We start from the raw sequence: 123,188 nt of genomic DNA on the forward strand, positions 1-123,188 counted from the left end.
TGCAGTTCCTCGGATCTCAAGGACCCTAGCTTGTCTGCCTTCCCTCCACCTTTCAGAGATTCCATATTTTTATTTTATATTATAGTGTCCCTGATTTTTAGCTTATTTAAAAGGAGGAATAAATTCCCTCTTTCCAGAAGCGGAAGTCTCTGTGGTGGTTTTTGACATCCAGAAATATAACATTTTTACAAAATCAGAAAATCATTTCTAAGTTTAAGCTTTATAGCTTTTGGCGTCAGACTACCTGGTCTTTCTGTTAGATTTTTTGACTGGGAAGAGAAGAGACCAAAACTCGATCGGAGGAAGTTTTATTTATGCGCAGGCGGGCTGAAACCAGAAGATGGCGACAGCCCTGAACAAAGGCGGGAGTACAATTTTATAGCTTTTGGGAGGGGGGTTGGGGTAAGATAGAGAAGTAAGGAGTTGACGTCAAGGGAATGATTTGCTTAGGCGGGTAAGATAAGGAGTTGATGTCAGGGGATTGTTCGGGGTAAGATAAGGGAGGTTATTACATTATGGAAAATGTTTGTTTTTGTTCTTGCTGAAACTGCCATGTTCGCTATGAGTGGGTTTCATGTAAACAGTCATGTTGTTGTGGGTGGAAGAGCTTCCTGGAATATTTGCTAAGGGTGGGTTGTGTGTGTGTTAGGGGTGGGGAGTTTTGCCTAACACTTTCTCCACCCCAAGATTATATAAATATTCAGCTAACTTTTTTCTTTCATGTTTATTACAAGTTTTATTACAAATAATTCAACAGTTAGTTTTTGGTCCTCTATATTTTCTGTATTATAAGTTGAACAAGTATCATGTTTACAATAAGAAAAGAAATTGCTAAAAAGAAGTAAGAAAAATACATATACGTAGTAGAATTTGCACAGTGTCAAATAAATGATAAGGTAGACTATAAGGGCAAAAACAGTTAAGAGCAGAAAGGATGAAAACTAAAGTGGCTAAAGAATGCTTCTTGAAGGAGGTGGCATTGAAATGGACCTTGAAGAAAGGATATGATCTAGGATAAGAGAAGACGGTAAAGGAGAACAGGGGGATCTGTGGGAGGAGACGCTCAGCAAGGTATTGTGAATTTTATGTGAAGGAGGAAATGTTTGTCTCAGAGTAATATTTGTGCAGAGGAGACAACTTGAAGGATGTAAGTTCCACATTGAAAAGGGCCTGGAATTTTGATTCAAGGAATTTCACACTTCATTCAACAAAACATAGACAAATTTGAGAAATGATTAGAGTTTTAATTTGTATTTGCAAGGGAGACAAATTAGTATAGAACTGGCTCACCTTATCAAGAAAATAAATATTTGAAGTATAAAATCACAAGGTCATGAGATAGCTCAAATTGTTATATGGTAGCTGACAATTCTGATTGGATAACTTTTGGGTCTGTTTTGATTAAAAGAGTACCAAGATGTTTCTGTCTTTGGAATATAAGGTAATTTTATGGTTTATCTTAGAATTCAAGGTTTATTTTAGAGTTCAAGGCTTTTAGGAATGTCAGCCTTTTCCAGGTTAGGGTACAGGATGGGCTTGATTAGTCATTATGGCGGACAGGGTTAAACAAAATATCAGTTTTCTTTCTCATATTATATAGACCAGAATGCAATATGTCAAACACCCATAGTCCTCAACAGGGCTTCCAGTAGAGTTGTGCTGATTATTCAGGTTGTACACTTCTCAACTCTAGGGATTATTTTGTGCACAGTGCCCCCTGGAGTTATACAATGCTAAATCTGTTCAGCCATACTTGGAAGTCTCCAGGTCAGGCAGGTTAGACAAATAAGCAGAGCATATCCTCCATCTAAAGATTTCTAACTAATTAGAAAACAATGTGCAGAACATTATAGGATATAACCTACAGAATTCTGTAGGCTATATCCATCCTCAGAGCTCCAGTTTGGAACCCCTGCTATAGAATGTAGAGTCAGTCAATATTTCTGAACAGGGTAAAGATGCACTAAAGAGAAATGGAAAATAGGTGGAGGAATAGACTAGAAAGAAGGAGAACCATCAGAAAACTACTTCAATAATCTAGAGTTGAGGAAATAGGGACCTGGCCCAGGACCATGGTAATAGGAGTAGAAATGAAAGAATTGATAGGATTCAATTACTTGATTTTCCTTAAGAGAAAAAGAGGAGTCCAGAGTGATCCAAGGGTTTGACTTTGGAGTTTTAGGAAAATATCTGAAGGAAAAATAGTTAACTGACACTGAAGCAAATTCAGAGTTTTTAAAAAGTTCTTTTTTTTAAAATTCAGTTTTATTGAGATATATTCACATACCATACAATCATCCATGGTGTACAATCAACTGTTCACAGTACTATCACATAGTTGTGCATTCACCACCACAATCTATTTTTGAACATTTTCCTTATACCAGAAAGAATCAGAATAAGAATAAAAAATAAAAATAAAAAAGAATACCCAAATCATCCCCCCCATCCCACCCTATTTTTCATTTAGTTTTTTGTCCCCATTTTTCTACTCATCCATCCATACTCTGGATAAAGGGAGTGCGATCGACAGGGTTTTCACAATCATGCTGAGAGCCTAAAAAGGTCTTTTTGATTATAATAGTAAAAATCATGTTTTGAAAGATTATGTATTGCTAGGGTACTGCTCATAATAAAAAAATATGTGGGAAAATATAAGAGGGAAAAAGAAATTAGAAAAACTATACAAAAATGTTAGCAGTGGTTATCTATGTCAATGTGATTATGAGTTATAATCATCTTTATAATCATATGAAGTTTCCAAAATTCTACAATGAATGTGTTTTATTTATGATCAGAAAAAATAATTTTAAAGATCTCTAGGAACTTGTCATTTATGTAATCCATAAAGTAAATCTCAGTTATGTTGTTTCTGTGGCAACCATTTGCAATTATAAATGCTAATAGACTTGGCTTTTTGGTGTTGGGAAGACACATCCTATTGTGGAGTGCTAGACGCAAAGTCTTTGAAATCTCAAGGAGATAAAGATTTAATACTTTCACGTAATGTCAATTTGCTTTAGACATTATTTTCTGATTCAAAAATAATTTCAAATGTGGTAACGACTTAAAAAAAAGATAGTTATTTTTCCACATTAGCTATTAGCCCTTCTCAAGTTGCATTCTAGCATTATGGTCTAGCTGAGCTTTTGCCAAGAACACAGAGGGTCAAGGCAAGCAGGAATAATAATAGCATCAACAATAAAAAGAACAATGTATTTATAGTACCTTAAAGTTTTAAAAAATGGTTGTACGTATATGACACTAGACTCATTTGACCTTTAAGGAAAAAACTATATGTAGTTACAGTAGGTATTTTTAGTTCAATTTTATGGACAAGACCCTGAGACTCACACAGTTACTAAGTGGTAAAACCAGAGTTCATATCGAGGTCTTCCATTCAAGTACTGTGATTTTTCTCACAGATTATTAATTGGAAACTATGAAAACTTGCCCACCAGGTTAGACACTCTCTCTGTACTGACAGCTGGGCCTGTTAATATGCTCACCACCTTTGCCCAATCCCATGAAATGGTCACCCTCCATGCTCTTACTGACATCCTGTCTGCTCAGCCTAATGAAATCTAAAATACAACAAAGGAGAACAGAAGTGGTTAAAAACTTTAATTGCTCTAAGCAAATTTAGTATTTTAAACTTTGCACAATGTTTGCTGTTGCTGACAGGGTGGCACAGGAATGAGACACAGACACAAAGTTAAGAATTAAGGGAGAAGGGGGCCCACTGCATCTCATGCTAAGTGGACAATAATGCACCTTTGCTCCAGTTATTTATTTCAGAAGATCGGGGAGTATATGCTAAATGTCCTCAGGCTCAGGAGAGCCCATGAGATACCTATGCTTACATCCTGTTGCATATCAGAAGGAACAATCTAGGTTTAGGACAATGGTAAACCTTGTCGTCATAATCACAAGACACATATCTTTACAGGGCGGGCCCACACGGCATTCCATGCAGGCCTGTGGCTTAGCATTCCAAGCCACCACCCTAGATATGCCTCAGGCAACATGGAAGACTCAGTTTCCCACATGTCCCCCTTTTTGTTTCTTCAATGCAAACAGGATGGACCAAGTAGCTTCTTTCTGCTTTAGTTCTGAGAGGGTTTTTCTTGTGCATCTGAGGACTAAACAAAGACAAAGCAAAGTTATTAAAATAACCCATATAAGGGGATTTAATCATTCAAGGCCTTTAGCGATGCCTTGCATAGTTTCAGTTTCAGTAAGAGAACCTGCAGTTTTAGACAACCCAATGTAAGATTGTTATAGTGTCCAAGTAAATGTTTTTCAACTTTACTCCAGTTAAAAAGTGTGTGATTATATTCATGAGAGGTCACACAAAACGTGGACGTATTCCAGTTACATTTTAACTTAAATTGATACCGTAGATTCTCAACTTCTTCTCCTAGAAAGAGAACAGCATTTTCTAGGTCTACAAGGTGAGCAATAACTTCCTTGTCAATTTGTAATTGCTCGCCCCAAGACTTGTTTGCATTCTTGTGCCATTTTTGGACAAATTCAGTGGTATGAATAGATTGATGCAAGGCTGTTCCTGCAACAGCAGCAGTTGTAACAATGGCTATTATACCTATAATAAAAGCTATTAATAATCCAAGAAATCTTTTTGTTCTTTTATATACCTTTTCTAAAATTTGTAGTAACAGATGCATATCAGGTGATGACTCCCAAGGTTTATGCTGTGAAACAGGGAGCCATAGACCCTTTCGTCATCTAAGAACTACAACAGTGATGTTGCTAGAATTTATGGTGTTATTTAAACAAGTATATAATGAGCAACTCCAATTGTCCAGACAAGTAATTTCTTTGGTAGTAGTGTTAATAGTTAAGTTTCCTATCCAGAACACATAGGGGTCTCTGACACAGGCTTGTATTCCAAAAGTATCTATTTTTGTGAAATAAGTATTATGTAATCTAATAGGAAGCCTCCAAAGTGTATATTGAACATAAGGATGATTTAAAGTAGGTCTAGGTGGAGACCAGCCAACACTGTGCCAAATAATAGGATATTTAGCCTGAGCTTAGAGAGAATTAAGCCCAATAAGTGTAATTTCCTGAATGAGCACATGCTGGAGATACTCACAGCAACAGCGATAAGAGCCAAGATTGCTGCAGTCAGGTTAGGACCTGTTACTGGCAGCATGGCTTGCTGGACTTGTTTTTCTGCATCCTGACACAGCTGTTTTATCTGACCCCAAGTTGGATGTTGGGCTTCCCAAGTTCGGGGTGTTGGCCTGATCACTGTTGTCTTCAGCGTCAGACCCTGGAACTGCATCACTGGTGGCTCGACGTCCCATAGAAATTTTCTTTTCCTTGCTGGGTTCATGGTACAGCTTCAGTCATCTGGCCAGTATCCAAAGTGGTGTTCATCTGTCACCTGGGGAAACACAAGCATAACCTCTTCCCCATGTTAATAAAGTACCCATTGTCCATTCATTAGTTAGCATGTCCTTCCACCATATAGGAGGTGCTTTCTGGAAATAATGTTTCAGTGTTGTCTTTTCAGCTGGAAAATGTTCTGCGGCAGTGCCACCCAGTTTTTCATAAAAATTTAGAAAATTTAAAGTAAATAAAGCTTTTGATAATCGTTCATGGGGAGTTCCATCATCTCCCCCTTTTTGTTTTGTTAACATAGTTTTTAAAGTATGATGGGCATGCTCAACAATAGCTTGTCCTTGGGGATTATAAGGAATACCAGTGGTATGATGAATGCCCCAAGTTGTAGTAAAAGTAGCAAATTTTGCAGATGTATAGGCTGGGCCATTATCGGTTTTTAAAGCACGGGGCAAGCCCATAGACGCAAAACAGGCAGAAAGGTGAGTACGAACATGTCGAAATGTTTCACTGGTTTGTGCTGTGGCCCAAAGAAAGCCAGAGTACGTGTCAATGCTGACATGAACAGTGGCTAAGCGGCCAAAGGAAGGGATATGGGTAACATCCATTTGCCATAAATCATTGGGGGCTAGACCACGAGGGTTAACACCAGGATCCTGCAAAGGTGGAGCAGTAAGGAGTTGACAATTAGGACAAGAAGAAACAATATCTTTAGCTTGTGTCCTAGTAAGGGAAAATCGAGTCATGAGTCCTTGCACATTAAGATGAGTAAGCAAGGGAAAATGAGAAGCTTCTGAAATAACAGGCAGTAATAATTTATCCACAGCAGCATTGCCAGCTGCTAAAGGGCCTGGGAGGTTGGTATGGGAATGAATATGGGTAATATAAAAAGGAGATACACGAGCATGAATAGCTGATTGTAGCTCAAGAAAAAGGTTAAATAAACAAGGAGGCAACTGTTGCTTAATGGATGCTGTTTCAATTGTACTAGCTACATGAACAACATAGGCAGAATCAGATAAAATTATTAACAGCGTCAGAAAAATTTGTTAAGACAGCTATTACAGCAGCCAGTTCAGCTTGCTGGGCAGAGAAATGAGGAAGATCTAAAACTTTGGACTTAGGCCCAGTATAGGCAGCTCGACCTTTAGATGACCCATCAGTAAAAACAATGGGAGCATTGATTAAAGGCTCACAAGAAGTATATTTAGGCAGTATCCATTGTGTATGTTGAATGAACTGGAAAAGATCATTTTTTGGATAATGATTATCCAGCTGGCCAACATAGTCAGCTAGAGCAATTTGCCAAGCTAGATATTGTTGCAAAATAACTGAGAGTTCTTTAGCAGTTACTGGGAGCACAATTAAACCATTGAGTTGTTTTGCCTTTTTTCTGGCTTGAGCAACTAAAGTAGCTAAGAGCTCTAGATAAGGGGAAATGGATTTTACAGAAGAATTGGGCAAGAAGATCCATTCTACAAGCTTATCATTTTGCAAAAGCAAGCCTGTGGGGGATTTGGGAGTGGAAAAGATAAGTAGAGATAAAGGTTGTGTAGGATCAACATGGGATATCTGAGCTTGTTGAACTTTAGCTTCCACTAATTGTAATTCCTTCTCTGTAGCTGAAGTTAAAGATCTAGGGCTGTTTAATTTTGAATCCCCACAAAGGAGAGAAAATAGGTTGGAGAGCTCATAGTTAGCTATACCTACTTTGAGGCGAAGCCAATTAATATCCCCTAGTAGTTTTTGTAAATCATTTAAGGTGGTAACAGCATCTCTGTGGAGTTGTACTTTTTGGGGTTGAATTGTAAGTCTATTGATACGAGAACCCAAATACTGTACAGGCAAAGTGCGTTGCACTTTATCAGTAGCAATATGCAATCCTACATCCTGTAAAGCTTTTTGAACAGCATAGAACAAAGCTTCTACTTCAGTCTCCTGAGGTGCAGAGCACAAAATATCATCCATATAATGGATTATATAAGCTTTAGGAAAATTTAAATAGGCTGTAAGGCACGGTCGACATAATATTGACATATTGTAGGACTATTTAGCATATCTTGTGGTAAAACCTTCCACTGATATTGTTTAGAAGGGGTTTTATGTTAAGGGACAAAATAGTAAAAGCAAATTTTTCCTTATCTTGATCAGCTAAAGGGATGGAAAAGAAACAGTCTTTAATATCAATGACCACTAAAGCCCAGTTTTCAGGAATCATGCTAGGATTGGGGAGCCCAGGTTGTAAAGGTCCCATGGGCTGAATGACAGCATTAACACCTCTTAGGTCAGTTAACATTCTCCATTTCCCTGATTTTTTCTTTTTTGGAAACACAGGAGAATTCCAAGGACAAAAAGACTCTTCGATATGCTGCAAGGACAATTGTTCTTGAACCAATTCATGTAAAGCCTCTAATTTTTCTTTTGTAAGTGGCCACTGCTCTAACCATAGTGGTTTTGTTGTAGTCCATACTAATGGGACAGGTTGGGGAGGCAAATGAACAGCGGCCGCCACTAAAAAGGTTTATATCCTAAACCAAATTGATCACATTTTGGTGAGACTTGTATGGGTGAAGGGGTACCTTGCAAATGTACGCCAAGTCCACAGCTAGGGGCATACCCCATATTTGCCATCATTTTGTGGCTTTGAATACTGTACACTCCACTAGGAAGAGGGATATGTACAGTAGCACCCCATTGTTCAAGTAGGTCTCTGCCCCAAAGATTAAGAGGCAGAGCAGCCACATAAGGTTGTAAAGTGGCCTTCTGTCCCTCAGGGCCAAGGCAAGGCAAAATATGAACACTTTGCATAAGTCCCTGAGGGGAGCCTAGGCCCACAACAGTAATTCGTGGCTCTTGCAATGGCCAATGTCAGGGCCAATGTTGTTGACTAATAATAGAGACATCTGCACCCGTATCTATAAGTCCAGTAAAGCTATGTCCATGAATTGTAAGAGTACACATAGGGCGCGGCTCCTGCAGAGCCTCTGTGAGAAAAATTCCAGCCTTGCGTGTGCTACCGAAACTTCCATTTTCTCGATTTTTAGAGGAGGAACCAACAGGTACATAAGGTAATAATAAGAGTTGAGCAATTCTTTTGCCTTTATGGGCAGTCCATGGAATAGAAGAAGACATGACCACCTGAATTTCCCCAGTATAGTCAGAGTCAATGACTCCAGTGTGAACATGAACACCCTTAAGATTGAGAGAACTGCGTCCAAGCAAAAGACCCACCGTTGCTTTAAGTAAGGGGCCATAATAGCTGGTGGGGACCTTAACAGGATTAGTGGGGAGAAGACATACCTCAGCATTGGCAGTGAGGTCTACTGCTGCACTCCCTGCTGTAGTTGGGGAAAGCTCCAAGATGGAGGGCTTGGAGTTGGTGGAGGGACAGCACATGGCCTCCAGATCTCCACACCACCTGGCCTCTGCCAGGCCCTGCTGCACACCAGAGAGGTGGGCAGGTTTAACTACCAGGGTACAGCTATGTGCAGAAAGAGGCAGCAGAGGAGGCGGAGGCCATTCCTCCCAGCAAGGCACAGAAGGAGGTTTTGGGCATTGACAAGAATAAAAAACTTTAGATTCTACTGGATCTTTTTTACCCTTATCATCATCAGAAAGAGGATTGGGACCAGTATTGTCATCAGACTCATGTTCTTCCTCGTCATCATCAGTTTTTAAAGGCTCAAGAACAGACTTAATTAAAGACCATGTAGACCAAATAGTAATAGGCAAATTAACTCCTTGCATATGTTTTTGTTTCAATTCCTTACCTACCCACTCCCAGTCATGCAATTCAAGGGAGCCAAGGGTAGGGAACCAAGAGCAGTATTTTTCAATAACCTGCAGCAATTCTAAGATTTGTGACTCCCCCACCTTGATACCGCTGGTCCGCAGCAGCTGCCATAAGAGGGAGATATAGGAAACATATTTATTGTGTCCTTCAACATTACCCATTACCCTGCTTATAATGCTCGGGGTCATTCTATAAGGAATGCATAGAAAAGATGGCCGTTACCTCCACCCGAGTTCCAGCACCGCTGTACCTCAGTCGTTCAAGCGATTCTTCCGTCAGGAATCAGGTCCGGTTCTTAGAGCCCCACGTTGGGCACCACTTGTTGCTGACAGGGCGGCACAGGAATGAGACACAGACACGAAGTTAAGAATTAAGGGAGCAGGGGGCCCACTGCATCTCGTGCTAAGTGGACGATAATGCACCTTTGCTCCAGTTATTTATTTCAGAAGATCAGGGAGTATATGCTAAATGTCCTCAGGCTCAGGAAAGCCCATGAGATACCTATGTTTACATCCTGTTGCATATCAGAAGGAACAATCTAGGTTTAGGACAATGGTAAACCTTGTCATCATAGTCACAAGACACATATCTTTACAGGGCGGGCCTGCACGGCGTTCCATGCAGGCCTGTGGCTTAGCATTCCAAGCCACCACCCTAGATACGGCTCAGGCAACATGGAAGACTCAGTTTCCCACAGTTTGCATGTAAGTATTTCCTAAAAAGAATGCAAGAGTAAAGGAATGAGATAAATAATGGAAACTATTTAAAATTTTACAAGTTTATTACTTTAATAAATCCATACCCACAGAATAATTTTCTATGTTTGGATCTTACACATCATAAATGGTTAAATTAAGGAGAACAACTCTCTTGGATAACCTGAGGCAGAACTTCAAGAATTAGGTTCAGTTCCACCTGTTGATATCCTCAAAATTAGTTTTCCTTTCATGCTTCTTTTATATCATCCCTTTTGGTAGTTATGCTCACTTGTTGCAAGAATTTCTTGTTCTCTGATCCAGGGTATATATTTGTCTTAACTGATGCTCTACTGTTCATCATGCAAACACGATTTTTGCTTCGACCACACTTTTGATTTAATAAATACTCTGATTGTTTTTCACGCACTCATAGTTCTTTGCATGTAACATTTTTTTTTCTGCCAGGATTATTACTTCTCATGCATAACATAATGGCATAAACAAATACCCCTAATTCTTTGCTCAGTAAACCATTATTATGGATAAATTGGGTATACTAGCAAATAGCTCATTTATCACCCTATTAATCATTTTAAAAGCAATATTGCTTTCTCTGACATTTATAATAATGTCATGAAAAATAAGTTATCAAATGAATGGTGGAATAGAGATCAGGTAAGAAAAGATATATTATAGCCAACTTTGAGCAGAATGTTATAAAAAGTAGATTCTAACCTTAAAACTACTTGTTCATGGCCAAAAACAAAACAAAACAAAACAAAACAAAAAACCCGATTTAAGTCTAGTTGTAATTTAGAATTTGAAATATTTTAAGATAGCAAGCCTAAGCAATAAAGGGGAAACTTGAAAATTAAAAACTTGTAAAAATGACCAGACATGACAGCTTCTCAGAGGAAGCAGAGTGTATCCTACTGCTAAAAGCCAATCCCTCCTCTTATTTATCTATTTCTGCATAACAAATTACCTAAGCATTAGCAGGTTAAAACAACATACATTTGTAATCTCACACAATTTCTGAGGGTAAGGAATCTGGGAGCAGCTTAGCTGAGCATCAGAGTTTCTCACTCATGAAGTCACAGCCAAGGTGTCAGCCAGGGCAGCAGTTATCCGAAGGCTTGACTGGGTTGGAAGATCCACTTCTAAGCTCGCTACTGTGGTGGTTGGCAAGAAGCCTCATTTTCTCACAAAGTGTCCGTTTCCGAAGGATTGTTTCTGACATGGCAGCTGGCTTGCCTGTGAGAAAATGATCAGAGAGAGAAGGAGAGAACCACCAAGATTGAAGCCACAGTGTCTTTTATAACCCAATCTTCAAAGCAACACACCATCATGTCTCCCATAGTCTATTTAGTTACCCAGGCTACTGCTGGTACAATGCTGGAGGGTACAACACAAGAGAGTAAATGCCAAGATGTGGGGATTACCAGGGGTGACCATGCAGACTGGCGACTACACTTCCCTTGTACAGTTTATTGTCATCTCCCACCTCTTCAGGGACCTTGCTCCATCATTTGCCTTCTTGCTCTTTCAGCTTTGACTACTTCCTCATTACTAACTCTTCCCCTATCTTGGTTCTGGATGCACCGAAACTATACCTTGAAGCTTCATTCTGTACCATCTTGGGAAAGAATATTAAACAAAACAAAACAAAACCATGCCTAGACTATAAGTTCTGTTCTGATTATATTCTTTGGTCCACAGCAATTCAATGTGCATCTCAACCTCTCCAGTGAAACCACAATCCCCAGGTCATTAGGACATTGCAAGGACTTCTTGGTTGAAAATTCCAATACATTTTTCAGTCCTTTGTAGCATTGGTTTTCCTTGAATCTTTTTGCTTTGGTTGTTGTGACACTATACTTCTCTGACTTTTGTCCAAAACTCTCATTACTGCTTCTCAGCCTCCATTGCTGATTTTCTTCCCCTACCTCTCTATAAAAATCAGTATCCTCCATAATTCAATCCTCACTTCTTTTCTTATGATTCTAAATGCTCTCCCTTTTTAACCTCTTCTATACCAGTTTTACTTACCAGCTATATGTTGATGACTGCCAAATCTAAATCCTCATATTAGTTCTCTTTCTTAAGTTCTGCAACATTATAATCAACTACTTGCTTAAGTGTGATAGTCCCACAGATTTCTCAATTGACAGAAGTGGATCAATTATTTCTGAGAATTTCTGATTGGAGGTGAAACGTCTTTGTTTATAAAATTGGTTCCATTGCTGCTTTTATCTTTTTAAATCTACTTTTCTTTCATTAAAATTTATTTTGGTAAAATATATGTAATATAAATTTTGCTGTTTTCATCTTTTTTATGTATACAATTCATTGGCATTCACAATGTTGTGCTACCATTACCATTATCTATTTCCAAAACTTTTCATGACCTTAAACAGAAACTCTGTACCCATTAAGCAATAATTCCCAATTCCCACCTCCCCCCACCCCCTGGAAACCTCTAATCAATTTTCTGCCACTATGAATTTGCCTATTCTAGATGCCTCATTTGGGGGAAATCATACTTCTGTCCTTTTGTGTCTGGCTTATTTCACTTAGCAAAATATTTTCAAAGATCATAAACATTGTAGCATGTGTCAGAACTTCATTTCTATTTACAGCTGAATAATATTCCCTTGTATGTATATGCCATATTTTGTATATCCATTCATCTGTTGATGGACACTTGGGTTGTTTCCTCTATTTGGCTATTGTGAATAATGCTGCTATGAACATGACTGTATAAGTGTCTGAGTCCCTGTTTTCAATTCTTTGGGGGATGTATATCTAGGCATGGAAATTCCAAGTCATATGATAATTTTATGTTCAACTTTTTGAGGAACTGCCAACTGTTTTCCACAGCAGCTATATCATTTATACCAGCAATGCACGAGGATTCCAATATTTGTTATTTTCCATTTTTTAAAATACCATCCTAGTTGGTGTGAAATGATCTCATTGTGGTTTTTATTTGTGTTTCCCAAATGACTAATGATGTTGAGCATCTTTTCTTGGATTTATTGATCAGGAAACTTTTTTTAAAATAAGTATTCTAAAGGGAGTTTTATCTTCAAAATTTTTATCCCTTACAGTCATTACTGAAAATGAAAAGCATGATGGAATGTGGATACAACAAAGGATGTCTCTCCCCAGAAAAGTCATCACTATTTCTACCGAGCCATTATTTTGGGTCAACGTAAAGGACAGATGGCTCATCCTAGTCACCAGTTTATGTAGAGGGTGGTAAAAGTAATATCTGCACTCAGCCTCATAATCAATTCCCATCTGTTAGGACCCCTTTCAGGCACTTCATGGTGGCTGTCCCAAGACTGCAGAAGTCACAGACACATCTAGCAGCCATATCCCAGCCCTCCTCCACCCCTCTTGCTTGTTTGCTTGCAGGTGATCAGTATGTTTACATTTTGCAAGAAACTGCAAGCAGCCTGGGGGAGACCTTAGATTTCAACCTCAAGAAAACAAGCTATCCAGAAATAGATCATACCTCTATCTGGAAACCAGGAACAAGTAGCCCCAGCTGCTTTGCTTGGGTGGAAACTCTGCACAAAGTTTGCTTGATGCATGCTTTTTGCTCAGTGGTACAGCCTTCTCCCCATGAGATATATGAAAACCCAACAATTGGGTAGCACTGGTGTCCCTCATCTCTGATGCACAGCCACCATCCAACAACCTTGACCTAAGCAGTTGGCATCTCTGGGGGACCAGCCATGATGGGACCTCTTCCCCTGCTCTTTTGGACCTTTTGTACTATGTGAGTAATAAAGTGATCATTTTTTTACAATCTCTGTTGTGCCTGAGCATGTGTTCCCACTGTGTAGCAACTCACTCCATACTCCAAAACTCAATTTTGGCTAATGAAACATAAACTGAATTTTGTGATGCTATTTCTTTGCCTTCTTTCTTTCTGCTTGGAATACATGTGTGTTGGCTATCCAGAAGTTATTTGTAAGTATGGCAGAAAGCTAGACGAAAGGAGTTGGTTTCTTCAATGGGCTTTAGCTGGACAGAGGAGTTGGTTTCTTCAGTGGCTTTGTTGAGATATCATACCAGTCTTGGACTTCCCACCCCTAGTCGTCATGGCACATGAGACAAAGAGATCCCTAATTTTTTAAGTGGTCAAATGCAATTCTAACTGATATATTTATAAATTCCATTTCCATACATGGTAGGCAGAATAATGACTCCCTATATTGTCCATGTCCTAATCCCTGAAACACGTGAATCTGTTACCTTCCATGACAAAACGGACTTTGCAGATGTGATTAATTTAAAGACCTGGAAGGGGGCAGATTACCTTGGATTATACTGGTGGGCCCAATGTAATAAGTGTAATCTTCCTTAAAAGTGGAAGAGGAGAACAGAAGGGGGTCAGAGAAAGAATTATGATGACAGAAGCAGGGTCACAGAAAGTGTACATTGCTGTCTTTGAAGATGGAGGAAGGGGCCACATGCCAAGGAATGCAGGTGGCCCCTAGAAGCTGGAAAAAGCAAGGAAACAGTTTCTTTCATAGAGCCTCCATAAAGAATGCAGTCCTACAACACCTTGATTTTAGCCCAGTGACACCCCTGTAAGACTTCTAATCTGTAGAACTGTAAGATACTATATTTGGGTTATTTTGGATGAACTGTATACTAATGAAGAGAAACCCTGTAGTTATTGTAAGGCACTGGACTATAGCCCAGATGTCTGGATGCTTTGATAATACTGCTTTATTGTGTGGATGTACAAACCTTATCTGTAAATGTAACACTTCTGAAAGACTTGTGACCGGCTTTGCCAGTAAACCCATAACTTGTCTTAATGTCTATTTGTTAGCCTTTGAAGTAGCAGATACTTGTAACTGTTGTAAGGCATTGAACTGTAACCCAGATGCCTGAATGTTTGAACAATATCTTGTATTGTAACTTCTGACTAGTTCTGCCAGGACTCCCGTATCTCAATTTATGTAACTAGGCAGTAACAAGACATCTCGTGGCTGGCCCCACTTGTATTTGCTTATCTTATTTTATAACTCTGAAGCCTGGTGCTCCTGCACAAGCCCTATTAGTAATTATTAATGAAGTAACATAAGTCAGCCCAGAATTAACCACCTTGCTCTTTATCCTAAGCCTACCTGCCTTTGTTTGAATACTATAAAACTTTCCAAGTACCTGCAGTTCAGGGAGACAGATCTGAGGTTTTAACCTCTGATGTTCTCCTTGTGCTACACAACACAATTAAATGCTCTTTCTCTCTTTGAAATCCTGGTGTCTCAGAATTGGTCATTGAGTGCATCGGGAGGTGAGTCTGCATGTTTGTCCAGTACTAGTTTGGGAGGCTGGAAGTCCAAAATCAAGGCATCAGCCAAACCATGCTTTCTCCCGGAAGTCTGTTCCTTGGCTCTTATCTCTGTCTCCTGTCACATGTTGATCTCTCTCCTTGTGTTTGCTCTTCTGGTTTCTGCTGACTTCTGGCTTCTTTCTGTGGCTTCACCTAACTGACGGCATCCAAATTTCCTTTCTTTCTACGGCCTCCAGTAATACAGATTAAGGCCACCCTGATTCAATTTGGCTTCATCTAAATAGGATCTTCAAAGATCCTATTTGCAAATGAGTCCATACCTTAACTAATAATAACATCTTCAAAAGCCCTATTTGCCAATGGGTTCACACCTACAGGAATGTGGATTAAGATTGAACATGTCTTTTATGGCAGATGTGATTCAATCCTCAAAAAATCCTTCTCTAGTTTTTTCATCGAGGACCTTGATTAAAGAGACAATTTTTTTTAGAATAAAAAAGCCCCCACAAACCTAAGAAAAGACTGATGTTTCTATAACCATAGTAACAAACACCAAATGCTGTTTTAAACTTGTGTCATCTACCATGACAACTTGCTTCAGTAAACATGTCTCAGTAATTGAATATTAGTTGCTCTAACAGACAAACCATGTTTCTAAGGCTAATTTTCAATGCACTTCAGCCTCAGTAACTAATTCTACCCCAAACAAACCCATAAACCCTACATTTGCTTTGCTCAATGGGACTGTGTCTGATCAGCATAGCTGTCCCTACCTGAAATAAGCAATAAATTCAGTTTCTAGGGTTCAACCATTGATATATTGTACATTTTTCTTAAGAAAGGGAGACTTATACTTCTTTGTTCAACAAGTGTCATGGATAACACAGAATATCTAATAATGGAACCAGAGACAGGTTTTGGCACTAACAATTTATGGAGGGAAGTGGGGAAGGGGTATATGCTAAATTGTTTTAATTACATGAAGAAAAAACTTCATGTGTTTGTTTAAGGCTTTTGAATTTTTCTGCATTTTTATTTGAAAAACACTGAAATTGTGAAAGTAAATATAATCACCCACAATCCAATCACTTTTGTTTTTTACATATTTATAGAAGTAAACATCTTCACTTGAGCTCCTTCCCACCAATCCCATCTAATAGAGGTAACTGCTGTTAACAATTTTTATGTGGGCTGTGGGTTGAATTTTGTCCCCTCAAAAGATATGCTGAAGTTCTAACTCCCTGTCCTGGGAATATGACCTTATTTGGAAATAGGGTCTTTTAATGTGTTGCTAGTTAAGATGAGGCCAAACTGGACTAAAATGGGCCCTTTAATTTAATATAACTGGTGTCCTTATGAGAACAGGGAATTTGAATAAAGACAGAGACAGATACTGGGGAGAATGCCTTGTGAAGATGGAGGAAGCAGAGATTGGAGTGATGCATTTGTAAGCCAAGTAATGTCAAGGATTGCCAGCAAACATGAGAACCTAGAAGAAGCAAAGAAGGATTCCCCCCTACAGATTTCAGATGGATCATTGCCCTGCTGACACCTGAATTTCAGACTTCTGGCTTCCAGAATTGAGACAATAAATTTCTGTTGTTTTAATCTTCCACTTGTGGTACTTGTAAGGCAGTCCTTGGAAACAGACAATATGCATCCTTTCATATTGATACTTAGGCACAAGCCTGTTAAAATGAGCCTTTTTTGATCAATTGACATGGCATTGCTGGGATCCTGGGGCCATATTTTATATAATCAGATATCATTTAGTAATTTGTTAGTACGATTGTGAGCTTCTTGACCATGGTAGCCATAATTTAGTCATCTCTGAATAAGATTATGTTACCAAATAGCTTTTCACTAACTATTTATTGAATTTAATTAAAGATTAAGGATTTTTCTAAGAAGATCCCATTCGATCTTTGGTATACAAATTTAATACTTACTCATAAGGCGATATTGGTCCAACTCTGGGATCTGACAAAAGTTGTAGAACCATATTGCTCAAAGGGTAGTCAAACGTTGGTCTACCAAGTAGTCAAGAGAGTCTGGCCATTTCAGAGGAAGAACCAAGTAATTTTGTTCACAAACATTTCATAAATTTGAAATGTAAGATTAATAACTATTTTTACAGAAATCCTGTTTTAAAATAAAAAATAAAATAGATAAGACTTTTACATGATTCAAAATCAAGAAAGGTCAAAGGATAAACAGTGTGAGCTCTCCTTCCAACCACATCATCTAGCCACCCAGTTCTCCCAAGAGGTAATCATTTGGATCCATTTGTTGTATATCCTTCCAGAAATATTCCATAATATATGAGAAAATGCACACGCACACACACACACACACACACACACACACACACACACATTCACTCCTTTTTACACGAATGATTTAGGCTAAGTACTCTTCTGCATCTTGCTTTTTACATATAACAGTTCATTTAGGACAGCCTTCTATATCCGTACACAAAGGGCTTCCTCATGATTTTTAGAGCTGCAGGCAGCTCTTGAATGAACATAAAGATTGTTTTTCATATTACAAATAAGGTCTTAATAACTTTGTACCAAATATTCAATTCATACACATTTGAAATTTTGAAATAGACCTGCTAGACCAAAAGTTATGTGAGTTTGTAATTTCTTAAATTACTGCCCAAATCACCTCTCATGGAGGGCAACTGACGCTCTCATGGACAATTAGAGTGCCACACAGTACATTATCAAATATATTTTCTTTGTTAATCTGATAGTTCAAAAATGATCTCCTACTGGGGCTTTAATTTGTATTCTATTGTGTGTCAAGTTAGCATTTTTTCATGTTTGTCATTTGTATTTCATTTTTTGTGAACTGTCTAGTCAATTACTTGCACATTGTTTGGTTTTTGTCCTTAGTTATTTTAGGTACTCTTTTATGTTAGGGAAGTTGGTTCTTTGTCTGTGATATTAACAGTAAATGATTTGTCCCAAGTTGTCATTGTCTTTTGACTTAGTGTATAAAAGCTTTTTCTGTGCAAAATGTTTTAAAATGTGAAATTTATCAAGCTTTTCTTTAGTGGCTTTTGAACTTCTAAGGGAAATTATAGAATTCTGTAATTCTATTATTTTGATAATTCCTTTTTTTTTTTCATTTTAATCTTTGATTATCTCAGATCTAACTTGATTAAGGTGACTACCCAGTTGTCCACAAACATGTATTGAAATGTCCATTTTTACCCTAGTGCTTTAAAATATCACTTCATCATACACTAATTCCTATATGTAGTTGGTCTGTTTTTGGATTCCATTCTGCTAAGCCCCAACCAACAGTGTTTCTGAAAATCCTAAAGAATACCCTGAGCTCTGTCTAAGATGCTATAAAAGTTTTACTTATTAAATTTATTTTTTCAGAAAATTAAAGCCTCTAGATTGTTCCTATTCCAGATAAGCCCGGAAACCTAGAGGTACCAGTCTCTCCAAGAACATCAACCAGGTTCATTCCTTTACCTGTAAGGACAACACCCATTTCCAGCATGAAGAAGTTAAAATGGTCATTGCCCAGATGTCCATGAAGATTGAGAGAAAGATCAAATGAGAGGGAAGAGGTATAACTGAGAAATTAGGATTTAACAAATGATTATGACTACTGACTCATTACATAGATATTTCTTTTTAGGTTCTAGTGAATTAGAATAGCCAGAATGAAATACCTGAAATTGCTGAACTGTAATCCAGTAGTCTTGATTTTTGATAAGGATTGTATAACTTTATAGCTTTTATTGCATAACCATGTGGTTGTATAAACCTTGTGACTGCCACTCCTTTTATCCAGTGTATGGGTAGATGAGTAATAAAATAAAGACAAAAAACCAAACCAACAAACAAAAGAAAACAGGCTTTTTATTGTTCTGTATTAACTTTAGAATCAACCTGTCAGTTAAAAAAAATCCTTATAAATTTTTGGGGGAAGGGGTTATGTTATAGTTTAATTTAGGAAGAATGTTAAGTTTATGATGTTGAGCCATTCTATCCTAGACGAAGTTATACCTTTCTGTTTGTTCAAGCCTTCTTTTGTTTCCCTTATCAGTGATTTTAAAGTTTTCTTTATTTAGCTTTTGTACATTTCTTGCTAGATTTCTTTTTTGATTACTCCCAGTAATTTTTTTCTTTTTTGTTGTTATTGTAAATGAGTCTTTACAAACTGTGTGTTGTTGTGTATGTATGATAATGACTGAATTCTGAATATTAATTTCATACTAATCCACTTAACTAAATTCTCGTACGATTGGTAAAATTTTGTATTTTTCTCTCAGGTTTTCCAGATATACAATCATGTTATCTTCAAATAATTTACAATTTTACCACTTCCTTTCCAAAATTTTAATATTATTTTTCTCTTTTTGAAAAGTTTACACTCTATATAGTATATTTATATATAATATTTAAGTTTAACATAATATTAAACTTAACACTTAGTAACAGCTATAATTTGAGATAAAATTCACATGCCATAGAACCTACCATTTTAATGCATACACTTCAGTGGCTTTAAGTGTATTCACAAGTTTGTGCAACCTTCACCACTATACAACTCCAGAACATTTTCATTATCCCAAAAAGTCACTCATTAGCAGTCATTCCTCATTTCCTCCTCCCCCTAACCCCTAAAAACCACGAATCTATCTTTTGTCTATATGAATTTGCCTTTTCAGGACATTTCATATAAATGGAACCATACAATATGTGGCCTTTTGTGTCTGGCGTAACATTCTCACATAAGGGGGATTATATAAATCACAGAAGAAGCTTTTCAGATGAAGCAAGGACCCATCCACCACTGGCTGCAGGTCTGCTGACATGCTAAGGAGTTGAAGCCTAGGAAAACCATGCATTTCCAGGAAAGAGACATATGCAGGGAATATCCCAGCTGAAAATAGAGACTATTTCTCCATTTTTCCTCAGAAGTTCTGAAATGGATTCCCATAGTCTTTGTTAATAGATTAACAGTGATTAGAGTCTGCTGTGAGCATTCTCCACGGAATCTGATTCAGGGACGCAAACATGTTCTTGTGATACATACCAAGATTTCCTAGTCTCAAGACATTCGCATTTTCTATACTTTTTTTTTCAAGTAACAGCTTTGTTGAAATATTCAGATTCCATATAATTCGCTCACATAAAGTGTATGATTTAATAATTTTTAGTATATTCTCAGAGTTGTGCAACTATCATCACAACTGATTTTAGAACATTTTCATCACTGTGATGGTCACGTTCATGTGTCAACTTGGCCAGCTGATAGTACCCAGCTGTCTGGTCAAGCAAGCAGTGGCCCAACAATCGCTGCAAGGACATTTGTGGCTGGTTAATAAACCAACAGGCTGGTTTATTAAATCATCAGTCAATTGGCTGCAGCTGTGACTGATGACTCAACGAAGGGCATGTCTTCCACAGTGAGAGAATGCAGTTGGCTGGATTTAATCCAATTAATCAGTTGAAGACTATAAGCGAGACAGATAGAGGACCTTCACTTCTTCTTCGGCTGCCCAGCGAAGCATTTCCTGAGGAATTCATCAAAGTTGCCAGTTCATTTCCTGAGGAGTTCATCAAAGTTGCCGGTTTGTTTCCTGAGGAGTTCATCAGACATCTTCATTGGAGTTGACAGTTTGCTGACTGCCCTACAGAATTTGGACTTGTGCATACCCACAGTTGCATGAGTCACTTTTATCTATATTCATAGATGCTTCTCATTGATTCTGTTTCCCTCGAGAACCCTAACTAATACAATCACTCAAAAAAAGAAACCCTGTAGCCATTAGCAGTGCATTTGCTGTTCTTTATGCCTGAATGCTAGTCCCCAGATTTCACAGGACTGGCAACTCCTTGACACTGCCACTTCAGGGAGGCATCCTTACCACCCTACCCCCAGCCAATCTCTGTGGCTTAGGGTGCTTGTTGCTTATAGTCATTCTCTCCCCTCCTCTTCCTTTTTAACAGAATATTGATTTTATTCCAGTATCAGGTGATCGTGGGCTTTAGGATGATAAATTATGATTGTTCTGGACTGAAGCTGATGGTCTTGTTTCTCTTGGCAATGATTGGGTTAGTTATGGGCATGTGATACAATACTAACGGTGCTGCTGTGGGAACTTCTGAGCAAAAGTTTTGTGCTTTAAAAAAAAAAAAGAGCTGAAAGAAAACAACATGTTATTTTTTTTTCCTGCCCCCAAGCACCTTAGGGCAAAGTGTATTGTTTTGACCCTCAGAGTAGTCTTGCAAGTGTGAGGGGAAAATCAAGAGAATCACAGAGACACTGAGCTGGAGTGTGTCAGTTTGGATGTATTATGTTCCCCAGAATGCCATGTTCTTTAACGCAATCTTGTGGGGGCCAAAGTATTAGTGTTGATTAGGTTGGAACCTTTGGATTAGGCTGTTTCCATGGAGAGGTGACCCACTCAACTCCAGGTGATAACTCTAATTAGATAATTTCCTTGGAGGTGTGGCCCTGCCCATTCAACATGGGTCTTGATTAGTTTACTAGAGCCCTGGATAGGAGCACAGACAGAAGGAGCTTGCTTGCTGCAGCTGAGGGACACGTTTTAAAGATGGCCATTGGAAGCTGACACTGACATTTTGGAGAATGCTGTTTTGAAATGCAACCTGGGAGCAAGCAGACGCCAACCATGTGCCTTCCCAGCTAACAGAGGTTTTCACACACTATTGGCCATCCTCCAGTGAAGGTACCCGATTGTTGATGCCTTACCTTGGACACTTTATTGCCTTAAGACTGTAACTCTGTAACCAAATAAACCCCCTTTATAAAAGCCGATCCATTTCTAGTGTTCTGCAAAACAGCAGCATTAGCAAACTGGAACAGGAGCTATAATGGCATTGAGCCAATAACTAACCCAGAATCACTCTACTCTGATTTTTTTTGTGAGATGAAACCCTTAATGTTAAAGCCATTTTGAATTGAATCGTCAGTCACATGTATCCTACCTAATAATCGATTATATCACCTTGTTTTATTTTCCCCTCTGCCCTTACCACTTTGCTATATCTTGTTTATTGCTTGTCTCCATAATTGGAAACCTAGTCTTGTTTTCCTTGTATCCAAAGCACCTTAAACAGTATCTGGCACCTAGTGGGCAACCACTAATTATTAGTTGAATTCCCCATCCAATCCTTCAGTAAGTCTCTTGGCTCAATCTTCACAAACTCTCTCAAATCTGATCACTTTTGACCATCTCTGGGGCTATAATCCTAGCAAATGTCCAACCCAGAAGTGTTGTCTCACCTTCCTATCTATCTGGCAAGCTCCTCACCCCTCCCATTTGTTCATTGATTCCACATTTATTGATGTGTTTGCAGGGTGCTGGGCCTGTCCTTATGAATTCACAGTATAGCGAGGGAAATGGGGGAGGGCCATGACACAGATGATTGGTGCACAAGAAATGGGGAAGGTAGAGGTGGGTATGGTGGTTGCAGGGGGTAGAGACCCTCAGCCTCGACACCAGTTGTGCAGAAACTAGGCTAGAAACAAGGAACCACTCCTTTTTGCTCTGTTCTGGGGTGGAAATTGAGGTTAGGATTCAGATTGGGAGCATTTCTTTTGTGTATAGGAGGAGAGGCACTGCTCCCCTCAAATGATTTAAAAAACAAAAACAAGGCTCCTAGTCCAGAGTAAGTGTATTTTGTCATACCTCTCCTTTCACATATTTGAGTGGGAGTGAACAGCTAGCCCTATATGACAGGGGAAGAAACTAAGACTCAACAACAACAACAAAATCCATTTCTCCATGATCACTCAACTCTTCAGCAATAAGGCCACAATCAGACCTCAGGTCTCCTTATTCAGGAACAATTCACTTACAGCCCCCCTGAACACCCAGCCCAGAGCCTCCCACAGAATAGGGGCTTAATAAATAGGAGTTTTTTATCCAACCTCCTTCCTGAAGTCCTCTCTAAGACGTCTATTTGTTAGAGATGGGGAAACTGAGGGCCAGGGAAGGGATGTAACTTGCACAGAATAACAGAGCAGGCAGGCAGAACTGCCCAGGAATTCTGATGCTAATCATAATTGCCATTGTTCATTGAGCACTTCCTATACGCCAAATCTTTTTCCAGTATCTTTGCATATAGTGTCTCATTCCATGACCCCCAGGTATCCTGTAAGGTTATGTACTACAAGATCACAACCCCTTATCTATAATTCAGAAGTCCCCAAAACTCTGAAAATCAAAAGACTTTTCCTATAATTGCTGCCCAAACTCTTCCAGTGATAAATCTGTCCTGAACAGATTGAGGTGTTTTTTTTTTGTTGTTTTTTTTTATTTATGATTTAAAGAAATCACTCAGTATGCATATCCATATCTTTATTGGTTTTCTATTGCTATGTAATAATATTACCACAAACTTAGTCGTTTAAAACAACACACATTTATTATCTCTTGATTTCTCTGGATCAGGAGTCCGGGCATGACTTAGCTGGGCCCTCTGCTTGGGGTCTCACAAGGCATCAATCAGTGTGCCAGATGGGGTTGCAGTCTCCTCTGGGGATTGAATGTGGAAGGATCTGCAGCCAAGCTTACTCATATTTATTGGCAGAATGCAGTTGCTTGCTGGTTGTTGGACAGAGGCTGCCCTCAGCATCTAGAGTCTCTCCACGTCTTGCCATGTGAAGTCCCCTAACATGGCCGTTTGTTTCCTCAAAGCCAGCAAGACAGAGAGAGAGAGTCTACTCCAAAAAGACAACTGAAAGAAAAGAGAGTTTATTTACACCAGCTGAAGGGCAGGGGTGACTTCCCAAATCTGCCCCCCCCCACCCCCGTAGTGATTTTTTGCATGGCTTTTATACACATTAGAGACAAAGAAAGATAATCATCCTGGGTAACAAGTAACAGGGGTATGGAGAACTTCATTAGTTCCTTAGCTCAGTTATTTACTACTTCCTTTAGGATTAACATCCTCTGAGATACCTGGGACATGGTGCCTCCAAGTCTAGGTGCAGACTTTACATATTGATTTTCAGTGAGACTAAAACTCAAATACAAGGCTTGCTTACAGTTTTGTTACATTTAAAACACTAATATAATCTAATGTCATCATGCACAGATAATGACACACATCTTGCCATCTTTACTAATGTCATTCCTCTCCCTGAAATGAAACTATAATTGTTATTTTGGCTCAGACTAAGTTATTATTCTAATTAATTTTCAAAATGGTTTATTCATTGTATTTTAGAAATTTGTGATATTTAAATATTTTAATTATCTAAAAATCAGTGGTCTGAGTCAACGATTTTCCACTCTATCCTTCTCTGCTCTGCTTTGGGGGATCACAAGGGGAATGCAGAATGAGGTTGAAGTATTTATCCCCTCAGCTCCTTCCCTGCTGGGTTACCACAGACTGGTTACGTCCCTTTAACAAAGGCACAGTTCCTTTTAGGTGGCCTCCCCTATGGCCACTCTCTCTAGGTTTTGGTAACAGCTCCATCCACTTACCATTTCAGGACTAGAAAAGGTAAGGACCTCCCGCTCTTGCTAGCTCTAGGGTATTGAACCACACATAACCTTGCTTTTCCTTAACTCTGCCCATGCCTTTATAAACAGTCCCTTTATGATTATCTCTTTGCTTATCCTATTTAAACTTGCCCATCTGTTTCCTGTTGGATTCTGAGTCACACTGTATGCCTCAAACTTCTGAGAATTTGAGACAGTGGTCTATAGCCTAGAAACAAATTACATCAAGGGTTTCTAGCCAATGGAAAATTTAAGCAATGCACAGGAATTCATGAGCCTGGGTGCTATTGTTTCCAATCTGGAGTATGATATGGATATAAATTTGTGAAGTAAAACAAAATAACTGCCTGCATTAGGCGTTTCCCAGAGGGACCCCTTTCTGAGAAGGGCTTTTCTAGAAGACAAAAACAATTGATCTGCAGAGACTTTCTGAGGAAATGGAACAATGGGATGTGCCCTACAGGATTGCAGATAAGCAACACTTGCTGATAAAAGAGCATGTATAACTGTGTCCCACCTTGTAAGTTACCCTTATGTAAAACGGAAACTTATCAGCTAGTCAGAATATTTCCTCACTTGCTTCCATGTTCACCCTATGTGAGCTTCCCTTAATGTATATGATACACTGAATTGAAAATTAATATTAGAAGAGCAATTGCAATTTTGAATCCAAATATAAACAGTATGGCTTAAGAATGAAGAACAAAACTCACAGCCTATTTTTATATCCTAGAGTCATGTAAGGATGATTTGAATAACAACTTACTACCATCTGCTTGTTGGGTGCACACAGGTTCTCATTATCCACCCAAGATTCATGTGTGTGTGTTATCACTTATACAATAAGACATACTTCTCATTTATCTATATACATTTATTATACATTTTATATACATGTCAATGTATTATATATACACAACAGGAATTAGTAGCATGATTTAAGGAAAGTAATGTTGCTTATAATTCTTATATAACCTATCTGGAACAAAAAACATAACATTTTCTTTATATGGTACCAAGGATAAAAAGTGAAGGAGGTTCTGACCTCCTTTTCAGAGAAAACCACAGTAAAGTGGACACAGTAAGCAAAGAAGGGAGAATGGGAAAAAGATATCCTGCCCACAAATCACTTACCACACACCAGAAAAGATTTGCATTCCTAAAAGCCTTGCATTCAAAGATAAACCATGAGTCATAGGAAACTCCTAAAAACCCTGACTAACAGGAAATCCTAAAAGGTATGCCTTCTGAGATAAGCCACAAAAACAAGAACATCCTGTTTTCCTTAACTCAAGCAGGGAAGATTGTGTTCTTATCTAATCTGAATTGTCAACTCCATATAATAATCTGTGCTATAAATTCTTATTTGAGGAGTCACTACTTCTGAAAGCCTGATTCCTTTACATTACTAGTAAAAATGTTTCTCTGTGCTCATATGTGTCTGAAGTTTTCTTTGACAAAGTGTTCCTAATGAAACTGGTTTTCTTGGGAAGTCCTGAAGGTGGAGACCTAGGACCAGCTTCATGACAGGTGACAGTGCAGTCAAATAGGGCTCCACCCTTGGAAAGGACCCACACTTGGTTTCATGCGCTGCTGTCACCATCTTGAAATTCTTAGTAATTTTAAAAGAGACCCCACAAGCTTCGTTGCTGGTCTTGGATGCACCATCAGTTGCTCTCCTGGACACCCAAATCTGAACTCAGCTGTTCACACTTTACTGTGTACCCTACTAAGGAGGAACCTATGTCAGTGCACAATGATAAACAAACAAGTCCCTCCTGCCTCCCTCCCCCCTCTTCCTAATCATCAACAGAATAGAGTCTTTTGGAGTCTGACAGGCCTTATTTTACTGGGAAAGTTCTCTCTTTCTTCTATAAAATAGCATGACACCTCAGCCTTGTCTGATGATTACTTGAGATCATGTCTGTATTTACCATATTTGATATCTAGATGCTGCATTAATCAGTTCTGAGTGGTTCCATTTTACCTTCATTGAAGTAGACACACCTTTATGCAACCTACTTCTCTTCTTGAGATGTGTCTAAATAGAAGCAGCAATTCATTTCAATGAGTATGTATTGTGAATGAGAGCGGGGATCCTTGTGTTTACTTCCTTGCTTCCCGATCACTTTTCGCACTATCATCAGTCTCTATTTTCCACCACCAGCTCACTGGCCCTCAATGACCTTCTTGTTGCTAAATCACTTTCAATTCTTATCTTCTTGACTTTTTTGTAGTATTTAACAATTTTTATCACATCTATCTTCTGTAACACCCCACTCTCCAGTTTCTCCTCTATCTCCATGGCTGCTCCTTCTTGGAGTTAATTGTTAGCTCTTCTTTTTCTTAAAAATTGCTGTTTCCTTGCTATCTTTCCAAGGACTTTTTGTTGTTATTCTCACTCTACATATTCTTGTTGGTTGAATTCATCCAGTCTCATAGCTTCAATTACCACCTATATGCTGCTGATTCCTACTAAGAATATGTAATTTATTAGAATGCTTTTGGCAGCAAGAAACAGCAATTTTAACTTAACTGATTTTCTTTACAAAAAAGGGTGTTTTGTTTTTTTTTAAATGAATTATGAAACAGAAAGTAGAGAGGTGCTGTGGTGCTCAGGCATGATTCAATCAGCACCTCAGCTGTTCTCCTGTGATTCTCTTACTCTGACTTCCTGTTTGTTAACTTCATTCAACATGGCAATGTTGAGAAGAGAAAGTGAATAGTGAAGTCTTGTCAAAAGTTTGAGGGAGTGTCTTTCCAGAAGTCTCCAGCAAAACTTTTCTTGCTTCTTACTGATCCCAAATGGGTCCCAGGTCTAGGTGCTCATTTTTTAATCAATCCCTATAGCTGAGGGAATGTCATGATTTGTTGATTGACCTATGCCTGCTAATGCCTGAATCAATCACTACAGCAATCACTGATTAGCCTTGATCTGAACTGTTTCAGTTTCCCAGATGGCTCAACCAAATAACATGAAATGTATCCGCTTAAACAATGGGAATTCATTTGCTCAAAGTTTTGAGACTGGGAAAATGTCCAAATAAAGGCATCATGAAGGTGATGCTTTCTCCCCAAAAACTGTGGCATTCTGGGGCTGGCTGCCAGTGATCTTTCACTCCTCTGTCACATGGAAAGGCATATATGGTGGTGTCTCCTGGTCTCTTCCTTCTATTCCAGGTTCCATTTCAGCTGCTTGCTTCCTGCGTTTCTCTCTGAGTTTCATTCTGCTTATAAAGGACTCCAGTAATAGGATCAAGACCCATTCAGATTGAAGTGGGCTACATCTTAACTGAAGTAACCTCAAAAAGGTCCAATTTACAATGGGATCACACCAAGAGGAATGTATTAAATTTAAGAACATGTTTTTCTGGAGTACATATAGTTTCAAACCATGATATGGAACCACTTCTTGAAGATGGGGGCCAGTTCCCCAAACCACATGGCTGCTAAAAAATAAGAGAAAAATAGAATCAGTATGTCAAGGTAAACACAATGTTCATCAGATCTACCTATTCAGTGATGAGAGACCCAAAATAAGGATTCTTGATTTAGTTGTGCTAAGTATCTGAGGGCCAGGCTTGTAGGTACTGCAGGCCCTAAAATCTGGGGGAAATAATTGTAAAATCAGTTACAAGAATTATAATATCATGATTGCTTACACATCTTTGACCTTTAAAATAATTGGCTAGAAATAACTAGGACTTTGCTATCTGAACTTCTTTTGCAATTGATATTTGGTATTTAAAAAAAAAGTATGACAGCACTTTTTGACCATCTAGAAGCTTGCAGGGACCCAAAGAAGCTGAACACTTCATAAGACTGAGGCAGTGACCCGCACTTTCCTGGTCTTGGGAAATCAGATAAATCATTGGGAAGACCTAGACAGACAGCACTCAACAGATATGAAAGGCCAAGAGATTCTGTCCTTATCTGCTTTGCCAAGTGTTCCAGTTTGCTAATGCTACCATTTGCAAAATACCAGAAATGGATTGGCTTTTTATAAAGGAGGTTTATTTGGTTACAAAGTTACAGTCTTGAGGCCATTAAATGTCCAAGGTAAGGCATCAACAATAGGGTACCTTCACTGAAGGATGTCTGATAGTGTCTGAAAACCTCTGTTAGCTGGGAAGGCCCGTGGCTGACATCTCCTTGCTCCCAGGTTGCGTTTCAAAATAGCGTTCCCCAAAATGTCAGTGTCAGCTTCCCATGGCCTTCTTCAAAATGTGTCTCTCAGCTGCAGCTCTGAGTTCCTTCTGTTTGTCACCTCTTTTATATGGCTCCAGTGATTTAATTAAGACCCATCCTGAATGGGTGGGGTAACACCTCCAGGGAAATTATCCAATCAAAGGCTTGCCCACATTTGATTGATTCACATCTCCATGGGAACACTCAATCAATAGGTTCCAACCTAATCAACACTAATACGTCCGTCCCCACAAGACTGCATCAAAGAACATGGCATTTGGGGGGACATAATACATCCAAACTGGCAAACCAAGTTCTTTCATCTAAATGGCTCTGAAAGCAGCCGAGCACTTTTCCAAAAAAATTACTGTATTTATAAGTAAATACATACATAGCCCTGTTGCTGCTATTCAATCTTTTTTTAAAAGCAAACCAGCAAAATTTCCAGATCCAAAGTAACTAAAAATCTAAATGTCCACAATTTAAATACTGTCCCTCTTTCCTCAAACACCAATCCTCTCATTTCAGTAGATGGCATCACCCTATGCACACCCAGTTTCCAAACCCAAAGCCTAGAGATTAGCCTTGACTCCTCACTTTCCCTCACCCCTCTCATCCCAACCAATCTCTAAATCCTGTCAAGTCTGCCTCCATTAACTCTTGAATCTGTCCATTCCACTGCTATTGCTTTCCTTTAGGCTACCATCACAAGACTTCTATTTGGTCTCCCAGCCTCCAGCTGTGCCCTCTCCTATCCATTTACCACTTAACAGATTTATCTTTCTAAAGGTCACTATTTCTATGCATGTCCTGTCCTTGCTTAAAACCCATCAATGACTCTACTCAAAGTCCTCCAGATAAAGACTAAATTCGTTTAACATAACAAAGGCTATAAGACCCCATCTTAGCTCTGTAGATGAGAGGAAGGCCAATAAGGCTCATGGCCAAACCCAGCCCACTGCCAGTTTTTATATGGCCTGCAAGTCAAAAATGGTTTTTACATTTTTAAATGGTTGGGAAAAAATTAAAAGTTGAATAATATTTTGTGAGTGAAAATTTTATGAAATTCAAACTTCAGTGTCTATATAAAGTTTTACTGGAATACAGCCACTCCCCTCCCTATTGTCTATGGCTGCTTCTGAGATACACATTGATTAGTTGTAACAAGACAGTAGGGCTCACAAAACCTTTAATATTTACAATCTGTCCCTTTCCACAAAACGTCTGCCAATCCCTGCTCTAGACTCATCTCCCAGCACTCTACAGTCTAACCATTGTTAATATTTGCAGACCCTAATAGACCACCTCTTACTCTCCATCCTGTTCTCTCACCAAGCCCCCTAAAGGTGTTCCCATAGAACTAACCCTATCTTAGCATTTAAACTGCTATTCTAATTGTCCTTTTACTTGTCTCTATCCCTCACTAAATCGCATGTGTTCGCCACTGAATCCTCAACATCCAGCACAAATCCAGTCCTTCATTCAGTGCTTAATACAAGCATGTTGATTGGATAAGCAGCATCCTGAAGGTTAAAGAGATGAACAAGACTAAGTCCCAACTTTCAGGGAGCTTACAAAAGGAAGATAAGCAACAAATCAATCTACAAGGAGGCATGAGAAAGCACTAAAAGGTAGCAGGTATTCTGCAGCATTATCACAGAGAGAAATCTAGCTGGGGAAAGGTGCATTCCAATTTGAAAATAAGTCAACTCCCCACATGACGAAATTTTTACTGTGCTTATTTGTTGGCATATAATGTCTTCATCTGTAAAACAAGGATAAATAATCCCAACTTCACAGGATTATAGTTGTAGGGCAAATAGTATTGCTGGTGCACACCTTGCCTCTCTTCCTTTTACTTGTTTCTTCTGGAATACCTAATCCATTAGCAATCTTCTAGGAACAGGGAGCTTCGGCAGCTCAAGCATGACCAGTAAACAATAATAGCGATGGTGGAAACTCATTCCCGTGACCTTTGGGCGTCTTTGTGTACAGACCATGAGAAAGAACTTCAGGAAGTATATGTGTTCCTCAGGATACCTCCCAAGAATTTATGATTTACTTTCCCTCTGGCCATGTGCCTTCTTTGTTCTTTGCTAACATAAACTGTTGTTAAAACTCCCTTGGTAGCCGAGATCTGCCTGGGTCCAATTGCCGCCTTGGCAATTGTTAGACTTGGCATCTGTTAGCAACCTTCCTTCAGAAGACGATTGTACGAACCGCCCCTGTCCCGTGGAAGTTTCCATCGGGCACCCTGGGACCAGACGCGGTGCCCTTGCGGCTACAGAACAACAATAGTGAATATGGTTAATTGCTGAAATAAAGCCTGGAAAGCACGTAGCCCCGTGTTTGCCCCACAGAACGCGTTCAGTGGACGGCATCCCTCTCGGATCCTTTAAAAACGTTCCGTTTGATGTTAATGGAGTCGGTATCCAAGGTCTCTGGAGTGCATAGCCAAGTGCATCGCCCAGCATGAAACGCATCCCTTCACTAAGAACGACCTCTCAACACTCTCTTCGGCACAAGGGAATTCTCCGCTCGCGACGTCCCTGGCACGGCGGCTGAGAGAGGCACCCGCGGAAACGGCTGTGCGCGAAGCTGTGACGCCGTCGTCCGCGGAGAAGGACTACAACTCCCGACGTGCTTCACCCGAATTTAGGGATTCTCTACATTTTATCACACTCAGCCCCTTCCGCGCATCCTTAAGTGACTCAGCCGCTGGGGATTGTGGTCTCTTCCTCTGTGGTCCCGAGCGTGGCCGCGTCATCGTCGCCGGAAGATTCCGTGTGATGTCACGAGTGTTTACGCGTCTCGCGGGAGGCAGGAGTTGACGGACGCTCCCTGGCTGGGTTCTGGCGGCCCCAAGGCTGCGGAAGAGTCTCCAGACGGCAGTCACGATGCCTCGCCCCCGGCGGGTCAGTCAGCTTCTGGATCTGTGAGTCCATCCAAACCCCACCTCCCCTTTGCGCCGCTCGGGTCCTCCCTCGCGGGGCTGGGCCTTGCGCACTTCTCCTCCCCGCCCCCTTCCCACCTCAGGACCTCTGAAGAGGCTCTCACGAGGCTTCCGTTCCTAGGCTGCCTGTTTGTCTTCTGCCCGCCGAGGAAAGTTGTGCGAAATGGGTTGTTGGGCAGGTTGCGTCTCCATCCCTTGCCTTTTGCGCACTCAGATGTGTGTTCCAACTCCTCAGTCAGACCCTGGTAGTTCCTGGCAGTGGCCTGTTTCTGACAGGAGCCGAAAGCCTCTGTAGAACAAAATGGAATAAGCCTTCATCAAAAGCCTTCATCAAAATTGCGCTCTAGTCTTTCTTGCTACTCTAATTGGGATAAATATTCATTCTTTGAGACAATATGTAGCATAGGGGTCAAGAACAGGGATCCTTGATTTAGATTGCTGGGTTCAGCTCGCTGCTTTGCCATTCACCGGCTCTGTGACCATGAACAAGTTACTTAACCTCTCTCTGTGCCTGAGTTCTTTATCTATAAAATTATGGTAGTAATAGTATCTATCTCATTGAGTTGTAGTGAGGAATAAATTTAACATATGTAAAATTCTTAGAAGGGTATCTGGCAAATAACAAACACCATTTAAGTGTTAGCTTTTTTTATTATTAATTATTCCACACCAGAAATTTGTATTAGCACTAGTTGCAGTTACAATGCCAATCTCTTCTCTCAAGAGCTTTCAGTCCAGTAGTATTACCGTTTGAAAAATAAGACAGCTGAAGGCTAAGGAGAACAATCACCCCGTCTACTGAAGGTTTTCTAAAACTGGAAAATTACCGTTTACTTATATCATAAATTTCTGGCCTTTCAGTCCACGGTCACTTTTAATAAAACGGAAATTGATGGGCTTTCCTTGGTGTAGACCGAAGCTAATGTGGAGTCTTGAGGAAAAGATCTTACTTTATTTCTTGGCATAAATTTTACACCTGATCCAAATGGGATTTTAACTCTGTCAGTTAAGGCAGTTTAGAGTAATAGCTAATGTGCAAGTTAGGAGGATGGACTACCTGGGTTTGTTGCTGCTTTAATGGGCTTTTCTGCCCAACGTGCACAAAAACCAATATGTGAAATTATGTGAAAATATGAGAAATTAAGAATTAACAAACGGTTTTGATTACTGAATCATTATATAGATTTTTTTTTCCTTTCTGTATTGTAGAATAGGCAGAAGTTAATATCTGAAATTACTGAAACTAAACTAGCCTCAGCTCTGTATATACTTACTATTGTAATGGTTGTTCTAGCCTAGTCTCAGCATTGTGTATACTTACTATTCTAGTCTAGGCTCAACCCTGTGTATACTTACTGTTGTAATGGTAACAACTCCATCTCCCCTTGTTTGAATCAATAAAAACCCTGACTTCCTTAGACCTTAGACCTGGGAGACAGAATTTTGGGCCAGTAGGCCATCTGATCCTCTGCTTTGTGTGTAGCAATAAAATCTTTCTCTCTTTGAAACCTTGGTGTAATATTTTGGCTGTTATGCTCATCAAGCAGAGAACCCTGCATTTGTTTGGAATCAGTTTGGCGACCCAAATGGGACAAAGTTTCCTAAGAAGCAAGGAATCCGACCGCCCAAAATTCTAGGGTCCTGGCAGGACAGGTAAGCATGCTAATCCAGCCTTTTGCGGCCTCTAGATTCTTTTGTTCCAGAGGCTTAGCAACTGGGTTTTTCTCTGTTCTGCGGGCACTCCAGACCCTCGGAGCCTTGAAAAGCTTCAAAGAGAGAAACAGTTTCCAGTTCCAAGTCCGGACACCTGGTGGGTGAATGGGTCATCAAGGTAAAAGTGGATCAGGAAATTAGTATGGCAGTTGGAGTCCCCAGGACCTGACCTTGAGGCGCTGGGTCCCACTTCCAGAACAAGCCCCCTTGACCTCCCTGTTTTCTGGGTAACATTCTGTACAGGGTTTGAGGCCCTGACCTGTGTTTGTCTGTACATGTTCAAGGCCCTGCCCTGAGTTTATCTGTTGAGTGAACTCCTGGAAAATAATTAATCCAACAATTAATTGGTATTTAATGAAATTAAGTAAATATATATTGCCTGTTTAACTGTTAAAGGTATGTTACTTAGATATAATAAGTGTTTAATGCCTGTTTAATTGTTGATTGGTGTATTTGGTCTAGTTATTAATTGGTATATTACTTAAATGTATAGTTAAAGTGTTAAGTGTCTTTAAATTTGTTAGTCGGTGTGTTACTGCATTTGTATTGTTCAAGTGTTCCTAACTGGTTACTGATGATGCAAATTCTTTAAAATGGGAAATTCTAATTTTAATAACGTTCCTGAATATAGACCTTAGGCTGTATTTTGAAAAACAGGAAAGATTTTAGTTGAGCCTATAAAAAAAGCAAAAAATAGTTTATTTCTGTAACCCATTCTGGCCTCAATGTCATTTAGAATGAGGAAAGAAACAGCCTGAGAATGGCTCTATAGGAAAGAACACTGTATTAAAGTTAGAGTAGTTCTGCAAGAGAGAGCAGAAATGGGATGAGATGATGTATGTTCGGTCCTTTATTTGTGTCTTCCAGCAATGAATGTTAAAGAGAAAATGTAAAATTTTACTTGTAAAGATTAACAGAGAAAAGAAAAATGTCCTCCCTGATTCAAATCCAGAGAATCTACTATAACCTTTATTAATTCCATCTGCTCCACCCACACCCTGTTATTTGAAGGGTCAATAGATCAGGAAAGAGGAAGTTCCCCTACCTCCTCCTCTTCTGTATCCCTCTTTAACAGAGGTAAAAGAGCCTGAGATAGAAAAGGTCTCCGCCTCCCACATCCGCCAGTGTACTCAATTTGGCTCCCTAAAACCAGCAGCAGAGCCACTGGCAAAACTTCTACCCCTCTATCAAGTACCTATGGTAATAGAACAGGGAGGTGGGAGAGGATTTGTATATAGGCATATCCCATTCTCCATATTGGATTTATATAATTGGGAAAATAAAACCCTACCCTATAGAGAAAGCTCAAAGCAAAATGAAAGCTTAGTTCAACCTATAACCCAAAGTGGGTAGTATTCAAGCATACCAGAAAAGGATGAAAAAGTAGGGTTCAAATTAGTTTTATATTTCTATGTTTCTGGTATTTTGGGATGTCTTAGCTTTCTATTTGTGTCTGTTTGTGCAACGTGTATTTTCCTACCTCTGGATAGTAATACCAAGTTGGTGAACAAAAATTCTTAAAAGAGCTCTATTTGATAGCTAGAAGTAAATACCTGAAACTATCAAACTCCAACCCAGTAGTCTGGACTCCAGTAGACGACTGTATGACAATGTAGATTACAAGGGGTAGTGTATGGATGGATGAGTAGAAAAATGGGGACAAAAACTAAATGAAAAATAGGGTGGGATGGGGGGATGATTTGGGTGTTCTTTTTTACTTTTATTTTTTATTCTTATTCTGATTCTTTCTGATATAAGGAAAATGTTCAGAAATAGATTGTGGTGATGAATGCATAACTATATGATGGTACTGTTAACAGTTGATTGTACACCATGGTTGACTGTATGGTATGTGAATATATTTCAATAAAACTGAATTTATCTGAATTTAATTAAAACAAAAAAGAGCCCTGTTCGAATTGCTTAAAGATAAATAAGTACACACACACACACACACACACACAAATTAGTACTCCTGGAGACCCAAAAAGAAAAACTATTTAGGCATTAGGGTTCAAAGACTTAGTTTTGTACATTGGAAAGAAACTGCCCTCTGAAATTTCTCAAAGGCAGCAGAGGGCTGCCTCAGGAAATGCCAAAGGCACAGCTTTAGGCAAAATACATCTAATAATTGGTAATAATTAAAAGAAGGGCATAGGAACTGTCATCAACACTAAGGCTTTAGTGGGTCTCAGATTCCACTACCCTTATTTAAAGCTCATTTTTTTCTGTCTCATTTATCCCTGCTCCCAGGGCCCCTTACACCTTGGCCCAATATGAATGGTCCAGGTAAGGTATTTATGGTGCGAAGGGTTGGGTGCAGAAATATAGGGAGATTGGGCTTGGTTTAGAATGCTTTGTACTGGGCCTGGAGATGAGAATTGTTAGGCACAGAGGAAATAATGTGGAATAGGCCATGTTTATTCTGAGAGAATTCCCCAATTAAAAAATTTTCCAGTAATACATTTGTAATGGTAACCGCAGTAAACAAATCATTATTAAAATATAAATAGCCTTGGATTGGGGTAATTTAATAAGATCTAATTGCCAAATTTCAGTAAGTAAGAGAAAATGTCCTTGATTGCTATGGAATAGTTTTCCTTGATTTATACTTGGTACAAATTGAACAATTATAGTATATTTTCCAGTGTTTGATGCTTTTGAGGTTGTTCATAATTTTAGAATTTATGAAAATAAAGAGGTTTTTTTAACCTCCAATAGAAAAAGGCAACAAAGCTGCAAAAGTGCAGTGACAAAGTCTAGTTCTATTTCTGTTTTTATGATGACTTTTGAACTAAAAAATACAATTTTATTCTACATGGGTAAACTTGGTTCTCCCTAAATTTATACTTGTTTACTGATAAAATAAGCTAGCATTGTATTTATTAGATCTTTAAGATGTGAAAAATGTAAGTTTGTGTTTAATTAAATAAAATAAGTATTTTGACAAACTGTTTTAAGAACAGTTATGTTTTGTATGATGTTTAAAGACAGTATCAAAGATCTTTTTTGGTGACTTAATGTATGTGTGTATGTAAAGTATACAGGATGTGCTTTGTTACAGAAAGACGTATAGTTTTTTCCTCGAGAATGTGTAGGGCAAAGTCTGGGTGAATATGGAAAGTTGCAGAAGTTTGTGGAGGCTAATTTTATTTGTTGTAGTCAATGCTGACTAAAGTTTGATAAGCTCGTCTAAGAGTGTAGTTTTGTCGTAAAGTAAAATGGCTATTTTTAATGTGTAAGACAAGACCTGAATAGTTATGGAAAGTTGTGGTAGAGTTGTGAAAGTGAATTGTTTGTTGTAGTCAATGCTGACCCAAACTTGATAGGTTTGTTTATAGTATTTTGTAAGAGCTTTTTGTGTCAAACTGTGTATTCATATAAAACTGGAATTTAGTTTTCTCTCTGTTAAAATAATGCAGATTTTTGGTCTGCTCTTAATGAAAGGTTATAAAAAGTTTTTCTTAACCATCACAGTATTCTGTCTAGAAGATAAAGATTCTATGTCGTATCAGATTATATCCTTGTTAATGTTTACATTGACCTTATCATCCTTTATTTTAGAACACAAGTCTTCTCGCTTTTAAAGTGTTTTCCTTAGAATCATATTAACTCCTATTTTACTTTTTGTTGTTACTTTGGTTAAATAAGGAACCTATTAGACATTGTCTCACAGTAGCCCATTTTCCTGTTTAGCATAGTATTCAAACCTGACAACTTTTGACATTTTGCCCTCCCCAGATAGAATCCTAAAGGATGTTTTTTATTTCTAATTGTTGCAAAGAGTTTGTTATTCTGGCTTGTAAAACTGAGGCTGCTAGAATATGACTCCCGGGGATGAATATGGACCCGGCGTCGTGGGACTGAGAGTATCTTCTTGACCAAAAGGGGAATGCAAAGTGAGACGAAATAGTTTCAGTGGCTGAGAGATTTCAAATGGAGTCGAGAAGTCACCCTGGTGGACATTCTTATGCACTATATAGATAACACCTCTTAGGTTTTAATGTATTGGAATAGCTAGAAGTAAATACCTGAAACTACCAAACTCCAACCCAGCAGTCTGGACTCCTGAAGACTATTATATAATAATGTAGATTACAAGGGGTGACAGTGTGATTGTGAAGACCTTGTGGATCACACCCCCTTTATCTACTGTATGGATGAGTAGAAAAATGGGGATAAAAACTAAAGGACAAATGGGGTGGGATGGGGGGATGATTTGGGTGTTCTTTTTTCACTTTTATTTTTTATTCTTGTTCTGGTTCTTTCTGATGTAAGGAAAATGTTCAGAGATAGATTGTGGTTATGAACGCATAACTATGTTATCATACTGTGGACAGTGGATTGTATACCATGGATGATTGTATGGTGTGTGAATGTATTTCAATAAAACTGAATTTAATTAAAAAAAAAAAAACTGAGGCTGCTAAAAATAGTTGAATATATTACATGAGAAGTGTTTGGAAAGTGTTGTCAAAATTAAAGAGAATTTTCTAACCTTTTGTTGGTTAAATTTGTATGGGTGAAATGTTATTCATATATTTCAAAATTGTATAAAATTCCTAAAGACTTAACAGTGTTCTCCTTGTCCATGTTATATCCTGATACTGATCAGCATTATGTTAGACAACAGTATGATGTTGTTGGTCATGGTTTTAGTTGTTCTTAGAATAATGTTACAAATCATGGAAATGACCAAATTTCCTTTTCAGTTATACTGCTTTACTCTAATGTTTCTCTAAAAGCATGTGGTCAGCTATAAGTCAGAACTTCATCTTCAGCAAAAGGGACTTTAAAAGAGAAGCAAGGAAAGTATATAAATTATGTTCTGTTAATTAACATAGCCCTAGTAAGTGAGTAAAGGTGAGTCAGGACAAAACTTCTGTTATGGTTTGTGGTTGATGATCCCAATATAAGTAAGTTAATTGTCAAATGTTTTTATTTCCGGAATTGCTTCATTTAGAAAATGCTTAAAAGAAAACTAGGGCCTAGATTGTAAGCTCTTATAGCAGTCAAATTTATCCCCAAGCTTTAACTGTTATTTCTAAATTCCGAGATGCTTTGCTCTTTGTGTACAGCCTGGTAGTTCCCTGAAACTTTGGATATCTGTGTGACACCTGAGATTCAAGAGTTAGCATTTACCAGCTCTGAAAGTCAGCATTACTCCGTGAAGTACTATTAAAGAAGCTGAAAAGGAGATCAGACTTCAATTAGAGATATGAATGAAGCTGATCTGGTTAGGACTAAGGTGAATCAGTACACAGGATAAAGGATGATATTGTTTGTATTTTAAAACTTTAACTTCTGCGTGAGACCAAAGAAAGAGATATTTATTTTGTCCAAAATTTAAAGTTTCTGGAGCACACTATCTAATTTAATCCGTCAAGTCAGTTTATTTAAACAACCTAATTCAGCTTTATTTGACTTGGAACCTAGAATAGAGAATGAGATCTTAATATTCTGTACAAGTTGAAGTAATACTCTGATTTATTTCAGAGTGTTTTGGGCATAAAATTGAAAAGGTTCCTTGAGGGACTGGGGAAAGAAAGCCTGGAGCTATTAAACTTCCCCACCTGGGTAATTCCTATTCTCCCAAGCATTAGGAGCTCCTAATTTACTCTAAAATATGTGATCCCTACCTAATAAAAGGAAAATTTACTTCCGTAATGACATAATACCTAAGAGTCACCCCTGTTCCTCAAAGTCTCCATGTTCCTCAAATGTGATCTCTTTCTCTAAGCCACACTCTGCAAATGAACTCACTACCTTCCCCCCATGAGAGATATAACTTTTAGGGGTAAATTTCCCTGGCACCGTGGGACATAACTTCCAGGGGTAGCCTCTCTGACACTGGGATTAGCAATGGATTCATAATCTAAAGGAGGAAAAGAAATCAATTTTCAGTTGCTAAGAGATCTCAAATAGAGTCAAGAGATCATTCTGGAGGTTACTTTTATGCAGGTCTCAGCCATATATTGCCAATACTATTCCTGAAAACCCTAAGGAACTCCCCAGGTTCTATCTAAAATCTGTAAAAAAGTTATTTTCCCTATGTAACATAGTTATAAAATACCGCCGTCTACTCCTTTTATTTAAACCTATAGTTTTCAATTTTCTTATTAAGTTTATTTTTCAGAGACTTAAAACCAAATGGCTGCCAAACTAAATGTCTTCTTCCTCCATATTGCAGCTGTAAGCCAACCCAACAGTAGTCTTTTGGACATGATACAAAGCCAAGAGGAAAGTTTATTAATCTCATTCAAGGGTAGAAAGTACACATACAACCCAGCACACTGGTTATCATTTTTGTAGTGTCAACACACGTAGTAATAACTTTAACCAGATCAGAGCTACTACCACCTGTAACCTGTTATATGGCCCTGTAGTTAAGGCAATGTTCCCAATTTACTGTGCTCCAGATTAAAGATCCAGATTGTCCCTATGCCAGATAAGCCCTGAAACCCAGAGGTACCAGTGTCTCCAAGAATGACAACCAGTTTCATTCTTGTACCCCATAATGTTTGATGCCCCTTTTCAGCATGAAGAAGTTAGAACAGTCATTGCCCAGAAATTCCTCAAGATTGAGGAATGAACAGAAATGAAAGGAAGGAATTGTAACTGAAAAATTAAGAATTAACAAATGATTATGATTACTGAATCATTATATAGTTTTTTTCTTTCTATATTGTAGAATAAGCAGAAGTTAATTCCTGAAATTACTGAAACTGAACTAGTCTCAGACCTGTGTATACTTATATTCCAATGGTTATTCTAGACTAGTCTCAGCCCTGTTTATACTTTTTAATGGTCATTCTAGCCTGGTCTTAGCCCTGTTTATACTTGATATGGTGATAACAGCAACTCTGGCTCCCCTTGTTTGAATTCATAAAAACCCTCACCTCCTTCGACTTGGGGAGACAAATAGGCTATATGGTCTCCTGCTTCGCACGGAGCAGTAAACTCTTTTTCTCTTTGGAACCCTGGTGTCATATATTGGGCCTTTGTGTGCATTGGGCAGAGAATCCCACATTTGTTCGGTATCAACACCAGGATTTTGGGGAGAGAAAGAGTTTATTTGCAAAGTTGACAATCAAGGAGACTGGAGGCAAGTCTCAGATCAGCCTCCCCAACCTGCTAAGCTTACAGATTTGATCTTCTAATTTAGTGGTTGGCTTGGGAGTGGGGGAAGGAATGGAGTGAGGTGGCATAAGTCTTGGGCAGTTTCTAGGGGAGCATGCGCATTGCTAAATCATGCTAGAACATGCTTCTGCATAAATGACATGCCACAAAAATGGTGGCTAAATCTCTTCCAGGGGTGTGATTTTTACTAGTATAATGAAGCAAAGGTAACTTTCAGGTCACGTTGTAATTAATATGCATGTCCTATGGCTCAGTCTAGTTAGAGCTGGTTCTGCTGGGGTTGTTAAAAACAGGAACTCATCTCGCAGGTGAAGCAAGCTTCTTACGGATATACATAAGGAGGTGGGTATTCTAAGAAAAGGGCAGTGGAAACTCCTATCAACTAGAGAGGGGCGGGGGCCACCCTGGAAAATGGGTTAGCCCATGTCAGCTTCAGTGGAAATTGTTGCGAGTTAGAAAGGCAAGGGTTTTTTTGTTTTATTTTCCTGAAGGGGTGGTTACAAAACCCTCCTTTGTGTTGTTCTCTTTTTCAATCTTGAGGGATAAGGGGTGATGATTGCTCTAGCTACTTCTTGCTGGTTAGGACATTGAGAAGGATTTATGGAATGGGAAGGCTTTTGATGCATGTTGGAGGTATTCTCTGGTTCCTGGAGCTGGAGTAGGCCAGGGGGCATTTATCTCCATGTCTTCAGGTATGTCTGGGTTCTCTGGGTTCAGGGGTTGATACTTAATGTGACAGATGGTTTTTCTAGTAGCTCCTCTTGGCACAGGAGTAACCCGGTGGCTTTTAGTCTCTGAGAAATAACTTTGATGATAAATTTGTTGAGTATACACCCATATGTAAGAAGCATAATTATTATTATAATTGGGCTTAAGATGGGTAAGAACCAGGATATTTTAGGTAGGTAAATTTTGATTGAATCTCATAGAGTGTGTGGATGGATTGTTAATGTTATGTAGCTAAGTAGCTTGGTTGTACAGCTTTTCATATTCAGTTCAAGTTGGTTTGAGGTGTTTACACATGTTACATCATGAATTATTTGCTACGACACATATTCCTCCTTGCCCTGCTAAGAGATGGTTGAGTACAATTTGGTTATCTATGACGATATTTGCTAGTGTGTCTTTGGAAATTTGAATGGCTTCAGGTGCAGTGGCAGGAGAGTTAGTAAGCTTTTCCACTGTGGCTGTTAAGTTACATAAAGTGGCTTATGATAAATCTACCCCATAAGGCTACCTCTATCTGTAGTCTTAATGCAACTTTTATACCCAGAGTTTGCTTATTTAGGATATGACTGGTTGGTTGATAGAGATATCCCGCTTGAGATAACCCAAGTATGCACTGACTTCTTATCTAAGCATTGTTTATACATTGAAGCATCCTGTCTTGTGTATCAAAGAAGACTTCAATTCCTTTAAAAGGCAGTTGACTTATGGACTCTCACAGATAAAGATGCAACATTTTGATGCTCAGGGTATTTGCTTGAAAGGCTTTAATTTGCTGGAAGGCTTCAGTGCCCACTAGGGTTTTATTTAGGTAGGGGCCAAGGTTGGATAAAGGGCCTAATTGATGTAGTCCACACAGGGAGTATAATTTACAGGAGGGATACAAGCAAGACTTCTTTTATACATCCCGTTTTCTTGGCTTCTTATATGTCATTTCCCAATTCTGGTCGTCCTCAGACTTGAATGGTATAATACATAAAAGTTTCTTTGGGATCTGCTCCTATATTTATGGTTCCTTTTTTGAAACCCTGACAAATGGCCTTTTTATTGGGGATTCCATTTACAGTATAATTACAAGTTGTTTCATTGTGTCTTTCTGTAAATTTCTAGAACATACCTGCTCTGTGGCCTTAAACAGGACCCGGATTGGGCCCCTGGAACTTACAAATAGTGTTCCATATTTTGCATCTTCATTCTCTAGCAAATGGTTGTAATATGGAGTAAGATCAAAATAGGGAAAAAGACTATAGGTGAACAGTTTCTTTTCTATTGGAAGTTCAAATTTAAGATTTATCAAACCATTGAAGGAATTAACTCTGGGACTTGGTAGAAGCTAGGTGCTGGTATGGCAGCACAGGAGGAGGAATATGTGTAGGGGTTTAAATGACATATCTAGCTATTTTTTAACTGTCCTCCCCAGGCTAAAGGTTTAGATGTTTTTATAATGAAATTTTTTCCTAAGTGTTCATGAGGTGAGGGAGGTTACATGATAACAGGATTATAAGAGTTAAAACAAAGGAAATCATTTTCTATGAATTTTTACAGCTCTGGCTATGAAGAAATGGATTGCAACCACAAGGCACAAGTGTACCTTAAACCATAAAAAATTATAACTGTTATCCAAAGAATATGTAAAAGAATACATGGCCGAGCAGAACAGTCTATATTAAACATTGCTTATCTTATTTCTGTTTAAAAAGGAATTTTCAAGTCTGAGATAGGTTTGTAGGTATAATCAGGGGCCGCCTGATGGTCTTTGCTGGGTTTCTGGTTTGATGTTGCGTCAGTCTCTTCTGTTAGGATGCAGGGAGTCTCCTTCTTGGAAGATGAGTAGCTTCACTCTTTTTATTTTTTTTTAATATTTATTTTATTTTATTTTTTTTGAGTAGCTTTACTCTTGAGTGATGCATCCATGGTCTAACACCCTGCAACTTAACAGAGGAGTGAATAACAAGTAGAACCTGGTAAGGTCCTTCTCGTTGGGCTTGCAGTTGACTATCAGGATGTTGAGTTTTACAGCTCTTGAATAAGTCTCCAGTGTTTATGTAATGTAAAGGAACATCAGTGGGAAATGCAGGTCTATCAGAAGCATACTGATGTATAACGGAAATGGTGAGACCTAAAGATTTAAGATATTTAATAGTATTTAATTCAGTTATTAAATGCTCATTACCACAGGTTGGAATTTGTTTTTGGAAGGATCTCCTATATGTTTCTTATGGACTTAACTCAAGCCTACTTCTGGGGGCCACTCTCATCCTCATCAGGGCAGTTGGCAAGGCTCTGTCCTGGGTTAAATTTGTCTCTTGGCATATTTTAGCTAGAGTCCTTTTCAGCATATGGTTCATCTTTTCAGTTTTTCTTGTTGATTGTGGCTTCCAAGATGCATGAAGCTTTTGGCAGATGACAAAGACTGGATATATCCTGAAAGTTACTTTGGCTATAAATGCATGCTGTTGCTAGGAATGATTTCTTTTTATAAGGTTTTACTTACTTCTGGGGCTCTTTCCATTCTACAAGGAAAAGCTTTGACCCATCTAGAGAAGGTGCCTACAAACACTAAGAGGTACTTGTAGTTTCCTTAAGCCCTGGAAATTACAGTAAAGTCTGTTTGCCAGTCTTCTCCTGCTCCTGTTCCTTGATTTTGAACCCCTTGAGCAGGTGAAGGAGTAACAGTTTTTGGATTGTTTTTGCGCAAATTAGGCATTCCTGATTGATTCTTTATATTATTTCTTTCATATTGGGGCCTATAATGTACTTCCATAACCATTGGTACATTGCGTCCTGTCCATTGATGTAGATGGGTTATTATTTTTTTCATAACTTTTCTGGGATTATTAAGATTCCTGCTTCACTGTGGATCCAACCAGATATTGGTTCTGCAGTATAGCCCCACTCCTTAGCTCTTTGAAAATCCTCAGGGGAGCAATTTGGTTTAAATGGAGGTAGGAATGAGAGCTGAAATAGTGAGGGTTTTTGGTATCTGGCAGTTTGTTTGGCTGTACTGTCTGTGAAATTATTTCCAGCTGTGACATATGGCTTTCTTTTTGGCAGTGTATAATTGCCACCTTTTGGGGAAGCATTATGCTCTCTAGTAGAGTTAGAATTATATTGGCATGTTTTATTTCCTTTTTTCTTGATGTTGATAATCTCTCTCTTTCCATATTGTCCCATGTGCATGGACTACTAAAAAGGCATATTTAGAGTTTGTATAAATGTTTACTCTTTTATCTTTTCCTAGCTGCAAGGCTGTGGTGAGAGCTATGAGTTCAGCCTGTTGTGCTGATGTACCTGACGGTAGTACTCGTCCTGGAGTACGTCTTGAAGGGTGACTATAGCATGCCCATTTTTCCGTTATCCTTGGTCCATGAAACTGCTTCTGTCAGTGAACATTTCCAAGTCTGGACACTCTAGAACCTAGTCTGTCAGGTCCAGACAGCTAGAATGACTCACTTCAATTATTTGTATGCAAGTATGTGTTGGTTCCTCTAGGCTATCAAGTAGTAAGATAGCAGGATTTAGAGAGGACATAGCTCTACATGTACATAGTTTTACATTTGGGTTATTAAGAATAGTTTAGTATTTACCTATTCATCCAGCAGTAAGCTAAACCCCTCCTTTTTGTTCTGAGAGCGGCAGAACAGAATGAGGGGTGTGTATGGTTGTAGGTTGTCTTTAATTGAGTTTCTTCACTTCTTGTAAGAGGCCACAAGTCGCCACCTTTACTGGAAGGCAGGCTGGTCATCCTTGTGCTACAATATCCAGTTGTTTTGAGAAATAAGCAGCTGGCTGCAGGACATTGCCAAGATTTTGAGTTAACACCCGTAGACTGACTCCCTGGCATTCGTGCAGGAACAAATCAAAGGGCTTTCTTAGGTCCAGAAGACCTAAGGCAAGGGCACTTAAAAGTTTTTCTTTAGTTTTTCTTTAATTTTGTGGATCACTTGGTGGCTTTCAGGAGTCCAGTCTAATGGTTCTTTATCACCCTCTTTCAAGGCATCGTATAGGGGCTTTGCTAAAAGTACAAAGCTAGGTATCTATGTGTGGCAGAATCCTGCCATTCCTAAAAGTCCCCGCAGCTGTCTTTGGGTGGTCAGCTCAGTTACTCTGGCTAAGACTTCTCTTTTATCTGGTAGTAAGTTCCTCTGTCCTTTGGATAACTCAAATTCTAGATATTTTACAGTGGGCTGTGAGGCCTGAGCCTTTTTCTTAGATACTTTTTACCCCCAGTCAGTTAGGAAGTTTGGGGTTAAAATGGTATTGTGGTATGAAGCTTCTTTTGATCTGCTAGCAATCAGGATGTCATCTACATGTTGCAAAAGCACTCGTCTCAGAGCTGCACCTCTCTTAAGTCTCTGGCTAGATTTTCCCCAAATACGGAGGGCATTTTTGAACCCCTGAGGAAGCACAGTTCAACAGCACTGCTATTTTGTCTTAGTCTCAGGTCCTCCCTTTCAAATGCAGATATTTCTTGGGACTCTGTGCTTAATGGCACACGACAGAATGTATCCTTTAAATCTAACGGTGAGCCAACAAAGATCTCCAGACAGAATAGTCAGTAAGGTATACGGATTGGTTACTACTGGGTGGATGTCTTCTGCTATTTGGTTAATAGCCCTTAAATCCTGTACAAATTGATACTCTCTTTTAGTACTGGGCTTTAGGACAGGAAAGATGGGAGTGCTGTATTGTAGAAAGGGCACTCCCCAAATCTGGGATTGTCGCTTGGCGCAGCCGATAGAAGTCACACCAAACCAGGCTGAGAAGGAAAAGAGGGGTTATTTATGCTGGTGGGAGACAGGGGAAGTTTAAGAGTGATAGACGGAAGGCTTATCTATGTCTGGGAGGTTTGGAGCAATCTCCCCAAAGTGATTCTTTACTTGGCTAAACCCATTAGAGACAAAGAGAGTTAATTATTTAGTTAACATGTAACAGGTTTGGAGAATATTTGTAATTTAGTTATTTCCTATTTCCTTTAGGAACTAGGTGACACCTGTGAAAGGTGCAAACTTTACGTTTACATATTGTTGCAGAGTTTACATTTACATCTTGCTCTTTTGTGTTTTCACCCCCTGCCTGCTTCCCGTTTTAAAATTACATTTAAAAGCTGCTTTAGGTTACATTTTAAGGTTAATTTACAATTTCCTGCTTTTAAAGTTATATTTTACAGTTTTAAAGTTATATTTTAAAAGTTACTGTTACAGTTGCTTTTGTTCCCCCCAACTGCAGCATTTGGTATGTGGTTTGGGGAATGCTGGAGTCTCCCCTCTCTGGGGGCGATTCAGGCATTCCTGCCACCAGTGACTTTCCTCTTTGCAGTAGGCACATTGCTGTGGCCTAAGGGGTGGGCAGGCGGTTTCAGATTTAGTTAGGGGTCCTTGAGGTCTTACCCTTTGTTGTTTCTCCTGGTTCCATCCCGTTCATCTCATTCCTTTGGAGCTCTAGGTGATGGTTGCTCCTAGCAGGGCTGCTTGCTGCTTCAGTTGTTTTTCCTGGATTTGCTCTTATTGAAAACCTTGAAGGCAATGCCACTTAGTTGTGCCACTGGCATTCCCAGCCCTCCTTCCAATTTTTGTGATTTTTTTTTCTGATGTCTGGCACTCTGACAAAAATAATTTTTATTAGATACATGTTATCGGTGTGTTCTGGGTCTATGTTAGTATACTGACGAAAAGCTTCAAACTTCCCAAGGAGTTCTCTTTTGGTCTCTGCTGGACTTCTTGGATTTTTCTTAAGCTTTTTGGTTTTGGGGCCCCATTCTGCAGCCCTGTGATTTATGCAGATTTTATAGTGATCTAATTTGGCTTGGTCCCCTTGTTCATTGAGGTCCCACTGTGGCTTGGAGGCTGGGACTGCTAATGCTTCTGGAACCTGAACTGGGCTGTTGGTTGTAATTTATGCAGCCTATCAGTTCTAATCTGGCTTTCTCAAGTAGCATTGGGCCTTCTTCCAGGGTAAGGAGAATGTTTAAAAGTGCCTGGACATCTTCCCAGTTGGGGTAATGGGTTGTAAAGTTAGAGGAGAAAAGGCTTTCCATTTTCCTTGGGTCATCTCAGTTTGAGGGCATGTTCTTTTTCCAGTTATACAAGTCTGAAGTAGAAAATGGGTATGCACAAAAACGAATCCTCCCAGATGCCTGTGCATCTAGTCCAGTGGGAACCTGCCTGAGAAGAAATTGCCCTGCCTTGGTTTGGGTGGTTCCCCAGCAGAAATGTGTATCTTGATGGGTATGGGGTGAAGAGACCATTCCTTCTTTGCTGAGATAAGAAGAACCTGATGAGGATTCACTTTGGGGCGAGGTGGTCTCACCTTCCTCTTGTTCCTCTGCATCAGGAGGTAGAGATGTGGAGGGATATGCAAATGCATAAGACATAATTCTCCACTGGGGCAAGAATCTTTCTTTTGAGGAGGACACATTCTTGAAGTTTTAGCTATTTTCTGTCCCTGTTCTTCATCTTCTTTTTGTACCATAATCTGACATCTTTTCTGAAAATTCTTACTTTGACATAATGGCATGAATGATTGGATGTAGGGGATGTCATCTCATTTTTTTCCCTTTTGCAGAATAACTGTAGTTGTAAAATGGTGTTATAATTAATAGTTCCTTCTATTGGCCACTCCCAACCCTCCACCCCAACCCCACTGAATCTAATTTGTAATGACATGATGCAGTATTACAGAAAACAGTCATTCTTTTCTTTTTCATAGATTCATTGGTAAACACTGACCAATTACCCAGAATACATTTTAGTGGGCTTTTTCTTTTGATACTGTTAATATTTCCCATAGTTACCAGTTACAAGGTTTCAGCATGCTTTCAGATGGTCTCAGCCTAAGCAAATGGTTTGAAATAGCAGCTTCTTAACAGTGCAGACATACCCTGGGGAAAGGGATTGGGAATACACAGGAACCAACATTCAGAGTCAAGTGGGCTAGATCTTATGGCCGACTGAACCAATAGGGCAGTCTGTGCCCTTAAGCAGATTGTCAGACCGGGCTAAGGTGGGCACAAAAGGTCCAGAAGATCAGGAGAAGAGTTCTTGTGATGGCTGGTCCCCTGGGAGGCCAACTGCTCAGGTCAGGGTTAGTGGATGGCAGCTCTGCATCCCTGCTTTGTGTTGAAGAGAAGAAACCATATGTGCTGCTCAGGGGACCATATGTGCTGCCTGAGGACTGGATATTTATAAAACCCAGGAGGAGGGGACTCTGCCACAGAGCAAAAACTACCTTTGTATAGAGTCTCCGCCCTGATAAGAAGCTGGGGCTGCTTGTTCCCTATTTCAGTTTCAAGGTACAGCTGTTCCCATTAGACCTACTGTCTTCCTCCCTGTGGAATGGAAACGTATTGCATTTTAACCATCTGCACACAGGCAAGAGGGGAAAAGGAGGAGGGTATAAAATGAGTATATAAATAACTATAATACAGGCAGGATAATAATGCAGAAGAAATTACAAAGTGTTTTGAAATTTCTGATGAGGGAAAGAACATAGAACTAGAGGAAAGCTTTGTGAAGAGAGTTGCGTTTGAAAAATAGTTGCCTATTGGAATGAGAGTAGAACGTGGATATAAAAGGAAATAAATATTACAATTTTAAAAGGAGAGGTATTAATTTGAGAGAGAGGTTAGAATTTACAGAACTTCACCACTACTTAGATGCTGGGGATAAAAGGAGGAGAAGGCAAAGGTGACTGAGGTTGTTAACCTAGACATTGATGCCAGTAAGAGAAATAAGAAATTCAGAAGTGTGATTTGAGCTCACAAGAGGTACACAATATATAATAAAGGTGTTTTAGAAATACTGAGTTTGAAATGCTGGTAAGGCATACGATGGTTATGTCCAGCAGGTGATTGAAAGTATGGATCCTATGCTCAGAAGGGAGGCTTAGAATGAAGATAGAGATTTGGCAGTTTTCTGCTTCGTGGAGACAGTTGAAGTTACAGGAATGTGTGCAATCACTAAGAGAAAGTATATGGATACAGTGATCATATATCATAGGTTTTCCAAGACAGTACAGATTTCCAATATTTTATCCTGTTATGAGATTGTTTCTTATAAATTTTTATTTAGAAAATATAATCCTAGTAGACAGAGAGTTAAGTATAGACTAAGTGAAGACCTGTATTTACATAGACATGAGGGAAAAAGTTGCCCTCTCAGGACTTTTGGGGGGTTGCTGAAGGGACTGCTGAATTACTGAACCAAGTGGGCAGTCTGAAAAGAACTCATAAATGTCTTGAATTTAAGAGAAATAGGTTGAAGGAGGAAAAGGGCAGATCTGGGCACTTAACTGAGCAGGGATGGGTAGTAGGCAAAGTTTCAAAGCAAATAATGAATTTAAAGGAATTTCCATAAGTAGCTGAATATATTACAGAAATAATCCTTTAAAAAATCTCTGCATTTCAGATTTTATTTTTATCTTTAAAGTAAACATTGAATTGAGAAACTTTGATAAATTATAGAAACTAAATAAAGACTCCAAATAAAGAACTACCGGGCAAATATCTTTTAACCTCATTTCTTTAATGCAAAAGTAAAACTTTCAGTATCAAGATCTTTAAATATGAGGAATGTAAAATAAAGGCCTTTCTCAGCTCTGAAGCCATTTATCTTCTTACAGTCTTTTGGTACCTGCCAGAGTAGGGCTTAATAAATATTTGTTGAATGGATGTAATGTTAGACCATTTAAAAATTGTGAAATAACTTCCAGTATTAAAATACATTTCCTTACCTTTGTAAGTCTTTGGTTACTGGACTTAGTGTAGTTTCAGTATTGCTATTATAAAGATCCTGCTTTACTTGTGATTAGACTTTCTATAAATTCATCCATCCAAAACTGTCACAAACCGAGAAATATGTGGAAAAAGTCTCTGTGAGACTTGAAGAAAATAACTGCTATAAAATCCAGGATTTTAACTTTTAACAGATTGGGGATAGGAGGAAGAGGCAGGTCAAGGAGAAGGAAAATGGGAAATGGGGAAATGAATCCCAGGATAAAGTGAAAGGCTAAAACCTATTGCATTAGAATTACATGTAAAATATACCTAGGTTTTCAGTTGGTTCATTGTTAGAATTTCCCAATCAAATTTCAGAAGTTTTTCTTCATAGTGAATAGCAGATTGGAACTGGAGTGAGGGTGGGAGCTATGCTAAAACTGGAACATTGAAAAATGGTTACTGCCCAAGAGAATAAATTGCAAATCAATAACTGTAAAAGCCTAGAAGATAGGAGGGCAAACAATATCAAACAGTTCAGTATCTCCAGAAGGCCATCTCTTTTGATTGGTATAAGATGTCAGGCTAGTTCCATTATTGCACAGAAGAGATTCACTCTGAAATCAAAGGGAGCTAATATAAATTAGAGGTGATCCAATACACTTATTAAGCATTTATTAACTTCAACAACTGATCCTTACGTTTATATTTTATATACTACTTCAGACATAGGTAGCCCCTGTTTGTTGTCTTACTATGTGTTTGACCAAACAATATACTTGATTTGTTGTTTTCTTGAATTTTAACCCCCTCAGGGAAATTCTCTATTTTTCCTTTTTCCTTTTTTTTTTTTTTTTTGGGGGGGGTGTCTTTGTGATTACTTAATCTTAGTTCCATCTAAGTCTCAGAATGGATGTTACTCCATATTTGCCTTTAGAGCCATACTTTTTATTTATTTTATTTATTTATTTATTTATTTATTTTTAAGGTAAATGAGCAAAAAAAAATTTAATCAGACGTTTCACCAAAGTAGATAACAAATGGCAAATAAACACATGGGAAAAATGGTCAGCATCTTTAAGTCACTAGGGAAGTGCAAAATAAAACCACAGTGAATATTTTAGTTTCCTTAGCTGTAGAGCCATACTTTTTAATTCTTTTGGGGCACAGATGCCTCAGAGCTGTGCTATTCAAAGTGTGGTCTGAGAACTTGAAGTTGGTCAACAAATTATTTGTTTCTGGTTTGTGACAAGGTAAGATGTTTGAGTCAGAATAGCAATCACCTGTCTTACTAAGCACACTGTTTAGTTCAGCTAACGAGACTTTCTCCAGGCAGAAAACAGTGTTTGGTTTATATTCTCACATAAGATACTTATCTCCTCACTGACCAGCACTTTGAATAGCATTGCCTCCTAGAGAATATCCTGGACCTCGGGAATATGATGAATAATTTTGAATAGAGGGATGAAGGGAAGAGAAGAATAAGGAATGAGTAAAATTTTTAAACTCTGTTGACTGGGATGTTAGTGATTGTTGTGGGTTGAATTGTATTTTCCAAGCAGATATGTTGAAGTCCTACCTCACGGTACCTGTAAATGTGACTTTATTTGGAAATAGGATTTTGCAGACATAACCAAGTTAGGATGAGACCATACTGAATTAAGGGTAGGCTTAATCCAGTATGACTAGTGACCTCATAAGAAGAGAAGAAGAGGACTTCCAGGAAGATGGTAGAATAGGAAAGGCAGAGCAAACTTCTACCCAATGGAATAAGTAGAGAAAAGGCAGAAAACCACTGGAACAGTGGCCAGAAAAGGACCTCTATTAATATATAGTGAGGACTTGGTTGAAAGAGCAGAGAAATTATGTCTGAAGGGACGGGATGAGTTTATTCAACTGGACTGCCACCAGCACTGGCAGCTGAGAGCCAGCCAGCCAAACAGGAGGGAGGAGCTCTCCATTCCTGCACACCCAACCTCCGCAAAATTAGCTGGGCTGATAAACCTTCTCAGCCCTACAGCCTGCTGGGAGGAAACTCATGAACCAGCAGACCTGTGTTGACTGCACACAGAAAACTTGGTGCATTTATTCTTCCTCCACAGAGATACCTGTGGTGTGCATGGGCAAGAGGTAGGGATAAGTGAGGGTACCACATTGAAACATGAGGAGCCTTTCCCCCACCCCAGAGGCTCACTGGCACACAGCAGGCAGGGACCTTGGGGACTGGCTAGGAGGCGGGGCACTTTTAAGCTGACTGAGGGCTGAGAGGGATGAGCCTTGCAGCCCCACAGCCTGCCGGTGGTCCACTAGGAGGCCTGGGAGTCACCAGACTGACTGTGCCCCTAAGCAGACTCTCTGCCAACTGCATAAGGCCCACCCCTCACCCACAGGGCTGGCAGTCACCAGTGTACATAGAGAACTCCTGTGCTGACTGGATTTCCACCCTGTTTGGATCCCGAATAGTACACAGCTGCAGTCAGGGAAAAAGCAGGCTGGAGGGGAGAAGGTGGCTCAAAAACACCATTTGCTGGAAAGACAGGGAAAGTACACTCCAGCAAGCTGTGATTCTGCTACATTTTATATAAATGTCCAAATAATCCTGCATTTATCAGAATAATCTTATCAAAATAAGTAAATGTACCAGTCAACTCCAAATAGACCCACTATGAGACATATATGCTGAAGAGAAGGAGAAAGTCCTGAAAGCAGCAATAGAGAAGTGATTTACCACATGCAAGGGAAACCACATAAGACTAAGTTCAAGAACTGCCTCTATAGTAATAACTTTGAATGTAAATGGATTAAACTCCCCAATTAAAAGATATGGACTGGCAGAATGGATTAAAAAGTATGATCCATCAATATGCTATTTACAAGAGACTCATCTTAGACCCAGTGACACAAAGAGATTGAAAGTGAAAGGATGGAAAAAAATATTCCACGCAAGCTATAACCAAAAGAAAGCAGGGGTAGCTATACTAATATCAGACAAAATAGACTTTAAAATGCAAAGATGTCATAAGAGACAAAGAAGGACACTACATATTAATAAAAGGGACAATCCTCCAAGAAGAAATGACAACAATAAATGTTTATGCACCCAACCAAGGAGCTCCAAAGTACAAGAGACAATCATTGGCAAAACTGAAAGGAGCAATAGATGTTTCTACAATAATAGAGGGAAACTTCAATACACCACTCTCTTCTATAGGTAGAACAACTAGATAGAAGACCACTAAGGAAATTGAGACTCTAAACAATGTGATAAATGAATTAGACAAATATAGATCATTGCAACCCGAAATACCAGGATACACATTTTTCTTTAGTGCTCATGGAACGTTCTTCAGGATAGATCATATGCTGGGGCACAAAACAAGTCTCAACAAATCTTAAAAGATTGAAATTATTCAAAGCACATTCTTTGACCACAATGGAAGGCGGCTGGAAATCAATAACCACCAAAAGAGCTAGAACTTACACAAATATATGGCAGTTAAACAACGAACTCCTAAACACTCAGTGGGTCAAAGAAGAAATTGCAAGAAAAATCATTAAAAATCTGGAGAAGAATGAAAATGAGAACTCATCATATCAAAAACTATGGGATGCAGCAAAGGCAGGGTTGAGAGGGAAGTTTATAGCTCTAAATACATACATTAAAAAGGAAGAAAGAGCTAAAACTAAAGACCTGAAGAGGCTAGAGAATGATCAGCAAACTAACCCTAAAGCAAGTAGAAGAGAAGAAATAAAGATTAAGGCAGAAATAAATGATCTGGAAAACAGAAAAACAATAGAGAGAGAAAGTAAACCCAAAAGATGGTTCTCTGAGAAGATCAACAAGATTGACAAAAAGAGAGAAGACCTAAATAAACAAAATCAGAAATCATTGCTATGAATCCCAAAGAAATTTTTAAAATCTTAAGGGGGTCCTATGAACAATTCTATGCCAACAAACTAGACAACTTAGAGGAAATGGACAATTCTTTGGAACACATGAACAGCCTAGACTAACCTGAGAAGAAATAGAAGACCTCAACAAACTAATCACAAGTAAAGAGATCCAAGCAGTCATCAAAAATCTTCGTACAAATCAAAGCCCAAGGCCAAATGATTTCACAGGGGAATTTTACCAAACTTTTCAAAAAGAACTGACACCATTCCTACTCAAACTCTTTCAAAAATTTTAAGGAAAAGGGACACTGTTTAACTCATTTTTATGAAGCTAACATCACTGCAATACCAAAAGCAGATGAAGAAGCTACAAGAAAGGAAAACTACAGGTCAATCACCCTAATGAATATAGATGCAAAAATTCTCAGCAAAATACCTGCAAATTAAATCCAAAGGCATGTTAAAAGAATTATACACCATGCCTAAGTGGGGTTTATTCCAGATATGCAAGGGTGGTTCAACATAAGAAAATCAATGTTAAGAAATCGAAAAAGAAAAATCAAATTATCATCTCGATAGATACTGAAAAAGCATTTAACAAAATGCAGCATCCCTTTTTGATAAAAACGCTTCAAAATATAGGAATTGAAGGACACTTTTTCATTATGATAAAAGGCATATATGAAAAACCCACAACCAGCATAGTACTCAACAGTGAGAGACTTAAGATCAGAAATGAGACAAGGATGCCCACGGTCTCCACTATTATTCAACATTGTGCTGGAAGTTCTAGCCAGAGTAATTCAGCAAGACAAAGAAATAAAGGGCATCCATATTGGAAAGGAAGAACTAAAACTGTCAGTATTTGCAGATGATATGATCCTATATTTGGAAAATCCTGCAAAGTGAACAACAAAGCTACTTGAGCTAATAAATTCAGCAAAGTGGCAAGATACAAGATTAATGTGCAAAAGTCTGTAATGTTCTTATACGCTAGTAATGACATAACTGAAGAGGCAATTAAGAAAAAAATTCCATTCACAAAAGCAACTAAAAGAATCAAGTATCTAGGAATAAACTTAACCAAGGATGTTAAAGATGTCTATCTTTGTAAAGAAAATAACAAAAGTTTACTAAAAGAAATCAAAGAGGACCTGTGCTGGTTTGGATGTATTATGTCCCCCCAAATGCCATGTTCTTTAATTCAGTCTTGTGGGGGCAGACATAGTAGTGTTGATTAGGTTGGAATCTTTGGATTAGGTTGTTTCCATGGAGATGTGATCTACCCAACTGTTGGTAATACCTTTGATTAGATTATTTCCATGGAGGTGAGGCCCCACCCATTTAGTGTGGGTCTTGATTAGTTTACCTGAGCCCTATAAGAGCTCAGACAGAGGAGAGCTGCAGCTTAGAGAAACATTTTGTAGACAGCCATTGAATGCAGACTTTGGCTGACTACTTGGAAATGCTAGCCTAGAGTTTTCCCTGAGAAGCTAAGCCCAGAGACATTTTGGGGAATGGCATTTTGAAACACAACCTGGGAGCAAGCAGATGCCAGCCACATTCCTTCACACCTAACAGAGGTTTTCCAGATGCCATTGGCCTTCCTTCGGTGAAGATATACTTGTGTTGATGCCTTAATTTGGATGTTTTCATGGCCTTCAGACTGTAAATTTGTAACCAAATAACTCCCCTTTATATCCTGGTATTTTGCATAATGGCAGCATTAGCTAATTGGAACAGAACCTACTTAGGTAGAAAGATATTCCGTGTTCATGGATAGGAAGGCTAAATGTCATCAAGATGTCAATTATACCCAAACTCTTGTACAGATTCAATGCAATTCCAATCAAAATTCCAACAACCTATTTTACAGACTTGGAAAACCTAGTTATCAAATTTATTTGGAAGGGAAAAGGGCATCATATTGCCAAAAACATTCTAAAAAAGAAAAACAAAGTGGGAGGACTTACACTTTCTGACTTTAAAGCCTACTATAAAGCCACAGTGGTCAAAACAGCATGGTACTGGCACAGAGATAGGCATATTAATCAATGGAATTGAATCAAGAGTTCAGAAATAGACCCCCAGATCAATGGTCAACTGATTTTTTTAAATGCAATTTCATTGAGATATAATCACATAACATACAATCATTCAAAGTGTATAATCAGTTGATCACAAGTATCATCATATAGTTGTGCTTTCATCACCACAAACTTTGAACATTTTCATTACTCCAAAAAATAAAATTAAAATAAAAAAGAACATCCAAAACATCCCATTCCCCTCCTCCCCCATTGTTCATTTCCTTTTTTTTAATGCAGTTTAATTGAGATATAGTCACACACCCTACAGTCATCCACAGCACCATCATACAGTTGTGCGTTCATCACCAGAATCAATTTTTGAACCTTTTCCTTACTCCAAAATAGAAATAAAAGTAAAAAAGAACACCTAAATCTTTCCATCACCTCCATCTCCCCCCCCCATGCTTCATCTAATTTTTGTCCCTGTTTTTCCACTCATCTGTCCATACACTGGATAAAGGGAGTGTGAGCCACAAGGTTTTCACAGTCACACAGTTACACTATGCAATCTGCATAGTTATACAATCATCTTCAAGAATCCAGGTCACTGGGTTGCAGTTTGACAACCTCAGGTATTTCCCTCTAGCCATTCCAAAAAATATAAATATAAAATATAAATATAAAAATAAAAGGTGATATCTGTATAGCACATAAGGATACCCTCCAGAGTGATCTCTTGACTCCGTTTGAAATCTCTCAGCCGCTGGAACCTTATTTAATCTCTCTTACCCCTTTTGGTCAAAAAGATCCTCTCATTCCCACAGTGCTGGGTCCAGGGTCATCTCCAGGAGTCATTTCCCACATTGTTAGGGGGATTTAAACCCCCCTGTCATGTCCCACGTGGCGGGGAGGGAAGTGAGTTCACCTGCTAAGTGGGCTTATAGAGAGAGGGGGCCACATCTGAGCAACAAACAGGCTCTCTGGGGGGGGGGGGGGCAGCAGGATTCCTAGGCACAATTATAAGTGGGCTTAGCCTCTCCCTTGCAGCAACTAGCCTCACAAGGGAAAGCTCCAAGATCGAGGCCTCGGTATGGTCAACTGGTTTTTGATAAGGCCCCCAAATCCACTGAACTGGAACAGAACAGGCTCTTCAACGAACAAGACTGGGAGAACTGGATATCCACATCCAAAAGAATGAAAGAGGACCCCTAGCTCACACCCTACACAAAAATTAACTCAAAGTGGATCAAAGACCTCAATATAAGACACAGCACAATAAAACTCTTAGAAGATAATACAGGAAAACATCTTCAGGGCCTAGTAATAGGAGGTAGCTTCTTAGACCTTTATACCCAAAGCACAAGCAACAAAAGACAAAACAGATAAATGGGAACTCCTCAAAATCAAAAACTTCTGTGATTCAAAGGACTTTGTCAAAAAGGTGAAGAGGCAGCCATTTCAATGGGAGAAAATATTTGGAAACCATATATGTGATAAGAAACTGATACCCAGCATATATAAAGAAATCCTACAACTCAATGACAGTAGTACAAACAGCCCGATTATAAAATGGGCAAAATATATGAGAAGACATTTTTCCAAAGAGGAAGTACAAATGGCTAAAAAAAATAAAAATAAAAATGAGAAAATGTTCATCTTCACTAGCTGTTAGGGAAATTCAAATCAAAGCCACAATGAGATATAATCTCACACCAATATGAATGGCTGCCATTAAACAAATAGGAAACTACAAATGCAGGGAAGGATTTGGAAAAATTGGAACTCTTACCCACTTCTTATGGGAAGGTATAATGGCACAGTCGCTGTGGAAGACTGTTTGGTAGTTCCTCAGAAAACTAAATAATAGAGTTACCCTACAATCTGGCAATTCTACTACCTGACGTATACTCAGAAGATCTGAAAGCAGTGACACAAATAGATATTTGTACACTAATGTTCATAGTGGCATTTTCACAATTGCCAAGAGATGGAAACAATCCAAGTGTCTTTCAGCAGATGAGTGGATAAACAAAATGTGGTACATACATATGGTGGAATACTATGCAGCAGTAAGAAGGAATGAGGTCTTGAAACATATGACAACATAGATAAACCTTGAGGACATAATGCTGAGTGAATGAAGTCAGACACAAAAGGAGAGATATTATTTATGTTATCCCTAATATGAACTCCCTGAATAATTTACAATCAGTGTTTTAAAATGTAGGCTATAGGCGACCTACAAATAGACAGAAGCTAGAGAAGGGGAGTGATTATCTAATATGTACAGGCCTGTTAACAAGGATGAACTTTAGGATATGGGAATAAACAGGGTGATGATGTTTCATTAATGGGATTATAAGTATCAGTGCTGTACTGAAGGGGAATTTGATTGAAAGGGTTGTTTAAAGGCATGTATCCCACAGAATAGCACTACAAATTTAATAAGTGCTTGCAGGATCTACTTTTATGGTACAACACTGGTACAAAGAGTTAACAACAGAGCGGTATATGGGAAAAACTACCTATTGCATACTGTGGACTATATTTAATAGGAATATCTTACTAGCACCACAATAATACTAGGGATAAAGAATTAGAGGGTGATAAGAGCTTTGGGGTGTTTTCGGTTATGATAACTGTTTAAAATTTAGAGTGATGATGATTGTACAACAACTAAGTGAAGATGGTGAAACATTGATTGTTTATCTTGAACAGAATATATGCTTTGTGAAATTAGGAATCGCCTATTTAATAAATCAGGCCTTCAATCTTGAGGCTTGCTCTTGTGTAACTTATGGTTGTAAAGGAGAGGCTAAGCCTACCTATAATCATTCCTCAGAGTCACTTCCAGAGAACCTCTTTTGTTGCTCAGATGTGGCCTTTCTCTAAGCCCAACTCTGCAAATAAATTCAGTATCCTCCCCCCTATGTGGGACATGATTCCCAGGAGAGTGAGTCTCCCTGGTGGCGTGGGACACAACTCCCAGGAATGAACCTAGCCTGGGCATTGAGGGATTGAGAGTGCATTCTTGACTAAAAGAAGGGAAAGAAAGGTAAGAAAATAAGGTTTCAATGGCTCAGAGATTTCAAATAGAGTTGAGAGGCTATCCTGGAGGCTACTCTTATGCAAGCTTCAGCTAGATATTCCAAATGGCCACAGTATGCCAAATCCAAATCAACAGTACTCCCCCAAATCCTAAAGAATACCCAGGTCCCTATCATAGAGTATATTAGTCAGAGTTCTCTAGGGAAATAGAATCAGATGGAGAGATCTGTAAATATTAGATTGTATAAAAGCATCTCATGCAACTGTGGGGATGTACGAATCCAAATTCTGTCCAAATTATACAACTCTGATGAAGGTCTTCAATGAACTCCCCAGGAGAGGCTGACTGGCTGATGAAGAAGTGAAATTTTCTCCTTTTCTCCTCCCTTAAAAGTCTTCAACTGATTGGATTAAATCCAGCTGATTTAATTCTCTCATTGCAGACGATACTCCTTTCCTTGATTTAATCAGCCACAGATATAATCAATTGACTAATGACTTAATAAACCAGCCTTCTGGTTTATTAACCAGCCACCAATGTCCTTGTGGTAATGGTTAGGCCAGTGCTTGCTTGACCCAGACAACTGGGTACCATAACCTGGCCAAGTTGACACATGAACCTAAACCATCACAGAGACTCTATAAAAGGTTCACTCACCAAGTTTATTTCTCAGAAACTTAATTTCTGCAGTGTTTCTATGCCAGATAAGTCCCCAAACCCAGAGGCAGGAGCCTCTTCAGAACATCAACTGGGTGTATCACCCTTCGCCATAATGTTGACACCCCTTTTCAATATGAACAAGTTAGGGTGGACATTGTCCAGATATCCCTGAAGATTGAGACAGTGACCAAACAAGAGGGAGGATTAGCAACAGACAAGATAAGATTTAACAAAGTATTGTGAATACTGAATCTTTATATAAATATATTATTATTATTATTTTAGTCTCTAGGGTATTAGAACAGCTAAAAGGAAATAACTGAAATTGTAGAACTGTAACCTATAACATTATTTGAAATTTGTTCTATAATTGTTAAATCTTACTTTGAAAATTATCACTTTTCTGTATATATGTTCTATTTCAAAATAAAAAAATGTTAAAAAAAAAAGACATAGACTCAGAGAAGAAAATGCCATGTGAAGATGGAGACACACAAGGAGAAGATGGCCATATTATGAGATGAGATTGAAATTAGGCTGCCACAATCCACTAATTGAAACAAAGGCAATATACCAAAGCTAAATGTCTACAAGAGGGGGATATAAGGGAAGAGTATGGGACTCTTGGTGTTGGTGTTGTTGTCTGACATTTTTATTATATTTTATTTTATTTTTTCTTTTGGTCATTTTTTTTTCTTTTTTTTCTTTTTTCTTCTTTTTTCTGCTCTTCCTCTTTCTTTGTGGAAGAAATGGAAATGCCCTCATATAGACTGTGGTGAGGAATGCATAATTACTTGATTATTCCGGGAGGCTTTGTTTACTTTGGAGGGAATGCATAGTGTGTGAATAAAACCATTTAAAAAATAAACAGAGGGATACAAGTGCTGGAGAAAATGTGGAGAGAAGGATGTACCTAATCACTGTTGATGGGGAAGTAGAATGGTACAGCCCATCTGGAGGGCAGTGTGGTGGTTCCACAGGAAGCCTAGTATGTGGGGTTGCCATATGGTTCTGCAATCTCGTTATTGGGTATATAATTGGAAGAACTGAGAACAGGCACACCAGTGGACATTTGCCCAGTGGGGTTTCTCGCAGCAGTATTCATGATTCACAATGGATGGAGGTGGCCTGAGGTACATCGACTGATGAACAGAATGGCGAACAGTGGTGTATACATGCAATGGAATATTGAGCGGCTACAAGAAAGAATGAAGTTGTGAAATCTGCAACTAGGTGAGTGGTCCTTGAGGACCATATTTGAATGAAATAAACCAGACATGAAAAGACAAACATTATAATGCTTCACTAATATGGGCTAACCATAATGTGCAAACTCTGAGAATTGAATCTGAGAGCATAGGTTTTCAGAGGAAGGCTTATGGTAAAGGTTCCTAGATTGTAAGCTCTTACAGCGGTGACATCTGTTCCTGAGGTGTAATGGCTATTTCTAAGTTCGGAGATGCTGAAATCTTTGTGTATAACCTGGGCGGTCCCTGGAACTTTAGGTATCTGTGTGACACCTGAGTCTCAGAGCCAGAATTCAGCAGCTCTGAATGTCAGCATTACCCCATACAGCAAATGTTAAAGAAACTGAAAGAGATCAGACTTCAATTAGAGATATGAACGAAATGGACTTGGTTAGGAAGGACTAAGGTAAATCAGACTAAAGGGTAAAAGACGATATTGACGGAGTTTTTAAAACTTCAACTTCTGTGTGAGACCAAAGGAAGAGATGTTTATTTCATGCTAAATCTATGTTTTCTGTAGCAAACTATATAATTTAGCTTGTGTGGTCAGTTTATTCAAACATCATAATTACATGGAACTTTGAATGGAGAGTGAGATCTGGTTGGTTTGTGCAGGTTAGCGTGAAGCCCCAATACATCCCAGAGAAATTTGGGCAGAGAATAAAAATGTATTTACAAAGCCCCCTTGAGGGACTGGGGAAAAATGTGGAAACATTAAACTTTCCCACCTGGGGAAGTACTGATATTCTCACAAGCATTGGGGACTACCAATCTAGAAGGCTGAGCCCTTGATCTTGGGGCTTGCCCTTATGAAACTTGTTACTGCAGAGGAGAGACTAAGCCTACTTATAATTGTGCCTAAGAGTCACCCCTAGAGAGCCTCTTTTGTTGCTCAGATGTAGCCTCTCTCTCTAAGCCAACTTAGCAGGTAGACTTGCTGCCCTCTTCCCTACATGGGACATGACTCCCAAGTGTGTAAATCTCCCTGGCAACATGGGAGATGACTCCTGGGGATGAGCCTGGACCCAGCATTGAGGGATTGAGAAAGTCTTGTTGACCAAAAGGGGGAAGAGAAATGAAAGTTTCAGTGGCAGAGATTTCAAATGGAGTCATGAGGACATTCTTGAGGTTATTCTTAAACATTGTATAGATATCCCTTTTTAGTTTTTAGTGTATTAGAATAGCTAGAAGGAAATATCTAAAAGTGTTGAACTGCAACTCAGGAGCCTTGAGTCTTGAAGACAGTTGTTGTATAGTTATATAGCTTACACTGTGTGACCCTGTGATTTGAAAATCTTTTGGCTCACAGTCCCTTTATCCAGTGTATGGACCGATGAGTAGAAAGATGGGGACAAAAAGTAAATGAATAATGGGGAGGAATGGGGGAATGAGATGTTTTGTGTGTTCTTTTTTTAATTTAATTTTTATTCTTATTCTTTTTTTGTGTTTGTGGTAATGAAAATGTTCAAAAATTAATTGTGATCATTGCACAACTATATAATGGTACTTTAGACAATTGATTGTACACTTTGGATGACTGTCTGGTATGTGAATATATCTCAATAAGATTTCATTAAAAAAAGAAAAAGAGAACCTGAGGAAAGCAAATAGATAAATGATAAATCTAGGGGAAAATATTTCTAGTTCTAATGGCAAAAAAAATAGTTAATATTAGCAATAGTATGCAAAAAGCTCTTATAAATTGTCAAAAAAATAGCAAAATGAGTAAAGAATATGAACAATGTATAGTAAAGCATATCCAGATAGCCAAATTCATAAAAAGATGTTCAAATTTACTAGTGATTGAAGAAATGCAAATTAAAGTAATAATCAGATACCACTTTTCATCCATCAGAACTTCCAAAATTTTAAATAATAGGTAGATCGTAAAAACAGTACTGAGTGAAATACTAAAGAGAATTAAATCTATGACAAAATACTGTAAACATACATTAGAAATGCCTGCATGCAACGAGCATGTTAAAAGGATATATGAAAAAGAGTATATATTAAACATTTAAATGGTTTCCTGGAGTGATGGAGGATAGGAATAGGGAATGGAGATAAAGCTAAATAAATGGGGAAATTATATATATATATATATATATATATATATATATATATGTATGTGTGTAAGAATGATTGTGCTTGTTGCTGGAAAGATGTGAGGACAAAGGTACCCTCCAATATTTAGATAGAAATGTGAATATTAGATTTTCTGGGCAACAATCTGATAGCACATATTAACATAAAGAAACCGTGGTAATACTCATCATAAGGGAAATAACTAAACAAATCCTCTACACTATGAAACATCACGTAGCCATTTGTATTAGTTAGGGTTCTCTAGAGAAACAGAATCAACAAGAGATGTCTATAAATATAAGATTTATAGAAGTGTCTCATGCAACTGTGGGTATGCACGAGTCCAAATTCCATAGGGCAGGCAAGTAGACTGGTAACTCCAATGAAGAGTTACATTCAGGCAGCAAACTGGTAACTTCAACGAGCTCCTCAGGAAACGCTTTGCTGGTCAGCTGAAGAGAAGTGAAGGTCCTCTATCTGTCTCGCTTAGAAGTCTTCAACTGATTGGATTAAATCCAGCTGACTGGTTCTCTCATTGTGGAAGACACGCCCTTCATTGACATCATTAGTCACAGCTGCAGCCAATTGACTGATGATTTAATAAACCAGCCACAAATGTCCTTGCAGTAACAGTTAGGCCAGTGCTTGCTTGACCAGACACCTGGGTACCATAACCTGGCCAAGTTGACACGTGAACCTAACCATCACACCATTCAAGGAAAATTAGAACTACACTTGATGCTTTGGAGGAATTTCCACAAGGTATTCTTGAATGAAAGAAGATACAGAAAAGTGTGTATACTATGGGGCCATTTTATAAAATAACAACCGCCGAACCCTGTAAATGTATGTGTGAGTGTGTGTGTGTGTGTAGAAGAGGGAAAGGATTCGAGAAGGACAGATTCAGACAACCAAGAGAGGAAAAGGAAAAGGTAAAGATTTCACCAAAAAAAAATTTAAGTATAGGATGACATTTAATCATGAATGGAATACTTTGTATGTGTAGTGGGGGTTATATACAGAAATTAAATAAGATTTGTTTTTATTTATTTATTAAAGAATGAGTTTCTCAGATGGTTGGAATTCAAGCCCCATATGAGAAATGTTATTCCAATGAGTCTTGACAATTCCTAAATCACTTCTTTTTGGTTATTGTCTGCTCTGCCTACTCTACTTCTTGCATATACAACCCTGAGTTTGGTCTCACTGATTTGTACTATTTGAGGAATCTTTGAGGTTATAATTCTTTCTCTAGTGATTTAATTTCTGATTGTAGTGGGTACGGTATGTCCACCTGGAACCTGTGAAGGCAACCTGATTTGGAAAAATGGTATTTGCAGATGTAATTAAGTTAAGGATCTGGAGATGAGCTCATCCTGGATTAGGGTGGGCTCTAAATCCAGTGACAAGTATTCCTGGAAGAGAAGAGAAAAAGAGAAACCAGAGAGGAAGACCGTGTGAAGACAGAAGCAGAGATTGGGGTTTTGCTGCCACAAACCAAAGAACGCCTGAAGCCACCAGGAGCAGGAGGAGGCAAGGAAGGGTCCATCCCTAGAGCCTTCCAAGGGAGGCAGCCCTGCAGCACCTGGGCCTTATGGTGTTGGACTTCTGGCCTCCAGAACCGTCAGAGACTACATTTCTCTTGTTTTAAGCCACCAAGTTTGTGGTGATTTGTTTTAGCACCCCTAGGAAATTAATATACCAACATAATTTTGAAGAAAAATACTGAAAATAAGTTGGCAGGATTAAGAGAGAAAGCGTTTAAATTAGTGGACCACAGTTATATGTTTATTTAGGAATATATGACTGAAGTCCTGGTGGTATATGTATCTTAGGAGTTGGAGATATTGACAGGAAAAACAATTTTTTTGTCATTAAGATGACTTTAATAAATAAGGTATGCTGGGGGAAAATGTAGAGAAAGAGCATCTGAATAACTGAGCATAGACCACACTTTTGAATTGTATAGAGCTGGTGTTCTAAATATGAATATAAAATGTATACCTTTATGTACATGTACATAATTTAGCCCTTATGAAAGGGCTAAGTGCTAACAAACAACATTAAAAAAAGTGTTAGGAATCATACAGTGTAATTTACTACATTATATTTGTATTTCAGGTGCCTTTGGTGCTTCATGAAGAATATTTCCAGATATATCGCAGACATTAAGCCTTTGCCTCCCAACATAAAAGATAGACTGATAAAAATAATGAGCATGCAGGGACAGATAACAGATTCAAATATAAGTGAGGTAAGAGTATCTATAACTTTAAATCAAGCATTTTAGATTTTTACTGTTTAGATATGGTTTCAGATTTTTAGAGCAGTCCAAATGTAGTGTTTTGGTTGCTGATGCTGTTTTGCAAAACACCAGAAATGGATTGGCTTTTATAAAGGGGGTTTATCTGGTTGCACAGTTAACAGTCTTAAGGCCATAAGGTATCCAAAGTAAGGCATCAACAACAGAGTACCTTCACTGGAGAAAGGCCATTGGCATCCAGAAAACCTGTGTTAGCTGGGAAGGCACGTGGCTGGCATCTGCTTCCTCCCAGGTTGCGATTCAAAATGGTGTTCTCCAAAATGTCAGCTTTCAAAGCCGTCTTTGCAGCTGCTCTAAAATGTCACTCTTAATTGCTCTGAGCTCCTTCTGTCTGTGAACTCTTTTTATAGGACTCCAGTGATTTAATAAAGACCCACCCTGAATGGGTGGGGTAACACCTCCATGGAAATCCAGTCAGAGGTCTCGCCCAGTTGATTGAGTCACATCTCCATGGAAACACTCAAAGATTCCTACCTAATCAAAACTAATACATCTGCCCCCACAAGATTACATCAATGATAATGGTGTTTTGGGGGACATAATACATCCAAACTGGCACATGTGGTTGATTAGTATGTAGTAGGATTAGTAATCATTTTAAAATACAGTAAATCATCAGGTTTTTTTTTTTCCCAGATAAACCAAAATGTCCTTGTGTAATAGTTCCTAAAAATCTTCTTCCACCATTCTTTCAGTTACTGCCCTTGTCTCCGTGATATACCAGCACTCTTCTATTTTATTCTATAATGTCTTATTCATTTAAAAATTTTTGATCACAACCTTGTAAATTGAGTTTATAATCTGTTAATGGATAACACTCAGCAGTTAAAAATCATTCTTCTAAATGAGTCTCCTTCTGGATACTTCATCCCTGCTAATTTATACTTAATGTCCTTCCCTCCAACTAATCTAACCTTCATCAGGACATGTTTTTTAATTGGCTTTCTTTAAGGCAGTAAGTAACATCCCCCAACTGGAATTTAAATTCCAGCTTGCCACTTTTTGTGACTTTGAGCCTCACTTCTGTTATTCATAAAATGGATGGTAAAAGTAACCAGTGGCAGGGGTTTTATGAGTACTGTTTCAGAGTAACTAATGTGTTGCTTGGAAATGGGGTCATGTGAACTTGAAACTGAGAGGATAGCCAGGTCTGAATAGGAATCTGGATCCTCTGGGAAGCTGGGCTAATGGAAGAGAGGAGGCCTAATTTCAGAGACTCTTGTTAGAAATAGTGAGAGGTTGGTTGCTTTTTTTTTTTTTTTTTTTTTTGTAAAAAACTATTTGTTATTCTATTACCACCACATTATTTTGTGTCTGAGAATCCTGCTTGTTTTACTATTAGCACTTATCCAGAGAATATCTTGAGTAACATGGCATTAATAAAATAACTAATGTAATGCACCGTTAAAAAAAAAAAAAACAACTAATCGTTAAATAGTTTGCTTGATTAACTTTGTGAAAGTCAGGCTGTGTGAAAATTATCCCTTTGCACTAATCTTTCAGTATGTCAAAATATAATTCTAAAAATGTTAAAAACATAATTCTCATACAAATAGTAAGCATGTGCCAAAGTTTGAAATAATTCAATAAAAGATCCAGTAGGAATCGAGAAACTCATCATCCATCCACCCACCCACATAGTGAAAAACCAATGCTGGAATAAGGTTACTAAGTTAGATGCAAAATTGGATAATGTCTTACAGGATAATGAAACTAACCACTGAGGCTGTCTTCCCTCTTGAACAGAAATCTTTACTTCTCTATAGAAAAAAAAACCAGCACAAAACATTTGCATTATATCAGTTTTCTACAAGTTAGCATCTCACTTTAAAGAATTGTGAAGTAATTAGGATCTGCACCCTAATTAATAGTAAATAGCTAACAATGTTACTCTTTCCAAAGTCAGTTGACCACCATTAGGTGGGCTTCTTAGACTATGCTCAGGGTTTTGTAAAAGATGATGTAATCTTTTATTGACTTTTTTCCAAATTTTGTGTAATTTTTCTTAACAAAATGTAATAAGAATGTATTTTTAAGCCCTTGATCATAAAATGAAATAATTAATGATTCAACTTTATATGTATGCTATCCTGTTTCTCTAAAATAGCAGGAGTAGAAGGATGGGAAGTTAGTTCATTTCTTAATTAAAAAAAAAAAAGAAAAATGAGTTCTTTTGTTGAGTATCATATTGATACTCAAAAATTATGGCAGGCAAATGTAATAATAAGTCCACAAAGGTCAATATGCTACACAAAGGGTAAAGGTACAAGTTTCTTTCTAAAAAGAACAGCAACCCCACCCCCCCAACCCCCATGCACACAAACATACACATACAAAACCTCATATAATGAGAAAGGAATTCAAGGATTTTTATATTTTTCTGAAAGAAGAATCACCCTCTTTGGACCCTGTTGGTATTGGTCCTTTCAGTATGAGATTTTTCATCTTTAATTCTGAGAAATTTTTCTCCATTATGCCTTCGAATATTTTATCCTCTCCATTTTTATTTTTCTGAGACTCTTATTATCCAAATGTTAGTATTTCTACTTTAATCCTTCATCTCTCTTATGCATTCTTTTATATGTATATTTCTATTTCTCCATTCCACTTCCTTCCCACTTGCTAAATTGTTTCTCAGTTAGTCTATTATTATCTCATCAATAGCGTTCTTATTTCATCTTATACTTTTCATACCTAATATTTTCACTTCACCTTTCTGTGGTTTCTTGTTCTTATTTTATATTGTAAACGTCTTCCTTTTTTTCTTTTAGTGTGTTTTTATGTTTATTAATATTCTTCATCTCTGTGTTCTAATTCCTCTACTCCTGATGGAATCAGTAGTCCAATTTGTTTTTCTCTTGAAATAGTTGTGCTCTCTGGATGTCTTGTTTTGACCCGTAAGCATATGCACCCCTGTGTACTCTCTCTGGTGGTGATAAGAATAAAGTATGGAGTCCAGGCTCCAATCTGTATTTGTCTTGGTGAACTGGGGTGGGGACTGGCAGGCTGGGATGTAGATGGGAGGCTGAGGTAGAGAGCCCCAAACACCAGAAAGCCATAGTCATACCTCACCCTACCAAACAGCTACTCAAGTTAGAACTTCACTCTCAGCCTCTCAATTTTTGAGGTTGTTGAATAACATGGTAAATAATTTCCTTTAGTATTATTGCTGCATTATCTTTAGTATTTTTGCTATTCTTGTTTCAAAAACTGAAAAGACTAGTTGAAGCGTTTCTGCACTATTTACATTTAAATATTTTCTTCGAGTTTAAAGCCATCACCACTGTCTGCAGAGTCTTGTACTGCTAATTGCTATGACTACCACACTTTCTCCTCAGAGATTGTGATCAAAATGAAACAAGCACTGCTCTGATAATAGCACACTGGTATATGTATAGTCCTGTGAGAAATATGAAGTACAGAGAGAAAACAGAACTGGATCACAGTTATGGGGTTCCATCTCAGGCAGTCTGCCTCTAGATTACATGTTCTTAATTACTACACTATATTTTGTCCTAAATCAAATTAAATGTCCAATGTAAATGTCTGACAATGTGGGATGCATTTTCTAAATTATGATACATGCATATAATGGAATAATATGCAACCACATTAAATTTTTTAAATGTGCTCATCTACTATAGTACATTTTTCTTCAAAGAGTTTTTTTTTTTTTTTTAACTCAAAAGCATCAAAAGTAATATAATGATTATCCCTGGGTGTTGGTATTATGGGTAAGTTTAATTATAGTATTTAAAAGCAAAGGCTTTGGCATAAAAAGGAATGAAGTTCTGATACATGCTACAACATGGATGAACCTTGAAAACACTATGCCAAGTGAAAAAAGCCAGACACAAAAGGACAAATATTGAATTGTTCCAGTTATATGAAATATCTAAAATAGGCAAATTCATAGAGGCATAAAATAGTTTAGAGATTACCGGGGATTGAGGGAGGGGAATATGGGGGGTTATTGCTTACTAGGTAAGGAGTTTTTGTTTGGGGTGATAAAAAAGTTTTGGAAAAAAATAGTGGTAATGGTTGCATGATATTTGGAATATAATCAATACCACTGAATTATACATTTTTAAATTATTTAAGTGATAGATTTTATGCTATATATTTTTCACCATAATAAAAATTTTTTTAAAAGACATGCAAGGGTAGAAGAGTCTGAAAACCAGTCTTGCCACCACCCCCACAATATCAATAAACATGGGCCTTGGAATCACAGAGACCTGGGTTCAAATCCCAGCTTGGCTACTTTATGGCTACGTAACATTGTGTTGGCTACTTAAGTTCTTGTTGCCTCAGTCCCCTTATTTATAAAATGGCAGTGACCAGTCTCTAAAGGATATATGTGTATGTGTGTGAGAGAGAATTAAATGGTATAATATATATAATGCAGAATACTTGTCCTGACAAAGCCCCCAAAATAGAAATAATTATTCTTATCGTTATTATAATTATTACTCCTTACCCTTCTCTATATGATCTGAATATTTTACAATAATAATACATTAATTTTATATTCATAAAAATAAATCCATTTCTATTTTGGAAAAAATAAAGTAAAAGAAAGGAAAAATAGCTCAAGAATGGTCTAAAGCTGAAATATTTGGAAATTTTGATCTGCTATTTGTTAGTCTCAAGTAAACATTCAGAAATACTGGATGTTTGTACTAGCTCCCGAAAATAAGAGTGAAAAATATAAATGTTCGAAATAAGTAATACTAGTATCCTGTAAGCATTTGGTATAGAAGTGATTAAAGACTCAGACCTGCTTAGGGAAGAGGCACTTAGCGATCTCTAATAACAGACAGGAACTCCTGGAAGAGGATACGCACTCAAAGCCACCTTGTTTCTGCTTCTCAAGTCTAGTAGGTCCTTACTGTGCACCAGCCATCTCAACGGTGCAGTGTGTGTCCCAGTAAGGACTTTGGGAGCCCAGAATCTGTACCTCAAGCTTGACGTAGGCTTGGTTTTTTTCTTGCTTTATGTATCTGTCTTCACGCAGATGCATTTCTATATTCTTTGCTATACGTTCTATCAGGCACTTGTCTGTTATGTTCACCAAAACACTGAATTTGGGAAAACACTTATATTTATAGAATAACCAAATTTTTCAAAATCCTGTACGTGTTACAGATTTTACATCCTCAAGTCCAAACTTTAGATCTACGTAGCTGTGATATTTCAGATGCTGCTCTCCTGCACCTGTGTAACTGCAGAAAACTGAAGAAATTAAATTTAAATTCCTCAAAAGAAAACAGAATGTCCATAACTTCAGAAGGTATGTTTACTAACACTGAATAAATTGGTAGATTGCTATTCACCCACCTGGTATAATTTTGGAACAAAGAAGGGGGAAATATGTCAAACAAGAGTATGAAGATGTCAAAGAAACATAAATTATATTTGTCAATAAAAATATTTAGACTATGATAATGAATCCAAATTAGAAATTTTATTTCATTTTTATCACCAATGCTGAAAGTTAAGAAATACATTGGTAAGTCACTATCTTGCATTTTAAACGTTTAAAATATAGAGTTATCCACCATATTTATTTTTCCTGGTGTAGATTTAAGTTCACGTTTTATTTAAAACTCTTTTGATGCACTATTACAACAGAGAGTCAATCATCAGGTTAAATTTATCAGACATTTTCCTATCAGTCTGTGCAGTGCATAGGTTTATATAGTCAAATATACTGCAATTTTCATTGTCACTATTACATGAATTAGTGGACTTTTACCTTCTTTTTTTCAATATAAACCATTCTTCTGGTTAAATTGAGAGAGAAGAACTTTTATGGCTATGTTTCTGGAAAGCTTTAATAGTAGGCTAAACTTTGCAGTCATCTTGGTTAGCAAGTTAGGACATTCATAGTATTGCAAAAAGCGTAAGTTTTTAAATGTCTGCAAAAGTAATGACTCACTACAAAGAACTTCCAGGTTGGACTCTGACAAATAAAATAACTTTTTTAAGGTATAAAAATGACCTATTCGTGAATTTACCATCTTCCTTTTTGTGTATTTTGCCTGCAAAGGTATCTTTTAACAGTGCTACAATATCTGTCCATGATTGAAGGACTCAGGAGCCCTGAAGTACTCTATTATTTATGGGGCACAGTGTCATGTGCCAGTTTTCCATGTGATTTACATCAGTTTAGTTAGATTTAAGAACTTCTCTTTTCTTGGCTCTCAGTAAGTAAGATTGGTCCAGGCTAACAGAGAAGAAGCATGGCAATAGAAAAGAAATCCAAGTTTGAGGACAGAGTAAAAAGTGAAAGAAGGAATGCATAGGTATAGGTGTGAAATTTAAAGATAAGCATGTAAACCACATTTGACCAACTTAGCTTTCGGTTTCCTTTCAGAGTCCAGAAGAAAATTAACTTTATTGCTTTAAAACATTTGTTTTAACAAGAAGGAAAATCATCCATAATTTAGTTACCTGATTTGATTCTGACCAACTTTTGACTTTCTCTTAAATGCAAATCTAACCTTAAACAATAAAGGCTTGCCATCAATGCACGTATTCTGAAGAATATAATACAGTCTTTATAGAGAATTCCTAAAACATTCCAAAAGAGTTTTAAATAATGACAGCATCACTGGAAAATAAATATATCCTCACAGATGGACTACTTTGAAAAAGGCTAACATACAGTTGGATGAATTGTTAGTATTGGTGATTGTTAAAAAGAAAATCAGTCACATTTCTCATATATATACATATATATGTCACTGATATATACTTATGTTTCCCCCAGGAATAAAAGCTGTGGCTTCTTCTTGTTTGTACCTGCATGAAGCTTCTCTGAAAAGATGCTGCAATCTCACTGATGAAGGAGTCCTTGCTCTTGCACTCAACTGCCGGCTGCTAAAGATCATTGATTTGGGTGGCTGCTTAGGTATTACAGATGTGTCCTTACATGCATTAGGAGAAAACTGCCCATTTCTGCAGTGTGTTGACTTTTCAGCTACTCAGGTAAATGTAAAAATAGACTTCAGACAGATAGATTGTATGTGTTTGCCCAGTGTATTTCTATGACTAATCAGAACATAATTTTTTTTGTTGTTGAAATTGTCGAACCTCTTCATGCTTCAGTGGTTAAATAATTGCAATATGGTTTGGCATAGTCTGCTCAATTTTTTAGTATCTAGGGTGGAAGGTATGTATGACTAAAACATGTGTTTACTGAAAGGTAGGTAATAAAACTATATTCTAAATGATCTGTAATTTTAAAAAATTTTACTTCCATCATCTCATTTGTGTGCTCTATTTCTTTTTCCCTTTGCTTAGGTATCTGACAATGGTGTGGTTGCACTTGTCAATGGACCTTGTGCCAAGAAATTAGAGGTAATTAAAAAATCTTTATAAAGATGATGCTAACTACATTTTTATATTACCCTCAGAAATTATTTTTTAAACCTAGCAAAGAATGCCTAATTATCAGATAGCTATTTCTGTGGACTTTTAAAATTTTTCCTCCACCTCTTTATTCCCAGAATAAAGAATAACTGGTAAAGTTGGGGGATAAAGAGTACTTTAAAATAAAATCCCATTTTACTTTCATTGAGAGTTCTTATTTTACAGAAGTATTAGTTTCTAACAAATTTAAAGATAGTCATAGTATGTATGGATGAAGATTGTGCAAGTTTATAAATACGAGGTGATGTTTTTTAGGATTTCCATGTTTGACTGATATTTCTACCAGGAATACTATTTTCTTACCATCCCATTCTTGTGGATACCCACACTGAGCAATCAGTTAAAGTAATCATAAATTAGTGTTCATCCTTTGGATTCAATAACTGATGAGGCAATTGTAACCTATTTCTGAATCTATTAAGAAGTCTTTTACCCGAGGATTTTAGTTTAGTCGTTTCCCAATTGATACTGTTTTTTTCACTCTTATTTAATACAATTGTACTTTTTAAAAATAAGCCAAATCAAATCCTTTTTGGAAGTAAGGGGCTATAAATGAATTATAAATGTTAATAATTGCTGTTATTATAGAAAGGCAGTGTCATATTTTTTGACAGAATATTTCTCCTTGAATTATTGCCCAAAGAGATTCTCTTTTTTTGAAATTTATGTTTTTGGGTCCTGCTTGTATTGCTCACATATATATTATTAAAAATCTTTTTATTAAGTAATTACCATGTTTCGTATACCAACATCCAAATTGTATCCTAAATGTAGGGACAATAAACTCTGCCATAATTTTACTATTTTAAAATATGTTAGCATTTTATAGGCACTTGCTAAATGTCAGCTTTTGTGCTAACAGCTGTATATTTTACCTTATTTAATTGTTACAACCCCATTATGCTATTATTATCACCATCAATTTTTAAAGTTCTCAAACACTTAACCTCCTTTATCACTTCCTAGTTAAAATCACCAGGAAATTACGTTGTTATGCAGTGAAAGGACATATACCTACACATTTACTTCAGCATTATAAAATTAGGACCACAAACCTAAGCAGATTTAGAAAAACTTCCAGTAACCAATAAGTCTTGGTAATTATTGTGCCATATCATTGAATTTTTCTTTTTCTTTTTTTTTTTTTTTTTTCAGTTTTCCAAAGCTCGTTCCTGTAAGTGGCAAAACATTTTAATGGAAATCTTTCTAAAACTAATGACTAGAACTTAATTCCTTTCTTAAACAAAGTAGAATGAATATACTTTAACCTTTGATTCATAGCATCTTTGTGACCTTCAGTTTCTGACCTAAATTGAAATACAAACTTTTTACTTTTTTTGACTGATACTTCTCTTGTGGATAATGTGCCTGATTTAATCTGCTGCTTTTAATTTGTTCTATTGTGTGAAATTAAATGATCAGTGTAGCTAAATTATTTATAACTTGAAAATAAATCTGATTGAAAATCTAAGGACCTCTCCTAAAGATCTCCAAGCACTTAGGATTAACGTGGTACACCATTTATCAAGTATCATGTTTGTTTCTGAAATTCTTGATGGTCTTTGAGTTCCCAGTGGACAAGAACCATTTTATTCATCATTTTGTTCATCCCAGCTTTTACCACATTTCTAGACACATGGTAATACCTCTAAAAATGTTATCAAATGCTTAACTTTACATTATAGTGATTTCATAAGTTTCTTCACAATTAAAAGTTTAATTTGCTGAATAAAATTTCATTTATTCAACAAATATTTATTAAGCATCTGCTTTGTTCTAGACAGTGGTATAGCAGAAAGCACAATCTGTCCAATTGATATATTATACTTTCCTTTAATTATTATTCTATTGTTAGCAATTCAGACTATTTCCATTTTTTAACTATTAGAAATAAGCATATGTTTGGTCATACCATTTTCTTTCCATTGTTGGGATGAATTCCCAAATGGTACAAATGGATCAATAGGTATAAATACTTTTTTTAAATGGTCCTAAATTCAGATTGCTTAATTATTTTCCATAAAGGTTATGTTGTGAATTTACAATTTTGCAGGTACCCCAACTTGCTGGAATTTGGTATTACCTTTTTTTTTTTTTTAAATGCTTTAATTTAATATACTTTAAATAGTACCTGGGTTGAACACTTTTCCTTGAGTCTTTCTCAAATTGTATTTCTTCTTGGGGCAATTGTCTGCTTATAGCCTTTGCCAGTTTATATCATGGATGCTTTTCACCTCAATTTTTATGGGCTTCCAATACATCCAGATTTCCCTTATTTCTAAGATGTTGTTGATTATAGTATGTACACCATTTAATATCAACTTTTAAGAAGAAAAGAAACATTACCACCATAAATGTACACATCAACCATTTCATGAATCTTACATCCAGAATTGTTAAAGTGTTTTAAAAATGCATCAAGAATAAGTAACACAGATACTAATAATTTTCTGCCATATTTGCCATAAATATTTTCTCTGCTGTTTCCAATTTTTTTATATCAGATTTTGAAATTTTTTGCAGTTGAATATATCAGTATTTCCTTTTGTGATTTCTTCTGTAACTTCCAGATTTTGAAAGTTATAATTCCTCCAAAGATTTGATCAATTATGTTTTCAGGAAATCTTTCTGAGAATTTCTAAAATATCTTTTATTCTCTTGGAATGTATTTTGCTGGCAAAAAGGGTGACTCAGATTATTTTTTCCAAATTCTTAATCTGTTATTCCAAAACCATGTACTTAATAATCTTTGTCTGTTTCCACTTTTAAATGTGTCACTTCATAATCTGTGAGCGTCTACTTTATCATCTGTTAAGTTTTCATATACACTTTGAGTTTTCTAATTTTCTCTATTGATTATGGCATTTCTTCCTTGAAAATTCCCATGACATGATATCATGATTGAGAGAATACCTTATAGAAAAATGGGGTTTCAGGGATCTGAGGTTCCTTGAACTTATAGAATTCTTTATAAGTACTATTTACATTGACTAAAATAAAATGTATAAAAGCATAGTAATTAAAAATATTATCTGCAACATTTTATACTTCCTAAATTAGAAATAATGGATAGTATATAATTAATTTCAATTTTATTCTACTTTAATTATAGAAAGTTTTCAGGATCTATTGCTCTATAGTTGTAAGATACTTCTAACTTATTTCATTGAAGCTATCTTTTATTTGTTTCAATAATGGTCTAAAGTACTGAAGATTTCCCTTATTTTTGGCTATGACTTTTCTTCATTATCATTAATGTTTTTAATTATGTGACAAGCAGTATCTCTAAATTGCACTAAATCCTGATGATGGAGGAAAGCCTCAGTTTGACAGGCATGTATTGATAAGACTTTAAAAACGGAGCCCACTGCTCAAGATTGGCTCCAAAAGCAAAGATCTTTGTTGGTATTCCAAACTTCACCTTGGCCTGTGCTTTCCTCTGTGGATTGTACTTCTTGGGTTTAGTTGGTGATTGTTATTAGAATTGTTTGAGTTTATAGTTAAGGTGCTTTTGAACCATCTTATATTTCTTTTTCTTTAACCTCAACAATGTTTTAGTGTCTCCCTTTGTGATTGGAGTTGTTGACATTTGGAATTCTCTACCTTTCCCATAACTGCTATATCAACTGTTGAATTTTAGTATTTATCTTCTCTTTATGTATTGACATTGGATTTGGAAAGTACATGTATGGCTTTGACCACTCCAGTACACACAGGGGTTACTTTGTTACTGTGTATAACTATGGGTTGTGATGGCCTATCTAAATTATTTCATATTTGGAGCTGAGATATCATTTTACCTAATCCTGATATGCTGAGTGTGTCACATAGTCAATAAAAGTATCTGAAAGTCTACAAACCAAATTTGCTTTAGTCTTTGCTGTATTTGGCTCTAATTCCTAGGACATTACCAGGGGCATGGGTTCTGGAATCTCAGGACTAATTTTGCTTGATTTGCCCTTACTAAGGAATATATATGTAGGTAGAGGCAAGCTATATGGCTAATGGTCCTGAAATGATTTTACCACATACTGTTTATGCTGTTTCAAAAGTCAACCAACTTAACTCAGTAAACATTTGTTGAACATTTGTTGAGTCTCTAGTATGTACCAGATAATTTGGTGGGGGCTGTGGCTACAAAGATGTATAAAACCTAGTTATCATCCCTCAAAATTTTTGCAGACACTATAGGAAAACAAGCTATTATAGTTATTTAACTATAATATATTTCAATCAGTATCCTAGTCAAGTTGTGTATATAGTCTTAGAATCTAGGAATGCCAAGAAATATATTCTTGCATATAACTTAAACCAGTAGTTCACAAATCTATCTGATCATCAGAATAGTGAGAGAGATAGTAGGTTACACAGGAGGAAGCAGGATAATTGAGAAACATTTTTCTGAACTGTGAACCCTGCTTTGAGTACAAGATAGCAGTTGTCTGACACTGGAGAAGGGATGGGAAACCCTCCTGCTCTCATCCTCTCCACTGAGTACAAGGCAGTAGGGAGTTCTGTTACTAAGGGAAGGATAGGAGAGCTGGAAGACCTCCTATCCTGCCTAACTAATTCTTTCACTTACACCAAGTGCCAGGAGTGATGGTCTACCACTGAGGGCAGAATGGGACTGTTGAGAGAGATACCCCCTTCACCCTAGACACAGGCTCATAGGGCTTGCCGAAGTCTGAAGGCAGATTAGAACTGAGAGAACCCTGCCCCCCTCCCACCAGTACTCCAGTACTGTGTAGCAGTTTACCACAGGGGAAAGGGAAAAATACTAGAGAGATCCATTCTGTGGTTCAGATTTTCAGCATCACTGGAGTCTGAGTGTTGAATAGGAGAAAAGAAACCCGCTGGCACTTGAGGCCTCCTACTAAATACAAGAAAGTGGCAGACACTACTGGAGGGAATTGGAGATCGTGATGCACTGAGCGTAACTAAAACTCAACTACAGATTAGATTGACTCATCTCCTCATACCAACAGCCTGACGAAAGTGTTTCCATTTCTGGGCATAAATATTGTTTACCTCAGTTTCTACGTTCTTCTACACTCCATATCTGGCATTCAGTAGAAAATTACAGGACACACAGAAAAGAAAGAAATTATGACCCATCATCAAGAAATAAAATAGTCAGTAGAACCAGACCCAGAGATGGCTAGATTTTAGAATTATCCCAATAGGGACATTAAAATAACCATGGTAATATATTAAAAGATCTAAGGGGGAAGATGGAAAACATGCATGAACAGATGGTAAATTTTAGCAGAGATGGAAACAGTATATTTTGGCCCCCCCTCAGTAACAAATAGAGAACCTTATACTAAATGGTTTTTAATATCTTAATTAAAATAACTTTCAGTAGTTTCAACAAAGGAGAATAGCTACAGCAAAGGTCATATTCTAAGAAAATCTGTTCATGAGTAAAACTATTAATGAACACATGGAGAGAAAGGCAGATTTGAAAGAAATATTTCAAAGTGATTATCCCTCAGTGGTAGCATTGTTAGTAATGTTTACTTTCATCTTTATGATTTTTAGTAATTTCTAAAATTTATGCAATTCCAGTTACTTTTCTAATTAGGGAAAAATCAATAAACTTTTATTTTATCATGTTAGAGAACTAAATGTATTGCTTAGGGAAATATGTCAACCACAGTAGTACTCATAATTGTCTCCTGTGATTTTTTATTTAGCCTGAACATGTCTCAGTCTCAGAAGAGAAATAAATTATATCCTATATGTAAAAAGAAAATTGGACTGTTTTCATGGATTTATTGGAAGACAAGGAAAGAAAAGTTTCTATTCATTAATGTGCAGCAGGAAAGACAACCTCCAAGAAAATGGCTTTGACTTGATTAAGCAAGAGTAGGAGTTTTTGGTAGCAATTTTGTAAAATTTGGGAGGACAAAACTGCTTGGAGAAAAAATAGTAGAGGTTCTGAGAACTGCACAGTTTAGATTAAGCATTCTGGAACACAAATTTCAGTGAAACTGGATATCCATTGAGATGAGCAGGAACAAAAGGGCCCCTCAGCAGTTTTCTTGCGATAGGGGCAGGTAGTTATTTCTTAGTAACTTAGCTCTAATTGAGGGCTAACTGGAGTACCCTAGTTGAAGTGAATGAGGCCTGGGGCAAACCTTATGAGAAAAGGAGGTTCAAAGTAATTTTTTTTTAAAATTCAGTATTTGAGGTTTTAATGTTAATTGTTAAAGGTAACATTCACTTTTATGTCTGAGTCTATTGATTAGTTCTAGTTTTCTTGTTCGTATCATTTTAGTTAATTAAACTGGAGAATAACATTTTCCCCAGTTTTAAGCAAATTTAAAAATTAGTTCATCAAGAAAAGGATATATAATATTTCAAACTCATGGAAAAATACAGAGACCTTTGGAACTACCACTTAAATTTTACCATTTTCTGCTTTTACTTCAGTTCTTTTTCTAAAATAAAATGTTACATTTACAACTCCCCACCCCATTTATTCCCCCTTCCTTCAGAGGTAACTACTGTCATGAATAGGTATATGTGTCCTTGTTTGGATATTTTTTATATGTATGTATAGATCCATAAACAGGATATAGTATTGTTTTATATGTTTAAATTTTATATAATAGTTTCATATTGTGTCCTTTTACAGTTTGATTTTTTTTTATTCAAAACTGTGTTTTTAAAGTTTTTTCAAACTTTACTGAGGTATAATTTATATACAGTAAAATCCAACCATTTTAAGTGTACATATGGATGACTTTTGGTAATCAACAATCAATCATATAACCATCACCACAATCAAAATATAGAATATTTCCATCACTCTAAAAAGCTTTCTCCTGTCCCTTTGCAGATATTCTTCTCCCTGACCCTTATCCCAGGCAACCACTGATTTTCTTTCCATCATTACAGTTTTGCCTTGTCTAGAATTTCATATCAGTGGAATCATAGCATATATTGTCTTTTGTTTTTTACTTCTTTCTTTTACTTCTTTTACTTAGCATAGTATTTTTGATATTCATCAACATTGTGCATGTTAATATTCAATTCCTTTTTATTGCTGATTAGTATTCCATATTGTGATTATGCCACAATTTCTTTATACAGTCACCATTTGATGGGCATTGAGTTGTTCCAGTTTGGGACTATTATAATACTGCTATGGACATTTGCATACAAATCTTTGTGTAAATATATACTTGTACTTTTCTTGGGTAAATACCTAGAAATGGAATTTCTGGGTTGTGTCGTCTAGTGCATGTTGGGCTGTAAAAGATGCTATCACACTGTTTTCCAAAGTGGCTGAACTAACATTATCTTTAAGATTTATGTCTGTTAATACAAGTAGATCTTGTTCATTTTAACTGTTTTATTTTATTCCATTCTGTTAATAATTTATCATTATAAATTAATAGTTTATTTACCCTTTCTCTACTTGATTACTGTTAAAAATAATATTACAGTGGGCATATTTATTAATTTCTTTTTGCATATTCCAAGAGTTACTCTATAATGGACATCTACCATTTGGGATTGCTGGGTATGGAGTATGCTTCTCTTCAGCTTTAATAGATATTGCCAGATTGCTTTATAAAATGGTTGGGCATTTAACTTTTAAAGTTACTATACTTTCCAAATTACTGTAAACTAATATTGATCCTTTCTATGTAGTTTTCTTGCTATTAGACATTTGGTTCTTTTTATATCAGTATTTCTCAAACTTTTTCATACGTACTACAGACTTATATTTTTCTTTTCTTTTCTTTTAAATAGGAAATTCATATGGGACATTGTGTGAATCTCACTGATGAGTCTGTGGAAGCTGTCCTTACTTTCTGTCCTCAGATACGTATTTTACTCTTCCATGGATGCCCCCGGATAACAGGTTAGTCAGATAGAATGCTGGATTCAAATCCTGGCTTCATCTTTTACTGGGTGACCTCAATTAAATTACTTAACCCATTCCATTATTCAGTTTCCTCATCTATAAAATGGGCATAATGATAGTACTTACTCATAGGCTTGGTCATCATAATCATATGGCAGCTGTTTTAAGATGCCTAGCACATAGTAAGGGCTCAATAAATGTTAGTCATACTGATGATGGTTGTGGTGTGATGGTAGTGTTCATCAGAAGCTATGTAGAGGATGATGATGGTGGTAGTGGTAGTTATGATATTAAACATGCTCTTCTATGAAGATGGTAGGATATTTGAAGTTCATAATGTTACATGTATCAAATATGCTGAATGACCTCTAAAATATTATTCCATCAAGCTTTAGCCATTAAGAAAGTAATTTTGAGTCTTAGGCTCATGTGATACTTCACTGAAGGAGAAGAACAGAGTAGTCACAGCCCATTTGGCCTATATAGGAACCATGATACTGTATATTATTACCTGGCCCCTAAATTACCACACCTCATCCCTTTTACATTGCCCTTATAATGGTTCCCATACTGTAATATAACCTGGATCTCACTTGTAAATCAGAATTTATGCCCAGTCCATCCAGCTCATCTCTCTAATTACAGTCTAACACAGTTATTCTCTAGGTTGAGTTACCATCATGGAAATCCTTTGGACAGTTCCTCTGTCTTAATTCCTTTTCTTGTGTTTGGACTGCCAGTTCAAATCAAGCCTCCAACCTTGGACTGTATTTGGATATCAGTGACAATTTCACTATATCTTATTTTAGGCAAAGATACTTTTCAAGAAACTAGAGGCAACAGGGACACATAGGAAACTGTTAACATAGGTTACCTCTAGGGAAAGTTGTAGTGGGTCAAGAGTGGGAAAAAGACTTTTCACTGTTGTATTAGTTCCCTAGGTGGCCCATAACAAATTACCACAAACTGGTGGCTTAAAACAATGGAAATTTTTTCTCACAGTTCTGGATGCTAGAAGTCCAAAATCAAGATGCTATCAGGGATGGTTCCTTCTGGAGGCTCTGCAGGAAAAACTGTTCCATGTCTCTTCCTCAGCTTCAGGTGGTTGCTAGCAATCCTTGGTGTTCTTTGGCTTGTAGCTCCATCATTCCAATTTCTTCACATAGTCATATTCTCTTTGAGTGTGTATCTGTGTTCACATGGTCTTCTTCCCTTTAAGTATCTCTCTGTGTCATCACCTCTTCTTGTACAGACACTAGTCATTGGATTTAGAGCCTACCCTAATGTAGTATGACTTCAGCTAATTACATCTGCAAAGATCCTATTTTCAAATAATGTTACATTCTGAAGTTCAAGGTGGGCATGAATTTGGATGGAACAAATCAACACAGTACAACTCTATACTCTTTTATACCTTTTTAAAAAAATTAGAACAGTTACAGAAAAATCCTGCAGAAAACAGAGTTCCCATATACATCCCCCTCACACACAGTTTTCCCTATAATTAACATTTTGCTTTAGTTGGTACTCTTTTATACCTTTTAAATTTTGTATAAGTGCATAATTTTTCCAATGAAAATTAATAATAATTTTTAAAAGATAATCTAGAACCAGAAAAACTCATGGGACTGAGACTTAGTACATATGTACACTATGGAAGGATTGTGAGAAGTCAAGCAGAATATCTCTGGTCATCAAACAAGGCGGAAACTTCTATGCAAATGGGTAGGCTATTTTTTTTTAAGTTGGGGGGAGAGACCACAATATGTAAAATGTGTTAACAGGAACATTTGATGATAGATCTTCAGAACAGCAGCTAAAATTATATGTATCTACCCCTGAGCCATATGTGCTTTTAACCAATACACTAAACAAGCAAGGATGATCAAAAACTGACTCTATTTTCCTCCCATTATTATAACTAAAACCTCCACCAATTTCTTCATGTGACCCTTTAAGGGGAATCTTCACGTAGCCCATCTAAGGGTCTAATTTTTCCCTACTGTTGGATGAATTCTCAGATAGGTGCCATTGCCTTTTCTTATCATTCTCGGAAATATAAAATGTCTTGTCATTTCCGGTCACTGAAACCTCATTTCAGTAATTAAAATGTCTTACTTGCATATAATACTCCAAATGTTTTCAAGTTAAAGCTTTTTTCTCCCTCAGCTCAGGTTTGCTTTAGGTGGAAAGCCTGCAGTGGGTAAAGGGACATCCTTAATTTCTCTGTTTCATCATACTGTGCTTCTTGCCTTCCTCCCCCAGCTTTCCCAGCATGGTTTCTGACTCCACCAGTGTCAGTGCAGGGTGAAAATGAGGTGGGCAGGAGGAGAAGTGGGGGAAAAAAAGTCTTGCATAAACAGCATTATTGTGATCTGGTGTCAGTGCTCTGGGTTCTGTCCTGGAGCACTTTGTTATAAACTTTATATTTTGAGATAATTTCAAACTTACGAAACAGTTGCAAAAATACTGCAAAATCCATACAGAGAACTCCAACATACCCCCGACCCTAATACCCAGATCCACCAATTTTTAACATTTTGCCAAATTTGCCATAACATTCTATCTTAACATTTGTCCGTCCATCCATCCATTTATCTATCAGTCTATCTATCTACTTTTCTATTTTCTAAAACATTTGAAAGTATGTTGTATAGGTGATGCTTAATACTTATATGTGTATTTCCTAAGAACAAGGATATTCACTTATGATGTAACCACCTTAAGTATAATTATCAATTTCAAGAAACTTAACATGGACATAAAGCTATGGTGTATATGCTCATGGAGTACTTCTAATGTTTTTCAGATCCCACTTTTAATCACATCTCCCTCATCATTTTATGTATCTCCCAGCTGCAGTTCCCTTGATTCAAGCAAATGCATCTCTCCTGGATAGTGACTAGTATTTCCCTCTGTTGGAGATTGAACCATGTCCCCCACAAAAGGCATGTTCATGACTCACACCCTGGTCCAGTGGGTATGAACCCATTTCTAAATAGGACCTTTGAAGATGTTATTAGTTGAGGTGTGCCCAGACTAAATGAGGGTGAGCCTTAGTCCAGTATGGCTGAAGTCTTTATAAGTAAAGAAAATTGGACACAGAAACAAAAGCCATGGGAGAAGCAGGAAGCTGGAAGTTAACAAAAGCCAGAAGAGAAAGGAGAAGACATTGCCATGTGTTGAAAAGCCAACATACCCCCCAAAATTGCCAGCCAGCCAGAAGAGACCAACCCTGGGAGTAAGCAAGCCTTCTGGCCTCTGAACCGTAAGCCAATAAATTCCTGTTGTTAAGCCAACCCATTGTATGGTATTTATTTTAGCAGCTGAGAAACAAAAACACCTTCCTCTGACTCCAGGCATCTGGCAATATACTTGTAACCTTAAAGGCTTCCTAGCTCATCCATGTTGCTTTCAAGAGCAAAATATAAGACAATTCCGTGTTGGCTTTCAGAGGATACACACAGTTTACATGGTGAGAGTGCAGGTATTTCCCATCCTCACTCTTCTCTTTAGCTGCCTGGACTTTTGCCACAGCCTTTGCCCTTTAGTTGTCTTAGGTTGGGCCTGATGCTGGTATATGGACATTATACCGTCTCCCCCAAGCTCCAAGGGAAGTATCAGGCTCTCCGATTGATCTCCTTAAAGCCCCTTTCACTAGGCTTAGAGGGGAAGAGAAAGCACCCTAGCCCTCCTTCTAGAACTCAAATCAGAGCTGTCTTCAACAAAATCCTTTCTCCAATTTCCAACTCTCCATCCCCACCTGCTTTAATATTTTTATACCTTTGAATGGATGAGGAGCCATGGATTACAAGATGAGTTCTTAGCTATATTTACAAGTCAAGCATAGATGGTCCGAAATCTCATTTTTGCATGAGATTATAATTGGTAGTTCTAGTTCCTAGGCCTTAGCTGAAATAGTTTTATTTTAATGTCCACTTATATTTGTCTCAGAGAATTGTTGGGGAAATATAATTAAAAATACAATCTGTTCCCAACCCAGAAAACCTCTCCACAAGGTAGAAGAGAAAGAAAACGGTTTTATTACTGAATAAGCATTAAACCAGAATGTGATGCGCATCACAGGCAATCTGCTAGAGATTGCAAAGAAAGAAAGAAACTCACCCTTTTATATAGTCATGCAGATACAACCCATTACATATATGTTCTCAAGATACGTAACTAGTCCTCAAGTAAGAGGACTTGACAGTACCATTTGTCACAAATAGTTCATCTTAAACCCAGCAGGTAATTAACGTGGCCTTTGTGTTTGCTAACTGCCTTTATCCAAAGAAATAATAAAACTTCTCATATCTCTATGATAAGTAGATAGTTACAATTTGAAGCCAGTTACCTAAATTAAACTTCCCTGGAGATGGGGAGTTAAGACTGCTATCTTCTTTGATGTTTACATCTCAGAGAGATGGCTCTCAGGTCCTTGAGAAAGACATTTCTGGGTTGTTAAAGCTGGCAAAGGCTTATTTAACTTTTAGAAAGATTTATGTACATCTCAAAGAGGCAGAGAAAGAGTTTACAATTTCAAGTTTTCTGAAGAAAAAGCTTTTAGAAAATAGGAGGAGGTAGAGGAATCTCCTCTTCTTGCATCAGGGAAAATTAATTTTGTTGTGGCTTGAAAGTGAGTCCTTGCCTGATGAGCACAGGTCCAATCAGTAGAGATGGAGATTTTTGAGAAGGGAAAAAGTTTATTTAGCAAAGGCTAGCCTCAAGAAGACAAGAGGATAGTATTTTTCTCAGATCTGTCTTCCCGAGCTGAAAAGTTGAGGGATATTTATTGGATTAAACAAAGGGGTTAGGGATATTAGGACTATTGGCACATTGGGATTGGTTAATAAATATTCAAATTAATGATTGCAAGTTGGTTATTATCGGCTGTGTCCACATTTAAATTAAGGGTTTCAAGTTAGTTATTATTATTGGCTGATGGGTTCTGTTATCTTGAGGAGTGGGCTTGTGATGCTGCTGAAATTTATGATGGTCAGACTTCTTGCTTTCTTTCAAGTCCCGTATTCCTCTTTCCTGTTGTTTCTGCCCACTTTAATTCCTCTCGCAGGGTATTTTATATCCCAGGGTCATCTTAGGTTCCAGTCTGTTCTTTTCAGTGCATGTTTCACTAGTTTCAGTTCTGTGGGGAAAGAAGAAAGCTGTTACTTGTCCTGGGATTAGATAAATCCCTTGTTCTAAAAAGAGTGAAGTGAAAGTTTTAACAAGTTAGTAAGGGAGGGTCTATTCTACTAGGTTAGTAAGTGGCAGTTTCAGTGAGTGTGATTTTTACTATTATAATTAGGCAGAGTTTTCTCCTAGGTTAACTTTCTTTTAACTGCACTGTCTTTGTGGTTAAAACTAATTAAGGTTGGTCTGGCTGGAGCTGTTAAAAACAAGCGTTTATCTATGGGATGTGTAAGTGGGAAAAGAGAAATGGAAACTTTTGCAACCTAGTTAGGGAGGGAGCTGTTTCAGCAGTAGGGGTCAAGCAAATCAGGTCAAGGTCTACTATGACTTTTTTTCTTTTTGAAACCAGCAACAGAGAGGTCCAGACCCAGGACATACCAGACAAAGAATTTTTAAAAATGGTCCTAAATATACTCAAAGAGCTAAATGCTTTGCTCTTTTTCTTTGCGTGGGCCATCACTTTCTGTTTCTTTGTGTGTTTTGTAATCTTATGTTGAAACCTGCACAATTTTGGGGGGGATGGACCTGAGCTACCTATTCAACAGTAGGAGTGAAGGAGAGGTTGCTGCTGCTATATTAGAATCAGCCTGAACTCCCAGAATTTGAGACACGTAAGTATTTCCCACATACCAGATGTGGGCATGGTGGGAGGAAGAGCCAGACTAGAGTCATTTTAAATCCTACATTAGATGGATGGGTAAGGGAGGGAGGACTGGTGGAATCTCAACAAAGATAGCCTATATTTAGCAACTTAATGTGGTTGGATGTTTTATAATATGAATGATCAGAAAATATGATATTACCTAAATGTTCATCCAGGAGCAAGGTGAACAGACAGTTTCAGAGGGGCAAAAATAGACTTGCTATTAAGGCAACATATGACTTAAAATACGGTTATAGAAAAATGTCATGATATATTTAACAACATTTTAAATCACAAAACAAAATGGTAATTACAATTACACAAACTAAAAATTTAAAAATTAACCATAAAAGCCATTCCTATGCCAGCAGTCAATTAAAGATTATTTATTTTCCTTTCCACAGAAAAGGGAAAAAATATTTACTGGTAATCTCTGGAGTATTTATGGAATTATTAGATTATTCATTCTATAATATTCTTGATAAGCTTTAGTCTATACATTATGAATATATATTTTATTCTCTTAGAACTGAATATGGACCATTCTTTCCCTGGTCTAGGGAATTTTGTGACTCTGTAGTTTAGTCCTTTTGTTACTGGAAATGAAAGAGTGACCATCAAGCCTGTGAAATACTCCCAAAATCAAGGACTCCGTAGGCCATGCTTTCTCCTAGAGTCGGTGGCATTCTGGTGCTGGCTTGCCACTTGCCACCATCCTTGGTGTTCCTTGGATTGCATCTCTGCTCCATCACATGGCAATCTGCTTCATTCTCTGGCTTCTTCTGACTTTTGGCTTCCACTGACTGCATCTGAATTTCCTTTGCTTAACAAGTACTTCAGCCGTATGGATTAAGGTCCACCCTGATTTCATTTGGCCTTATCTAAATAGGATCTTCCAAGATCCTATTCACAAATGAGTCCACACCTTACCTAATAACATTTTCAAAGGTCCTATTTACGGATAGGTTCACACCCACAGAAATGCAGATTAAGACTTAAATGTATCTTTTGTGGGATATGTGATTCAATCCCCAAAAGGCTCTTCCCTATCTATGTAAATAACCGAGTATATAAAAATAGAGTCCCAAAACGGCACCAGCTTCCTCTGAGATCAGCAGTCCAAACACATAGTTAAACAGTTGTTTTAATCTGAAAGCAAAATGTGTCCCATGGTTTCTTCATTGTAAGAAATAACATTCTGATCATGTTGACCTATGTATGCATGTTAAAATCAATGTTTTTCTCCTCCCCGTTCATATTTTGGCTTTATCTTCCCATTAAAAGATACATGATATTAATGTAACTCTATTAAGAAGAACCTTAGATTCTCTTTCCCCCATTTATATTTAAGAACAAATTCTATTGTTTTTTTCCTTGTGTTCTTCTATTGGTGATGAGATAAACAGAAGTCCTCAAATGGAAATAAATGAAGACCACCCAAATGAGAATAAGCAAAGTTTATTTATTTAGAGCTTGCTACAGCAAGGGAGTCAGCCACCATCACTTGCATTTGTCAGAGACTCAAAGGCACAGAGCTTTATATTGGGAAAAAAGGAAGACTTCAGGTATTCAAATATGCCCTGTTGGAGGCTGTTGGCATGGGGAAGCTGGAAGAGGCTAACCAGAAGCAGGGCATTTTATGTGATTGGTTAGAGGAACATATTCAGTTGTGATTGGCTGGTCCTAAATTGGAAGCCCGGGCAAAACCCAGGGAAGATACAATTATCAATTCCTTACCATTTGGGGCCAATTGTTAAGGAAATTGTGGCTTAACTTCCAGGAGTGGTTACTGCAAATGTTGATTTGGCTTTCTGGCCTGATTGCTACAGATTGTGGGTCCAGAGTTCTATTTTTATATATGGTCCATTTATATATTCAGTCTTTTGGGCCTCAGGACCCGTTTACACTGTTGAAATTATTGAGGATGCCAAAGAATTTTTTGTTTACGTGGGTTATATTTATCATATTTATATGGTATCCATATTCGAAACTGAAACAGAAAAAAATTTGTTATTTTTAAAAATTAAGTGTTTTTAATAGCATTTCAGATCATTGTGGATAGTTTTCCTTAATGTTACCGTAAAACTTGACAAGTGGTAATTTCTTAAGAGTTAATTGCAGTGTGGCTGAAACCATGTCAATGAATTTTTTATATACTTTTTTTTTTATACATTGCAATTCACTTGTCTGTCTTGCATTTTGAATGGATCTTTTACCCATTGACAATTTTTTAACTTCATGCATTGGTAATTTGGCAAGTGTTGGTTCTCTGCATTATGTAATTCTTCTAAATATTAACACATTTAAAAAATCAGATTTGTTAATATCACCATCAGTTTCATCAAAAAAGACTTAATTATTGGGAAGCTGTCAAGATCACAGTGGCAGTTACAAGTTTCCAAAATTTTAATTTTCACGTGAAGGCTAAAATTTTATTATTGGCAACAAATACTGTCATTTGATTTACTTGACATTTCAAGAAAATGTCTGCAAGTACCCAAGTCTGAATAACCTTAGATTGTCAGTCATCTTTCAAGTAAAAATGGTGTCCCATGAAAAAGTGACTAGTTCAGCTTGCCACCCTGAAAGGGTCTGGGACTGTAGGGTCTGTGGACCACACTGTGAGAACACTGCTTTATGGTAAAGCAAAATTATCAGTCAATTTCAACATTTGAAACAAGAACATTGTATCTCTTTCAACTTGCTTCTTCAATTTTCATGCAGCTGTGGAAGTGATGGAAGTAGACACTGAAATAGCAGGAGTTCAAAATAGTTGAGTTAGAGTTACATTTTTCACATGGACAACTATGGAGGCCAGCATTTACCAGCTGGATTCCATGGTGTTGGGGATTGAATCATGTCCCTCACATGTTCAGGTCCCAATCCCTGGTCCTGTGGGTATGAACCCATTTGTAAATAGGAACTTTGAAGATCTTATTAGTTAAGTTGTGCCTAAACTAAATGAATGTAGACCTTAATCCAGTATGACTAAAACCCTTATAAATAAAGAAAATTGGACACAGAAAGAAAAGCCACAGAGAGCAGCCACAGCTGGAAGTCAGTGGAACCCAGAAGAGAAAGGAGAAGATGCCATAATGTGCACTGCCATGTGACAGAAAAACCAAGAACTAAGGATCACCTACAGCCAGCCCCCAGAATGCCACTGTCTTTGGGGAGACAGCATCACCTTGCTGAGGCCTTTGATCTTGGACTTCTTTTCCTAGCCTCAAAACCATGAGCCAATAAATTCCCATTGTTTCTGCCAGCTCATTGTATGGTATTTGTTTTAGCAGTTAGGAAATTAAAACACATGGTATGGTGTCCTAGGAGACATCCATAGGTACAGCATAAAACAAAGACTGTTGGAAATGCAGCATACCACTGTCATGAACCTTAATTTACCAAAGGCTCTTAGAAATACAATAGCTTCAAAACCTGTTTAACTTTGTTTATCCAAGCATTTCCCTAATTTCTTTTTTAGCATAGAACACTGTTTTGATAAATCTAGGCAGCTCCCTCATTTTACTGTTATATATTATTTTTCTGATTCCTGATTTCACAGAATAAGAAAGTGAGATACTAAAATATTATTTGCCCAATGTTACCATTTTCAAAATTACTAAGACCAAAACTAAAATCTCAGTTTACAGTGAAATGGACACTGATTTCCAGTCTCTTGCCATCTCTCCTAACTTTGAATAAATCCCTTAACTTTTATGGACCTTACCTTTTCCTTGCATATAATGGTCAATCATCATAAAATTGGTACATCTGATAATTGTTGCCGGCGGGTGAAGCAGAAATGAAATCCAAGACAAAAATATCTTTGAGAGACTGGGAGCAGGGGACGCACCGCCTATAGGGAAAGTGTGTGTGTCCCGGTCCCCAAACCCTTATTTATTAGGCTTTTAGGGTAGAGTAATGCTTTACTGTGCACGTAGACATTTTCACATGGTTGTTTACATCAATCTGCAAAAGGTTCTTATCTCAATCTCAAGGACAATAAAAGAAAACAGTCCCTCAGCTGCATTCTCACGTCTGTACATACTTTAACGAGGTGTGCCTTGACAGTGTTCCATCTCGGCAGGAGCCCAGTGTTCTAGGCCCCCACCTCAAGTATGCAGGAAGGAGAGGAGAAACTTCAGGCCCTGTTTCCCACAGATAATAATACAAGAGTGAATACACAATGGATTTTTAAAATAAAGGTTCTTTAGAGGACATAAAAGCTGAAGTTTTCATCTTCCCTGATCCTTTCTATTCCTTCCCCTTTCCTATCAGTATCCCTAATCTGCTACCTTTGAATATTTTTGCTACTATCATTAAATGAAAATAAAATGAGCTAATATATCACCTTATATTTAATTTTTAATTTTATTTTTTCTACAGAGAAGGTAAATTTTTGGCTTTTTTTGTTCATATATGAATATATAAGACAATATAATTTATGTTCTTATGAAGTGTTTATCATACTTGAATGTATACATGCAGTTACACTATTATATTTTCCTCAGAGCCATCTGACCTCCAAATTGGTATTGTCTACTGTAGTATCTCATCAAATTCCCTGAATCAACCTGTCTTATCTTCAGTGTTTTTAAATATTTATAAAAATTCTTAACTTTAAAGTCAGACTGAAAATATAACTTCACATTATAAATTAGGTCTTGAAACTATTAGATGCACTTTGATTGCTGCAGAAAGAGACAACAAACTAAGCTGCTGTTTGCAATATTATAAATCATAAGTTAGTGTTTATAGAAGTTAATATTTTGGTAGGAAAATAATTTTTGACTCACTAAATTCTCTTTAATTCGATTTTGTCTGCAGTGATTATCAAAAAGTTCAATTTACGCAGTTATTAATCTGCCTCAGACACATTTTAAGTCTCATACTTATCTAACCATGCTTCACAGCATTAACAGGCACTGAAGTTAAAATTTTAGAAGGGCAATAAAGCGATTAGACAGTAAGACAGCTTTTGTATTTTTATATTGAAAGGCAGGAAAACCCAACTGGAAATCAGCCATTTCTGATTGAGTTGAGTCCAATTTTAGTTGTACCTGAGAATTTGTGTCTAATTATTTTACAGGCAATTTCTTTACTTAGCTCCCTGGATCATAAATATTTAAGAACCAAGTGGTGTACTTCAGTTTTCCTTTCCTTAAAGCTGATTTCTTGCTTACATGAAATTTCATGTTTTTCTTTTCTAAGAGAAGGCATCAGAAGTGTGACTGGTATCAATGAACTTTTGGGTCCTTTTCAGTCCTGGGAGCCTATGTTTCTATAAAGTATTTTGGCAAGGAATCATGAAATGTTTACGAGACACCACCATTTCTTCAAGCAGCATAATGAACTCACAGGCATTAAATATTCCTACTCTTCAAACACATAGTCCTAAATATTCCAAATATATTTTCACAAGAAGAAGCTACCTGAGGACACTTTGAGTAGTGGCATACTACCATCTAGCATGAAAATTTTAAATTCCATAAAAACATGTTGTATTCTTACTATTGGAGGAAAAAGTGTCTTCCTTCTTATGCCAGTAGTAAATTCCTGGAGAAGTATGATATAAATGTAGTCACGAAACAAATACTTGTATATAATATTTGATAAATATGTTCACAAGGAAAAAATGCCAAAATAATCTTAGAAACACTAGCTTAAATGTCTGTGCTCTGAAAATAAGCTATAAAATACAGAGAAGTCAAACGGGGTGAGAAACTATTAGACTTCAGGCCCCTACACACACACACACACACACACACTACACACACACACACACACACACACACACACACCACTGTCATGAGGTCAGAGAAGACTTTCAAGCTGCTTGACCCAAAGAAAGAGTAGAAAATGTCTGACTTACCCAAGAGCAGCATCCTACCAAAATCCCAGTAATAAAAGAAAGATAAAAGGGTGAGAAGCAGCATCCTATACTGGATAAAACCAAGTTCCTTGTACCAGATCATGTCAACATGAGTAACTAATCAAAATTATTAGAAGGTGATTACATCTGAATGCTAATCAAGCCTTCCTATTGGTGAATGGACACAGCCTAGCCTGGTAAGTGTTTGCACATCGATTTCTGAAATGTATGAAAGTGAGAAAGGATGAAGATGGATTCCTGTATATGGTCTTTACCTCTCAGGAAACATTTGGAATGAAATTGCTGGTGTAAGGCTAGCAAAATGCATCTATTCTAGAATTTTTAAAACCCTTACCAAGGAAAACAAAAGGGGTGTTACAAACTGAGATTGATAAATTCATCTTATCACAGGTCATCAATACAGTAGAATTCCCACCTAAGAGTTTAAGAAAGTTGTTTTTATATTTCAAGTAGAAAAACCGAGCTCCAAATGAGCACATGCAGCTTTAGAGAACTATATTATTTAACCTAGGGCATCTTGTTTTCAACTTTTAGAAGTTTTAAAATAAAATACTTTGCATTTTAAGTTGCCTACAAAGAGACCCTTGAGTTACTTTAATCCTCTTTTTCCCCATAAGAACTTGGAATTCTAGCAGTAACTTAAAGCTATTTGGAGACATTGTCTTCTCTTTAGGTTCATAGAACCTGCCAACTCTTATAGAATGGTTTCCATTCAACTAGAGATCTCTCTGTAGAGGATCTTTAAGCATACATTGTCAAGCATAACGCTCCAGAAAATCATTAGCCATAATAGCTGGCACAAAGCAGGGTATATAGAGATATATAAAAACAACTCAGACTCCAAACCACCGTTCAATATTCCTGATTCCTAATAGGACTTTTACCAAGTCAGGTCCTGCAGTACTGAGAATTTGGATAAAACACCAAGCATCTGTTTCTTTGGTTTGTTCTCTAGTCAATTATATGCAGAAAAACACCACTGCTTTGTAGGAATCTTGAATAACGTAGAATTTGGGTCTATCTTCTAAAAAGGCTCCCAAGAAAAACGGAGTGGTGTTTCTTATTTTGGATTTTCTCTAAGATCTCAAACTAGTGCCTGACTTGGTAAATAAACAAGCAGTTTGTATTATTCTCCTTCTTTAGGACAGTGGTAGAAATTACAGAGTACTAAAACTCAGAAGCATTAAAATACTGATTTACTCCCTTCTATCTTTTGTTTTAAAAACTATAGATGATTCATGTTAAGTGTGCAACCAAAATATCTTACTAAAATTTCTCACATTTTTTAAAGTACTTCTCACTGTTAGGCCAAAAGACCATCAAATTTTCCCCACTGTTAAGTGCATTGTCAATTGTGAAGGAAATGCAGCAAAAGAAGACAGCTCTTTACAAATCTTAATGTCAAAAATTAATCATCATCCTATGATGATTGAATAACGATATAGCTTTTATTGTGGTACCACGTGATTGTGAAAACCTTGTGACTGATACTCTCTTTATCCAGTGTATGGGCAGATTAGTAACTGTCAGGTCGGAGTCGTTCAAGAATCTACACAATGCAGCAAGTCAAAATTTTAAGTAGAAAGTTTAAGATTCATTAGAGGAAGAAAGCAGGTGGGAGCCAGCGAAAAGAAAGAAAATGGCTCCGGCTCTCTTCCTGAGAGCTGCCATTTTTAAAGAAAAAAACCACATGGGGAGGGAAGGGTGTCTGCTGTGTGGTGTCCTGTGCCGTGATTGGGTGAGGGCTTATCAACTTCTGAGCTGATTGATTGCTAGGGTTCTGTCGCACTACTCTTCTTTGAAGTGTAGCTGCATTATCTGTTTGGGGGGAGCAGGCCTTTTCCGCATGCTTATGGTCGTTCATCTTATAGACATATCTGATCTTGCTTTATCTGCCTTTTGGGGGTTGAGGTGCCACCAAGACTGGAATTTCTAAACAGCCTTCAACCCGTATTTTATGGCACATCTGGTTTCTCTGAGATAAGCTACGGGGCCCCTGGGTAGAAATTCCTTCTATATGTTAGACTCTTTTTCTGGGATCTGACAGTAACAAACACACACACAAAAAAAATAATGGGGGGGGGGATAAAGGGTATGGGATGTTTTGGGTGTTCTTTTTTATCCTTATTTTTTTCTTTATTTTGGAGTAATGAAATGCTCTAAAATTGATTGTGGTGATGAATGCACAACTATATGATGATACTGTGAGCTACTGATTGTATACCTTGGATGGATTATATGGTGTATGAATATATCTCAACAAAATTGCATTAAAAAATTAATCATCCTGGCTTTGGCTCCTCTCTCCCTCCTCAGCCGTTGGTAATTAGATGGAAGTGTCTGGGTTAGAAATGGTACCTCACTCCTTGTTTCTCAGATAGGTCCTACTTTCTTTTTCTTTTTCTTTTTTTTTTTTTTTTTTTTTTAACCTCTTTTAGCAAATGGAAGTATCCCATCCAAAGGGGCTTGTCCTCAGTCAGCCTGATCAGGGCACAGGTCAGCTGCCAGCCCTATTGCCCCCAATCCTTCATCTGAAGGAGGCAGTCTTATTTTGCAAGTTTACCCAGACAGAATTGGGTGGGCCTGGCTCCTCACATAGGGCACAGATGCAGGGGCCAGCAGCTTCTTCCTGCCATCCTTGGGCATCCAACAACAATGTATGAGAATTCCAATTTCTCCACATTCTCAACACTTGTTCTTATCTGCTTGTTTTTTTTTTTTTTTTTTTTCCTATAATAACCAACATAGTGGGGATGAAGTGATGTCTTATGTGTTATTTTTTTAATAGGACAGCTTTATTGAGATATGGTTCACATACCATACAATGCATTCATTTAAAATGTAAAATTCAGTGGTTTTTAGTTTGTTTTGCACAGTTATGGACCATCACCACAATCAATTTTAGAGGATTTTCATCACCCCCAAAAGAAATCTGTACCCATTAGCAGCCATTCCCCATTTCCTTCCACTTCTGCAATCCTAGGCAACTACTCCTCTACATTGTCTCTTCATTTGCTTTTTAAAAATTGTGGTATATATATCCTACAAAACTACATTTACAATGTTATGCTATTACCATCATTACCATCCATTATCAAAACTTTTTCAACACCCAAAACAGAAACTCTGTACCCATTAAGTAATGATTCCCCATTCTACCTCCTCCTAGCTCTAATCTACTTTCTGTCTCTATGAATTTGCTTATTCTAGATATTTCATATATGTGAAATTTTGCATTATTTGTCCTTATTTTACTAAGCATAATGTTTTCCAGATTCATCCTTGTTGGAGCATGTATCAAAACTTTATTTCTTTTTAAGGCTAAATAATATTCCATGTGTATATATACCACATTTTGTTTATTCATTCCTTGGGTTGTTTCCCTTTTTTTGGCTATTGTGACTAATCCTGCTATGAACATTGGTGTTCAAGTATGTGTTAAGTCCCTTCTTTCAATTCTATGGGTATATACCTGGAAGTGGAATTGCCAGATCATATGGTAATTTTATGTTTAACTTTCTGAGGAACTGCCAGACTGTTTTTGACAGCAGCTGTACCATTTTACATTCCCACCAGCAAAGCACAAAGGTTCCAATTAGTGCACATCCTTGCCAACATTTGTTATTTTCTGTTTTTTAAATAGTAGCTATCCTAGTGGATGTGAAGTGGTATCTCATTGTGGTTTTGATTTGCATTTCCCCAGTGGCTAATGATGTTGAGCATCTTTTCATGTACTTATTAGTCATTTGAATATATTCTTTGGAGAAATGTCTGTCAGATCCTTTGCCCATTTTTAAATTGGGTTGTCTTTTATTATTGAGTTTTAGGAGTTCTTATGTGTTCTAGATACAAGTCCCATAACAGAAATATGATTTTCAAATATTTTCTCCCATTGAGTGGGTTCTTTTCATTTTCTTGATAGTGTCCTTTGAAGCAAAATGTTTTTAATTTTGATGAAGTTCAATATATCTATTTTTTCTTTTGTTGCTTTGTGTTTGTGTCATATCTAAGAGGGCTTTGCCTAACCCAAGGTCAGGAAGATTTACTCCTATGTTTTCTTCTAAGAGTTTTAGATCTTATATTTAGCTCTTAAATTTTGAGTTTTTAAATAATTTTTGTGTGTGGGTATGAGGAAAGGGTGCAACTTCTTTATTTTGCATATGAATGTCCAAATTGTCCCAGCACCGTTTGTTGAAAAGACTATTCTCTTCCCATTGAATTGTCTTGGCACCTTTGCCAAAAATCAATTGACCGGAAAAATCGTGCAGGTCCTAAGATAAGTGAAGGTGCGGCTGCACCAGCAGCCTTGGCCGGGGACCCCCAGGCTCCCACACTTGGTGAGTGAAAAAGTACTTTTCCTGCGACCCACGCCTCAGGCCTGGGAACTGACAAGCAAGACTGTAAGGCAGTAGTGGTCAGGCTTTGGCCGCTCACCTCAGTCGTGGAGAGGGAGGGAGCCCCTGGGATCCCTCGCATTCCTAGTGGGTCCCCCGGAGGAGGCGGCGACACCCCGCCGCTGTCAAGGTTGCTCCCGGAAGCTGCGGGCCCTGGAAAGGGTGAAGAAACCGATGTCGCTTGCTGACTGGGCCGGATTTTGTGCTCCCACATGCCTACAACGCCGGAATAGTCCATTCCTGAATTGCGACTCGCACCCGAGAGGCCTCGTGAGTTCCTGGATCCCCGGAAGCAGAAGCCTTGGTGGGGAGGAACTGACCTGTACTCACGATCTGAACCAATGATGCTGGGTTCACCCACTTCTCCAAAGCCGGGAGTTAATGCCCAGTTCTTACCTGGATTTTTAATGAGGGATTTGCCAGCTCCAGTGACTCCACAACCTCTATCAGTTATTGAGTGGTCCTTCAGTAGAAGTGAGATCACCTTTACGTACAGGTGGGTCACCACCACAACCAGTTGTACCAACTCATAAAGATAAAAGTGGAGCTCCACATGTTAGAAGTGTATATGATGATATTTCCAGCCCAGGACTTGGGTCAACCTATTTAACTTCAAGACAGCCAAGTATTTCATTAATGCAGAGTCCTTTTGTTGGAATTACAACACCTACTCCTGGAACAGGACAAAGTATGTCTAGTCCAGCAAATATTGGCCAACCAGGAAAGACCTCATTATCTTCTGCCCAGTTGGATACTTTTTTTTTGTTTTTTTCCAATTTCAACACATTTTTACTAAAGGAACACTTAAGGTAAAAGGAACAAGTTTACAGTGTAAAATAAATTGATACATTACCAAGCCTGTGAGCCCCTGCTCCTCCAGATGCAGCTGGACATGAGAATTTGGATACTTTTTATACTCAAGGAGATTCTCTGACTTTAGAAGATCACCTCGATGACATTTTGGTGACTGTGTTTGGGTTTCCGTAAGCATCTGCATCGTATGTATTATTACAATTTGCACAATACAGGAATGTCTTAAAACATGTGATGTGTAACACAGGAAATTGGATGTATATTCATTAGCAATCTAAACTGCAGCCCCAGAAAGCCTTAAGCAGAGATAGAAGGATTTTTGGTGCGTCTGTCATGATTGGTGTAAAACCATGTATAGATAAAAGCGTTATGGAAAACAGTGACAGATGTGCTTTGTCATCTCCATCTCTAGCCTTTACCCCACCAATCAAAACCTTAGGTACACCATCCCAATCTGGAAGTAATCCTAGGATTTCTACCATGAGACCTCTTGCTACAGCATATAAAACTTCTAGTGACTATCAGGTTATTTCTGACACACACACACCAAAAAAAAGATGAAAGTCTTGTATCCAGAGCAGTGGAGTACATGTTTGGTTGGTAATATAATAAAAAATGGAGGATTCAACTACAAAAATGGAGGTTGGTACACTAAAAAAGGGCACAGTCTGCCAGCTTCCTTTAATTATATAACTACTCTTGGCACACTGGGATGCTTCTTTTAGAAGCCTTTTTCTTTAACGATACAGCATATTTGTATCTCACACTTTAAAAAGATGCGTAAGATAAGTTTTTAGGAAACTGAAAATCCCTGTAAATAGGATTTTGTGCTTTCTGTAATAGTGCATGCTTAAACACACAAAAAAAACCCAGTATTGATTACTGTAAGTTATATTACTGAGTTTGTGGTCTTTTTTGTCTTCATAAGAAGCAGGGGTATATTTCATAAATGGGAATTGTGCAGCTGCTCTACCAAGACATAAAGATTATGATTAGCAGTTTGAATTATGGTCTTTTAATTTAGATAGTCTTTAATATTTTAATTATCCTTGCTTTTGTATATGTCCTGTTGTGAAGTGTCATCTTTCGGTATTTTAAATCCGAAACAGTCATTTTAAAAACCTAGTACCCGACTACTCAAGTACTTGAGTTTCTTGATAATAAAATTTGTTAATTATTTTAAAAAAATCAATTGACCATAAATGGACAGACTTATTTATGGACTTTCAGTTCTATTCCATTGATCTATATGTCTGTCCTTATGCCAGTACCATACCATATCAATTCTTGTAGTTTTGTAATATGTTTTGAAATCAGGACTTGCATTTCCAACTTTGATCTTGTCAAGACTGTTTTGGATGTTCTGCATCCCTTGAATTTCCATATGAATATATGGATCATCTATTCAATTTTTGTAAATATGTCAGCTGGTATTTTGATATGGATTGTATTGAGTACATGCAATTTGGGGAATATTGCTTTCTTAACAATATTAAGTACCCCAGTGCAATCCAATCATTTCTTACAAAGATGTTTTGTAGTTTTCAGTGTATGTTTTGTACTTTTTATTAACTTTATTCCTAAGTATTTTATTCTTTTTTATGCTATCATAAATGTAATTGTTTTCTAAATTTCGTTTTCAGGTTAAATAGTGTGTAGAAATACAATTTTTTTTTTTATCTTGTACCCTGCAACCTTGCTGAACTTAATAGTTCTAGTAGTTTTTTAGTGGATTCCTTAGGATTTCCTAGCAACAAGATCATGTCATCTACAAATAACAATAGTTTTACTTCTTCCTTTCCAATTTGGATACCTCATTTCTTTTTCTTGCCTAATTGCCCTGACTAGAACCTCCAGTACAAGGTTGAATAGAAGTGTTGCGTCACAGTAGACATCCTTGTCTTATTTCTGAGGTTAGAAGAAACACTTTCAGTTTTTCACCGTTAAGTATAAAGCTAATAAAACTAACTCTAGGTTTTTCATAGATGCAATTTATTAGGTTGAGGAAGTTCCCTTCTATTCCTAGTTCGATGAGTGTTTTTGTCATGAGGGGTGTTGTAATTTGTAAGGTGCTTTTTCTGCATCTGTTGAAGTGATCAGGTGGTTTTTATCTTTTATTCCATTGATATGGTGTATGTGATAGGCAAATAATTGCCCCCCAGTGATGTCCACATTTTAACCCCTGTGAATATGTCTAATTACATGGCAAGAGGAATTAAGGTTGAGGATGAAATTGGGTTTCTAATGGAATAAGCATTTTGGGAAGAGTAATTATTTGGATTTTCCAGACAATAAAATCAATAAAATCAAAAGGATGCTTTAAAATGGAAGACAGAGTACAGAAGAGGGAAAACCAGTTAAATAATGACAAGTCATGGTCCTTTGGGATCTTCATTTAAATGTTAAATCTGGGATCACAATGAAGAAAAAATATCTGTCTCCTTTCACTTCCTTCAGTCAGTACATGAACATTATTTTATCATTAAGAATTAACTGTACCAAATCACACAGTATATGTTCTAGATATAGCAGGCACTCCATTAAAAAAAAAAAAAAATCCAATACACTAAATAGGAACTATAGTAATTTTTAGATATGGTACCTACCCATATGCATTTAAACCTTTTACTGCTGTGGTATGTTGATAACATATATAAATAATAGATAATGCTTCTGCTACTGTATTTTTTATAATATTCTCTTTCATGCTGAATTTACTATGACCATTTATAAGCAATGCAGTTAACAACAGAAAGCAATTCAGGACAAAATAGATGACGTGAACCATTTATTTCTTAAAAGAGCTTATGCCATGCTATGCTATAAGCAGCTTTTATGCACATTGACAAATGAAGAATAAGCTTCAGCTTGCTAAGGGAAACTGGAAATTTTTGTAACTTGGTGAAATGGAAAATTATTTACAAATTGTCAAAGAATATGATGATGTTGCTGTATGACATAAGTACTGGCACTGATATCCATCTTGCTTTGGGCACCCATGTAAATGTGACTGGATTGTTTGAAAGATTTAAAGATTTAAAGTTTCAAAATTAAAAAAATTACAGTACCTTCATGTAATAGTTATCTATTAAAACATGCTTTATGAAAGTGTTGTATCGCATGGAAAAATGTTCAACTACAGTCCACCTGTCATGTTTTTGCTACTGTTCCCTCCTCTAACCACTTTGGGCAAATTGCAGCTTCCTAAGGTGCTGTTCCATCCCTGTTGGCTTCCTTTAATCCTGCTCACACCTTTGTAAATATGTTCTTCATTAAACCCTCTTCAACAGTGTGTTATCTGTTTCCTGCCAGAACCCTGAGGAAGGTTATACACGGAAGGTTAATGATGAAGTTACACTGTTATTCTCTGGTTGTGAAATTACTGATAAAATTACAGAGAAAACAATAGTCTATTTTTAAATGTATCATTATGATATGTGCACTCGTATAGTGAGGGCTGTTAATTAAATGCTCTTTTCAGTTGAATAGTATGCTTTATATATTATCTTATTTAATCCTTTAAATAGCCCTATGACATATAATAATCATCCCAGTTTACAAATGAGGAAACATTAAAAATCTTTGACTACTGTAAATTATATATTGTCATTGTTTTCTTTTGTAGATCATTCACGAGAAGTCTTGGAGCAATTAGTAGGCCCAAACAAACTAAAGCAAGTGACATGGACTGTTTATTGAAGTTTATTGAAGCTTATCAAAGCTGTGATCTTCATACTACTTGCCCAGGAAGTGATGGATGGTCCATAGAGATTGGCTTTTCACTTCATTTAACAGTACCCTATTATTTTAATGTCTTATTTTAAGTTATAACCCTCAGTGAACCAGCTAAACCATATATATGGTTTGTGTTGTGAAGTTAACCAGAATCTTAAAATTTGAATAGTGCTATTATTCTATATTTCTTTGATGAGTCATTGTTTTTGAAATGGTAATCCTAGCATGACTTCTGATCTATTTGGGGGAAAGGGTGTTTTGTTTCTTAAATAACAAAAGTTTTATATTATCTATTTTCCCAGGAGATTTCCTTCTCCTACTAGGTATTTTAGCTGTTATAAGAGAAATTTAAGAATATGAACTTTAGGAAAATTCTAAGTAAGGGTTATTCTAAAAGCATGATTATCTTCCTAGCACTTTTCTGGCTCCTATCTTCCTGACGTATTTAAATGCCCATTTGCCAAAAAGTAAAGCTGAACATCAGGCCTGCAAATTCTTCACAGAATTTATTATTTCAATGAAACAAAGAAACATAACAGTTTAATGTCATAATTCAGGACATCATACACCTTAGCCATTCAGCATGTACATGTTACTGATGCCCTTGGCGAGTGTTCATTAATCTTCATGACTACTCTCCCCAAATACTTGATGTTCATACTCAAACTTTCTTCATGGTAAAATTGTATTTGGATAAGTAGAAAAATGAGTAAATATAAAATATCGTCCAAGAGACTGTATCCTGAAACTGTACTGGTTTCACATTGTAAAATAAACAGCACAGCTCTTGGTTTTTCAAATGAAATGGAATACTCTTCTGAAATCATAAAGTAGCTAAAATATACTAATATACTATGCTTAAACTACCCCTGAATTCAGCATATTCCCTTTAGCATTGGGACTTTTTTGAGGATTTCTGATTTTACCTCTGATGTAGTAAGAAACAGGTAGAGTTTGGTATGGTAAGTTTACTAGACATTTTTAGGGGGAGGGATAACATAGTCAACTTTAGTTCTTGTCCTTACTATTAATTACTTTATAAATGAAGTAATTTATACTGTGGATATATATATATGTGTGACCACTGCAAAGGCGATATATATGTATATATGTTTAAAATGGGTACAACTTGTTCCATCTATGAAACTGTTCTAAAGACCAACTCAATAAATTTAATACTGAATGTCTCACCAAGTCACTCTTTCCTCTTTTTGAGAAACTAGTTTCAAGATCTAAATTCTGATCTTCTTAGAACATGTAAAGGATTTATCTTTCTAAAGCAGTCTGTACTTTGATCGTCTAGCTTTCTCACTGCTGATTGTATTAGCTATTCCTCACTCCCTGTTTAAAATTTCAGTACACCATCCCCACCCCAGTATCCATATCCCTCGTACCTGCTTTATATTTCTTCCAACCATCTATCACCTATGACCTCTTGTTTTATTTTTTATTTGTTTATTATCTGCCTCCCCATGCTAGAATATAAGCTCCTTAGGGACAGAGATCTTTGTCCCTTTTGTTCCCTGTTGTATCCCCAGTGCCTAGAACAGTGCTCAGTACATAATAAGCAACAGATATTTGTTGCATGAATGATAAGGAAAGGAAAGGAAAAAAGGAAAGGAAAAAGGAAAGGAAAGGAAAAAAAGAAAAGTAATGCTCTCTGAAAAACATAGTCTTCAAGGATAATTCATACTTCATTGTCTGGCAATTTGATACTGTGCACAGATTGTTTTCTTATTTATGACAGACTAGAAATTCCAAGTATTAAATATAAGGATAAAATGCTTTTGCTTTGTATGAGGAAAAATAAATCATGTGACATTAAATAAAACTGTCCCACATTGAACTCTGGTCCTTTTCCTACCATTTGTTCTCCCTGACCCCAACCAAATGAATAGGTGTATCTGTGTCTCTGTATGTATAATATATGATTTTTAGTTAATGGTCCACATTTAACTGTTATATAAGCACAGCAGTTTACCTATTAATCTATATTGCCGATTAATAAATCCCTTCTACACTACACGATATGCACTAGCTGGACCAACAGTAGTGTGGAAGAAATCATCCTTCGCCTTGTGTTTGGTTCAGATTTTGCTAGAGGTACTAATGATTTGGAGCAAGGAGATAGGAGAAAGCCCAGTATTTTACAAGAGTCTCTTCTACCTGCCCCCCGCTCCAATACACACACAGACAGATGCATACAAGAGTGGTGTGATCCCAGGGGAGTGAATCTCCCTGGCAACGTGGGATATGACTCCCGGGGAGGAATGTAGACCCGGCATCGTGGGACGGAGAACATCTTCTTGACCAAAAGGGGGATGTGAAAGGAAATGAAATAAGCTTCAGTGGCAGAGAGATTCCAAAACGAGCCGAGAGGTCACTCTGGTGGGCACTCTTACGCACACTTTAGACAACCCTTTTTAGGTTCTAAAGAATTGGGGTAGCTGGTGGTGGATACCTGAAACTATCAAACTACAACCCAGAACCCATGAATCTCGAAGACAGTTGTATAAAAATGTAGCTTATGAGGGGTGACAATGGGATTGGGAAAGCCATAAGGACCACACTCCACTTTGTCTAGTTTATGGATGGATGAGTAGAAAAATAGGGGAAGGAAACAAACAGACAAAGGTACCCAGTGTTCTTTTTTACTTCAATTGCTCTTTTTCACTCTAATTATTATTCTTGTTATTTTTGTGTGTGTGCTAATGAAGGTGTCAGGGATTGATTTGGGTGATGAATGTACCACTATGTAATGGTACTGTAAACAATCGAAAGGACGATTTGTTTTGTATGACTGCGTGGTATGTGAATATATCTCAATAAAATGAAGATTAAAAAAAAAAAAAAGAAAAAGAAAAAGAAATTAAGGAAACTTTCCAAGAATTGCCCCAGATCCTAACTATTGAACCATCTGCCAAATTAATTTTACTTATCAACCTCTTTTGTTTGTTCTTTTGAGATGCTACATCAAGTCAATTAAATTTATTTTCTCCAAGAATAAACACAGATTGATCTTTAAAAAAAAAAAAAAAAAAAAAGAGTGGTGTGCTAAGTAATACAAGGCTTGCAAGTTTAAAGTTTAAACAATAATATTCTGCTCCTAAAAAGAATATTTTCAATAGCAAAGTGAAGAAATAGAATTTCCTGTAATAAACCTGTTTGTTAAGCTCTGAAGTCATTCAAGGCTCACCATGGGAATATAAAAAGCATTTTAGGTTAAAAAACAAACATAAAAAAACAACTAAAATAATATATATATATTTTAGGTAACGGATAGCTCAGAGACCTTTTTGTGCTCTCCTTATAACAGAAAATAACAAAAATAAATAGGGTCTGTAGAGATTTAAACTTAAATCTGTCCCTTGGCTCATCAGTCTGGTTTCTAACAGTGCTCCAGAGTACAGTTTTCTCTAATCCTTTCTTATCTTGCTGAGAAAGGCAATAACCAACAGAATACTCGGGGTTTTTAAAGAATATGACAACAAATTATTTCCTTTCAGGTATCCTCATCCAAAGCCATAATAACCTATAATTTCTATTAATTTTAACCAAGGCTGAATCAAAATTTTGGGTTTATAATTTTCAAGCCCCAGTAGACACCAATAAAAATTGACTTATTGGGCTATAATAAACTCTGGCTTCTGAAGTTTAAGAATCACAAGAATACAAAATTCACATCTCATTATCCAATTTTCCTATCTAACCAACAGCTTGCCCTTAATTGCTTTTTTCCACATCCACATCCACAAAGATAACTCTGATCACATCTCCCTGGTCTCGTAGTCCCCGAGGCAAGTGTGTGTTACTAGAAAGTATATAATGCAAACCTTAAAAATAATTCCTAAGCAGTATACAAAAGCATCACAGTGCATTAGGATGGCTGCATTTTATATTTCACTTGGAGCATATAGGCAAACTAATGATAATATATATATACATATAGCTTTAAATTAGAGAATAGGAAATACAGTACATACAATTAGTTCAAAATTCCAAGACCCAAAAGTAAAAACTAGATTTCCCTCCTACCCCAGTCCACCAACCATCTGGTTTCCTCTCAGAAGGCAACCACTATTACTATTTCCAGATGTATCCTTCCAGGGATATTCTGCATATATAAAATGTAAGCAAATACATATTTTACACATACACATATTTATGTTAAAGTGTTTTTATTGATAATTTAAGATCTCGACAACCCGAAGCAAGTAGTGGTGTGGCATAACCAATTGGCAGCTAACCTTAGGGAACCACTGGGAGACAATCACAATATAGGGCATATAGGAAATTTGAAAATCTCTACTTTTTTCCACTGTTGTCAATTGAGGCCCAACCATGTGCTAAATACTATATTAAGCACCTTACATATTATTTCATTTAATACAATACCCTTTGAGATGAGGTTTATTGAGTTTTTTTTATACTATTTTATAGATGAGGAAATTAGAACTCAGAGAGCATAACTATCCCTCAAAATTTCACCTAGAAAGTGACATGTCCTGGGTACAATATTAACTACATCTTCAATCTTTATATATAATTTTAAAAAACCAGAATTCAAGCATATTTTATATTTTGTTCACATGTATTTTCTTCAATTCATACTTGTTCTCAAGTACAAAAAAAAATTCTGCTACAATATCTAGTTTCTCTTCATGACTTAAATTACATGGTAGCACCATTATGTATTGCCTTATATAATCATATTCCTACAGCAATAAAACTAGGGAAAAAAATTGCAATTGGCATGAAAAGAATAGCAGAATTAGTTACACAACAAAAGCTGACAAAATTTTAACCCTTCATATTCTGGAAACAAGATTTGCCATTCAATAGTAATTATAGTTTTTCAACTGGAAGACAGACCTTATGGGGAAGACTCTTAGGGTTAAACTCAAACATGGCTATATCCATACTTAGGAGCACTTTGAGAACTTAAGGCTGAAAGTCCCACACTGTGCTTGTCGTCAGTCCATTGTTTTCCTGCCTAGTAGGCTCTGGAAGCGAATATTCTACTACTTTGTGCAGTTGATTCTGAATGCTGTGTCCACTGAATTGGGGTCGCCCAGGGTCACCAATCAGTACTCGAGTTTTGTAGGTCCAAAAGCACTTCTTCAGCCATTGATGAAGACTGTCTGCAAGGTCTTCATCATAAAACATATCTCCAAGAAGAACAAGGTCCCACTTACCTTGTTCTAAATCCAAAATGTTTTGGGTTAAAATGGGAAAAGGATTCAGTTGGTTCAATTCACAATTTAGTGTAACAGCCATTCCTGCAACTTTAAAAAAGGACATAATGAATTGATATTGCTGGGCAATTTTAATTCTTATTGATTAATTTGACTTATTAAAAAAATCTCCTAACAATGTATTTTTTTTCCTTTTGGTTGAGAGTTGTTTTTATATAAATAAGTCTAAAGGTTATGCCAATATAAGTTATGTACTATGCCATTTCCAAAATTGACAGACTGCATATCTGGAAAAAAAAAAAAAACAATACAAAACACCTAGAAATGTTGAGATCTTAGAAACATTTGTGGATCTCATTAACTAAGAAGGTTGGCTTTTTATAGCTATACAAGATATGGGAATAAGCTTTTGGCTTGAGCAAGGTGGCAAGTTAGAACTGCAATTCCTATATAAAATCAGGATCTTCAAAGGGCTATACCTTCAGTAAAACGGGAGACTAGAAGAAAATTAGATAAAATAAAAACTTACCTGTCTCAGCTTGGGCTCTAATGGAATAAAAGTCTGCCCCAAATATACAGGCCTATCCTTATATGGGTTTTGGGTCCAATAACTACTACCTGCAGATTTCGGGAAACTCCTAGCTCAGAAATGAACAGGAAACGGTCTCAGGTTGGAATTATTCTGGGAGATCAGACAGAAACAAATACAAATTCTTGGGGAAAATGTGCCTTCAACTCAGGCCCCCCAGGATACCCACAGATAATGTCCCATTGAACATTAGCTCACATCTCATTATAAAATACACATGGCAATAAGTGACCATGTTGAGGCAACTGTACATATTTATCCTGGTGGAAAAAAAAAAGAGCTTTAAATATTTTTAAATATAAAATCCTTACGAGGGTCTATGTCGTTGGCCAAGATCCTGGATGCCCCACTCATTTTAGCAGCAATAGCTGTAGCTCCACATCCACTCCCAAGATCTAATACAGATTTTCCTCTGACGGTGTCAGGATTATCTAAAAGATACCTAAATTTGAAAGAAAGCAGAAAAAAAAACAACAAAAAAAAACCAACAAGAAAAAAGAGATGAGAGAAGATTAGAAAGAACTGTCAAAAGACACTTGATAATATATATCTGGGATTAATGAACAAAGAAGTAGTAGAACTTAGCAGAAGAACTTGGTCCAACTTGACAAGTTTGGCCTGGCTAATGTGAGACAAAATGTCAATCTTCAGAATTGGGCTGAGGTGTTGGGAGAGAGAACTTTGTCATTTTATCTTTCTCTTCTGCAGGTATGAACTGCAGTTCCTCACAACTGACTAATCATGCTCTGCAAGTCAATTTTTAAAAATGTATTGAGCACCTATGTAATAAGTGCCAGGAATATAGACTGATAAAATATTGTCACTATTAGGACCAAGCATGTGAAATCCTGAATTCACTGTCTCCTTTGGATTGTTCATCATAGAATGATTTTATCCGCTGCTTAAATTTTATTATAATGACATGCTTGGTAAGGTACAATGCAAGTCCAAAGAATTTGGACCAAGCTTAAGTAGTTACCAAATAAGTGAGAAGAATATAGTAGCACAGAAATAATAAATGGAACTGACACTTGACCTCATAGGATTAACAGGGACTAGTGGGGACTATAGCGAAGTATGGGATATCTTTTCCGTCTACAGGGACAGCTGCTACTCCTCTTCAGCTGATTTTTGCCCACCCAGAAACCCTGTTTTTCAAAAAAGGGTTGACTTGTACATGAAATTTCTCAAGTTTTAAATGTTTAACTGTTAACAATTTTTTTAAAAGTTTACAACCAAGTACAGGCCAAACAAAACATCCGTGGGTCACCATTCTGTGACCTCTGATTCAGACAGAACTTAAATAAATTGATTGAATTTATGGTTAGACTTGATGAATATTTGCTTTAACAGACATCATTTAAAATGTCAGCATTTAATATGATGCAACTAAATAAAACTTGAAAATCTGGCAACACAACGATCAGAAAATTGGAATTGTTGGCTACCATTTGGAAAGTTTTCCAGTCCTTAGGACTGCCTAAAAAACCATATGTTTGCATTTATATACTTTGTATTTAAAAGTTCATACAACATCAATTCTATAGGCCATTCCATTCCTAAGAAAGAGAAGTCTTGATCATCCTTTTAGTTTCTCAGCTCTGTAACCTCAAGGCATAAACAGATTAAATAACTTGCCAACCCAAGAACAGAGACTAGATTGAAATGTTGAAAGCCTTTGTTTCAGAGGCTGTTTTAAATAAAAAAAAACATAAGCCTGAATCTGTGAGAAAATGCCCTAAGAGGACCTTTGCAGTATGGGGAGTGGGGAAAGGGGGTCTTTAAAATACAGATTAAGTCCAGAGTTCCCCTGAGATGTCGATAAGCCACCAGAGAAGGAATTCTTGAGTGGCCCACTCACATCTATTCTTGTATGGGAGATTCAGAGAAGCAAGGATGGAAGGACTGTGAAGTTAAGGAACAGCATTCACAGGTTTAAAAGACGGCGAGCTGAAGGGCTGAATCTTTAGGTTCTGTCTAGGGAAGAAGACATTGGGAACTCTGCACTGGGCATACCCTATGAACCGTGAGTGTGAGATTTCTGGATAATATATAGCTATCTAAGATCTTGATAACTGAGCCTAGAATTTCTCTTGGGAAGAAACTACATTTGGGGAAAATACCTTGATAAGCTTTAGGCAGAAGGAGAAACTATGTAACAAAACAACAATCAAAATACCATGGAGAAGCTGTCTAAATAAGGAATGGAGGAATTTGGGATTTTGTCCTGGTTTTCTTGGGGGGAGGGAGGAAAGAATGGGAAGTTAGAGGGGGCTAAAAAGAGAAAGGAGCCACAGCAGCCTTAAAAGTTCCCATTTTATTTAGGGCAGTACCTAGATAAGGCTTGGCCTCCTGGCCAGTAGATTGCCCAGTAAGGATCACTGTAGGGCCACAGGTCAGCTCTTTCCCACCAGAACCTGCATCTAGGGGTCAAAAGCCGCAACTGGATCTCAGGGGTGAGGCTGCCACTGCTGGTGACGTCAGTGTTTTCTTCCAGGAAAGCTTTCATCTCAGAGTCCAAAAAGCTTCCAGCTCCTCTCCAGGGGCAGTGGCCCCAAGGAAACAAGGAAAGACCACTGCTTCTCACAGTCTTTGGAAGGAAACTACAGCAGTTTGCGGGAAATAGTACGAATACTTTCCAACCCAGGCTCAAAGCCATCAGGCTTTTTCCAGGACACGTGTTGCCGTTGATAAGGGTTGCTCCCCATGGGGAAAGAACAGGGTCTGGCTCCCAACTTGACCTCAGCTGAATCCCTGGTCTCTAGAAACAGAAATAATACTGAAAACTCCAAGACCGACTGACATTTCCAGATCCTATTACATAATAAGGAATCATTACAATGTAGACTCTATATCTGACAATTCACAAGTGCAAGTTCATTTCAGATGAAAGCTTTGGTGCATCAACTTGAGGAAAATCCAGTCTTTTAAAATTTAGAACAACAAATTTACGAACATTTGATTTCTGAGAGAAATCTTCAGGAACATGTCATTGCATAAAATAATGCATACTTTTAGAGTTCTTTCATATATTTAACCTACCTTTAAGAAGCACTGTGCCTGGCAACTGTAAACAAAATAAACAGTAGTCCCTGTCCTCCGGAAACTTACATTCTAGACATAGGATAGAGCAGTTCAAGGCAAACACAGTTCTTGCCTTTATGGAGTCCAGCAAAAAGGTTGTTTTAAACAAACATAATCGTCTCTGAGGCGTATACTCTCTTAGAGTGTACTAAGGACACACTATGTCAAAGGCTTTTGTCATAAAACATCGATATAATCAAGATTCTGATTTTCTTTCCTTTGAAAAACACAAAACTTTAAGGATTTAATTGTAATAAAAGGCTTAAGATAGCGACTCCCAGACCTCTTTCTATAAAGCTCTCTGATGATTTGGCATAGGCTCTCAAGACTTGCAGCAATAGGAAAATACCATGACAAAAACGAGGAGCAGCTGAAACACTGAAATTATACTCCCAGTTGTTTGGGGCCTCTGATCTGTTCTGCACAGTCTCCCATCCACTAGGACCTAGTGTCAAAAACTCAAATGCCTACAAGGGGCCAGACTGGTGAGGTGAGGGAGGGAGGCAGGCTGGTGGTAACAGAGGGGCTGTGGCAAACTGGAGGCTGTTTCTGAACAAGCCCAGATCTCCCAATTTCTTAAGATAACCCCAAAATCCAGATATTTATGTTTAAGTGCCCACGTTTTAAACAGTAGCAACTAACTCAAATGTCAAAACACAGGGCAGGCCAAAAATACATGATAGGCCATGCAGGTCTACAGTTGCCAACTGTAAACTTTGTGAGGCTGTTAGCCATCCCATGCCCCGGGGATACCAAGACAGTAGGATCCCAGGGGTCTCTAACAGCCTGATAGCCCATTAGATTAACTCTGTTAAGCAGCACTGGGTTATCCCTTGAATCATTCAAGGCTAAGATTTAAAAATCAAGCAGCCCATGGCATGATGGTAGCACAACATTGTGAATATAATTAACACCACTGAATTGTATACTTGAAAGTGGTTAAAATAGGAAATTTTATGTTGATATAGGTTACCACAATAAAAATTAAAAAGCAGAACAAAAATCAACTCTTTTGGATTTGGAGATGTCACGTGGACTGACGCCTTCCCCTCGGTTATGAAGTGCGTGATTACATACTGGACACATGGTACATGTACTAATCGATAAGGGAAAAGGCAGGATAAACAGGGTAGGCTCCAAAATGTTAGTGACCACGTTACAAACGATCTTAGAAGGGCAGGCACGGTCCTCCTTTTCTCCTTACCTGGCTCCGCTAAGACCGCAGATCTTAAAGCAAAGCAAGGCAGGCAGGCAGTCGGCTCAGCGACTCGTTTCCGCGCGTTCTTTGCCTCGGCGCCTCCGGCTTCCGCTTCCCCAGGCGGAGACCAGCGCGGAGGAGGCGGGGCCGGCTGGTGGCTCCGCGCTCGGCTCCGCCTGCTTCTGCCTTCCCAGCAGCGCTTTCTTTTCTTTCCTTCCCAACACTTTCTTAAAGGGGCAGAAAGCGCAAAACCAAAGGGTGCTGTTACTGTTACCTCGCTCCGAAAATAGGGGAGCGTTAAATCGCGTGCAATACTTTGTCAAATTCTGAATTTTAAAAATTCATTCTGAATCTACTTATGAAGCATCTAGTTTGTACCAGGCATACTTTTAGGCACTGAGCAGAGTAAAGAGCAAAATATACACAGTGTAAGCCCTTTATGGCGCTTACAGTCAAGCGCGATTAAATCATACTATGTCTTCCCTTTAATAATAATTTTCATAAGTTCACAACCTAAAGCTATTTGCAACCAATATCTCTCAAGTTCTGGATCCATCTTCCAAGGAGACTCCTGTTCACTGGCTCCTCAACTTAACAGAATCCAAAGTTAACTGACAATCTCGCCTGACAATTAAACCCTGCTCTGGCATGTCAAAGAAAAAAAAATCCCCAAACTAATAAACGGGCAAATCACGCTTCTACATCTTAGTTTGCAGTCTGAGAAGTGAACTGCATGCTGCCTGTTCAAAATCACAGCTTGTCGCTTTGGCTCTTTGCTTCTGCTCTCCCTTTGACAGGTTTCAAGCTGTCTATGTAAACTGGAACCTCTAGAACACTACTGTGGGGAATAAAACTTTGTAATTCCACTTAGCAGTCCCAGATAAATGCTTATAATTTGCATCGTGGATGAATGGCATATTTATTCCTAATTGATGGACAACACACCTGACGTTTCCAAGTATTCCACCCTAGAAATCCTCTGTAATAACCAATATGACGTTGTATGCTGTCAAAATAAACGGAATCACCAGTAATAATCAAAATGATGGGTTTATTGAAAGAGAAACTGTTTGAACATGGAGATCTCAAACCTAAGTAAAAATCTCAAATGGTTGGTAAGATACATTGGCTTATAAAGGCAATTAGGGAATTTCCAAAGGGTATGTTACAGTAATTGGTTGACATATGGATTCCTTATTATAAAGGAAGATTTCATAAAGCAGAGAATGATCATAGATTGATTATTATAAATCCGTTATTTCTGATAGGTTATCTCTATTGGACTGATTATTGTAATATACTTTATTTCTGATAGGTTATCTCTGTTGGACTGAAACGAACCTATTCCAATTGTTGCTTAAACTGCAACTTTTGCAGAGTATGTTCCATTTTTTTAAAACAAATTCCTGAGAGGCGGGGCAAGATGGAGGAGTGGTGAGGAGCAGAATTTCGTCTCTCCCCTAGAGCAGCTGGCAATTACCCAAGAACTATATGAAACAGTGTTTTCGGGGTCTCCAGTAACCAGTCACACATCGGACGCAAGTTTGGAATTGGAGGAAAAGCTGAGATCGCAGAGAACATTGTAAGTTCCCCAGACCAGGGGTCTGGCGCCCCTCCCCACCCAGACCTCACAGACTGTCTTGCTGCTGGCTCCCTGAAAGGGGGGAAAAAAAACACACAAAAAAAGAGCAATCTGCTGAGGGCAAGAAGGGAGGCTCAACCCAGCCTCAACTGCAGAATTAATTAACAAATTAATTAACTAACTTTGGGAGCTGGGGTGCTAAAGAAGGGCTGGGCTCCAAGAAGTGGGGGCACGTAAAAGCGGGCACCCATTCCCAGACTCCAAAAAAGCCATTTTTTTTTTTCCCTTACAGTTTGTCCCTTCTGGCTTCTCACTGATCCTTTATCTTTTTGCATTTCAATAGCCCCAGGCAGGGGTGGAACTAAAGCCGTTGGAGAGTAATTATCAGACTATAGCCCAAAGCATATCTTTAAATGCTCTATTCTGACACAGACAAAACTTCCAGGCTGGGGAAAGACGTTTAAAAGAGACTCCTTTTTTTTTTCCTTTTTTCTTTTTCTTGATTTCTTTTCTACTTTTTTTTTTTTTTTTTTTTAAATCTAAAAGTAATATATGTGGTTGTTTTCTATCGGAAAGCCCAAGTTGAGGGACTAGGCTGGGCTTGAGGGGAGGCAGAGTACCCACAGTGTCTTTGAATTCCGTATTCACTACTGAAGGCCTCCAGCCCTGTCTTTAATTGGCAACTCAGGCTGACCAAGGAATCTACCTGGAGAGGCCCCAAAGAGGAGAGAGGAGAAGGGAATAGTGCCCCTGAGAGACAACTGGAGTTCTGAGGATTGGGAGAGTGGAGGGAGGCCCAGCTCAACTGGCAGTCCTCCTTCTGGGAAGTCAGACCCCAGGGGCTGGAATTCAGATTCTGGCTTCAGTCAGCCACGCCCCTGACAGGATCAGAGTCACCAGGAGAACTAAAGGCTCCATACCTCCTTACACTGGTGGGGGAGCTGCGGGCTGGCAAGCGCCACCTGCTGGACAGGAGAGGAAAAGCACCAATTCTAAAGGCCTCATAGGAGGGTCTCATTCTCAGGAAAACTCCATACCCTCCCAATGAGACCTGGGCCTCACTAGACTGGGAAAATCTGACTAGCGTCGACCATATCTGAGGAGACCCACTCACAAAAAAGTTACATAGAGGCAAAGCAAGAAACAGAAAAAACAAGAGGGGAAAAATTCTGATCAACTAAATAGAACCTAAGTTAGAGGTCTAGAACAAGTTGAACTGAATAACAGAGGCCAGGAAACAAAGCCAACCAACAAGAAAACCACTAGGTAAAAGACAGAACATAAGCTCCAAAATAAACTAATCAAGAGAATCAGATGCCTAGACAACTTAAGATAACAAGCCATACCAGGAAACACGAAAACATGGACCAGCCAAAGGAACAAACTAATAGCTCAGCTGAGACACAGGAGTGGAGGCAACTAATGCTAAATAAATTTGATGAAATGAAGGAAGATATAGCAAAAGAGCTGAAGGATATAAAGAAGACACTGGCTGACCATAAAGAAGAATTCATAAACTTAAAAAAACAAATGGCAGAACTCATGGGAATGAAGGCCACAATGGAGGAGATGAAAAACACAATGGAGGGACACAACAGTAGATTTGAACAGGCAGAAGAAAGGATCAGTGAACTGGAATACAGGTCATTCGAATTCATACACACAAAAGAACAGATGGTGAAAAAAATGGAAAAATATGAGCAGGGTCTTAGGGAGCTGAGTGACAACATGAAACGCACAAATATACGTGTTATGAGTATCCCACAAGGAGAAGAGAGGGGAAAAGGGGCAGAAAGAGTAATAGAAGACATATTCACTGAAAATTTCCCAACTCTTATAAAACAAATTCCTACTTTTATTTCTAGCTTTTGACAAAATTTCCTTTCACCTCTCAGAAAGGGGGTCATTCCCAGCACTGCCAAGGCAGGGAGCCAATTTATTTTACTTAACAATGCTCATGAATAAAACTGTTTCTTTATCTTGCTAGCTGTTTACTTTTTAAAAACTTAGTTTCTGATGTAATCCTGTTTTCTCAAGTACAATAACCTCTCATTTCCATACCTTCTCTGGTTCCTTTCGTAGCAATAAAACCTCATACAAGTTCAAGATCAATTTGTCTAAGAAATGTGTTTAACTAGCTTCTGTGTTCTCTAACCTAGATGAAAGCATGAATATCACAACAGTTGCCCAAGCCAGAAAATGGAGAGACCCCAACATTTCTGCAAAAGAGGGGTTCTGGTGAAAATCTTGAGGGTCCTCACTGAAATGTATTTACATATTGCTAAGACACCTTATCCAAAACCTGGAACTAGGCTAAGGGAATTGCTGCATGTGTTCGCCCCTCCTTAATAGTTTTCAGATGTGTCTACTTCTCTCCCTCTCTCCTGCCATTCCCTCAGTTGGGCCTTATGAAGTCATCATAAGGCCCAACAAGATTCCTATTCTCTATACTGCAGCTTAAATGATTTTTCTGAACCTTGCATTCCACAGTTCAGAAAAGGAATTACAGTCCTATAGCCCCAGATAAGCCATGAAAAACAGGGACTGGATTTCTGGATTTTCTTTTCCAATGTTGTTTGATGTTGACGGTGGTTGTATTAGTTTCCTAGGCTGATGTAACAACTTGCCACTAAGTTAGTGGCTTAAAACAATGGAAATTTATTTTTTTCACAATTCTGGAGGCCAAAAGTCCAAAATCAAACTACTGGCAGGATCATGCTGCTTCTGAAGGCTCCAGGGAAGAATCCTTCCTTACCTCTTCCAGCTTCTGGCCATTGCTGGGAATCTTTGGTGTTCCTTGGCATTTTTGGCTTGTAGCAGCATAACTCCAGTCTCTGCCTCTGTCTTCCTGGCCTCCTTCTGTCTGTCTGTCTCTGAATCTCCCTCTCCTTATAGGGACACCAGCCATTGGATGCAGGGCCCACCTTAATCCAGTATGATCTTGTCTTAACTAAATACGTCTGTCAAGACCTTATTCCCAGATAAGGTTGCATTCTGAGGTTCTAGGTGGATATGAATTTGGGTGGGGGAAGGGGGAATGGAATTGTCAACTATCTGATAACAATTGGAGCAGTCTTCTGACATGACTTTTGCCTTTAAATATCTGCCTGCATTTTTATTCATTGAGCCAGTTCATAATATCTGGTATCTCTTGCAAGTGCAAGTAAAAATGCTTATTTCGTGTTCAAATTTGTCTGCTTTCTGTCACTATAGACAAGTTTGCATTTTCTAGATTTTTATATAAATTCAATCATAGAGTATTTATTTTTTGTCTCACTTCTTTCATTTAACATAGGTATTTTACAATTCACCCATGTTGTTTTCTGTATCAATAGGTCACTCCATTTTATTACCAAGTAGTGTTCCATTGTATGCATATATAAAATGTGTTTATCCATTTACCTGTTAATGCACATTTAGGCTGTTTCTAGTTTTTGGCTATTACAAATAAAGCTGTTATCAGTCTCTCTGTACCAGTCTTTGTATGAACATATGCTTTCTTTTCTACTGGGTAAATACCTAGGAGTGGAATGGCTGGATCATATGTTAGCTGTATGATTAACTGCAAACTGTTTCCAAAGTTGTCATATAATTTTACATTCCCACCAGCAGTGTCTGAGAGTTCCAGTTGCTCCACATCCTCACCAACACTTGGTATTGACAGTCCTTTCCATTTTAGACATTCTATCCTATATATAGTGGTATCTTATTGTGCTTTTAATTTGCATTTCCCATTGGCTAATGATGTTAAGCATCTTTTCATGTGCTTATTTGCCACACATATATATTCTTTGGTAAAGTGTCTGTCCAAAATGTGTCTCATTTAAAATGCAAATTGTTGCATTGTTCTTCTGATTTTACACAATTCAGGTAATTAAAAGTAGGACCTTTATGTCTTTGTTTTTTCTCAGTGCAATTAGCTAATGGAATTATCTGGAACAATGAGAAAAAAAATAGCCTCTCATTTTTTGGAGTGGAATATTTGTCATGTAAATGTAGTAGTTTTAACAAACTGACAGCAGATGGAAATTGAAAGTAGACTTATCATTTGAAAGCAGGTTCCATACCACTTGAGTTTGAATGTTCAATGCAATCTATTTGCTCACTTAATTGCAGCTTCCAATATGACCAATGCCCAGTAACCAGGTCAGGGCACAGAATACATTTAAAGGTGGAGACTAACAGAATCTTCAAAGTCCCTGGCCCGAGAGCCATTGCACTACAGGTGAATATCTTTTCATGAGCAAACTGAGCAAACTCACTGCACTGTTAGTGAAGGATTCAGAGCCACCAGCGCGAGGCACTGATCTGACCACACAGTGTCAGCAAGAACAGCAGCAAACTGCAGCATGGGCACTGAGTTCTATCAGCCTCAACATGACGCTTGCTGGATTTTTATTTTCTCTGGATCTTCATAAGGAGTGCCAATTTGTCTGGCATTAAGTCACTCCATATCATTTCTTTGCACAAATATCTGGTTATTACTTGCTGCAAAAACATGTTTTTCTCAATTTATTTACATCTATTTGTGGTCAACATGGTTACACTATTTGAGATTCAAGTTTTTATGATATCCCACATTATTACTTATAAATATGGCATGTAGTTTTCAAATGTTATTAATATTAATTCTCAATAAACTTGTAAATATATTTCTAATAAAATATTGCCACTTCAGTTCAGTTTTACAAATCAGCCTCAAGATGCAAAGCAAAATTGTCCCCAAGCAACCCCAGAATGGGTTTCTCTCCAAAATGTGTTTCTCCCCAGACTTCATTATGGAGGAGTTGATGTCTGGGGTTTTCCAGAGCTTTACCTTCCTTCCAACTTCTCTTTCCACCAAACTGTCCTCACAACAAATCTGTGGCCCCAGAACTGTGTGAATTTAGAGGTCTCCTCTTCTCAGTTCCTTAGATGCAGTTCGCAGTTGCTACTCCTTCAGTAGGTCACTAGGTAAACTTGCAAGCACAAGTCAATGAATAAGAAAGCTCAAGCTCTTTCTGAAGGGGTCCTTAAAGACCAGTTTGCTATAAAAGGGATAGCTCTCTCGCAGAGAAGCCAAGAAATCGCCACTAAAATGACTTTGGTGCCATCTAGTGGTAATTTAGCTTAACAATGGCCAAGCGTTTCTTTGGGCTGAAATGATTAAAATGCAAAACTGGAACTGAAATGGCCTTAGTAGTTACAAAGAGCAAAGATTCTTACCGACACTGTCGCCACACACTGGCATGCTTATTTAATTGTGAAGTAGGGTGGAAATATTTATCACTAGTAATAGTTAAGGCATGAAGTTTGATTTGGTGTCATCCTTGATCTCTTTCCCCCCTTCTCTCGCACACACATATACCCCACAACCAATCCACTGGCAAATCCTGTGTGCTGCGCCTTCAAAATACATCCAGAACCTGATTACCTCTCACCGTCTCCACTGCTTCCCTCTAGCATAAGCCACCAGCACGTCTAGCCATGGATTATTCCAATAGTGTAACAGTGACTTTTTAAATATAATCTTAAAACTGTAAGCAAGCAGGAAATTGTAAAGTAGCCTTAAAATGTAACCTTCAAAGCTGGAAACAGGCTATAATGGAAGCTCTTATTCTCACAAAGGAGCAGTATTGAAATGTAAAGTCTGCACACAGATATGAATAAAGCCTTTTCATCTATCTCCCTAGGCACCTGAAAGCACCTTTCCCAGGTGTCACTGAGTTCCTGAAGAAAACAGAAAATAAGTAAATTACTGAAGTTCTCCAAATCTGTTAAATGTTAACTAAAATAATTAACTCTCTTTGTCTCTAATGGGTTTAGCCAATTAAAGAATCACTAGGAGACTGCCCTAAACTTCCCAGATATAGATAAGCTTTTGTCTATCACTCTTGTTGCATGTTAATTAAATGATTATCTCTCTCTGTCTCTGAACCTGCATAAAAACCAACTGAAGAAACACTTTGGGAAGGCAGATTTGGGAAAGCTTCCCCTGTCTCCAGAGGGAGGAACCCATATTTGGCAAGTGCCCCTTCTACATAGTCTCCTAACTATCCCCCAACAACCCTTGTTCCCTTTTTGTCTATTCACAACAGGGAAGCCGGAGTGATCCTTCAAAAATGAAGTCAGATCACATGAGCCTCCACTCATGTCGTGTACTCTGAGGATACATTATGGCTATAAAATTAATAGTCAATAGGCCCAGTAAAGCAGCTTGCAGCACTGACACTGCTGGGGAAGTCACAGACACACGCTCAGCCGCCAGGGCCCACCCTCGCCTCCTCCTCACCTCCCCCTCTCCTCCTCTTCTATTGTGCGATCATTCCACAACCTGGGGAGATGTTAAGTCCAAGGAAAAGGCTCAACCAGACACTAAACCAGGAGCCAGGAAAAAGCAGCCCCAGAAGATGCTAATCCAGGTGGCAGGGCCCCTCCCCCAGGGTGGATAAACACCATATTCAAACAGCATAGACTGGTCTCTCTTCTCTGATGCCAAGTGGGGTATCCACTGATGCTGACCTGAGCAGTTGACCTCCCCAGGGGACTGGCCATGATGGGACCTCTTCCCCTGCTCTTTTGGACACTTTGGGCTGTATAAGTAATAAAGCAGTCATTTGCTGAAGGTTTCTGTTGTGCCTGAACCTGTGTTCCCACAAGGCACCATATAGCAACTCGCTCCATAGACACTGTGTGTCACTTAAGAGTATGATGCAACCCTGGCAAGGGGATTTCATTGGCTTAGGCCACCTCAGCACAGATACAACTTTCAGAAACCTTAAAATAAGGCTGACCATTACAAGCATAGCTTAAGACACCCATTATGAAAAGAAACACCTGGTAATTGACCTGGGCTGAATGCAGGTATAAGATGGGGAAAAGACTCCCCAGATTGTGAGAGTTGTCTCCGGACAGAGACCCCTCTAGTCAGTGGTTGCATGATTCCTGACCATAAGCTGCCCACAACCCCAGAACATGCCTGCTGTTACTCTCATAAGAGTGCTGCTTGAATAAAACTACTTATGCATCAGATGATACCTGAGATTTATCTTTGACATGGATCAAACTAAGGGGACTCTGCCACCAAGACTCCCAAATGCAGCTCAAAACCTTCCAGTAGTCCCCCATCTCCCGTTAACAATTGAAATCCGAATCGGGCCCCTTCTCTGATTTCAACTCCTCCTACTTTCCCTTTTTACTCCTTTCCAAACACACTGGACCATCTTACTGTTCCACAAACACATCAGGCACATTCTTCTCTTAGATATATACCCAGCTAACGCCTCACCTCCTTTAACTCTTTGCACAAATGATACCACTCAAGAGGTTTTGCCTGACCACCCTTTCTAAAATTGCAACCCTTGTTTTCCCTGCTTCATTTTTCTCCATAGACACTCATCACTTATTTTGCTTATTGAACATCCCATGAGTACAGGGACTTTCTATGAGGGTAGAGATTTGTTTTCCTTAAAAAAAAAAAAAAAAAGTTTGAGGTACAATTTACATACAGTAAAATAGCACAAATCTTAAGCAAACAGTTTGATGAATTTTGATGAATGTATACACCCAGGTAAGCCACACCTACCAAGCTACAGAATAGTCCCATCACCCCAGAAAGTCCCCTCCTGCCCCTTCCCAGTCAGTCTCGCCCAACCACTCCCAACTCCAGGTAACCACTGTTTTGATTTCTATCTCCATAGATTACTTTACACATTCTAGAGTTTCATATAAATAGAATTACACAGTATGAACTCCTTTGTACCTGGCTTCTTTTGCTCCAAAATAGTTTTTGAGATTCACCCTTGTTCTTGCATGTATTGGTGATTCACTCCTTTTTATTGTTCAGTAGTGTTCCATTGTAGGAACATGCTTCAATTTGCTTATCTATTTTCCTGTTTGTTGACATTTTGGTTGTTTCCAGTTTGGGGCCATTACAGATAAAACTATAAAGCTGCTATGAGCATTTTGGTACAACTCTTGGGTTGTACCTAAGCGTAGAATTGCTGCGTCATAGGGTAAGTACATGTTTAACTTTACAAAGAAACTGCCAAACAGTTTTCCAAAATGGATGTACCATTTTAACATTCCTACCAGTTATGTTCTTCCTGGAGATCATGAAGTGGTTAGAAATTCCTTAACTACATTACTGATATGCTGTCATACAGAGTTCTAGAGCAGTGCATGAGAGAGCTGTTGGAATTCAGAAGCCAGCAAGATTTACTTTAAATAAAAGTGGTATTACTAACGAAACATTGCAAGTGAACTTGTCTTCCATTTTCAGTACAGAAAAAGAAGGTCCTCTGTTTCCAGTTAAAAAAATATCTTAACGTTGAAAGGGACCTTGTCCCTTGTTAAAGTCCTCCTTTTTTACAGAAGTAAAAATTAAGATCTAGTAAGATAAAGTGGTCTGCCCAAGAGCAGTGAAGTCCTCTAACCAAGACAGCCTCAGTTTCCCTTAAGCTCAACTAAACTTCAGAAGGCTTCTCCCTGACTCCAGGCCCCTGACTTCCCTCTTACTCTGGTCTTTAGACTCTCTAGGCACCTGGGAGGCTCCTAACTAGATAGCTCCTTATTCTCCCCCACCCCCACCCCCAGCCCCCAATAGACTACAAGTAGTTTACTGCAAAGAAAAACATTCTGAAGGAAGAGTTCCAATTGCAACCTCAGTAAATCCCTCCCTGCATTCCAGTGATCAACCCTCCTCCCCTCCCCCACTTCCTCAACCCACTCCCAGCCCTTAAGAAGCTCACTGTCCTTGGTTTCAATGGAGCTGAGTTCTACTTTCTACTATACTGTGGAAGCTAGGAATAAAGTCATCCTCACCTGTTTCACATTGTCCAGTGCAGTTTTTTCTTTGACACCCCAAAGGCAGCCAAAGTGTGTTTGGCCATGAACACTTCCTCTCCTAGCAGCCTCAAATAAAGATTCAATCCGAGGAAAAATCGTTTGCAAATGCAGTTTCAAGACAAGTTCTCCAACACCCCCTTTTAGCCAGATTGCAACCCCTTAACTCTGAAGCCCAAACTCGCTTAATCCCGTTTTAGTTTGCTAATGCTGCCAGAATGGATTGGCTTTTATAAAAGAGGGTTTATCTGGTTACACAGTTACAGTCTTAAGGCCATTAAGTGTCCAAGGTAATGCATCAACAATCGGGTACCTTCAATGGAGGATGGCCAATGGTGTCCGGGAAACCTCTGTTAGCTGGGAAGGCACGTGGCTGGCATCTGCTCCAAAGTTCTGGTTTCAAAATGGATTTCTCCCAGGACATTCCTCTCTAGGCTGCAGTTCGTCAAAAATGTCACTCTTAGTTGCTCTTGGGATGTTTGTCCTCTCTTAGCTTCTCCAGAGCAAAAGTCTGCTTTCAACAGCCATCTTCAAACTCTCTCTCATCTGCAGCTCCTCTCTCAGCTTCTATACATTCTTCAAAGTGTCCCTCTTGGCTGTAGCAAGCTCACTGCTTCTGTCTGAGCTTATACAGTGCTCTAGTAAACTAATCAAGGCCCACGCTGGATGGGCAGGGCCACACCTCCATGGAAATTATCCAATCAGAATCATCACCCACAGTTGGGTGGGTCACATCTCCATGGAAACACTTAAAGAATTGCAATCTAATTAACACTAAGACGTCTGCCCACACAATATTACAAAAAAAGATAATGGAGTTTTGGGAGACATAATACATTCAAACTGGCACAATCCTAATTTAGTTTTCTTTCCACAGCAGCACTTCACTCTTGCCTGTTTCCAATTTTCTCAGCTGTAAAAACTGTTTTTCAAATAATATATTACCCAGAACACAAGAGGGTAGCTGGCGGGGTCCTAATTCCATGTGCCTTAGTGTCACCTCTGGAAGAGACCAAAACAGTGGGAATCAAAACATTTGCAGCTTCAGGTACCCTAGGCCAGGGCTTCTCAGATGCAAACCTGCACACCAATTACCCGAGGAGCATGTTAAAATGCAGATTCACCTGAGAAGACTTTTTTAAATTACAGATTCACACTTCCCACTCCACAGGCAGGTACAGAGTCTTCAGAACTGAGTCTATGACTTGTAACCTTAAAAGCTCCAACTGCCATACTTGTTTACACACACAGCCTGAAAACAGCGTAATCCAAACTCCCCTGATGATAAAAGCCACTCACATTCTAATTCCCAGGCCCTGGCTTGGAGAT

General features: G+C 37.8%; 2 protein-coding genes, 1 long non-coding RNA gene and 1 pseudogene across 7 annotated transcripts; 2 read left to right on the top strand and 2 right to left on the bottom strand.

The window, feature by feature from the left end:
- Positions 1 to 31,657: 31,657 nt before the first annotated feature.
- AMN1 (antagonist of mitotic exit network 1 homolog) lies at positions 31,658 to 102,578 on the top strand. Of its 5 annotated transcripts, XM_037845511.1 has the most exons (8): positions 31,739 to 31,806; positions 33,369 to 33,477; positions 65,203 to 65,335; positions 70,553 to 70,697; positions 72,180 to 72,397; positions 72,713 to 72,769; positions 80,606 to 80,717; positions 101,279 to 102,578. In XM_037845511.1, the coding sequence occupies exons 3-8, from the start codon at positions 65,219 to 65,221 to the stop codon at positions 101,350 to 101,352; spliced, it is 723 nt and encodes a 240-aa protein (XP_037701439.1). In that variant the 5' UTR covers positions 31,739 to 31,806; positions 33,369 to 33,477; positions 65,203 to 65,218; the 3' UTR covers positions 101,353 to 102,578. The 5 variants fall into 5 exon arrangements, with proteins under 5 accessions (XP_037701434.1, XP_037701435.1, XP_037701436.1 ...); XM_037845506.1 differs by lacking the exon at positions 33,369 to 33,477 and having other exon boundaries at positions 31,658 to 31,806; XM_037845507.1 differs by lacking the exons at positions 33,369 to 33,477; positions 101,279 to 102,578 and adding an exon at positions 83,530 to 83,777 and having other exon boundaries at positions 31,658 to 31,806.
- Positions 84,743 to 90,404, bottom strand: LOC119541477. Its single transcript, XR_005218285.1, has 2 exons — positions 90,281 to 90,404; positions 84,743 to 85,863 (listed from the first exon to the last, which is right to left on the bottom strand). It is a non-coding gene; the product is annotated as an uncharacterized LOC119541477 (long non-coding RNA).
- LOC119541476 lies at positions 97,083 to 98,724 on the top strand (annotated as a pseudogene).
- A 3,382-nt stretch (positions 102,579 to 105,960) lies between the features above and the next one.
- Positions 105,961 to 111,650, bottom strand: ETFBKMT (electron transfer flavoprotein subunit beta lysine methyltransferase). Its single transcript, XM_037848080.1, has 4 exons — positions 111,461 to 111,650; positions 109,506 to 109,931; positions 107,484 to 107,614; positions 105,961 to 106,673 (listed from the first exon to the last, which is right to left on the bottom strand). Exons 2-4 carry the CDS (start codon positions 109,829 to 109,831, stop codon positions 106,330 to 106,332), a joined length of 801 nt encoding a protein of 266 aa, XP_037704008.1. The 5' UTR covers positions 109,832 to 109,931; positions 111,461 to 111,650; the 3' UTR covers positions 105,961 to 106,329.
- Between the last annotated feature and the right edge of the window lie 11,538 nt (positions 111,651 to 123,188).

This window comes from Choloepus didactylus, chromosome 8, assembly GCF_015220235.1.
Source record: "Choloepus didactylus isolate mChoDid1 chromosome 8, mChoDid1.pri, whole genome shotgun sequence".
NCBI lineage: Eukaryota > Metazoa > Chordata > Mammalia > Pilosa > Megalonychidae > Choloepus > Choloepus didactylus.

Bases quoted from the DNA above. Each gene is read 5' to 3' on its own strand.
- AMN1 (XM_037845506.1), top strand. From the start codon at position 31,769: ATGCCTCGCCCCCGGCGGGTCAGTCAGCTTCTGGATCT. The intron at 72,398-72,712 runs GTAAATGTAAAA...CCCTTTGCTTAG, and splicing joins TTGACTTTTCAGCTACTCAG to GTATCTGACAATGGTGTGGT. The intron at 72,770-80,605 runs GTAATTAAAAAA...TCTTTTAAATAG, and splicing joins CTTGTGCCAAGAAATTAGAG to GAAATTCATATGGGACATTG.
- ETFBKMT (XM_037848080.1), bottom strand. From the start codon at position 109,831: ATGGCTTTGAGCCTGGGTTGGAAAGTATTCGTACTATTTCCCGCAAAC. The intron at 107,615-109,505 runs GTACTGCCCTAA...TTTCAAATTTAG, and splicing joins GGAGGCCAAGCCTTATCTAG to GTATCTTTTAGATAATCCTG. The intron at 106,674-107,483 runs GTAAGGATTTTA...CCTTTTTTAAAG, and splicing joins GGCCAACGACATAGACCCTC to TTGCAGGAATGGCTGTTACA.